This window comes from Lytechinus pictus, chromosome 3 (assembly GCF_037042905.1).
Source record: "Lytechinus pictus isolate F3 Inbred chromosome 3, Lp3.0, whole genome shotgun sequence".
Lineage (NCBI taxonomy): Eukaryota > Metazoa > Echinodermata > Echinoidea > Temnopleuroida > Toxopneustidae > Lytechinus > Lytechinus pictus.
In genome coordinates, this window is record NC_087247.1 from 12,440,808 (window position 1) to 12,584,986 (window position 144,179).

At 35.9% G+C, this 144,179-nt stretch overlaps 5 protein-coding genes across 8 annotated transcripts; 2 read left to right on the forward strand and 3 right to left on the reverse strand.

The window, feature by feature from the left end:
* Window positions 1-3,747: 3,747 nt before the first annotated feature.
* Window positions 3,748-18,806, forward strand: LOC129257819 (uncharacterized). The gene is made up of 8 exons (XM_064096382.1): window positions 3,748-3,942; window positions 5,869-6,020; window positions 7,024-7,276; window positions 7,713-8,550; window positions 9,292-10,188; window positions 11,174-11,391; window positions 12,930-13,001; window positions 13,583-18,806. Exons 1-8 carry the CDS (start codon window positions 3,775-3,777, stop codon window positions 13,712-13,714), a joined length of 2,730 nt encoding a protein of 909 aa, XP_063952452.1. The 5' UTR covers window positions 3,748-3,774; the 3' UTR covers window positions 13,715-18,806.
* A 9,909-nt stretch (window positions 18,807-28,715) lies between these two features.
* Window positions 28,716-78,329, reverse strand: LOC129257818 (endosome/lysosome-associated apoptosis and autophagy regulator family member 2-like). 3 transcript variants are annotated; one of them, XM_054896227.2, is made up of 25 exons: window positions 78,006-78,329; window positions 69,508-69,631; window positions 60,710-60,890; window positions 59,288-59,435; window positions 57,984-58,073; window positions 57,338-57,516; window positions 55,998-56,080; window positions 54,296-54,384; window positions 53,147-53,327; window positions 51,667-51,771; window positions 50,594-50,879; window positions 49,250-49,354; window positions 48,321-48,410; window positions 46,381-46,448; window positions 42,738-42,885; window positions 41,783-41,918; window positions 40,740-40,840; window positions 39,772-39,891; window positions 38,707-38,813; window positions 36,654-36,698; window positions 34,255-34,396; window positions 33,599-33,766; window positions 32,653-32,821; window positions 31,105-31,153; window positions 28,858-29,039 (listed from the first exon to the last, which is right to left on the reverse strand). In XM_054896227.2, the coding sequence occupies exons 1-24, from the start codon at window positions 78,168-78,170 to the stop codon at window positions 31,112-31,114; spliced, it is 3,072 nt and encodes a 1,023-aa protein (XP_054752202.2). In that variant the 5' UTR covers window positions 78,171-78,329; the 3' UTR covers window positions 28,858-29,039; window positions 31,105-31,111. The 3 variants fall into 3 exon arrangements, with proteins under 3 accessions (XP_054752201.2, XP_054752200.2, XP_054752202.2); XM_054896225.2 differs by lacking the exon at window positions 31,105-31,153 and having other exon boundaries at window positions 28,855-29,039; XM_054896226.2 differs by lacking the exons at window positions 31,105-31,153; window positions 36,654-36,698 and having other exon boundaries at window positions 28,716-29,039.
* Window positions 78,330-84,334: 6,005 nt separating this feature from the next.
* Window positions 84,335-88,230, forward strand: LOC129257817 (protein CFAP276-like). The gene is made up of 4 exons (XM_054896224.2): window positions 84,335-84,662; window positions 85,085-85,201; window positions 85,823-85,938; window positions 87,180-88,230. Exons 1-4 carry the CDS (start codon window positions 84,573-84,575, stop codon window positions 87,370-87,372), a joined length of 516 nt encoding a protein of 171 aa, XP_054752199.1. The 5' UTR covers window positions 84,335-84,572; the 3' UTR covers window positions 87,373-88,230.
* An 8,940-nt stretch (window positions 88,231-97,170) lies between these two features.
* LOC129257816 (transient receptor potential cation channel subfamily V member 5-like) lies at window positions 97,171-118,869 on the reverse strand. Its single transcript, XM_064096384.1, has 16 exons — window positions 118,506-118,869; window positions 112,898-113,082; window positions 111,264-111,610; window positions 110,372-110,609; window positions 109,245-109,594; window positions 108,800-109,025; window positions 106,685-106,800; window positions 105,750-105,863; window positions 104,610-104,720; window positions 103,826-103,977; window positions 103,310-103,419; window positions 102,224-102,327; window positions 101,203-101,364; window positions 100,113-100,258; window positions 98,320-98,512; window positions 97,171-97,767 (listed from the first exon to the last, which is right to left on the reverse strand). Exons 3-16 carry the CDS (start codon window positions 111,570-111,572, stop codon window positions 97,600-97,602), a joined length of 2,499 nt encoding a protein of 832 aa, XP_063952454.1. The 5' UTR covers window positions 111,573-111,610; window positions 112,898-113,082; window positions 118,506-118,869; the 3' UTR covers window positions 97,171-97,599.
* Window positions 118,870-126,491: 7,622 nt separating this feature from the next.
* On the reverse strand, window positions 126,492-139,519 carry LOC129257815 (deaminated glutathione amidase-like). 2 transcript variants are annotated; one of them, XM_064096385.1, is made up of 6 exons: window positions 139,307-139,519; window positions 136,541-136,696; window positions 135,237-135,440; window positions 133,620-133,730; window positions 130,983-131,084; window positions 126,492-130,456 (listed from the first exon to the last, which is right to left on the reverse strand). In XM_064096385.1, the coding sequence occupies exons 1-6, from the start codon at window positions 139,433-139,435 to the stop codon at window positions 130,307-130,309; spliced, it is 852 nt and encodes a 283-aa protein (XP_063952455.1). In that variant the 5' UTR covers window positions 139,436-139,519; the 3' UTR covers window positions 126,492-130,306. The 2 variants fall into 2 exon arrangements, with proteins under 2 accessions (XP_063952455.1, XP_063952456.1); XM_064096386.1 differs by lacking the exon at window positions 139,307-139,519 and adding an exon at window positions 139,099-139,182 and having other exon boundaries at window positions 128,443-130,456.
* Window positions 139,520-144,179: the final 4,660 nt, after the last annotated feature.

The window sequence follows — 144,179 nt, forward strand, 5'->3', positions numbered from 1 at the left end:
CATGCATGCTTGTTGGGTAAAAAGGTACTAAATATTTTGTAAATTTTACGCAATGTTGCGTTGAAATTTACCCTTCAAACATGCATTTTGCAAAATATCAGGGTAAAAATGACCCAGCAAACATGCATGTTCCCTTTCTCTCAAATATTGGGCAATTTTTTACTCTCTGTTTTTAGAGTGTATAGCTAGTATTTTAAGAAGTACAACCGTTATGTCAAAATAAATAAAAGAAAATTCACCGAGCAAAACGCTGAAATTTTCATCAAAATTTGATAACAAAGAACGAACTTATTGAATTCTAAATTTAAACGATATTTTGTGAAAAAAGGTATATGCATGCTCATGAATAATAATCATGTGCGCTGATGTCCCCACATTTGTTTTTCCTCATAATAATTATCCGAATTTTATACGTGTGTGTATGATAATGATCCCTTTAAAAAAAATGACTCTCAATAATGATTATCTTTCACTTTTAATCATTTGTTAACATAAATTATTCCATGAGGACAAAATTGGAATAGATATTCTATCCAGGTAAAATACAAACTACGTATATCAATATGACATCATCAGCTTACTCAATGCATGGAGCTACTAAAACAAAATAACCAGTGTCAACATTCAGTGGCGTAACTATGGGGGCACGGGGACGTGGGGGCACGTGCCCCCCCCCCCCATCGGCTGGCCAACAAAAAGAGAGGAAGGAGAAAACGAGGGAGAAGGAACAGAAAAACGTATAGTGGGGAAATTATAAGAAATATATTCTTTAAAATAATTTTATGAAACATAATTTGCTTATGGCCTATCACTAGCTGGTGCTCGCATTGTATGTTTGAGATTAATAATCTCGTTCAAGAGGATTAAATGGCACAACTGACCCTCTACATGTAAAGGAACTAATCTATTCCCTATATAATCACACTCTTCTCAGAGAGGAATAAGGGACCAGTCCTGATGGCCTGAGATTTCAATCTTTTAAGGGTGAATTTTTACATTTTTTAAGTTAAAGTGTAAAAAAGATGCACACATTTTCACTTCAGATCTGAATATCGAAACTTTTCAGCTCGCGCTCTGCGCTCGCATAATAGTCGCATCATTTGGTTAGTGAAATATGTATGGTCTTAATGAATTCCTACAAGAAATCTTTAGATTGTCTCTCTTCATCTCTGAATATAAAAAAACTTCACGCTCGCAAAGCTTGTTTAGTGAGATACGTATCACATTTAAAATTACAAAAAGTGCTTCATGTGTTAAGGTGTAATTCTAAGATTAAAAAAATGACTCTTGCTAGGCGCTCGCATTAAATGTGGTGAGATATGTATGATTATCATGAAGTAAAAAAAATATAAGAGCTCGCGCTTCGCGCTCCAATCGTTTGTATAGTGAGATAGTTACTTATCATGATTGTGTTTTAGGTTTGAATATCAATCATTTTCCACTCGAGAGCGTGTTATTTGATTGGTGAGATACATATCGTGTTTTAAGGCACCGTCTTTAACGACTGATTTAAGCCATATACTTGGATATTGCTCACCGATTTAATAAGTCACTCAATTTTTTTGCTGATGCCCCCTCCCCCAATGCCGTGACCCACGGTACGCCACTCTCAACACTTATATATAGTCCAAAGAACCCCCAAAACAGATTACACGATTTCTTTTAAACCCCAAACAGACCAAAATATCCCAAAACAGCTATAATGTAAAAATGAAAAAATGCCGTTAAAACACAACTGTGCCCCCCATTTTTTATAGTGAGGACCTTTTTTGGCCTTTTCGTGAACAAAATGTATTACGTATTTAAAGGACAAGTCCACCCCAACAAAAAGCTGATTTAAATAGAAAGAGAAAAATAATTAAAACAAGCATAACATTGAACATTTCATCAAAATTGGATGTAAAATAAGAAAGTTATGACATTTTAAAGTTTTGCTTAATTTCACAAAACAGTTATATGCTCATCCTGTTCGGTATGCAAATGAAGGAACCGATGACATCACCCACTCAGTATTTCTTTTGTATCTTATTATATGAAATATGAAATATTTTGATTTTCTCGTCACTGTCATGTGAAACAAAGTTTCATTCCTCCCTGAACACATGGAATTCCATTATTTTAACATTTTGTGGTTCAAGCAAGAGGGTCCTAATTGTCAAATTCGTAAAAATTGAAATATTATATAATTCAAACAATAAAAAACCAAAGAAGTAGTGAGTGAGTGACATCATCGACTCTTTCATTTGCATATCACTGAGTTGAGCATAGAACAGTTTTGTGAAAAATAAGTGCAACTTTAAAATGTCATAACTTTCTTATTTTATATCCGATTTTGATTAAGTTTTCAGCGTTATTCATGTTTGATTATTCTTTATTTTTTTAAATCAACTTTTTCTGGGGTGGACTTGACCTTTAATATTTTGTTGAAAACCTTTTTTTTTTGCTTTAATTCTCATCTGTTTCCTCGAAAAAATGCCCCCCTTTTGTAACATCTTGGATCCGCCCCTGCTAACAACAAGTTGTTTTTAAACAGTTTAAACAATAGTTGAAAAGTTTAAACCGTGAACAGCGTTGCTTAACATTTTCAACAGCGTTTTTGCCCCGGCCACCTGATGCCGCCCATGGAACTGAAAAACACATGACCAGGAAAATTGGGAAAAATCACCATCTTCTTTTTCCGGTCTTTTTCATGTTCTTCTTGAGTTGTGTGGCACTGGCAAGTCATATTTGACTTTTATTTTATAACCCACTTTAACATCTATTTTTTATACCTCTCTCCTTCAATCAGTTCACATAATTATGACGTATACATGCTCTGTCTGATTTTAGACCTATAACAAAACAAAACAAGTAAAGCAGCTAGGAGTAGCATCATTAAAATATATATTATGTATTTTCAACCTTTTGAAATAGCAGTATACATGATTTCTATGTTTATATGGCTTGTATATGTGCTGCTCTAGTGAGGATTATTTATTAAAGGAGAATGAAACCCTTGAAACCAGCTGAATCCATATCAAAGAGAAAAATCAAAGAAACATATTGTTGAAAGTTTGAGGAAGATTGAATGAATAATAAGAAAGTTATGAGCATTTGAATATTGAAATCACTAGTGCCATGTAGATCCTCCCATCGGCAATGCGACCAAGATCTGTGATATCACACACGTACAACTCCCTCATTACTTTAGTACTTATTTCACTTATATTCTCACTTTTATAGAGTCTATCACAAGGTGAGGTGTTCTCTTTATGAGATGACAAGTACAGAGGTTTCACAACATTATATCATTGATGAATCGTTTGTCATATGATTAGAATGAGCAAAAAGAGATGTTTTGGGGTATATTTTCAGTGTCCAAATGGGAGAGTTGTACGTGTGTGACATCACAGATCTTGGTCGCATTGCCAATAGGAGGATCTCCATAGCATTAGTGATCTCGACATTCAAATGCTCATAACTCTTTTATTGCTAGTCCTATTTTACTCAAAGTTTTGTTGATCTTATTCTTTGATTTTTCTGCTTTCACAAAAGCTAACTTGCTCCAAGAGTTTCATTCTCCTTTAACTTTAAGTATCACCAGAGTGAAAGGTCATGAACAAATTATGTTTCATAAAATTATTTTTAAAGAATATATTTCTTATAAGTAAGTATTATGTCTAGACTCCGGCCTATATAATTATAGTTTTATTTGAAAAAAAAAAAGAAAACAAAAGGATAAGGTATCTTAACGTGGAAAAATAACAAAGTAATATTTTTCTCGCATGCGGCGTGATGTCTGCTTCAACGAAATCCTCGATCAAATGTCAAGCGATAGAACACATCAGGGGATATGGCAGTCCAAAGACATGGAATGTGCGTTTTAGTAAAGATCATGGTGTTGCTGTTGTAAATTGTGGCTCAGATTCTCTCTTCATATACGACAAAGAGAGTAAAAAATTGGTGAGTTCAGTTGTCGGGGGCTCAGCGGGACACTGGTGTGGGCGTACCCGGGAGAGTCGGCAGCGCTGGCAGACAGTAATCCGCTAGTCGCGAAACATCCATCGGCACGATCGAGTGTCTCAATACTCTCATTGCAATTCTCAAAGTCAAACTCTTTCTGTTTGACCCATACACCTTCAATAATTGTTTGGCTCCACAGCCATATATAATTCAAAGATTCATTAATCATCTTTAAATATCACACTCACTGCTTGCTTAAACTTAAAAAAAAAAATTACTAGTACTACTACTAAAAATACTAGGCCTAGGCTATAGACTAGTCTAGAGTTAACCCAGAGAGCTCCCGCCCGCACAGCGGGCGGGAGCCCAGAAGCTTACCGTGTATTTTACCATTGTCACCGGACTAGGGTGATTTATGGTCTAAATATTTCTCCAAATGAATTGTGAAAACAGAAAGTATACAATTACCATGATTATATGGATGAAGGTCTAACGAGTGGCAGATTCCTGACATCTGGGCACAGTCTGGAACCTCAAAAAAACGAAAAGTTCTCTCCTTCTACCCCGTCTCGATCGGCCATTTTTGTTAAAAATCGTAACAAAATGGCCGATCGAGACTGGGTAGAAGGAGAGAACTTTTCGTTTTTTTGAGGTTCCAGACTGTGCCCAGATGTCAGGAATCTGCCACTCGTTAGACCTTCATCCATATAATCGTGGTAATTGTATACTTTCCGTTTTCACAATTCATTTGGAGAAATATTTAGACCATAAATCACCATAGTCCGGTGACAATGGTAAAATACACGGTAAGCTTCTGGGCTCCCGCCCGCTACGCGGGCGGGAGCTCTCTGGGTTAGTCTAGAGTATACTAGTTCTAGTTCATTGAATAAGAAGAAGTGCTTTTGTCCAGTTTCACTGAAGTTCTAATATGCACGTCCAATTAGAATTAGAATTAGAATTATATAGGTCTCTAAGTCTAACGTTATCTTAGTTTATCTTACATTACTTAACTTGGCTTTGGGAGTTTGTTTTGCTTCTTGCATTGGGTCAGACCATGTATTGTAGACAGCTGGCAGCCGTCTGTTTCGAGGAGTTTTTGAACAATTTTAATTTTTTTAAATTTCTCCTCGTACACAGACGGCTCATCGATTTTTGTCTTTATTTCATAAAAATATATAAAAAGAACTGTACCAAAATAAAAATTATTCCGTTTTGGCCTGAAATGCACCAAAACGGGAAAAATAAATTTAAAAGGGGAAAAAACAGTGACTTCGGCTGTTGCGCAACTTCACTTCCCTGTTTTATCCGAACTTAATACATTAACATATGGCCATTGAGTCCCTGTACAGATCGAGCTAGAACTTCTATGGGTCTCTGTATTTGGTGGAGTTCAGCGGAACAACCAACATAACAGAGACCGAAGCTTTTGGTATAGCATCGGGTTACCTTGGTAGCGGCAACTAAATATGTGATAAGCATTGAGCAGATTTCTTATGAGAGAAATTACTTTTTTCCCTGTTTACTTAATTGCCTACCATAACATTTTTTTTTTAGAGATCCACATCCATAGAGTATTAAATGCAAAATGGGCTTCCGACATTAATGAGGCACAATTTTCTTGTTGGTGTTGTTTCTCTCATCATTTTGCAAATCAAGACTTGCCCGGTGCTATTGACAGTGCACCTCTTTGCAGTCTTTTTTTAGTAAACTAAATATTATTATTGTTGTTACAGCTATTGTTATTATTATCATTATTATTATTATTAATATCATTATTATTATTATTATTATTATTCTTGCTATTATTATTATTATTATTATGTATTTATTAATTGATTATATTGATGTTATTGCTAAATACAATTATCATCAAATAGTAATATTGATGCATTCATTCCAGCTAGATTCCACTCTCTTTCTCTTCAGGGTACTCTTAAATTTCCTGGCCAGTGTCACTGCCATGACCTAGTGTCCCACCAAGGTCTGTGTTCGTTAGTGTGTGGACTCCAAGACGGAAGAATCTTCAGCTGCAGTCTGCAGGAATGGTGCCACCAGAAAAAGAAGAAGAAACATAAAAGGTTGGTGGAAGCAACAGGATCAGCCCCATTTCACAGAACACATATTAGGGGGGGGGGGTGTCACACCAGGCAAAAGATTAATATTACATTTTGGGGGGCTACTTCTCTTAACCAACTACCTAAATCTGCAACAGTGGATTAGCATAACATCACAGTGAATTGGGAATTTCTGGGCAGTTTTGTTTTCTTCAAATCTTTCAGGGCTTTTTTGAGTATTTTTTAGGTTATATCATCCATATCCGCAGTGTATTTTTTTCAAATTTCTCTGTGACACTTGAACCTGTATATGACAACTTGCATATGGCAAGAGTGTTTACCATTTAATCACTTTTTTCATCGAATTCTTGATTTAAATTTGTTTATATAAAAACAAAGTTATTTGTATTAAAAAAAGAATGGCAATCCTTGATTTCAAGAAATTGGATTAAATGATAAACAACTTGCCGTACTTACATGTATGCCGGCATTTGCTGAATATTTAATTAATCAGGGAATAATTTTGCTCAGCAAATTTGATTAGCAATTTTGTTCATTTGATAAAGGTTCTCAGCTGAGTTTTGTATAGTCCTACATTAAAGTCTGCTACATAAAAGACTTTTGGTGTAGAAGCCTTTCAAAAATATGGAAGAAGAAGATGCATTCAAACTAAACCAGGGCCCCTGTCTTACAAAGAGTTACGATTGATCCAATCAATCTCAACTGTATGAAAATCCATCCATACCATAATGTTTTCTACAGGAAATTCGCACAATCTTCTAAGTAAACAAAGAGAATCACCCTGAATCTGCAAGAGAATGATGAATGCATGAATATACATCATATCTAGAAAATATTTTGAACAAATTTGCATTTTACTATGTTGTCGTTGATGGCCGTTCATAGTTGTGATTGATCGGATCAATCGCAACTCTTTGTAAAATGGGGCCCATATCTCTTATTAAAATACATTCCTTTGTGAATTCTGAATATACCAATTAACTTCTCTTTTTTTCGGTATTTCTAGCAAGTCCAAGAACAAGGCTGAAAGTACAAGCTCAGAAAGCAAGGCAGCCGTTGCAGGTGATAATAACCAAGGTCTGAATGAGGGAAAGAGAAGATTGGATGGAGAGGAGAAAAGGTTAGATGGAGAGGATGACATCTTTAGAGACCTACTAGGAGGAGGTGATAGGTCTAGTTCTGCAACCAAAGATTCCAGCAAGAATGCAACAAACATTCTCTTCCAAGAATTCATGCAAGCCGTTGATCCAGTCACCAAGGTAATAATATTCCAAAGTAAATTTATTCTGTTTCGAGGTTTAAGTCGAAATCTCAGATAAAATAGTTCTTCTCTCTCCAGACCACTAACGTCAGCGCACCCCCTCCCCTTGGCTCCTGCCTTGGGTAGTACAACTGTATACTGGAAGAAGAGCAAATCAACACAGATCACATTGAAATTTCCAATGCAGGATTATTCAAATTGTTTCCAATGTGTCATTAAAAAAAGATAATGTCAAAGAGTGTTCCCATAAATTTATGTTAATCAAAACCTACAAAATTAAAAGGGAGTTATTTTGTAATAGAAGAAAACTTTTGAAAGTGAAACTTGAACCTCATAACATTTTGGAAAATGGCTTGTCCTAGCTTCATACATGTACCTTATATTTTGTTTATCTTAGAATGATGACTTTCCATACCTTATGTCATCGGTTTCAGGTTGATGAGCAGAAGATCATGCTGCGAGTTGACAACCTGGAAAGCTTTGTGATGGTCAGTGACAGCCTGGTAACCTGCAGCAGGGAAGGGATCGGATGGAGGGTTTCCGTTCATCCCTGTCAACTGAACAAGGATTCTTTCACCTGTGACAAGAATCCCCTGTACTCTACCCTCATCTTTGGTGCTGATGACACCAGCACTTGCAGACAAGCTTCATTCCAGAATCCAGGAATTGAAACCAAGGATGAAGTAGAGGCAACAGTTGGTGTTGGTGTGTATGGACTGATGTCATCCAGTTCCCATGGCAACTCGGGTGTGGTGATGCAGTCCTGCAGCATTCTTGTGACATCGGATGCCCTCTTCAACGCCATGTGGGGGTCAGAAGCCAATCTGGTTGACTCACCAGTTATCGTCATCACCTTGCCAGATGGTTGTGTGTATTCTATCACCTTGAAAAGTTTCCTATCAACATCCTTTACGTCAGCAAAAGGTATCAGACTTTTATGTCGCTCCTTAGAAGCAATTATTCAGGTCTGCATCACCAGCTACAGTATCCAGTCTAATCCGGCGGGATCCAGTTTGAACTGCCTTGTACTGGTTGGTGCTGGTGGACAGCTCATGACTTTTTATGGAGATCCATCTGATAGCAATAGCACTGAAATCAGTAGACTTCACACAAGTTCACCCATTGCAGCTGCTCTTGTGACAAAGGACACTCTTATATGCACCTCAAACTTTGACCTTAAGTTCATAACCTTTTATCTTAGAGATACTGTTCTGCAGATGTCTATGAACAGTTGCAGCATGCCCGGTATAGCATCAGTTGCACTTTTGAAAGGTACTTTAATAATAAGTCATACATTTACTATATCTTGAGTAATAATCTTTATCACATGTGGGCTTGATGCATAAATTGTAAAAAATAAAGAATGAATTATATCTCCAATATCACAAAGGAGGTGAAAATTATTAGTAGCATTCTAACTTATGCATATATACTTAAAGGTCAAGTCCACCCCAGAAAATTGTTGATTTGAATCGATATAGAAAAAAATCAAACAAGCATAATGCTGAAAATTTAATCAAAATTTGATTTAAAATAAGAAAGTTATGACATTTTAAAGTTTCGCTTACTTTCCACAAAACAGTTATATGCTCAACTCAGTGATATGCAAATGAGAGAGTCGATGATGTCCTTCACCCACCATTACTTTTGTTTTTTTATTGTTTGAATTATACAATATTTCAATTTTTACAGATTTGACAATAAGGACCAACTTGACTTCATCATCTGTTAACATAATTGAAATTCAACATATTCATGGAGGAATAAAATTTTGTTTTTCACACAACAATGAGGAGAAAATTATAATTTTTCATATTTCATATAATAAAATACAAATAAATAGTGAGTGGGTGACGTCATCAGTCTTCTCATTTGCATGACTTTAAATTCTTTAGTAAATTCATGAGTTATAAGATTATTGGGTAGTAAATATTTCCATAACTTTCTCTTGCTCCTATTAATGCATTCACTGTCCTATATTCGTTGTTTTCAATTTTTAATTTCTGTGTTCAGGTACCAGCTCTTCTTACAAATTCCTAGCCATCAAGAAAAATGGAACAGTACTCCAGCTGTTACTTCCATCAGAACACACTGCCGACTCAGATCAAGCAGGCATCAGCTCCACAGCAGCCAGACAGCGAGTTCATGAGGCTCTTCGCAACATGCGGGAGGTGTCGTCCAAGATGGCTGCCCTCACTCAATTGGGCAGCAGGCAGAGGGCAGTCCTTGAAGAACTCAGTAGTGCCCACCACATCGTCTGTCAAACCTGGGAGGCATTGGGTGCCTTTGAACTTGAGACCAGAGTGGAATGCATCCTTGAGAATGGACAGAAGAGCACTAAAGTATCTTGCAAAGTGACGAACTGTACCTCTTGGACAATATCACATGGTTGGACCCTGATTGGTACGCTGCTGAATGATTGCCAAGAAAGGTCAAAGGTCAACAGGACTAAGTATCACAGGACTAAGAGTACTCCGCTTGTAGGGTTTGCGCCAAAGACTGCTGTGATGCTTAGTTTTGTATTGGATGAATCAGGATATGCAGAGTCCTGGCCACTGACTGTGCAATGTTCCCTCTGCTTCGATCTCTCTGCTCTCCTTGAGGATACCCTGGTGAAGGAAGACCTTGGCAAAGCTACAGAGAGTTCTGTTGCATTGGATAAAGGGGTGAAAGGTGCTGTGTTCCCCATCGGAAGCTCTGAGGTAGATGTCCTGGATTCACTTCAGGAGAGAGCGCGATGCTCTACAGGGTTAGAGAGAAGGAATCAAAGGCATGACTGGACCAAAGCAATCTTGAGTAGATCATCAGGAAGTTCAAACCCTCATCAGCAAGAGTCTGCTGCATCTCAAAGCCAGATGGCCTCTGCGACCATTAGGCTGGATAGGAATCTACTGTCGAGACCCTCTAATGGTAGGATATCATCATCAGGTCATCCTATTTATTCAAATGTAGAAAATTTGTACAATATTTCAAAATGCTTTGAATGTATTATGAATTTTCCTTTATAGTAGTAGTAATAGTATAATTTTCTAATGATATTTTGAATTGATAAATAAAGAGGCTGACTTCTTAGATTAAACCCATAACCAAGTATGATTACTATTATGGTAGCAATAATTTACGGTTGACACCATTCCATTTGTAAAGATTCCACTTAGCCATGGGCCAAGTCAAAACTTCAGTTATACTGTACTGACATAACGATTCTTTCTATCTATCTTCTGGTCTGCACCCCCCCCAGTTGTCAAGTCTTTCCCCCGTTACTGAAAGAGCTATGGATGAGAGGGTTAGAAGGGTATCCTGAAAAGACGGGTGAATTAAGGTTGCATGATCCACAAGCAACTAGATCAATTTGAAGAAAAAAAATTATTATACCATGAAATAAAAACTGATAGTAAGTAACCATCACCAGGGTAACACAAAGATTAGTGATTGATCGTACACTTGATTTCCATGATTGATTGTACATTGTAGTCAATGCAATCAATCGTAAATATATTCTTCTACGATGATTGCTAAACTTTGTGTTACAGCCCCGGTCTTACTACCTTATTCCATACCCATTTTAGTACATCAGCTTTAATATTGTAATGAAAAAGTTAAAAAATCAATCAAATGTATCCTATACATTCTATTTTACAGAATCAATGAAAATCCTTATATTCATGTAACAGGGGGCCTTTTCATAAAGCTGTTCGTAACTTAAGTGCGACTTTAAGAACGACTGGTGAACCCTTCTTACGCACTAAACCATTGCCAATTCAATACACCATTTACCACAAGAAAGGATCACCAGTCGTTCTTAAAGTCGCTCTTAACTTGTGAACAGCTTTATGAAACACCCACCAAATATCTCAGAATATTTAATCAGTATTTGTTTTTACTTCATCTTCAGACAGCAGCAGGGTCTCGACAGATCAGGTGCTCCAATGGCTGTTGCCTAGCAACAAGTCAGTAGTAATCAAAGACTCCTGCATCAAAGCAGTGACCCCTTGTGGTTGTCAAGTCTCAATTCAGGCTCTGGAGCAGAATGCTGAGGTGTCACTTCAGATCACTTCATCAGACGAGAAGATAACAAGAGCAGTGATCGAGGCAATTCATAGAAGAATAAAGGTTAGAACATCATTTCATTTTAATCAAGGAAATATCAGTCGAATAACTACATGGTGCCTTCAAATCTGATAATGTAAATTTTCCCCCATGATTTGAGAAAGTTGTCATACAAAGTTATTTTCTTTAAAAAAAAAGTTTGTTTAACCCTTTCGTGACCATTGTCGCCAAATTGCGACAAGCGGCAACACCGCGCCATTTACCAATGTCGCAATTTTGCGACGAGAATCAGTCCCTCTTTCACGAACCAAACACCCCTACAAGTCGAGTTTAGTATCATCCGAAAGCCCATTGTCCGGCCTCTCGTTCAGTGACTGTCGCTACACACACTTCTATTGAAAGTTTTTACGTAATCCTTCATCAAAGTTCGAGAAACTATCGAAGAATTTCACTTTTTAGCGTTGAGAAGGTCCACGTTGGCGGAGCAACGCGGAGAGTATTTCACGGACACGATGTCAGAATCAAGTTCGGATCATTCTGACAACGCATTAGATCGAATTCATGGTGATTCCGAGTTTGAAAGGATGGAAACTTCTTCGGAGGATGAACTTCTTGTGGGCCATTCCCCGACGAAGAGACTCCATGCACGTCGGCGGAGAGCTGCTGAAAAGCCTGAATACGAGCGGACTCAGGATTCTTCGGATGATGGATTAGACACTCTGCCTGGTCCGAGCAGGCAACGTACACATACAATACACGTAGCCCACGCTATGAGTGACGTCATCGGACGCGTCTCGCGTCTTCACTCCGTTTTCAAGCACCATCTTTTCTGTGTGCGAGGTCGCATCGAGTCGCTCGCACAGATTTTCGTACTGTACACAAATCCCATAGACGCGTTGATATCTCGTTTCGCGAGGTAAAACAATGTTTATTTTCCTTCCCCTGACCTAAATAATTGGAAATACATTTTGTTCAAGGTAAGACATAGAAGTTTATGATATACTAAATATATATTATGTTGACTACATGTGCCAAAATTGCTGTTCTGACCACTCTATCCATCATGGAAATCATGGAGTTGTTTTGCACATGTGACACTGAATGTGACCCGGTAAGCCAGGGCGAAACATCCGCTGAGCAGCCGGTCACGACAGGGTTAAATGTCTGCTTGATTACACACTCTTAGGAAGCCTGGAGAGCATTTCATCATCAATTCTTGTCTAATAATTTATTAGATCTGACAATTTGATTTTGATTTGCGCAGTTTCTTTTGTAACTGTCAGATGAAATAGGACTTGTCAGATAAAACTCCCAATAATTTCTTCCATGAAATGTTCCACTAGACCATTTTTAAAGACAATACTCTCCTTAAGTGAAGGCCATGTGGTAACCAGTCATATAATGTTATAAAGGGATGTACATGTACATTGGTTTAAGCTAGATAAAGTTGAACAATGCTGTATTTTTATAGACCTTTATACTCTTGTAATAGTATTTTGGGCTGTATTATAAATAAAAATGTCTTATTAATAAGTCCAAAATGGGGGGAATCAGATTTCCCTTTTTCCACTCATCTAAAATTTATATTTTTATATCCGTAGAATTCCAAACTTGTGTCAGCTGAATTCAGGGTGGACCTTGAGAAAACGAAGAAAGAAGCTTCTTCTGTCGAGGTAGGTATTATCAGGAAGGTGTTTCAAATGAGATGTAAGTCTGGCCAAAAAATCATACTTAAAATTCCCTGTTGCATTTAGTATATAATATTTTCACACACATACCATTCCAAACTTGTACCGGCCAAGTTTTGGGTAGAACAGGAGAAATTGAACAGAGAAGCCTCTGTTAACACATCGCCATGATAGGCAGATCATAGCTCATGGGGTGCGCTCTACTGCATATTGATTGTGTGTTAATTATGATGTACACATTGGCAAATGAGCATGACTTATCAAATTGTATTTTGTGAAACATCCCATGGATGTCATAAATGTTCCTGAATGATTTCTAGGTTAGGAGTCCCAGTTGAGTGACATAAATGCAAGGATATACATTAAAAGTGCTTTTGCTGTTGTTCTTGAAGCTCCCTTGGCATGGTTGCCATAACATAGTGCTCTGAAGTTCATCAAATGCCTTCAATTTATCTTTAGTCTAAGGCGATTATTATTCATTACTTGAGATATCTTTAAATCTTCATTATTTGTTTTCAATTATCTTTTTGTTTTTAAAATATTTTTTTTTTTTTATTTATGACTAGATTCACCTTGGGAAGCTGCTGTCAATTAGCGATCAACTCACCTCTGCTAAATCAAGAGAAGACCTTACCATCCTAGCCAAGGAACTGATGCATCTCCATGGTAACATGAGAAGCCAGATAACAATACATTGACCACAACCAAACAGACCAGGGTCTCATCACCCAAGACAAGGAGTAAAAAAAGGTCTACGGAATGGACTATCGACTATTTTTTCCAGATAAAATTGCATTACACATAGTGAACTAGAGATCTCATATTTGAAGACTGTCTCACAACTCAAGGGCCCGTATTCTGATAGCAGGTTTAACTTAACCCTAGTCTAAAGTTAACCCTGGTTTAACTAAACCTCCTCTAAACCTCACCTCTGGTCTAAGTGTAGTTTAATTATTTTGGTATTCTGATAGCCAGGTTTAACTAAACCTGGGTTAAACCCGGGTTTAAATTCTTTTTGGAAATAATAATCCTCTTTTAACCAAGACTAGCACCTTTTTGGTAAATTAGTGCTGCAGGGATGACTGCAACAAAGTTGAAAAAATGTCACTAAAGTTGTTTTTTCTTAAAAATTTGGATTTTATGGAAACTAATTACAACTATTGTAGTGAAAGAAAAGCATTCATCACCCATATATGGTAAGAAATTTTCATTCAGATTATCTTTATATTTTTTAATTACTAAAACATTTCAATCCCAAGGCCAAACCGAGTGACCTGCATAGTTTTGTGTGTATCAGTCCCATTGATTGCTTTTCATGTTTGTCAAAATCTAAATTGAATAGATTCACCTCACCCACTCTAGACTAGAGTCTAGACTCTAGTCCTATAGATCTAAAACAATAAGTTAAGAGGTCGACATCTTTATTCTAACTTTATGTAAGGGGAAATTTTTGTAACTTTTGAGAGTAGTCTTGGGTCTAACATTAGGCCTAGGCTAGTATAGTTAGATCTAGCTTAGGCCCAATTGTTTGGAGGAGAATTGAACATTGTTTTGACTTTTTTTACTTTCCTGAAGCAAACCGTAGTCTAGTGGAGCAACCGAGACTGAAGCTACATTATACATATTTATAGTATTGGTCTAGGCCTAGAACATCATTCAGGAATTAGGCTGGCTTAGCCTTGGGACAGGGATAGATATAGATCTATATTCTAACCTTATTCTTAGTTAGAATCTAGTAGAATAGATCTGATTTGTCTTAGACAAAAAGCTTCAGTCTCTGTATTGTTCCGCTGAGTCTATGATGAGTATGACAGTCTACGTTGCCGTTGGCCTCTCTCACCAAGGCAATGTGATATGACAATAAAATGTCAGAATTTTTTCAATAAATCCCCAGAAACGACGGTTATTCCTGTCTACAGTGTTAGATCCGACTATCGCTATGCATTGCCATTGCTTGCCAAGTAACTAGGCCTGGCTAAATGACATCTCTCTACTCCTGTTTTAGGTCCATATCTGTTTCTTTGAAGAGTTTTTATTTTATTTAAATATTTTTGGGGACTTGTTTAGGTTTCCAGGTCCAGGACTAAAAAACAGGCCTAAACCTAGACCAACAACAGCTTAGTCTTGACTAGACTGGGCCAGGCCTAGATTTATGTAAGAATTTAGATCTAGGCCTTACGTTAGTCTGTGCTATCTAGTCTACTGACTTACTGTATGATCTAGAATCTCTAACGCTGGCCTAGTTCTAGACTAAATAACTTAGACCCTATCTAGATCTAGAACTAGATCTGTATCAATCTAGGTCTACATGTAATAGGTCTAGATCTAGAGATTTGTAGACTCTCAATTTAGATTCTAAATCGAAAAATAGTAAATGTAGGCTAGTCTACAGTAGATCTACTCATCTAACCTTAGGCATGACAAAAGAAGTAGGCTAGAGATCTAACGGATTATTACTAGATCTAAAGAATCTAGATCTAGGCCTAGATCTAAAGCTAGGGACTGTAGTTCGAGATCTAGAGGTCTAGCACCCCCCTTAAAACTAGAACTAAGCCTACAGCTACATGTAGTTCTCTATGTAGCCAAACAACAGTTAGCATTGACTATTGTCTTAATCTTATTTTGGTGTGTGTAGTTACCATACAAACACATATTTTGATGAATGAGAAAATGTGTCTTGCAGATTATTTTACCTCAAAACCTATGTGTTCTAAATTTCATGAGCATAGGCCTATGTCATAAAATGAAGAAGTTCAATCCACGAGATGTGTTTACACATTTATTGATTTAATATGATGTTACCATGGCAACAAAGTTTCCAACACACACAAATATATGTCTTGCAGATCTATACCTCAAAACCAATGTGTGAGCCGACTTTTATAAGAATTGGTTGAAAAATGAAAACTAATGAAGGAGTTCAAACCGCAAGATTTTCACCTAATTTCATTATGTAATATGTTGTTACCATGGCAACACGATTTCTGATACACCCAAATATATGTCTTGCAGATCTATACCTCAAAACCAATGTGTGAGCCAACTTTTATAAGAATTGGTTGAAAAATGAAAACTAATGAAGGAGTTCGAACTACAAAATTTTCACCTTATTTTCGTTATATAATATGTTGTTACCATGGCAACACGATTCTGATACAGGCAAAAATATGTCAGACATCTTCACCTCAACATTAATGTATGTGCCAAATTTTTAAGAGAATTGACCAGTTGGAAACTGATAAAGTAGTTCAAATCACAAGATTTTCATCTAATTTTTATATTTGATTTGTTACCATGGCAACGTGATTTTTTTTTATAAAGACATAAAATATTTTTTGCACATCTTCACAGCAAGACTAATGTTTGTACCACATTTCATGAGAATTGGTTAAAACTTAGGAAGTAGTTGGAATTGCAAGATTTTTACATAGTTTTTGCCATAATATACCGTTTCCATGGCAACACAATTTCCAACACATGCAAAAATGTGTCTTGCAAATCTTCACCTCAAGACTTATGTCTGTGCCAAATATCATGCGAAATGGTTTGAAAATTATAAAGTAATTAAAACCACAAGTTTTTCACCTAATTTTCGATATTTGATATATTACCATGGCAACGCGATTTTTTATATACTTTAGGCATAGAATATGTTTTGCACATCTTCACATTAAGACTAATGTATGTGCCAAATTTCACGAGAATTGGTTAAAAACTGAGGAAGTAGTTGGAACAGCAAGATTCATGCTTAGTTTTTGTCATACTATACCGTTACCATGGCAACACAATTTCCGACACATGCAAAAATTAGTCTTGCACATCTTTACCTCAAAATCAATGTGTTAGCCAACTTTCTTGAGAATTGGTAGAAAACTGATTAAGTATTTTAAACGGCAAAATTTTGAACCATAATATACTGTTACCATGGCAACACAATTTCCGAAAAAGGGGGAAAAAAATTCTTACACCTCCTTACCTTGAGACCAAAGTGTGTTCCAAATTTCATGAGAATCTGTTAAAAACTGAGGAAGTAGCTCGAAATGCAATATAGGCATAAATTCTAAAAAATTGTTGGCCATGATTTGTTGGATTTAAACCAGGCTTAAACTACCCCCTGCGCGAGTTTAACTTTTTGAGGATTTATTACCACACTTAGACCAGGGTTAACTTAAACCTTGCTATCGGAATACGAAATTTAAACCTAGGTTTAAATATGGCAGTTTATTACCACACTTAGACTAGGGTTAAGTTAAACCATGCTATCAGAATACGGGCCAAGGAGTTTAAAGTAGATGGAATGGACTATTGAATGGTTATTTTCAGATAATATAACACTGATCACAACCAAATTTAAGTCTCATCACTGATAACTATTTCAGGACTCAAGGGCCTGTATTCTGAATTCGGGTTTAATTTAAACTCTGGTCTAAAATTGTGGTTTAATTATGGAAAGCCAATTTAGAGAGGTATCTCTAACAGTACAATTTAAATTTGTCAGTTCTTTTGACACTCATATCATTCATAAATGTCTTGGAATGATAACTTGAATAGTTATTTTCATCTATAAAACTTGAGGAAGGAGTCAAGTGCAGATAAGAAACATATAACATAAATGCAATTTTGAAATTTGGGGCTTCCCATAAATTTAGCTCAGAGTTAGACTGTCCATTGCACTTGTAAACATTCATTATTTGTATATTTTAGACAGTTTTGATTATCCCTGAATTCAGATTATGAGCCAAGGAGTTGTAATTCAGTTGACAAAAGACAATGGAAGGATGCTTTCCTTGACAGTTATCCCCGGGGGGGGGGGGGGGGGGGCCACTTCCATTGACGAGTGGATACCATGCGCGACCATGGGGTCTCGAAAAGCACCCTAAACACGTATTTTCCATATTCTGAAAATGCACCCCTTAACAAGTATTGCCGTCTGAAACCCTACCCTTAACAAGTATTGGAAACAAAACGATACTCTAGGCAAGTATTCCCTGAAATGAACCCCTAAACAAGTACAGCGATATTGTGTTGTTATGTCACGGGTCCGTCGGTCGTTGGTTTTACTAAGCTTAATTTACACACCATTTGGTTTAGTATACGGCCCCACCTTCCACACCTCGCGCAAATCGGACTCTAAACACGTAGTGTTGGGGCAAAAAGAACATCCTTTATAAAACATTTTAATGTTTTATCATCCCCGCAAATTTGACCCTAAACACGTAGCTTTCCCAGCGAAATAAATACCCTTTTTTCATTATTATTGTGTTTTTGACACCCTTATCACGTTACGTACGTAACGTGCCCTATCTTGAAAAAGACATCCTTTTTACGTGTTTTTTGGGTCGTGCATGGTATATACTCGTCAATGTAAGTGCCAACCCCCCCCCCCCCCCCCCCCCGGGCAGTTACCGTCCACACTCTCTTGTCAAAACTATGTACACTTACCAATATTATCTTGCCAAATGATGAATGCAATCATGATTCATTTATGAATTTAAGGAATATTATCATGACAGTAAATTTCAAAGAAGCCATTCACCATACAAACTCTTCCTTATCAGAGCTATGTTGAACTGAAACACACCCAGTTGTTCTTCGTTTGCATTTGCTACAGATATCCTACGATGGATTAGGGTAGAATTGTAATGAAAGATCATTTTCCTTTGATAAATTCTGATATAATGTTCCCGAAATATACTTGATATAGAATTATAAAGATATCAGATCCTATAATATGTCATCTGACATCTGCGAGAAAATAAATTTCTGAGAATCTCATTTTTTAGAGAATAACTTTATGAAATCTCCAAGGTTCCTTTGTGAATCTGCATATAACCTTACTGATGTGTGTGTGTGATGTACATGAAAAATGAAATTCAAAATATACTAGTATGTTACTATAACAAATCAATTTTGTAAGTTGTCTCTTATTTTGTTTTCTCTTTCAAAGAAGTATCCCAGTCACTGTAGTCATTAAGATATCATATGTTGCTACAGGTTTAATATTTTATACAACTGTATTCAGATTACAGCGGTGCTAAAAAGTTAGTGAACCCGAACAGAAAATTAAGATATTCATACATGTAAGTGTTAGTTCTACCATGTTACAGATATTTAATTGCAAAGTCAGGTGATAAAATATTACATTCAATAAAGTTTGTTTCTCTGGGCTCGCCGAACATTGTAGTGTTGCTGTCTCCATTCAACACTCGGCATGAAGGAGTGTATTTTGTGGTGGGGTTCACTAACTTTCTAGTGCCACGGTATATACAGTATGGTAATAAGGTGGAAGTTGCAAGCTTTGCAGAAGTGTTTTATCCAATACTTCACTGTTCAGTTAATATGAATGGAAATAAAGAGTGCCTTATATTTCTCATTTTTCATTCATTTATCAATCCATTCATTATTTCATAAGTGATTGATTGATTCATTGATAAATGAATAATTTTTTTGTATTCATTTATTTATGTATTTATGTATTTATTTATTTATGTACTTATTTATTCATTTCTTTCTTTTTTTATTTATCTATTTATTTGATGTATTCATTTATAAATCAATCAACTCCATCCGTCTATACATCTATCAATAAAGTGAATCAGCCCTTCTTCTTTCCATTAACTTGTGGTCTTTATCCATCAACACATCCATCTATCCATACATACATGGAACTCACCAAAACTGGAATACTGCAAAGTGAATGAGTCAAGAATAAAAGCAGGCACGGATCCAGGGGGGGGGGGGGGGAGGGGGTGGGTGGATGGCAGAAGGTCCAGAAAAGAGAATGCCACGCCCTGTAAAATTCCTTTAGTTGATGTGACATTCTGTCAAGTGTTCAGTTCAGGTAGACGAAAATACCCTTCATTTTTAATTGACTTTTGTTTTCAATTTTTTTTTCTGATGTCTTTATTGTGCCAATGTGCACCCCACAAAAGTCCGACTCTGGATCCGTGCCCTTTTTCGCCTTAAGCAAGCATTTTTCTCTGAACAAAAACAGCTTAACAGATGCAATAACATTGGAGTGACATGTAACTCTGTCTTACAAAAGTTTTCCTTAATTATTTTTAGGCATTTAGTCCATTATCTCTTGCACATTGTCTTACTATCCCTTATCCCAACTTTGCCAAAATGGGTAGGTGTTTTGCAAAGTTACTCATGACTGTACAAATGACTGGAACATGTTTTAAGGTGCTAGGTCAGAGTAACATAGGGAATCGAACCTACGTCCCTGAGATTAAAAGATGAGTCATAACCACTAGACCAGGATTTTCCAAAGGGGGTGGGGGGCACATCTTTTCGAGGAAAAATTTGACAAGCAAATAAAAAAGGTTTTAAACCCAAAAATTGAGGATATTTCGTCCACGAAAATTGACAAGCAAAAAAAAAAAAATTCACTTTCAAAGGGGGAGGCACATTTCCGCTTCTGTTTTAACATCATTTCTACGTTACAAATTTTAATTGTGCTTCTCAAAGGGGGGCGGGAGCAAGTGCAGGCTTTGCCCCCCCCCCCGCCCCTGATCAGCCAGTGCGCTAGACCATGATGCCCCCACACTCCGATGGTACATTTTAATTGGCCGAGCCCAAATATGCAGGTATATTACAGGACTTTGGATTGCTTTTTAGAGTCTTTCACTGTCAACTTGAAATCTAACTTCTATGAAAGGTCAAGGCTGACCAACTTTAATACATGTTGATATTCCATAAGTTTGTGGTTAAGTTGGTGTTTGCATATCACTTTCAGTGAAAGAAAAACTTATCTCATTTAAGACAGACCTTGAAAATACATCTACAAAAAACTCACCTCATTTTAAGAGACCTTGAAAATACATCTACAAAAATACCCTAATCTTGTGACAAAGGCCTGCAGAGCTCAAGGATTACAAATTAATTCCAGCCTTTCCTTCATACATGTATTTTCCTAGCTTTCTTTCCATTGCTTTGAAAACATTTCGAATCCTTTTTAATAACTCCTCCCGTAAGCAGCTGAGATAGAAGAATACAATAACGAAACAGCCCTTTTCAATCCAGCTACAGCTACCGGTACTAGCTGTTTATTAATAGAGGAATTAAAAGTTCCATTTCAATATCTTTTAATTCCCCGTGGTATTATTGCATATACTCCTCATATACCTGTCCTTGCTTGATGATACATAACAAAAGAAATGCCGATGAATTGTGGAAGATTAGATGAAATGAGCATTATACTGTACTTAAAACCTCAACGAGTGCCACAGCATCATGTGGTAAACAAGAAAATCCAGTGGTGGATCCAGGGGGGGAGCATTTCCGATCCATGCCCCCCCCCTTTTGAGAGTCGGTCATTTTTTTAATGTAAATATGCTGTTCATACCCAAGTGTGCCCCCCCCCCCCTTTTGAGAGTCACAGCCAATTTTTGTAATGGGACTGTCGTTTCTACACAAGGACTTTTTCTTTTGCTTGTCAAATTTTACGTGGGAAAATGTGCCCCCCCCCCCCCCGTTTGGAAAATCCTGGATCCGCCCCGAGAAAACCTTTCAGTATACATGTATGTACCACAACGTATCTTGCCATTAATCATTGTTTACGCAAGAACCTTGCTTCTTATTAATTGCTCCTTTCCATGGCAACATTTCTATGCCTCCCCTGTTAGCATAAACATTCACTCTTTATATGATTGTTTGAACATACATTTCACCACTTAGTTTTTCCAGCGCAAGCTTTCTTTACAATTATTCATTTACCTCTCTAGCTTGCTATTTTTTTTCATAGAACTTGGATTCAAGATGAACTTCCTAATCTCTCATATTAGATATTTTTCATGCATGTGTCATTCTTGTTTCTCCGTCTGACTGACGAGGGAGCGCAACATTACATCAATTGAAGTCTTTTCCTCCTACGCTTTTAATTTGATAAAACTTTATTTTGAAATTCAAGTGTTTGATTTCCTTCAGAGAAAAAATTTCTGACATCGGTTATTGACATTTTCCTTCATTTTGATGTTCAAGTCAATAGTTTTGTGCTTTGGAAGCATGATTTTGATCGAACTTTAACTTTTACCATGTGTCCGTAATATTTTTTCACATCTAAAAGATGAATACAAAAATATTTTGTGTTTGCTTTATGTAGTGTTTACTGGCTGGAAATAGTTAAACCAACGTCCGGAAACATCATGTCGAAGGGAATAAATGGCTATCAGTTGTAATTGAAGCAATTTTTTTCAGCCCCACAGGTTCAGAATGGTTTTGCTATTAATAGCAAAATAAATAGCAATAGTTTGTGTAATGAATTTGATCAGTTGGCTTATATCATTGAGCAATATAGGTATTTTTAATATAATCAATCATTATTTTTTCTTCATTTATGTTGAGACCATATTGGTACATAATAATCTTTATCTTCGATTCAAATTCTTATTTCCATCACTTCTGCTGAAAAAAATGAAAAATAATGAAAATATTACTTGTAATAAATATATAAATAGGCATAAATGGTGATGAGTGCATAAAAAAGGAGAGAAAGAAGTGAAAGGGGGGCGTTTGAGAGGAGGATGGAATAATACAAATTCAAATGGAAAGAAAGATGGTGAGGAGAAAGAAGATAAGAGACAAGGACAAAAAATATAAAAAAAAATAAAAATAAAAAAAAGAGGAAAGAATGAAATGCAAGATTGGCGGAAGGAAAAGAAGAATACAGGAAAAAATAAAATCATTAAGGAACTGAAAGTTGGAGAGAAAAATAATAAAAAGAAATAGATAAGTGGGAATGTAAATGAAAAGGAGGATAAAAAGAAAACGCTCATAATTAATATACATTTCAAAATTTACTCGAGTGCTTCAACAAAAAGCAACAGACAATGGGATGAGAGTATTGTGATGTCTTATTTATTTTCATTAGACAGTTTAAATGAAACAGGAAAGACATGTCCCTAAATACACATATGCCCTTGACAATGATATGAATATAGTAGTTTTATTATGAAATACACATAGCTGTCTTTGTACAATTCACAAAAACTTTAGACAAAGACACATTCTTTTTAAATGTCAAAAAAGGACAGATCCTGGATTTTGTACCAAAATATTTATCGATAGTTGCCCAAATGTAGTTTTGTTGACATACATGTATTTGATCATACTTCGTGCTATTTACTTTATTAGAAATATTGTTCACCAAACTGAACATTGAACAAAACGAGTGTGATTTACAAGTAGTATATTAGAATTGAACGATACACATTTTTACATCAGCAACAACAAAACCTGTAATTAATAACCCTGCTTTACTAGTGACGTTTAAGATAAAATAAAGTCTTGAGATAAATATTTTACACTTATCATAACACCTTTCGAAAAGACATTAAGATCAAGGCATTTATAACATACATAAATACATACATGAATAACCAGACATCCCCGTTAGTCAACATATTAACCCTCAACACAAACAGATACCAAAATAATAATTAAACATTAAAATACTCAATTTTTTTTTAGATTGCACATTTCAGAAGACATAAATGAATGACATAAAGATAATTGGATTGAATACATGCAAGAAAGGATATTTTTCTTTTCAACCATTGCACCAATATGAAAATGTTAAGCGTTGTTGCTTTGTTGAATGTTGTATGACATGAACAACTTAGTTGCAACAAGCAAGTTTTGCTTGATTAATGTTTCTACAAATGGATTTGACAGAAAATGTGCACCACTTGTAAGACTGTAGCTTATTAATTCCTACAAGGCTCAATTTTACTTATATTGATGCAATGAGGTAATGATGGTGGTAATTTCTTTAACCTGCTAAGAAAGCAAGAATGCTTGTAAGGAAGCAACCAGAGGACCGATGGCTTTAGGTCCTCTCCGAGGGACCTAGTGATGAGGATAATGACTCATCGAAAGTCACTAGCGCACCAAGTGAGAATCGAACCCGGGTCACTGGATTGCAAAACCATCGCTTGACCAACTGAACTTTCACACAATTGAAGTGATTTTCCAGTTATGGCAAATTAGTATTTCAAACTAGACTCTCAATGACTAATATTTGAATTTTAAAATAAGCTTCAATAAAGCCTTCACAGTTGTCTTTCATGACCTATAGAAGCATAAATAAGATTGGCCATTTGAAAGAAGGTTTCTGATTGGTCAGTTTTACTCTCTTTGCCATTTGTTTATATGTTGTGATGAAAAATCATGACCATCGTATATAATAATTAATGCACATTTACTGTGTATCAGATCCTACCTGGCTGATGTATGCATAAAATAAATGATCTTGATAATGAAATCTGCGTGCATAATTGCAATGCAATACCATGCCTATAATGATAAAATAATTTGCAACATTCATGTAGCGCTTAATACGTTTCCAAGCACTTTAAGCTTTACACGGCTACCCCGATTAGGTACGCCAGTATTCAAGGAATTTCTTCCTACCGGGTCCCCAATTACTACACCTGGGTGGAGAGTAGCAAATGTCGATAACTGCCTTGCCAGAGGATGCAAATGCAGCGGAGAGATTTGAACCCTGGACCTTGCCTACAGTGCATAATATGGACAATTGTGACATCATGGGAAATTTGCACTTTAATATCAGCAGTGGCTGTTCGAAGGCATATTATGAAGTGATCTTCCACTTGTTTCACACCTTAATAGAGCATGCTTATACCGCTATTCATCAAATATACCATAAAATGTGCATTCAAAGAGAAAAAACAAATGATATTGATTTATCTCAACTGCAGATTCAGCAGAAGCAAATGCACTCGAGAAACTCTAAAGCTCACCTGCGAATATTACAGCACCGGTACACCCAAATCCCGAGCATGCACAATGCGTATAATAATAGTAAAATTGCACTAATAAATTGATTGAATACCCGAATAAATACTGATTCATTTCTGCCCACAGACTGGAATAGAATTCATCAATTCCCCAAACTCGCAGATTAATACTGTATAAGAGTAATCCAATGCCCAAAGTTAATTTGATAACCTCTAAGCACACTTCCCTGTAAACAGAACCAATGTAAACCAGACCTCTATTCAAACTTTGAGTGACCACAAATAAATTCGTCTGAAAATGGCTGAAATCGCAAAAGCTCCTAGACTTTCGTACACAGGAAATTCACAGTAAAAGCTGAAAAGGCATAAAAATTACTTAAAATCAGCTTCATACCTGAACTCTCAAACCCATGCTCAAAGTTAAATAAAAAAAGAATAGAAAGAGAAATCAAACCATTCACCATGCTCATAAATAACCCTCCTTTGCCCCTCCCCCCCAAAAAACAGAAAAAAAAGAAAAGAAAATAATTTAACAGACAAATGAAGTAAACATGTAATCTATTCTTCTTTTATATTTTCATCATTGGTTTAAAACTAATTAAACTGAAATTTTCTCCTCCTTAAAAAAAAGAATAGACATACACATTAAAATCATGTGGCCCAACAAATATACACTGCAATGAGCTGCACATGGGCACTACTGCAGTATCTATAATACCTGCACATGTTAAATAAATTTAAAACCAATTTAGTATCCTTGCCTCTTCTTCGGAATCCTCATCAATTCCTACCATTGCATGAAAAACAGAGCATATGCAGATAAAGAGACTTGATCAGATAACTTATTTCCTGATAATAAAGCAAGCAAACAACAAAAAACGATTGAAATTTTCACTGATGCTGTTGGAAAATGTGTGGCTTTCATTTCATTCCATTCCATTCCAGAGTTTAGGAACTTCTCACCGACTAAAAAAAAATTGTGCAGATTTTGTTTTATAAAATGTTACTTTAAATAAATCATGAAAATAGAAATAATATTAAATTAAAAAGTAAAATAAACTGCACAATTCTGCATCACATTTACATTTTCTTTGCATCACAAAATCAATTAAGCCCCCGAAATAAGAGCATAAAAAGGCCATGCTGTATTTTTGTTCATACCTACACAGAAATTTCACAACAAAGCTATAAACTTGTGATTGTTTTTTTAAAGAAAATTAAAGTCATAAGCACTTTTTGATTCTATTTCTAACCAATAAACCCTCACACAGAACAAATGCTTATTCATACATGTATCAATTAGAACTTGTACATGAATAAGAAATAGAGACAAGGAAATGATAGCAATCGAAACACATCTCTCTTTCAAAAAGACATTCTTTTGAATTTCAAATAAAATTTGTCTCATTACTACCCCCATCATCAACCATGCAAGAAAACACTGAACACATACCATCAAGGCACACTGTGGAGTGTTGCATAACATTAGAAAAAAGAGTGTCTGTTTTTTGTGGAAAATCTCAAATTAATATAAACAAGACATTAATCAATTTTACATTAAATCAATAAAACAAATGATAAAAAGAATTATTTCATTTTCCAAAAAAAATGACACAATCAAATAACTTCTGCTGAAATATTTCATCATATTAACAGGTTAGACGATCATATCAATAAAAACCAACAATATTCTCATTATTTTTGTATTTAATATTGTCACTCTGCTAGACATAAAGACATGTATGAATCTAATCAAGACTCATAAAAAAAAATCAAATCTCCTTTGATAAATGGATCATTACTTAGACTTGCATTCTATTTCTATACTTGGAGCTTACTACATTTTTCTTTTATACAGCCTAACAGGCATTGATCAATCATAAGGATGACATACATTTACTATGGACTTAACTCTGAGGAAATTGGAAACAGCGTGTTAACATAATGTTTTGAGTTGGTCATCGTCATACTCTAGCATGATTACTTTTCATTTGAAAAAAAAAAATTCCTTTGGCTCAAGGTTTGAGTTGTCATTACAAACAAAGAAACACTATTTGAAGCTGCGCAGAATTCATACAAATAATTAATGAAACAATCTTGCTGTTCAATCTTGTCTATGGCAACAGTATTAAATAACAAGTATTATATGACACGTAAATAGATCCTTATCATTTGATTGGTTGTTTGATATTGATCATTCAGCCCATTTTACAATGACGTCATCAACCGTGCAATTTTGGATCCATTCATCATGCAATTTTGGATCCATTGCACGCGCACCCAGACTGCAAGCACCACAAAAAAAATCACTCGTGTTTGCAGCGCACATGTTGTATTTACACGACAATCAACAGACCGAGCTCGCACTGCGTGAGCATATTTGCATCGAAATTCATAAATTTCAAATGAAAAAGAATTTATTTTTAGGTGTCATATAAAACCAAATAATGAATGTTCTTATCATTCGTGCAATGGACAGAATACTTCATTCGGTGAAAGATGAAATGATTGAATGGATCATTTCATCTTTCATTTCATGAAATATTCTGTCCATTGCACTCATAAACATTTATTATTTGTATATCACAAAAACAAATGGATTTTTGTGGGATAGTTTTTAACTATGAGGGAAGCACTGTTCTTCAACTTCAAAATTTGGGAATCACCTGAATGACAAAAAATATGAAAAAGAAAAGTTTTATCATCATATCTGTTATCTCAAACTATAGACCGCAAAGAGGAAAAAAAAAATTAAAGGGTAGTAGATAACCCTTTTTGTTAAATGAATAATTCAGCAAGATTTTTTATTGTGCAAGCTGATGGAATGTATAGAAGCCTTGGCCTCTTTATATTCATCCACTGAATACAATTTCTGAATCAAATTCAAAATGGGCCAATTTCCAATTGATCTACACGTTACATGTAAAATGTGAAAAGAAAAACATACAATAGAAAAATACAGGAATTATTAAATTGCAATACACAATACTGCTTACACCAATGACTATCAGTATGAATATCAGCAAGTTTATATTCATCAATTGAATATAGAATGTGAGCAATAAAACTCTGAGTAGAGTCATTTAGATTTCAAAATTATGATATTCACTACTGATATCTAACTGTGACGTATGTAAATAGTGCTGGTTGAGATATCTTTCCAATCTCATACAATGTCCCTAAATCGGGTATGTGTCGAGGAATGATCACTTTCCTAAATACGGAAGCTTTAGAGTGACATCTACTTGACCAGTTGGCGAGATATTTCATCTTGCCATGTCAACTTAGTAGGTTGTGCTACTTTGTAGACATAGCGAGATATTATCTCGACAAATTGAATTGCAAAGAATTACATGTTATCATGGCAAGTCGATTTACAGGTAGATAGATAGCTGAATATCTACATGGCACGAAATGCTATTATGCCAAGCAGTGGCGGACCGTGACCCGGAGGAGACAAAGCATTGGAGGGGCACAGCATTGTTCACAAACAATACAGTGCCCCTCCAATGCTTTGTCTCCTCCGGGTCACGGTCCGCCACTGATGCCAAGTGTACTTTTAAAAAGTCAACATGCCGAGATACAGTTAGTAATAACATAACTCGCAATGACAACACTAACTTTAAGGCAAAATAATGCATCTCGCCGTGTCAATGGAAAAGACTTTCAAGTTAACTTGGCAAGATCATGCGTCTCACCATTTTGACATGCTAAGAGTAAGGCCATTATTAGGCATGGCAAGACAATTCATTTAGCCATCTAGTCAGGTCGATGTCACTTTAAAGCTTCCATATTCTAACATTCCCCAAAACACACGAATAATCTTCTGCTATGTCTAATCAGCCTGTTAAACATTAGCAATTTAAAATACCACATATATGCTGAATTCAATAAAGCATAACATAAATGCTTTCCAGAGAAATAAATATTCAAAGAACAGTTTATAATTTAGAAATGAGTCACTTCACTGCTTCTGCTTCTCAACTGTTTCTATTATTACTACTACAACTTCTACTGCTACTAGTACTATATACCATTACTGCTACTAGTAAAACAAAGATTTAGTACAATTTCTTTTTATTCTATGTGCAAAATAGTACCATACAATAATAACATCTTAACCTAACTAACTAAAATACTGTGAAAGAAATGAGATGAATGTGTGACCTAGCGACCATCATGTGGTTTCGGAAAGTGGAGTCATAATTGAAGGCTGATCCTTCATACGGAAGGCTTCCATGTCTGGCCCATCCAGTAATCCTTGCTGTTAGGGGTAATGGATAAGAACAAGAAAGAAATAGGAGAAAATCAGATATTTGGTTGTAAAAACAGCATTAGTGCTCAACAATTTACAGAGAAAAACTGATGAAAAAAAATTAAAGGAGATGACAGTGAATTCAAGCATGGTTTCAAAGCTTTCACTCTCCTATAATCTTAAAATTGGTGATATGAATACGAATGATTTACAATGGCCCGTAATTCTGAAGTCAGGTTTAACTCAGACCATGGTCTAACTCTGTGCTAGAATTATGGGGAGCCAAAAATTCAAAAATTCTGTTTGTATTTTATATTTCATGTTTACTATTTTGCTTCCTTTTGCTTTCATAATGAAGAATAATACTTATTTATCATTCCCAGACAATTACAAATAATTTGCGTGTCATATCAGTTAATAAATTGAATGTGTACTGTTAGGGATTTGTGCTCCAATTGAATCTCCATAGTTAAACCACAACTTTAAACCAGGGTTTAATTTAAACATGAGTTCAGAATACGGGCCAATGAGTTTTGTCCATACATGTCAGGGGCCGCGGAACGGTTTTCAAAGTGGGGGGGCTGAGCCAAAAGTGGGGGGGCTGACCATGCTAAAAATCACAATCATATGGTCAATTTCAAGTTTTTGTACACGGTTTTGGAAAAGAGTGGGGGGCTGAAGCCCCCCCGGTTCCGCGGCCCCTGCATGTACCAGCATACCATGACAGGCTGAGATTACAGTCATCAGGATATCAATCTAAAGCAATGCAATACAATACAAATGCAACCCATTAATAAAATAAAAACATTTTGTATAACATAATTAGGGTCAATAAGCCTGATACATGTATATATTTTAATCTGTATGCAAAAAAAATATCATTCTATTCAGTGCAAAATGATAAAATCTTAGGAATCGGTTGTTTCCATATTTTAAGAATCAGTGCATTCTATAACACCCACTAGATACTTCATGATATCTACATGTACAAGTAAACTTCTGATTCAATTTTGAGTGTCCTTCCCCTTTTAGGGTGTCTTAATGCACCCAAATTCTAAAATTTCCCTCAAAAATGCATCATGCAAAATCTACCAATGATGTTTCTAAATGGTGCTGTGAATAAAAAAAATCTAGCGATGAACATTATCAGGGTGTAACATGAAAATGAAAATCCATATTTGATTGTTCGAAATAGACATGAAATTAAATACTCCGAAAATTTGCTTTGCCCAATTGATCATGGGTCCGGCAGCCGCTGTGCAGCGCCAGATCGACGAGGCTCTATCCCTTTGATTGTGGAACGCCAAACAGGGTAGCAGCAAGTCCCATCTGTTAACGTCTTTAGGTCTGACGCGGCCAGGGTTTGAACTCCCAGTTGTGAGACGGATCCTCTACCAACTAAGCCAACACACCGGTTTGTACACCAAAGAAGAATGTAAACTGGAATGTTCAATTTTTCATTCTCATTTAAGGCCTGCCCTTTTCTTAATTTTAAAGCACCATTTATGGTGAAGGTAAATAGGATTTCATTTTCCTTCCCATTTTCATACTTATCATTGATTTATTATTAAAATGATTAATAAACATAACAAAGAACACATGATGTGTGATGAAAAGAATGATTAATTATCAAAGGGGGGGGGAGAGTTGAGGATATAGAGCAAAGGAGAGAGAAACTAAGTACATCCCCTTCGTCACCACAAATAAAACATTGTACAGGTACAAGCTTCTTTAAGATCGCAAACTAAAAAAGAAAATAGAAAATGGTGTTCATAAAATGAATAAAGAAAACCAAATCATAAAGTATTAAGAAACCATGCATACATACTGGAGCAACTTCCTTTCTATAAAGCTACATGATCACTTACAACTAAAATTGTTTGTAACATCAATTTCAAAATCAGTAATTTCCAAAATGCATTAAAAATGAGCCAAATAAAATGTTAAAGAACTTGATCTTGCGAATGAAAATAACTTTGAAATAAATAAAAGCTGTTAGAAACTGAACAATTGATCGATTGTTAGCGAATAAAAAAAATGGACATGCATGAATTTTAATTAAATTTGAGTTTACTGTTTTTCTAGTGCATGGCCAGAAGGGCATCCTCCATGTATGCATGTTCCTGTAATGATAGGAAAGGAACAAGGAATGACATGAAACCATAGCAGTGGGACTGTATCATAAAGTTCGTCATAAAAGTCACATGACCAACCTAATGTAAGTATGAAGTGCCAAATGAGATAAGAGAGTAACATATTCTATAAACTACGAGGATTTTCAATTTGCGCGTTTCATAATACATGCGCCACCAACATCGATTATCATGAGAGGCTTGTTGTTCACTTATTTTCCCCTTTTTTCGTGTGTAGTATGGACATATACTACTGCTGCGTTGTTTCAATATCTGTATACTTGTATCTTCATCCATTTGTATTGTACCAATATTATTCTTATTTTTATAAATATGTCATCATGTTAATTTGATAATAAACAGAGGTACAGTGGATGCCGTCCTCGAGGCCACGAATCACATAAGATTTGTTCCAGATGATCAGTGATTACCCCTATATCCATATTTCATTAACTATATCAATAAACTTTCAAAGTTATGATGGTAATTCAACAAATACCTCCAAAGTTCATTGACCCTAAATGACCTTTGACCTAGGTCATGTGACCTGAAAATCGCACAGGATTTTCAGTGATACTTGGTTACACTTTTGTCCAAGTTTCATGAACTAGATCAATAAACAACCAAAGTTACGATGGTAATTCTACAAATACCCCCAAACATGATCAAGTTCATTGACCCTAAATGACCTTTGACCTTGGTCATGTGACCTGCATGAGGCAAAACCATCGTTGGAGAAGGCAAACCCCTGTAACGAACCATGAAAAAGCTAAATCACCCTGGGCCAGTTATTTAAGTATCTAAACATGTGTTTCTTGACCTCGATGGGTAAAAAAAAAACCAAACCGCAATTACATATACCCAGCGCGCCGATTCGATCAAACTCGCTCGCCATCGCATGCAATCATTTTTATTTCTCTTTGATAGTTTCCTTATTTCAGGGCCGATTTTCTTCGTTCAAAACTGAAAACAGAATAACATTGGATTTCAAAATACAATATGCCTTTGAAAACTTGATTAAATATCAAATGCAATAATTTAATTCCGAAAGGCCTACTACAGGCAGAGCTGCTCTCACGTAATATCCGCTGTTGTTTATGGTCTAACCCTCGTGCTTGTGCCTGCGGAGGAGAAATGTTACATAAGAGGGATTATCGGGCAATACAGGGTTGATAATACTTGGGAATAAAATATCTTGGTTCCTCCAACAAGGATTTTGTTATCAGGGTATACGGCCGCAGCAAAGCCCTGAGCTAGTGCGGTCGCCTCAGCAACGAGGGTTTGACGTAATGGAAACTCAGGTGGGATGTTCTATAATACTTGATTACCGTTATGTCCACTTTTCATGAACTAGGTCCATATACTTTCAAGATGTCATTTAAAAAACTTTTCAATGTTGATGCCGCCTCCGCCGTCGGAGAAGCGGCGCCTATAGTCTGCTATGCAGGGGAGACAGAAACATTAAAAAAAAAATTAGGATGGTGCCCTACCTTGTCTGAGCTACCACGAGACTTGAACTTGCTGAGGAAGGATCTTGAGTTCTTACTTCCATCCTCAAACTGGACCTCGTCCTCGTCGTCTTCATCGATAGCGCAGGAGTCTGCGGCAGGAAGCTCACCCGACGCTGTACTCACCAGTTTCTGGTATTTGTATTCAAGTCTGTAGGAGAAGTATGAAACAAATCAAATACTTAATAATCAAAATTAATTAATATACATTTGCCACTGTCTACTCAAGTTTTAGTTAGGCGTAGATAAGGAAGAATCCTTGGTTGCTATGAGCAACCCAGACTACGCAGAGGAACATTTCATATCAACTTGCATAATTCATGGGCCTCATCTTTACACAGACTTGACATTCAGATCAATCTTAAATTGTGATCGATCTTAATTTGTGAATTTCAGATCAATATTCATTTGAGTGTGATTTTGATCTATTGCTCATCTTTGTGAGACAGGGCCCTTATGTATAATATGGTTATTGATGTCTTGCCAATGTTATCTAGTAAATAAATGTTGACAGAAAAATCTTTTTCAACATTTGGTTGCTGGGCAAACCCATGGAGTATGCAAATCGGAGCCTCTACATGTGGGGCCTCCCTGAAATGACCCATCTCTATTTTCTAATGTAGATCATATGAAAAGTTGTAATGCTTTCAAATCATCATGGCTGGAACAATTCATGACCTGGGGCCCATTTCATAATACTTGTTATAATAACAACTTTTCAATAACAGTTTAAAGCTACTGAAATCCATCAATTTGATTGGCTGATTGTAAAATTGCTATAGAAATGGTGTATTTGTTATTGTAACAAGTCTTCATGAAACGAGACCCTGAAGTAAGAATGGAGAAACATGGAAGTCAGACACACACCAAAAAAAAAAGAAGATAATTCTTTGGAATTGCCCTTTTGATATAATTAAAATGTACTCACTTTCTATTTTTCTTCCAAATGCAGACTATCATAGCACAGAGGAGTATTGCACACCCTACGAAGGCTGCTATGGCCGCCTGGGCGTATAAAGGAACTTGGCTGTACCATGGGGGTACTACGCATTCTGTTATCTTGTCTTCAGGTAACGTGATACCACCAACACATTTCCTGCAGGTGTAAAAAGAATGCAAAAGTCTTTAAATTGTTTACAATATCACAAGCTGACTATTGAATTTTTAAAATTTACATAGACAGTGTGCACAAAGAAAAAAATTGAGAATTGAGCAGGGGAACCAATAACCCCGACTGAACCCCTGCACCTGAAATAAATTTGAATAATAGGGGCTAGTGTTATTATTTCATGAGCTCCTTTTTGTGGAAAAGTTATGCGGTATTAAATTCTAATGTTGTTATTCTGCCATAGGTAGAATTCTACTACAACATTCATTTTTCTGAATATTCTTGGATATTATTTGTGGCAGATCTTTGGGTGATTCAAGAAAAGATAGTTGCCCCAAACTTGAAAAAAAACCATGCCATAAGGAGGATATTAAAGGCAATTTAAGGCAATTAAAGGCAATTATTACCTACACTGTCAGAGACATGACAGGAACAAAACATTTGGTCACCTACTTTGACCAAGTACATGTACTTACGCCGTATCATTCCAAACATATTTGGTGACCTGATGGCCGTGCTTACACTCCTGTTTAATAGCAACTATATCATCATCGGTGCAGACCGGGCAAGCGTACTGACTTGTCCACAGCATGTGGAATGTACATCCATCGCATGTTCCTGGTAGGGGCATACAAACACAGACAAACCTTTAATATCATTGGATGAAGTGGGTGAGTCTCTAGACTTTGAACCACAAGGTCAGGGGTTTAAATCCCAGCGCAGAGGGGATTATTTGTCTGAGGAGCGGGTTGTACTGGCAATTACTATTTTTTACTGAGAGGCGAGTCCCCCTTCCCCCAAGAAAAATAGTAATATTGCTAGTCCAACCGAGGATTAATAACTCACTCTTTACTTTTGAGAGAAACGCCTGGTATATTTGCATATTTTGTTTCTGACTTTAAAAGTCAGAACGACAGATCTTGATAATTTAGTTGTTGACTCATCCCTGATCTAGATAAATATTGAGATCATGCGCTGCGCTTGTAGCGCCCAGCAGCTGAGTTAACTAGAGCTGACTAACTTTCTTTTCGTTCAGCGAAATCTAATAAGTGTCTGCACTGACGGATCACAGGAATTCCTGGAAGAGAAAACTCTCGCTGTCTAGAAGTGCACCTGAGAGATCGCATGATATGTGACGTCAACAATGGAATAATGCACCAATACGTCCCTTTGATGCTACGGCACAGCAAAATTTTCTTCATGGGCATTAATAGTTTTCATCATTATACATGTAGCTAGAATATGTTTGGTCACATGATGCTTTTTAAACCAATCAGTACTCAGGATTTGATGTAAGGATGAAAATGCAATATGGGCCTTCGTTTCTGTTTATTTTTCAACGACAATATGCATGGTAAGTAGAACTGAAAATATCCCTTACTCTTTAATCAATGATATGTGTTCATGAGATATGCAACTATGACACCACAGAAGTAAAAAAAAAAAAAACTACCTCTACAGTGCTACCACTTGGATATGCAACTTTGTGATAATGGCATGCATTTCAATTATAGACATGTGACTCAAGGGATCTGGGCTCATCGCATAAAGGTATAATAAAAAACAACACTATGGGATAGAACAAACTGTAGGCCTATGCATTATTGACATCAGCTTTTGGTAAACTAGTCTAACAAGCTTGTTCTTCCCTTTCAACCTTTGAAATAAGTGCAAACTACGTACCAAAAAATCCCCTAAAATTTGTAAGTTATCACATCTACATGTATGAATGAAGTGCAATTAACAAGAACCCCACTAGCAGATTTGAAATTGTGATTAGTAAAAGGTCTTTTCAGAAGCATTATTTTTTTATGTATTTTGCTGTTTGTAGTAATGATGTTAATGATTACTAATTTACAAAAATGTTCAAATAAATATGATCCATAAAAATTCTACTATACAAGTAAATTTAAAAAGCATCATGTCTTATACACTTATTAGGTCTTCAAACACATTTCTGCTCCACCTCCTTGCTGTAGGTGAGTTTATTAAATCAACAAAAGTAAGCTTTGTGAGTAGAAAATCAATATTCAACAATTTGAAGGAAAAAAAACAATGAACAAGCAAATCTTGAGTAAAAACTACAAGTAAATTCAATTTCATTGGAATTTATTTCACAAAATCATTGTATATTTCACATGCTTATAACAGGGAAATCAGATACTGGCCGGTAGAATAATGACAGTGTGCTGTTTATACAACACAATCCCACTTTGCTATCACCTACATTAGGCAGAGGCATTTGAAAGTATTGCAGCATCCAATAACATGCACATGTTCACTAAACCATTAATAACTTTAAATATTGCATTCATATGGGTGAGTCAATAAATGTACATATACAGCATGTGTTACCATTGGATTTGGCCTCATTTATGAGAACAGTTACAGCATACACCTTGCAAGACCAAACTATCACCAATGTCACACTTCAACTCTGCTAACACCAAATACCATTCATAGGGATGTAACGCAAGACGTTACCAATAAATTTGGCCTCATTTATGATAACAACAATTATAGCAAATGCCTTGCGAAACAAAACTTTCACCACCGCGTCAAACTTCAACTCTGCTAACACCAATCATCATGCATGGGGATGTAATGTAAATTAAATTTGGCATCATTCGTTATAACAATAATTATATCAAATGCATTGCAAAAACAAAACTTTCACCACTGTTAAACCGCAACTCTGCTAACATCAAACACCATGCTTGGGGAAGTAACGTAAGACGTTACCATTAAATTTGGCCTCATTTATGATAACAATATATAGCAAATGCCTTGCGAGGCAAAACTTTCACCACCGTAAAACTGTTGAAACTCTGCTAACACCAAACACCATGCATGGGGATGCAACAAAAGACTTTACCTGCTTGTGCTACTGTCGTCTCTCTCATATTGTTACTCTCTACGGCTGCACAGAACATTTAACACCACAAAACAAAATCACAGTTTCAAATAGAGTTCATAAGCTCAAAAGATAAATGATGAATTGTAGTATTAGAAGGAAAAAAAAGATACAAAACACAGATTCCATTCAACCAATTTGGGAAAGGTAGATATTATGTATATGAAATAAATGTAAATAAAAAAAAAAATTGTGAGACATGAATATGTCAATTAGCATTGGGAGAGTGTTTTTGACAATACCATTAGGTTTGCCAATTTGAAGATTCAGTGATCTTAATATTAAAACATATTTCACCACTGAATGAGAGACACAGAATTTAGGCAATAAAATGGACAGATGGAGACATCTTAATAATCCTTTATTCTAATGTATTTTTAAGGTTATGCATCAACGGCTTTGGGCTCAAACCCTAGAAAGTGGTTCCTTTATACTGAATGGGTTGTCAGTGAGTGGAGGTCTATTAGGCCTTCTAACCTCTTGAACATAAACATATCAAATGATCTGAAAATTTGAGGACCAGGGGCCCGTTTCATGAAGTGTCAGAACTCCAGCTCAACGCCCTCTGTATCGAAAGCCCAGGTGGACAATGATCATTGGTGAACAGACGTACGCTTTCCAGGTATCTGCCATTAGGAAAGATGCGTGCAAAGTCCACGCATCTGCATTTTGTCCACGCAAATTACAAGAGTGCACAATTTCTTGGATCTGATTTAGTGCTGTGTTCTTATGATTGTGTCTCTTCTACCTAAATGAGGGATATGACTCCATAAACCCGTTGTCATTTTTACGTCCACCTGTCTGTGTGTCTGTGCAGTGCATAGGTCTGTTCATCAAGGACGTAGTCAAGGCTGACCCCATGTCCACATTTTGCCGGCCTTGGCATATGGGAGGTTTTCCTCGGCAGTCTCCTGACTCAGAGGCCACCTCGACTACATCCTTCATCATTGTCCTCCATCTTGGCTTTTCATACATGTACATATGAGGTTGAGCTTGAGTTATGACGGTTTCATAAACGCACCGCTGGAAGAAAAGCTTTCAATCAAAGAAGTAGCATGCATATTAAAGCTAGAGTCCCTGATCTCCCCAAACATCAGAAAGAAAAAAAAACTGACAGGAAGTCATGCATACGGTAATAGCACTGGAGATGATTTTTAAGTTATTGTTATGTGTATGTCCACACTGAAGTAAGTGCACAAATTATTCACATAAGTAGAAATTTTATACCAACACAGGTATGCATGTTTTAAGTGCACGATTGTGATCCACATGTAGTCAGAAATGTTGAATAATTATGCACAGATTTTTTCTTTTAAGCAAGCTGTGCATGTGTAAAATCACAAGTGTAGAACTGCAACTGCATCTGATTTGATTTAAGTGGACACAATGGCCCGTATTCTGAACTCGGGTTTAAATTAAACCCTGGTTTAAAGTTGTGGTTTAACTATGGAGAGCCAATTGGAGCACGAATCCCTAACAGTAAACATTTAATTTATTAACTCATATGACACCCAAATTGTTCATGATTGTCTGGGAACGATAACTGAAGTACTTTTCTTCGTTATGAATGCAAAATGAAACAAAATAGAAAACATAAGTAATATACAATATAAACAGAATTTTTGGCTCCCCATAATTTTAGCACAGAGTTAGACCATGGTCTAAGTTAAACCTGATTTCAGAATACGGCCAATAGGTCTCCAAGGTCATGGTCTCATTCTTCTCTTGACTACAATAAGAACATGTTTAAAAGCTATATAAGTACTGCTTATGACAAAGAACAGTTTATTTTTTTCCTTTAAGTCCTTTCCTGGAATGTACCATACTAATGAGAATTTTTAAGAATGTGAATGAGAAAAAGAATGTCTGGGCCCTCTAACACAAAGCTTAGCAATGATCATAGAACATTTTTTACGATTGATTGCACTGATTAAGATGTATAATTACTTGTGAAAATCAAGCGTACGATTAATCGCTAACCTTTGTGTTACAGGACCGAGATCAAGGATCTTACCTATTGGGCAAGCTACAGGCAATTCTATATTGTTTGTTTCTTTTTCACTGGGATCACAGCGGAGCGTTACGATGGTTGAACGTCCATTCGGGCAAGCTTTGGTTGTCCTGTTTAGAAAGAGAGAATACTCTTAATTAAAGCTGATTAGCAAAATGTCATCCCCTGTCAATAGTTGTCATATAATTCCAAAAAAGGTCCAAATACCACTTTTTCCTTTCTCTAGGCCAACATACATGTATAAAAAGACAGATTCAATAGGTGAGGAAAAAAACTGAATTAGGGTTGATATCGCTGTAACCCTTTGAACTGGACATTTTTTTTTTTTTTTTCAATTGGACATTGTTGAGTTGGATTGGGGGTAATAAGAATAATGTCAGGGCTTTATGGCCCTACATCATTTTAAGGCAGAATTTTTTCCCCTTCATATATAAAAACATCTAATCATTTCTACAATGTTATGAAAGATGTGAGAGATAATATATACATGTAGAGGGCCAAACATTGTCTTTTTATCGAGGTTTCCTATCATATTGCACAGCCCTACATCTGATGGCATTATCAAAGGTCATGCAATTTTGTATACTTTTTCTTCAACTGTCATAGTTGTCAGAAATGAGCAGACCACTGGCTTACAAGTTTTACAACACACTCTTCTCAGTTGTATGCTGGGATATGGGTGTAATTTTGCACTATCCACAAATAGATGAAATTGAATTTAAGAACTAGAGTGATAAAACTAAACACTTCTTCTTTTTATACAAAAATCTCATTCAAAATTGAAACACAGCTAGGTGTAATGACTGATCAAATTCTCAGAAAATTAATATTTCCATCTCACTTAAAATTGATTTCAGGTGTTAGTGAAACACATCTAGGGTTGGCGACTGATCAAACTCTTAGAAAATTCATCTTTATCTCACTCACAAGTGATGTCCGTTGTTAGTGAAACAGAGCTACATGTAGGTGTGGAGACTGATCAAACTCTCAAAAATGTCATTTCCATTTCACTTAAAATTTATTTCAGTTGATAGTGAACAAGGGCTACATGTATGTGCGGTGACTTACTGTGGTGAATGGTAGTAGAACTTGAGATCCTTGAGGCCTTCTTCCGGTTGAAGAATAATGGTATCTGTGATGTCACCAAGGCTATCTCCATCGTTGATTCCAAGTAGGGTATCTCCAAGGCTACAAAGTCATATAAAAATAGAAATGCAAGAAAAAAGACAAACTAAATGTTTAGATGTACAAAGTTACAATTAAGTAAACATATCATTAACAATAGAAGTAATTTGTCATATTTTACATAACGCTTTTAACAAGGGATTCAAAGCGTTTTACAACGGAATAATATTGGAATTATATCCATGATATAAACTACTTTTTTTTTTATAGAATTAAGCTTTTATTGAAGCAAATCAAACCAATGACAAATGAAAATACATGTATTTTACAAATTATACAAGTGAACAAAAAATAACAGAATGAATGCAATCATAAATCTACATGTGCAAGGATCATGAGACGTAAATGGACAGCAATACCATACATTGAATGCCATAAAAAATGAACGAGGGAAAAACCAACCGAGCTGGTTAAAATACCATGCATTCCTCATGTGATATATACTATTAAAGGGGGAGCGAACTGTGTGTGGTCTCTCATTGACTGTGTGTTATAAATACATAGTCTTAAAATATACGTTTCCAGATATCTACTAATACTACAGTAAATAAATTGACCTACATGTATAATTGTATTTGTGTAAAGAGAAACTAAAATGTTTTGAGAGGAAAAGTAATTCTTTTGTTACTTGGTAACATAATTATTGCGGTATAAATGTATTGAGAACATGTACATGTAGTTAATTAGCATGTTATCATTCAAGTGGGTCTATATTAGTAGACTACACTAGCATTATGGGTCAGGAAACTGGCCAGGTATGAGTAGGTGAAGGCTCGAGATGGCGCTATTGGTTCGTATCTGCTTTAATACACAAACACACTCTCAGAAGAAGTAATTGATGAGATCGTTACCTGATGGGTTTGATGGCGGTCATGTATTTGGAGTCATCGCTGCCAGGCATCATCATCGACCGACACACCCAGGAATTCACCATCGTCCCTTCATCTGCAACCTATTAGATCAGTGACCAAATGAATCAAGGCATTTTAGCCATGTTGTGCCTCACCCAATTGTGAAAATAGCTAAAAATATTGTGATCTCCTTTTCCACGCAACAGAATTGTATCAAAACCTGAAATATCTGGTATGGAATATAATACCAAAAAATATTTGAGAAGGGATGTTTCACGAACTACTACTCCCTTTCACTTTTCCCCTGCACCTACTCCACCCCTTTTATATGAATGACATTACTGCACTGATATTTTACATGTGTGAAGGTTAAATGTGTTTGCAGGTGCAGTAGAAGATGTGGTGTCATAATGATCTTATTTAGATTTCAAAAAAATAAGAGAACAGAGTTTTGAAGTTTGGCTGAAAAGTGAGACAGAGTTATGTGTCATAAGAGTCTTGGAAGTAATCTTGAACGTTAGACCTGGAATGACCTCTGACCTTACCATGTGACCTCCGACTGCACCATAACATGTAGGTCCCCTAAGTACATCTACAACCTAAGTTTGGTTTAAAAGTGACTTACGGTTGCAAACGAGAGTCTTGCAAGTTAACTTTAACATTGACCTAAAAATGACTTTTGACCTTACCATGTGATCTCTTACTGCACCATAACATGTAGGTCCCCTGAGCAAATCTACAAACCAGGTTCAGTTGAAAAGTGACTTACAGATGCAAAGTTATCTGTCATAATGTTTGTGACGGACGGATGACATTCTGATCCCTTAGTCTCGCCTTCATCTCTGATGGGTGAGACAAAAAGGTATTTCCGGGGGAATGTATCACAAAAAATTAAATTGTGACTAAGGGTTGCACTTCGATTCCCATTGCATGCGTTATACATGTATAATGCAATATCGCATTGGTCAGATCTACTTCTTTTTTTTAAGCAGGTGTTTCTGACTGCCATATTGTCATATTAAAGCTGATAGTTCAGTACTCACTTGTCCAATGGCGGAGGAATTGTCCATGCAGGAGGCAAGATTTGATTCTGCTTTGCCACACAGACTGAAGTTGAAGTGAAAGTAAAAAGCATTGCCTTCGGTCAGGAAGCTTGCTCCCGACATTACAGATTGTTGCCTGATGGGAGAGGAGAGAAAATCATCAATGATGAATAAATAATCTGACAAGAAAGTTTAAAATCAAATAAATCAACAGAATGAGAGTGTCAATGCGGAGGGCTTTTTAGAAATTGTGGCACTATTACCATATTGCAATTATTTAGGGTTTGATTGCACCGTTTTTGAGACATTCGATCTTAGAGGTTAATAAACCTGCAGAAAACTTGAATACAATGCTGTTTTAACGTACACATCTTAGAGTGCAAAATAGTCACTTGAACTTAGCAGATAGATTGTGTCATTAAAGCCAGACCTAAGGCATAAATATGAGCCATATTACATTAAAATATACAATTGTAAAAATATACCAATAGCCAAACATTAAATATTACAATTGATTTTGAATATTGATTACATCTATTAATTTTTAGGGCCCTAATTAAAACATATCTATAATAGCTGAATTACCCAACCAACACATGACAAAGCTTAAGGATCTCAATCTTCAAGTCTTGTATTGCATATTTTGTCTTTCGATTTATGATTGTATATATTTCAAATCCAATGACATCTAATTGAAAGGAACAAGAGCTATGAATTCAAATTCAAATTCAAATCAATTTATTTCCACATCGCAATACACTCAATACACAATACACTGAGAATTAATTCAATAAAATAAAACAATAATTGTCAAAGAAAGACAAAATAACAAGATAATAAAGTAATGAATGGAATACGAGGGAGTAGCAAAATGCCATTGGTCTATCAAGGATACTCCCTGATACAATTTTGAATACTGCCAATGTGCAATGAAATTAAAATGAAACTGACTTACCCTTGAAGTAAGACTAGGTCATAGTGTTTTTCATTGAGTCGGACATGGCAGTTACTGTAGCAGCTTTCACCCCTATTGCTCTTCAGACCCGATGGGCATTCCAAACATGCTGACCTTCCGACGGGATCACTCGCTCGAACATACGTATCTAGATGAGAGATAGAGAGAGAATAAGCATTAGCATATTGAAATAACCTTAAGAAAAGGGGAAAATTAAACATATACAGATCAAATATATGTATGCTTTTTTATCAAATGGAATGAATAAATCTTGAAGCCTTAATTCATAATGTTTAAAGATTCTGTGCTTTCCATGTATACTGCTTTTTCAACGCCATAAAGTAAATATATTATGCCATCAAGTTCAAAATCTTTCACATTGTTTGTGGATGTTTACAATTGTCTTTATGTGAGAAGGAATGTCTGAATTACACTCTCTCTGATGATTTTTTTTTCTTTGTAGAGAGATGGTAAATTTCATTCAAAAACTATTCTCGGCAGATTACTTACAGTTTTATGTAATGGGGCACTCGGTATTCTCAAGAAAATTAACAAAGAATGCTTACTTTTCTTTTGTATCATATTAACAAAAATTTCTCACACATTAACTCCATATTCACGAAAATGGAAAGCAAATTTAATGTGACAATGAGTGTCCGACTTTAAAAATTCTGCTTTTATAAGTATGTCTGATAAATATGATTACTTGCACACTTGATAATAACACAAATTTGTGAGCACCAAATACATAATTGAAACACACACAAAGACACTTTAATATCCCATTGAACATTATTTGATGTCAACATTATACCATTTTGGCACAGATTCTTGCCTGGGTTTTTTTTTCAGGCTGGCATATGTAGGGTTCAATGGGTTAAATCATCAAATATAGGGATTTAAAAGTGCAAATTATTGTTAAAGGAATTGTAAGTATAAAAATATACTGGAAACAAGGGGAGAAATACATCCTGTTACATAACATATGACACAGTACATACATGTATAAGAAGAAAAAAACAAACAGTACAAACGATATGACTCACAAAGAAAGTAAGATTGTACTGACAAGAAGGACCACAACACTACATCTTTTATTTAATTTTGGTTACATTTTGCGTTAATGTGATTTATATATTATACTTCCGAATGTCTATCCGACCATTACATGTAATTCCTACAATGTACCCTGTGGCAAGAGTTCCAGTGATGACGATAATTCTGCTATTTAAATCAGGGACGTGAGAGGGAGACACATCCTGTTTAAATCAAGATATTGTTCTGGACAGATTCATTTTTAGATCATATGGAAATTGAAGGAGCTTGGGAAAGTGCATTAATTTACAAGTGATTTTTCTGCAGGTCTTTTATATTAGCCATTAAGTTTTGTAACAACCAAGTAAAAATGATTTTTAAGTTAAGGAGGCATACCAGTTACATGTATCAATGGAAAATGGAGTGTATATACAGTTTAATAGAATTTAAAAAAAATCACTCCTACTATTAAAATTCATGTTTGGCAATGTAATGAAAATTTACCCAGACTTACAGTTGGAAATGAAAACTATCAAGGAAATAGAAATCACAAATAATCTTATTGTGCATATGAAAAACAAAGAGATATTTGGCTGAAAAAATGAAATAATCTGCATTATTTGGAGATGTATTCACAAATTAAGTTCCCTATTTTGCAAGATGTCAATGTGCTATCTAATCATTTTGCTTGCATTTTTGCACAATATCACTTATATAAAAATACTGTGGCCATTTCATGTGATTGCGTCACACCAGAGTAAGTAAGTCCTTCACCCAGGCTACTATTTTTGATAGATAAAGAACGAATTCATACCAAGAAGCACACAAAATAAACAGACAAAAAAAAGACATAATAATACTATGACAAAAATATCTCATATCAGCTTGTTTCCACAAAGGTGTATGTTGTACTAATAAGTAAACCATGATTTGAGTCTTTGATGCAGTCAATTGAGTAGCAAAATTACACAATTTGTCAAAATATCAAATCTGAATAGATGAACCTGAAATGAATATCAATTTACAAATGGAGTGCAATTACATGTTATACAGTTTTAAAATACATGTAGTCTAATATAATACAATTTTATTATCGAAAACATTGAAAATTTCATTAATCTAATACAGATGTATGCATCTTGTCATTAATATACACAGAGGGAAGAGAAGGTGTCACAAATACATGTACAACCTTCTTTATACTTTCGTAGTTTATTTCACACTGTTTAAAATTATTGCAGTTTACAGCTCGAAAGATTGCAATAAACAGGATGATGATGTCATATACTTACTTATTCATTTGCATACCATGGATGACATTGATTATGTAACAAGTGAGATATCTTTTTTTTTAATGAAATGGTAAATGTTTTGTATGATAATCACATACAGTACAAAAGCTTAAGTCAGAATGTGGCATCATCAGTTTATTCATTAGACATTTACGATGACATGAAAACAAACATTTCACAATATTCATATGGAACTCTGAAATTCCATACTCAAGTTTTCATTCAATTCAAATTGATTTTTCAGTTTTTTTGTTTGATGTTACTCCATTGAATAAATCCTTATCAATTTCAGGCTGGAAGAAGCTTTAAGCAGGACACCAGAATTTCAGTAAACATTAAGAATTTAATAGCATTTCATTTGGCATCCAATTATTAGACTAGACATTTAAACCATTGTCAAAATGCACCTTTGTAAATACATGCCTTAGGGATAATTGAATATAGTCATATCAACTGTAAAAGTGGAAAATTCATGCGATTAATTATTCAAGCTCAGACAAATTCAATATTGTAATATTTTAGGGTTTTTTTTAGAGGCATTTTAGCATTACCAGATTATCAATCTGAATAATACAATAAACATTTACTGCAGTTTATTATTTTCGCAATAATAATAGCAGGGCCCGCTTGGAGAACAGTTTTCGGTACTCTAGTGGCTACCCTGGGTAAATATGCCGTTATTATTATTATTATTAATCATCGTATTGCAAGAAAATGACACTGAATTCCACACTGTAAAATAACTGAATTGAGTTGAATTAAATTGAATACATTTAATGTCAGTAAAGAACTTTGTTTCAGACTGGGTACTAGTCACTTGGGTTTACAATTTACAAATGTATACATAGACAAAATGATTCAAAATTACAATTCCCGGTGAGAGTACGTACATGTACATGTGCATGTACATGTGCATGTACATGTGCATGTACATGTGCATGTACATGTGCATGTACAGTATACAATATATGATGACATTGAAATTACGCAAAATATTCCACTTTTACAACTGGGCCCCATCATACAAACAGTTACGATTGATCTAATCAATGGAAATCCATTAGTGTCATAATTTTTTCTACAGGAAATTTGCACAATGTCCTTTTTGTAAACAAAGAGAAGCACAGTGAATTTTCAAGAAAACAATGAATACATGTATATACATCAAAGCTAGAAAATATTTTGAACAAACATGCATAATATATGTTGACGTTGCTGGCCGACCATAGTTGCGATCAATCGCAACTCTTTGTAAGACGGGGCCCTGATCTTTCTACCAAGATATCTATTCAATACTCATCCCACCAACATCTTACCTTCGGGGCACTTTTCACAGCGCTTAGAATTTTCATCGATATACTGTCCAGGCTCGCATGGAATGCAACTGAGCAGAGCAAAGCATTGGTGTTAGAGGCATACATGAACATCATTCATTCAATCAAAGTTAGAATGGAAGGGTGAAAGGGAGGGAAGGGCAAATCATGCAAAACTACAAAAAAAAAAAAAAAAAAAAAAAAATCTGCAATTGATATTTTGATTTTTCTATGTGATTCCATGTACCTGGGCTTGGTTTCACACAGGTTTATATCATTACTGCCAAGTTGTTATAAAAAAAAAAAAAAAATTTTGAAAAAAAAAAAAAAGGTAAGAAATGGTTTTCATGGGCTCACAGACATCTGGCAAAGGTTCTGAGGATGCGAATGTTAAATGAAAAATGGAGAGAAGTCCAACATTCACATTTCTCACCAGTAGAAGTTTATATCTACTCCTAACGAAAAGCGACTCCAGTGAAAAGAGTTGCAAAGCTTCCGAACCTTACATGTAAATTCCGCTTTCTGTGCACATTTGATGCACATTTTTCAAATAAAATGCTAATAACGGACCATGTCATTTCTTGACAATCATGTCCATCACAAAAGGTCTGTTTACTCCACGAAAACCAGGCTTAAACGTGCTTCTCAGCTGTTGAATCTTGCCATCATTTCATTTCTACTTCTGACATTACCTTAATGATTGCAATGTATCCTCACTGTCAAAAGGGTTAACAAATGAGCTTGTAAATACATGCCCATGATAACAAATTTTGATATTAAAAACATTCTTTAAACTTCAACTGCATATTTTTTTTTCAAGGGGTTTTATATATCAAAGTAATTTCAAATAATAACAATGCACATATGGAATTAAAGTATTATTTTTTCAAATGCAAAATATATTTACATGTATATAAATTATGATAAGATTTGCTTCATCACACAAGGATACATGATACAAATAATAATTTATAAAAAAGGAAAACATATAAATCAAAGAATTAAAATTGTGTTAGCATTTGTTTTGTGATGATAATACATTCAAGTAGTGACATTTAATTTTCATGCATTTAAGTATCCTCTTAAAAGTCAATATAAAAAAAATTGAGTTGAATGAATAAAGATAAATAAAACAAGCAAGACACTCAAAAACTTATCAAAGTATAATGATTTCTTTTACATTTTCAATTTCAGTTAGATTCACAACCTAAGTAATATGCACATCATTGGCAGTATAAAAATGGCAGAGCCCATAATGTCACACACTCATCATACCTGATTTATGTCATTGTTTTAATAGACATTCCATTTTTCCTCCAATAATGTAATACTTTGTTTTATTGCTCATGGAACTTTTCAAGTCACCCTTTTCCATTTTTGTGTGTGAATCAGTAACAGCTTGTTTATCCCTAAAGCCATATTAATCAAAACATAAAACAAAATATCAGATATAAGGAGTGTGTGATATCACAGACTCCCTCAAAACTTTGTTATTTTACACCAAAATTTAAGAAACTTTCTGAGTTGTGCATTATATATTTTTTCTCCATTTATTCAAGTCAACTTATTATCGAAATGGACTTAACAGATAAAGTGGTTCTGGTTAGGAGGTACAAGAAACTGCCTCAAAGTATTTTGAAAATGCTGATTATAATAACACACTGAAGAAACCAAAATGATCAAAAATAATAGAAATACATTTTCGTGCAATTTTTTTTTGAGTTTACGTGAAAATAAAATGTCTACATATTTCTTTTATGGTTTTACTTTAAAATTGCATACATCAATTTGAAGTCATGCATTCTCTACTTAATTATCTCTATTCAGAGTTAAGATGGGGTGGGGTGGGGGGAATTAAACAGTACATACAAACACTTGGCAAACTGAACTATTGTGTATATGTGAACATGCATGAAGAATACATGCAACTCTTTCATACATACCCAGTATGGTCACTGCCCAGGGGGCAGTCTTTGCATGATGCTGCTCCTCCGTTCACTGTGTTTGTGATCGTTATATCATAGATTTTCACACTAAAAAGGAAAATAATGATTAAGAAATGATAGACAATGAATACCACTGCTGAGAAAAAGGTTATTGAATCAAATGATTTTCACACTAAAAAGGAAAAATATTGATTGAAAAATGATAGTAATGGAATACAACTGCTGAGAAAAAGTTATTCAATCAAACAATTTTCACACTAAAAATGAAAAAAAAACAGATTTATTAATTATAGTTGTTGACAACTGTTGAAAAAATGTTATCAAATAAATGCTCAAAACAATTTTGTTAAGTCTATCTATATTCAATATATCCAACTGATTTTATGGATTAATTGTTGCAATTCTCGACAACCACATAACAATAATGACAAACTTTTAACGGATTCAATCAGATGCAATATTGCCTTATACATGAACAAGTGCATTTTGAAAAGGTGAATATCACCATTCAGTTCAAAATCAAAGGGCCAGTGACACAAAATCTCTTGAAGATATTTCCTAAATCAATTCACATACATGTCTTGAGACCACTTTCAAGAATATTGTGGGATGTTCTGCATTATGTAAAAAAAAATCTCCACAATTTTCACCTCTAAGCTAAAGTTGAAATGCAATCAAATATTCCTGAAGCACAAGTACTTGACTTTACAATCATTAATATCATTTATGTAACATTCCTGATGAAAGACAAACATTTTTTAACTATTACGAGAAAAAATTACAATTTATAAAAAAAAAAATTTTTTAAAACAATATCTCACATTTCAATCAATCAAACTATAGCATTCAATCAAACTATCACCATAACTTTAAAGTTGGTTTAATCTGAGTAACTACTTTATGAAACAACCCAAACTAATACTTACATATCATTGGGAAACCTGTGGTTGTTATCATAATCCAAGTTGTTCACATCCGTCTTTTGGAAGGCCCAAGTGAAGCCTCTCTTCCCAGGGACGGTCACTGCATATCTGTGTGGTGAAATAAAAATAGCAAAAGTGTAGCAAAACTAAATAATACGATTAATTAATTGATGTTTTGAATAATTAAAGTGCAACTAAGGTACCTTGTCCAGAGTCTGTGTCATGTCTTTAAGCAGGAATCCTGTTACAAAGGCACAATGCGTCTTTTCATTATGGCTTTCCTGCTTTCAGCATTGTTACAAGTAGGTAAATGATGAAGTGTGAGGATTGGAAATGAAAGGCCATCTGCAGGATTCCTGCATGACACAGGCAGCTCTGACTTTTGACAAGGTACCTCATGAAAAATACATTTTTTCAAACATTCATTGAAAGGGATATGATTATTCTTTTATTCAGGGAGGGGGGGGGGTGAGGGATGCAGTCAAGGACAGATACATGTATACCTCTATTTTGTCTCTCTCTGGATCATATCCAGTACTCAATCACATTGGCTTCATTGAGTTCCTCCAGGAAGAACAGGGTACAATGGTGTGTTGGAGGGTGGGGGTGGGATTGGAAGGAGAGGTAGAGGTAGGGGATCCTTGGTGTCAAGGTCAAGGACACAATACCTGTATTCTTGTCTCTCCCTGGATCCCATCTAGTACCCGATCACATTGGCTTCATTGATTTCTTACAGGAAAAACAGGATACAATGGTGTGTGTTGGAGGGTAGGGGGGGGGGATGTGGAGGGAGAGATAGGGGAGGCTTGGTGTTGAGGTCAAGGGCACTCTACCTGTATTCTTGTCTTTCCCTGGATCCCGTCCAATACCCAATCGCATTGGCTTCACTGATTTCTTACATGATAAACAGGTTACTATGGTGTAAGTTGGATGGAGGGTTGGGTTTGGAGGGAGTGGTAGAGGCATGGGATCCTTGGTGATGAGGTCAAGGACACTCTACCTGTATTCCTGTCTCTCTCTCTGGATCCCATCCAGTACCCAATCACATTGGTTTCATTGAATTCCTCTAGGTAAAACAGGGTACAAAGATGTGAAGGGGGGGGGGGGGGGGGGTGGAGGGAGAGAGAGGGAGAAGTATGGGGGGTGTCAAGGGCACTCTACCTGTATTCCTGTCTCTCCCTAGATCCCATCCAGTACTCGATCAAATTGGCTTCATTGATTTCTTACAGGAAAAACAGGATACAATGGTGTGTGTCGGAGGGGTAGGGGTGGGATTGGAGAGAGAGAGGGAGAAGTATGTGTGTGTGTGGGTGGGGGGGGGGGGGGGAGGTGTCACGGACAAACTACCTGTATTCTTGTCTCTCCCTGGATCCCATCCAGTACTCGATCACATTGGCCTCATTGATTTCCTCCAGGAAGAACAGGGTACAATCCTCAGATTCGCATTCCATACTGAAGGCAAAGGAGATGGTACCGAGCTCCTCCGCCTTTCCGTTGAAATAGCTGGCCTCCTTGAGGAACCCTTCGACTTCCAGATCAAGGATGAGGTAGGCATCATCGGAGTGGCCGTGGCCAGTATGAATGTAGGATTCGGCGAGGACCCAGCCCTCTCGAGAGGCACAGCCATAGTCGTCTATATAAGGATAAAGAATAAATAGATAATTTAAGGCTGTACTGACCACGGATGTCAACGTAGGCAAGAAGGCTTGTTAACTGCCAAACCAATGGATGCATGTACATGTGATCCTAGATTGGAAACAATGTCACTACGTAGCAGTTCACTGTTGATGTACAAATAAAAGACTCCTGGGCTCCATCTTACAAAGAGTTACGATTGATCCAATCAATCGTAACTCTATGGAAATCCATCAGTGTCATAATTTTTTATACAGGAAATTTGCAAAATGTCCTTTGTAAACAAAGGAGATCACACCAATTTGTCAAGAAATCAACAAGACATTCATATCTAGATTTAAAAAAAAAAATGCATTTTATATGTTGACTTTTCATATGCTGGCTTTCTATAGTTGTGATTGATTGGATCAATCGCTACTACTATATTTGTAAGACGGGGCCCTGATGTAGAGATACAGCAAGAGTAAAATGATTTAAAAAAAAGAAAATGGCATGTAGTTTTTTTTCTGTAAAAATATATTGATATTTCATAACATTCATGGTCTTTAATCAAAATAAAATATATCAATACAATTCTAGGATAGATTTTCTCTCAGTCAAACCAATACAACAACTTTGGTACGTGACAATGGCCTGTTACTCTCTTTTCACACTTTTATCAAAGTGTGAAAAGAGAGTAAAGAAAAACAAGGCACTGATGAAAAAATCTGAAGTTTTCAGTTTAAACAATTAGGAATAATCACACAACGATGTTTGTTTATTTGTTATTTAAATAAACTACTCACTTGTTGTAGCCACGCAAGATGCATGCATGTTGGGCGGTAGAGAATTCCAGTAGGAGAAGGTCATCCCGTACTCTGGTGTGGTGTTCGGAGGACAATCCTGACATGCTATTAAGAAGAATAGAATACAAGGCGTGGTGAGGGATCAAATGTAGTATTAACATTGATTGATTGATTGATTGAAAATCACATTTATTTCCTTCAAACAGATACAAAATAATATTTGACATAGTAACGAATACAGTATATATTTCGACACAATTATGAAGGAGGCAAAAAACCCGGAAAGCAGAGCTTGAGTTGGGGTCGCCAGATACAAATAAATAACAAGTTACGTACTGTAATGACATCATATGTAATTGCATATAATTAAGAAAGTTAAGAGTAGAAAAGAAACATACAGTAGATGGAGAAGAGGGAGAAGAAATTTAGGCATTAGAAGATAAGTTCATTTGAATAACAGAGTAAACTGGTCGCAATTACGTAACATTGGTACATGTATAAAGAGCTTGACTGACATTTCTCTAGCATAGCAACAGGTAAGGCATGTGCATTAATTAACAATAGAAATGGAAGGTAGTTCAAGCATGTCAATGTCAATGATCTCTGTCAGTGACCTAGAATCGGGAGGAGACATTCAACTGGAAACGATGTGTTTCGTTTTCACTTGATTAAAATTTTTTATAGCTATACTCATATGTGGCACATTGCGACCAAGTGGATTAGTATCTGGACTTTGAAACAGAGGGTCGTGGGTTCAAAACCCAGCCCAGCAATGGCACAATTACTTTAGCAAGAAAGTGGTCCACAATGTGCTGCACTCAACCAAGGTGAGGTACAAATGGGTACCTGGTAGGAATTTTTTTCCTTGAAATGCAGTGTGGGTGACAGCTGCTCTGCTAAAGCCAGGGTTATTATGTTACATTACTGTAGAGTTCTTACAGACTTCTGATAAAGCGTTAAGCAGTATATAAACAAGTTTAATTATCATTAGTGTATTATTATTATTATCATTATTATGTCTTCATCATAGAAAAGGTTCCCAAAGACCATCAAAAGAGTGAACAGAAATTTCGCAGAAGCATCATTGTTCACTGATCATTATTTCAGTGAATATCATAGTCTCCAAAGGTGCAACAAGACAGTGTTTCAGCAGTTGCACAGCAGTAATATTTCAACAATCTTTTCTGATCACTATATTGTTTTTAAGTTTCTCAAGAAATGCCAGCCCTGTGGAGATCACCAAAAAATCATCAAGGAAGCGTAAAAGACCATGGAAACCCCACAGCAACTATTTTAAAGACCCTGACAGGACCCCAAAATAATAAAGACAAATAATATATCAATTGTAAGCTTATAAACTTCAAAACAGAAATGCAAGATTAGTGCATTCCACTGCTTCCCAGTTGAATATTTTGCTTAAGAATAGCTCCAATTATCGGGCTTAAAAAAAAAAGCTGTAAAGACTAAAACAATGACTCACGTTTTGTCCCATCACTGAACTGGTTGCTAGGGCAATAATCGCACTCGGTCTTGTTGCTAATGGACATTCCAGGGTTGCAGGGCGGACAGGCCTGGTATTCACCAGAGATGGGAAGCTGTACTGGTGGAGGGGCGTTTGGATTACACAACTGGGGATCAATCCATTTATACTTCACCTGGGTCTGGAAGAAATAAAAACAAAAAAATAGTAAACACAGGAATACATGTATTTTTAATTTCAATATAAGATCTACTTGAAAAGGTACAACAGAAAGCAACCAGACTTTTGCCTCATCTCTGTCATCTAGACTATCCTGAAAGGCTGAAGGCTTTAAAACTACCTACTCTATCATATAGAAGACAAAGAGCTGAATTGATCCAAATATATACAAAAATTCAAAAGGACTTGATCAAATTGACCTAAACAATTTCTTTGAGATTGATGTTCATGGTAGAACCAGAGGTCACAGCATGAAATTAAGAAAAAACAGATGCAAAATTGCAAACGAGGCAAAATACCTTTTCAATTAGGAGTGTAAATAACTGGAATGCTTTACCCCAGGAAGCAGTTTCTGCATCTAGAGTCAATATGTTCAAATCAGCTATTGAGATGCACTGGAAAAACCATCGGCTGGTTTTTACCCTTCCAGAGACTATCCAACGTGACGAGGGGCAAATAAGCTACAAACTTTACATCTCTACATCCAAGTATATCCAAGTAAGTAAGTAATAAACCACATCAGTTTAAGAGAAAATACTCAAATAATATATCACCATCTAGAGAACACCAGTGGTGCAACAGGAATTTGAACCTGGTACCTTGTGGTTCAAAAGTCTGGAAACTTACCCGCTGAACCCAGCAACACCTCTTGTAAAGGCTAATAATGCTACATATTAAATCACTAATTGCAAACAGTAGATTTAGAAGAGAATAATCATAACGAGAATCATAATAAAAAGAATAATGATAATAGAGAAAAAAATGTATAAAAACTTAACAATAATCAATGTTATCATCATCGCAGTGCTGTATTTTTTTTGAAAAGTCCTTAAAAGACCCTTCAACTTTTTTGCAATCATGTGCTTATTGTCTTCGTCTTTGAGGCCTGTAAAATGAAATGCCCCTCCTCCAAACCCCCCCCCCCCTTACCTGGTTGTTTTCATTGCAAGGTGTGTGTATCTTGTAGTAATCATGTTCAGTGCACGGCTTCCTTGTGGTGCAGTTTCTTGATCCGGGAACTAAATATTTGGATTAAAGGTATTGTTTAACTTTGTGAGCAGTCGATTAAAAAAATTCTCAAACCAAGATGAAACATGTGTACAAGTGCATGTATTAGAACTAATAAACCCTGAAAACAACCATTATTGAGAATGAAAAGCTAAAACTACAAGGCAAACCCCGATTTTGTAAATAGGCGTCTTATAGACGCCTAAATAGTACACATAAGTGTATGGGATGAAATTAAGATGGTGTTTTCGGTCACTTTATATTTCAATTTTTGAAGCACTAAATACTTATTTTCGAACGCAATTTTTTCTGGGCTTCATTTTTGTAACATATCACAGACACTTGTGACCTTCTAGTTCAGATTTTTTAAAAGTCAAACCAATGTTAACCAATCACTTTAAGATAAATAAAAATTTTATACCATCTTTCATACTAAGAGACAGTGTATGAAATAAAGATAAATTGAAATAAAGATAAATAATGGCTAAAGTGTATTGAAAAAACGTTTTGATGATGGAGCTGAAGTCAAATTTTCTTGAATAACTCATTGAGTTTACATGTAAGTGTGAACATGTTCACATTTAACATGGAGCAAAAATGATTCATGTCAATACCAATGCATATGTATGAAACAATAGAAAAAGGAAGATAAATAATGACTAAAGTGTACTGAAAAAAGGTTTTGATGATGGAGCTGAAGTCAAATTTTCTTGAATAACTCATAGAGTTTACATGAAAGTGTGAACATGTTTACATTTAACATGGAACAAAAATGATTTATGTCAATACCAATGCATATGTATGAAACAATAGAAAAAGGAAGATAAATAATGACTAAAGTGTACTGAAAAAAGGTTTTGATGATGGAGCTGAAGTCAAATTTTCTTGAATAACTCATAGAGTTTACATGGAAGTGTGAACATGTTCATATATAGCATGGAGCAAAAATGATTTATGTCAATACCAATGCATATTAAATCTCAGATGAGCATTTATGTAGAATGTTATTATCAGTATGGGCTCCAACTAGCCTGTGTCATAACAGGGTTATTTCTAAGGACGCCCACCAGTGATTCTCTCTTTCTACATGTAGTTTGCATTTCATTAATTCCCTGAAACAAATGCATTTTCATGATTGCCTACCATGGTAATAGAACAGTTTACAAAACACTTCATGCATGAATGATCATCAACAAAATGAAGTGGAGAGTAAGTATGACAGCCAAACTGTGAACACGTCTTCATATAATAAAATTATGGATATTCAAGCATTGTTTTAAAAATAACAAATGGAAATGTTATTCCTTAATTTTTGTTGTTGTTGATGTATCATATCAAAGAGCAGATATGGAGCTTTTTGAGACTTTTATTTTGAAATGCAAATACTGACAGAGGAGACTAAGCTTTCAAACAATGTGTCATTTATTCAATATATTTGTGATCAAATCATGTTAAAATTAATCCATTATCAGTGTCGTCTTTTCTGGGACCCTGACCCTATCCCACACAACTAGCAACTCAAGCATGACTTTATTAGTCATAATAATTAAGAAACCTTCAGAAGTTACATAATTAAGTTTTTGAGAAAGAACCTTGGGCGATTGGAAAGTTTTGGGAACCGTACCTGAATACGTGGTGGCAGTATCGCAGTCTCTACAGCTTGAAGCTCCTGCTGCAGAATATGTGTTTGCTGGACATTCACTACAACTGTTGAAAAGGAGAGCAAACAGGACTCAAGATTGAATACACAAAACACAATGGCAATACAAATATTGGAGGCTAACTTCTGTTCAAAAGCCTAGTCCTGACAATATCAATGTGCACTTCAAAAACCAATCAATGTCCAATGTCACTGTCTGATGAAGATGAAGTGTACATGACTGAAATGCAGGCAATAGGGGGAAAAATGCAGACAGTCGCTTTACATATGTATGAAAGTACATTTACATTTGAAATCAATAAAATCATGTACGCAGTGTCATACAAACATCATAACTATTCGCAATCATTCTTAATCAACAATTGCATTGATGTATATGATACTGAAAGTGGAACACCTCTGGCAGTCTCACCTGCAATATGCTATTCAATATACATGCACCAGCAGTGCTGACTTAACTATCAAAGAATCTTACTTTTCATTTTGTATCATTTGTGATATATCCAATAACCATCACATATAAGTTTCACTTAATTTTATTGAATATGATTTAAATACTGTATATCAATTCTTATCCCACTTAATTGATTTGACATGACCTTTGACCTTGACCCAGTAACCTGAAATTACACTTGATCTTATTTCTATCATCAGTCATCCATTAATACCCATGTTTAACATACTGTAATTCTGACTGAGAATTTCAAAATAATCTTAAAAATTCAAAATCCTAACCTTAACTTAAATTTTTCAAAGATAATATCGCTTTATTGACCCTACATGACCTTTGACCTAGTGACATTTATCTGTTTGCCGATACTTTACAACCATTATACAAATGTTTTATGGAATATGGACTTATTCTTTGAAAATTATCTTGAAAATTAAAAATCTTAACCCTGGTTAGGTTTTTGACACTGATACGACATGGTCCAAGTTTATTGAATCTAAATGGCAAACTTTCCAAACATCGGTAGGCCTATGCATGTGGAGCATTGTGGCCCAGTGGAGAAATCTCCGGACTTTGAAACAGAGGGTCGTGGGTTCAAATCCCAGCCATGGCGTAGTTTCCTTCAGCAAGTAATTCATCCACATTGTGCTGCACTCAACACAGGTGAGGTGAATGGGTACCTGGCAGGAATTTATTCCTTGAAATGCGTGTGCGCTGTAATCTTAGTAATTACGGCTGCCAAGCTACAGCTGGGGTAATAATATACAAGTCCTTTGGAAGCGCATAGAGATGTTATTCATGTGATATGCGCTATACTATATTATTATTATTATTATTATGTGATTTGTGTTACCTGGAAGAGCCTTTCTCTGCAGCGAATGTACCCGCTGGACACTTGGTACAGTCCGAGGTATACTGGAGTCCCATCACCTCAATACTTCGGATGTACACTCTTGGTATCTTGATACCGGTCCCTATGTAGAGTCCTTCGGACTTCCAGGTTATCACGTTAAGACCGGCATCAAGGCTCAGCTTTAAAGATAGACAGAGAAATGAAATTAAGGCATCTTTAACTTGTTCCATCTCTAAATTCCATTATTCTGTAGCATTCAATCAGTTAAATCTACTGACCTTCGCATATGGAATTCCCCACCTACATATAGTAATGTCATTTCCAGCATTAATGTAACTGCTTTTATTAATCAAACTACAGAAGTTCAATAATAAATATCTATGCCAAATAAACACTTCACATAATTACTTAAAAACACCCCCATTTCCCTTAAATACACCCCCATTTCCCTAACACCCCCCCCCTTCCCTGTAGGTTTTTTCTTTGAGTTTGAACCCTCCAAGGCCTGCCCTATAAGATGAACTCATTTATTTTCAAGATTCCCAAACATCCGATCATTTCCTGACCAAAAAGAAACTCGCCTCAACCATTTAACTACAAAGATTTTCTTTTTTTTTCAACATCTTGGTACTCGGAACAAATTTACCTTCACGGACTTCCACTCTCCTTCTCCCGTAGCTGTGACTGCCCTACCCCCTCCACTTTTATGACCTCTCTGACACAGCTCATTGTGCACCTAGAGAGACAAAGAAAAGAAAAGAAAAAGGGACAAGGGAAGAGGGAAAAGGGAAATGGAAAGGAAAACGAAAAGAAAAACGAAAAAGAAAGAGATAAAGAAAAAAGAAAGAAAAAGAAAAAAAGAAAAGGAAAAGGAAAGAAGAGAAGAGAAAAGAAAGAAAAGGTCACCATTGAGTTGACATTTTAATTATTTAAAAGAGATTTTCAATAAAGGATCAAAGTCCACCTGCTGGTTCCCTCAATAATACATTTCAAAGTGGATTTAAAATGCAGCACAGATCAAACAGTTTTCTTTTAAGGTTCCATAATAAAGACATATAGGTACAGTGCAAACACAAATATGACAATAATTTGCTGTATATTAATATCAACTCAAATAATGTTATTTTCAAGTTCTGAGGTAGAAACACAAGTACAAATTTACATAACATTTACAATCAGTTAAAAGAACATTATATCAGTATCAATAACATTGAGACACAAGTTAGAAGCAAACATATACTGCAAAATATTGCAACATACTTATCTTTAGGCATTCTATAAGAACTGAATATCATGATTATTGTTATTATTCCTAAAGAGCCTAGATGGAATTAATCATTGTCAGATTGATATCAGAGCATCAACTGCATATTTTAATACTTATGTGAATTTCTGTATTTTTTAACAGCATTCGTTGTGATTGGGGCATTTTAAAATTTTGTACATAAAACTCAATATGCATTATTATGCTTGAAAGCTACAAGTACATGTGTGTATATTTCGAGATTCAACCAATAAATGATAAAGCTAAATCTATTATTAAGAAATTGTCCTCTCTATTTCATCCCCTTCACTAACCTGATTGGTCTTCTCTACTCACTAATGCCCCTTTTGTCTCCTTGTTTCTAGTGTTGCTGTAGCTTGTTTGTGGTCTATATTATGGTTGTTCCACTTTTATGTTTGTCATTTTGCCTCCGATGAAGATTCTGCTAGGATCGAAAGCTTAGGCCCCTTTTTGACTTTCTAATTTACTCCATTGGCTCTCTTTTATTAGATAAGCAGTTTTCAGCAGCTTCTTTTTGCCTATTTTAATATTAGCTCTTTGTGCTCCCTTCATCTCAAAATCCTTGATCCGCCACTTATTCATAATACTTTTGTGCCCAACCATGATTTCATTGAACAAGCTTTAGGAAACATAAATATACATGGAGCTGAAATGCGTTTAACTACCTCAACAGTAAAATAGTTGAAGTCGGTGGCGAGCGAGTAGGTGAAGTTGACCGAGCCCTCCTTGGCTAGGTTTGCTGTGTAGATAAGCTTGGAAGAACAGGTGCTATCTGGAGACCTTACAAAGCTACCGATGGGTTCCCAATATGACCTGTAATGCAAATATTGGCAGATGTGAGGCAAACATTACTTGAAGGATGTAGAAGCACAATGCCATATCAATTACTTAAAGAGGAATCTGACCCAAATAAAAAGCTGATTCAACAGAGAAAATGGAACAAAAAAGACAATTTATTATAACTTGTCGGACATCACCATTCTGTTTTTCATATTTCATTCAATTCAATTCAATTCAATAATGGTATTTATTTGACAAGTTCAATTGCATACATGGCAGCCAAATGGCTGAAATTTTAGCATGCTTACAAATACAATATACAAATACAATTTCAAGTATACAGTATACAGATGATAATTATAGCATGATACCATTATATACATACAAACATTATGAGGAAAATAAATTTCATTATAAATTCAAAAAATCAAGTTAATTCATTAATCAAAATTGCATATAATACTGATTAAAAATTACTAATCCTAAAATTTAACACATTAAAAAGAACATCTTTAGGAAAAAGCATAGATAACATTAAAATAATGAGGCAAAGTAAGAGTAAAGGTGAAATACTGGTAAAAGATATTGCACAGACATATATTGAGAATGAAATTAAAACATTATATTGTGAATTTAAAAGATTAATAAAAAAAAGGTATTGCACTATTTTGAAATCTCTTTGTTTTGCACCTAACTTGTTCATATTTCAGTTCTTTCCTCAGCATGTACATGTATTTACTTTGTTTTCTTTTCTTGAACCAATCATTGGTGTTAATATTTTTACTAAGGATAGTGCAAAAACATGACATAATTGATTTTCTCTATCTTCCAAAGATTGCAGGTGTAAAGAGGCAAGAGCAGGTAAATATGAATCATTCTCTTCTCTCACACAACATTTTATGCGATTTGGTCCGAAATTGGATCGTGGTCAAGCCATAAGGTGTATTGTGGCCTTTAGCGGGACAGGTGACCACTTCCGAAAAATGACGACTTTCAAACAAAATTGTTGCCTTGCATAATTGACAGATGTACATGTACTCTGTACTGTAAAAATAAATTTACACACACAAAAAAGATGTTTAAAACTTTAAATATTATCTACCAGCATGCAACCTTTTAATTTTAATTTCGGGGGCTATTTTTTCCAACTTACTGGTTGAATCTGGCACATTGGAGAAGCTTTAGAATTGTTGTGTTCAAAGGGGATTTTCCAGGGTACTTTTGAGCATTTTTTAGTGGCGAAAACCCCCCGAACCCCCGTGTATTTTTTCCCTGGACATCCAGCAATTATGTACATGTATACTCACTCATTACAACGCTCGTTGTCTTCTGTGAAGTAGAAAGCACTTGATGAAACGGTGAAGTCTGGAGGGAGCTCGGACCATTCTGTGAATTTTTCACCTCCACCCAAGGAGTACTTTCCTTTCGGGCATCGCCTGCAGCTACCTGAATCAATGTTCAAATATTCCCCAGCTCCGCAAGAGAATCCTAAATCATGAAATTCAAAGAGAATATTTATGTGATGATGATAATCATGAAATTCAAAGAGAATATTTATGTGATGATGATAATCATGACATTCCAAGTGAATATTTTGTGTGGTTCATGTATTACAATTGTGGAATATCATTTTAAAAAATATGAACATCTAAAAAATTACATGGGGTGAGGGGTCAGTTTAATTCCTAAAGAACATGATACTTATAGAATTCCAAATAAATATTGTATGTTTTAGTATTTAAGCAAGTATCATGATCTCATAATGCCTAGTGAATATTGGGTTTCAATAATAAGAAATGAAATAATAACAGCATTTTAACTGAACATTTTTTATTCATGTGGCCACCATAATATCTATCCAGAAATTCTGAGACCAAATTTGAGTGAAGATGCGTCTACTACATTCCATGAAATAATGATCAAACAAAATCTTCAATTAGGAAAATACAAACAGATTTCAGAAAATGATAATTTCTGAAGTGAATATATTTCGTCGATAATATAATAATGGAATGATAATTCAAAATTAATATCTATTCTTCACAAATCCAAATGAATAAAGTACATGTAACAGTATTGAAGCATACAAAATATTGTTGATAAAACATTTGTGCATATGAAAATCTATGAAAAACCTGTATTACATGTATTATCATATAAAAAATAATTCAATTTTTTAAAATGTATTTCATAACTCATGGCATACTGAACAATGTATAGAGTTCTGGACAAAAGAAAAATGTTGACATTGAGGAGAGAATTTTAATTAAATTCCTAAGATCAATACATGTCGTGGAGAAACCTCAAAATTCAATTAAAACATGAAAAATAATATATGTAGGAGATGTACAATGTAGTATGTCTGATACTATGGCACAATGCTTCTGCATATCACTGGGTACAATAAAAGAATTCAATGTGTAATGTAAAGAGAACATTTATGAAGTTTACAATATTAAAAATCTCCAAGGACTTAATTTTCAAGCTAAAGATTTTTATTTAATCTCATCACTATAGTCATAGTGTAAACAAAAATATACCAATCTTTTCCAAAAAATCAAGCCGATCTTCCTGAATGAGGATTCATACAAAGACATGGTCATTTATGTTTTTAGAATTAATCCAAACTCCAAAGAATAAATTGAGTTTATAAACATGTATCTACATTGTACATGTACATTGTAGAAGAGGAATCTCTACCTGTAACATTCAACATCCACTAAAGTAAACAATAGAAGAACTTAACTTGAAACAGTCCTAATCAAACAGAGTCAGAGATATTGATCCTATTTTTTGTTCATACTACAGGAGAGTGTGTGAGACTGAAAACAGATGTGTTTACAGATATGATATTTACAGAGTGTGTACATTGTATTCACTATTCATAATATTTTGGGTTCATTTGCATTCCTTATTTCAATATCTGTTCTCCTGGGAATTGTTATAAGTAGTCTACATGTATACTGCTTGATCTGCAGGAGCCATTATTTTGCAGGACTTTTACTGATAGCAGCGGAGAAATTACAAGGAATAATTTTGCTTTACAAATTTGAATAGCATTTTTTGGTCATAAGAGAAAAACTCTCAACTAAGTAATGTACAGTCCTATCTATACAAAAGACTTTATGCATAGTAGTCTTTGAAAAATGTGGAGCAAATTGTGATGCGATACCAGGAAAATGATTCCCTGAATTGTACACGGGTTCCGGCATATTAACCCCTGAATAGCCCCAAATAACCATGATGGAAACATAAAAAAGAGCTCCTTAAAGGACAAGTCCACCCCAACAAAAAGTTAATTTGAATAAAAAGAGAAAAATCCAACAAGCATGACACTGAAAATTTCATCTAAATCGGATGTAAAATAAGAAAGTTATGATATTTTAAAGTTTCGCTTAATTTCACAAAACAGTTATATGCACTTCCTGGCTGGTATGCAAATGAGGAGACTATGACGTCATCTACTCACTATTTCTTTTGTATTTTATTATATGAAATATCCTGATTTTCTCCTCATTGTCAAGTGATACAACGATTAATTCCTCCCTGAACATGTGCAATTAGTATTGCTTTATACTACATGTATATGGTTTAGTCAAGTTGGCCCTCATTGTCAAATCTATAAAAAATGAAATATTGTATAATTCAAACAATAAAAAACAAAAGAAATAGTGAGTGATGGACATCATCGACTGACTCATCAGGTTGTGCATATCACAGTTTTGTGAAAAATAAGTGAAACTTTAAAATGTCATAACTTTCTTATTTTACATCCGATTTTGATGATTTTTTCAGCAATATGCTAGTTTTATTTTCCCCTATTTATTCAAGTCAGCATTTTCCTGGGGTGGACTTGACCTTTAAATTTGCATAGGGTCCAATGTAGACTATACAATGTAGCAGAATTGAGCTGATGTCTGATGAGCTAAAAAAATGATAATTTTTTTTTTCCCGTTAGGAGAGGTGTTTTTTTTCTTTCTGCCCCCCTCATTTCCTAGATGTGTCTATTTTAAGACAATAATTATTTTGGACCAAATAATGGGCATCCCTCAGGTGGTGGGGGTGGGGGAAGGGGGCACTATATAGTTTTGGGTACCAACATCGCCATACATATACTGAAACTAAAATTGAGCTACCAGATATTAACATGAGAAAATACGGTTCTATGACATTTGATCCGGCGACAATTTCTCTGCTATAAATTCCACACACTAATGGAATGACCAACTTTAACCCTGGGTTTAACCCTATTAAGACTGGGGGCCCGTGGGGGGGGGGGGCTGATTCAGCCCCCCCTCAAAATTTTTTGCAATAAATCCGGCACGCAAAATTTTTTCATCACGTCGCTCGCTGACTTTTTACTTATAAGTCTCGCGCAACTTTTGAGACCAAAATTGTGACTCCCGGGTACACGGTTCCGAAATTACGCAGCATTTCATAAGTGCATGCAGACCCAAAATTGCTCAAAAATGTGAATTTGTGTTCAGATCCAATGCAAATAGTGTTTTTAGCCAAAATTCACAAATGTATCATTATTTTCCCTTTTACTGATTAAAATCAATTAATTCCATCTTCTTTATGGTCAAAATAAACTCCTCCACAATTTTCATTGTAAAAACAATACAAACAAAAAGTCGAAAAACAAAGAAATAATTTAGAAAACAATAAAATAAGAAAATAAAGGTGATGTTGAAAATTTTTAAAGTACATGTCCATTTGATCAGATACCTATAAAGAGTCTGTGTACCAAAAATTAGCATTTTAGGGGCATTATTTAGTTAATAAGAGCAAACTTTTGATTAGCTAATTAGCAATGAGATTTTTTTGCAGAATTCGATCTTATAGTTTTGGAGATTATGCCATGGGTAACACGCATGTAAATTTTCGTCGCGTCACGCAATCGTCAGCCGAGATCATAGGGGGGGGGGCTGAATCAGCCCCCCCCCCTCAGTCTTCTAGGTGTCAAAATAGCTTCGTATGAATTCAGTAATGAGTCTGCCCTCATGGGAATATAGTCTGGTATGAAGACTTTCCTGTCAAAATAACAATCTCAAATATATATGGACCAGATAATACACAGACAATATTACACCCTATTCTGGCCTATTATCATACAGGCAGAATTACATGTACTGTACATGCTTGTTAACCTTGGCCTACATGTAAATTCCAGGTAATTCTGTTTTAGAATGATAAATATATTGCATAAAATACCACTAGCAAAATTATTAATAAGCTTCGTATGAATTCAGTAATGAGTCTGCCCTCATGGGAATAAATAGTCTGGTATGAAGACACGACTCATGTTGGCCTTATAAACCTGAAAGCCTATAAAGTGTATATTACAATATATATCTTTACGGACCACACATGTCGTAATTACTCAATTTTTACCATCATTATTATGCATACAAACAAGATGGCTTTAAAAAAAATTGTCTTTGTATAATTATGAATAATCTTATTTGTCAGGAATCAAATTGAACTGTGCTGTCATAACAGAACAGGGTCTGCGATTACAGACTTCAAATCAATGTATAAAATCTCTATAATCACAGGACCATGCACATGCCATATGGTCAGATAGAAATCTACATTGCCTTTGTTTTGAAATAAAAATCTTTCTATATTACATGACAATTTTCAAAACAAAAAAATAATCTGAATGTAAATTGTTGTGTATGATCCCTGCCTGTATGTACCAGTAAATCCTGTGGGTCAGATGAGGAAAAAAAAGTGTTAACGAGTGGAGACGAATAGAACAAAGGGACTTCTATACTATACATGTAGCTCTTCAACTCATTAGTCTTACATGTACTCTACGACATGCTAAGAAAACATATTTCTCTAACCAATTTGAAAAAAATAAATTTGATATCAAAAGTACATGGAAAATAATCAATCGTGTGCTCAACAAAAACACTGATAAAACACACATTCATAAAATCAATACACATGACACTATTATAACAGACGTAAATGAGATTGCTCAAAGCTTGAATGATTACTTTGTAAATATTGGTCCCAATCTTGCCAAAGATATCGAACCCTCAGGAAAAGTATTTTCCAGTTTTCTGGAAGATCCCAACCCCAAAACAATATTTTTTGCCCCAATACTAGAATTCGAGATCATAGACATTGTAAATAACTTAAACTCTAAAAAAAGCCCAGGTTTTGATGGAATCACGAATAAAATTATAAAACACGTCATCTCAGAAATTGTGACACCAATAACACACATATTCAATCTATCAATAACATGTGGTATCGTCCCCTCACAAATGAAAAAATCCAAGGTCATACCTATATTTAAAAAAGGAGACACCCGAGATATGGGCAACTATAGACCCATATCATTATTGACTTCATTTTCAAAAATATTAGAAAGAACTGTATATACTCGAACGATTAAATTCATTCACGAATGCAATATTCTCAACGAATTCCAATATGGCTTCCGTGAAAAACACGCAACAACTCACGCTATGATTACACTCGTCGATAAAGTCATCAAAGCTATTGATAAATCCCTTCACACTGTTGGAATATTCCTGGACTTCTCCAAGGCCTTTGACACTATAGATCATGATATTCTTTTATATAAACTCGCTTATTACGGTATTAGAGGAAAGGCCTTGGAATGGTACAGGAATTACTTAACTAACAGAACTCAATACGTTTTTGTTAATGGGTGCGAATCACACCTGGAAAACATAAATTGTGGTGTACCACAAGGATCACTCCTCGGCCCCCTATTATTTATATTATTTATAAACGACTTCAATAAATCTTCTAAACTATTATCTTTCATTCTGTTCGCTGACGACTCCAACATATTTTTCTCCCATCGTGACCCAACAACTTTAATTAATGTTATGAATACCGAATTGAAATCGGTCCATGCTTGGATACGGGCGAACAAACTATCATTAAACATAAAAAAGACAAATTACATATTATTTAGTAACACAATACAAACGCTCCATGGTAACATTAACATTAATGGCATTAATATTGACTCTACCCAATCAACAAAATTTCTTGGCATATTCATCGACAATAAATTATCATGGAAAACACACATTGATATTCTTTGTAGAGTGATCGCAAGAAACATAGGTGTCATCAACAAACTTAAAACATTTTTACCTCACAAAATACTTTTGACCCTCTACTCAACCCTCATCCTCCCTTATCTAAACTACGGAATTTTATCCTGGGGTAATTCACAAATAACACAAACTAATAGAATATTTTTGCTTCAAAAACGAATTGTTAGAATAATTGAAAATGCCCATTACCGTGCTCATACAAGCCCGTTATTTAAAAAAAAAAAAATACTAAAAATCCACGATCTCTATTTCCTGAACCTTGGAACTTTTATGTTCCAGCTATCAAAAAACGAATTACCCACCGCAATTACTTCACTCTTTACCAAAAACACTGACATCCATACATACCCCACAAGACAAGCTATACAACACCAATATCACCCCCCTCTGACTAGAACCACACTCGCACAAAAAACCATCATTTATACAGGTCCCAAATACTGGAATGGTATTCACCAAAGCCTTAAACAATATAGAAATATAAACACCTTCAAAAAACACCTAAAACTCTCATTCCTTAATGAGTACAACGTATGAAACACATGAACTGCTTTATCTTTTCCACGATACTTGCCTCTCGACCCTATTTCTCTTTCTCCTCCCCTTTCCTTTTCTGCTGGGCACATAATCGTTTCTTTTTGTTTTGTTTTTTCCCCCAGTTATTTAATATTCCCTTATCCCTCTAACCTATGTAGTTACTGCCCCCCCCTTTCTTTCCTTGTTATTCAAACCTATTTTGCCGTTCTTCATATATGGTCTAGATTGTCTTACTTTACTTTTAATTACATACGATTAAGATTACTACAAATTTATCCTAAGGGGCTTACAATTACAAGCTTCGCTTTTTAATAAGTCCCTCATTTTCATTTTCACATGCTAACTGTAATCTATAATTTGTCTAATCATCAAAATGTATCTTGAACAAAAATTGTATACATTTCATCTATTTCCTACGAATTTGTTAATTGATTATTGAAGTATACTTATAACACTTATTTTGTTCTGTACATTTATACATATGTATATATATGTTTATGTTTATTATCAGAAAATGGAAATGAAATAAACTAAACTGAAACTGAAGGTTAATATTACATGTCACACGTACATGTGCAAGTTGAGCTACAACTGATATACAGTACACTGTACATTGCACTTGTTTTTCTAACATCTATATTATTTGGAAACACCATAACAACATAAACATCTTATAAAATCGAGCTGTGCATATATTAAATCAGAGTGTTGTATGCAGCAAACACAAATTATTTGTGTACCCAAACCACACATGCAGTGAGTGATGACTTGTTTATTCACTGAAGACAGTGGAGAACGCAGGTGAAATAATCATGTTAAAAACCTCTGAATTATTTATAAGGATGAATCCTTCTTTACCGCTACAGTGCCCTAATTGAACAACACTTTGGTTTCCTGATCCATTTCTATGGCTTTGAGGAAATGGCCATTTTGTGTCTATTTTGAAATTACAGTTGAATAGGCCAAAGTGGAAAGCATAATTTCTCTGTTAGTACGTAAATTAAGATAATATTACCTAAACTATCGCATGAAAAAATAGATGCAAAATATAATACATGTATGTGTATGAAAACTTCAAGGAAACAAACACAATACAGTCTAGATACCAGCAACTTCACAAAAATCTCAGCATTTATACTCTGTTTTTTTTATAGATGAATTTTGTTTCAAGCACAAAGCTCATTTCATATGCAAAAGGTAACAGTGTGTCTGTGAGTGCATGCATCTTAATACAGCGGAAAGGGAAGTTGCATTTATAAAGATTACATGTAAATAATTCACTTCTGTTTATGAGCTGCATACTAATAGGGATTATCAATTTCATAACGTCATCAATATGTAAAAAATACTCTAGTTTTCAAATTATACTTCATAACTGATTATTTGATTTTGCTATTAAAGGGATGGTCCAAGCTGGAGATATTTCTATCTCAATAAATAGAGTAAAATTCAGAGCAAAATGCTGAAAATTTGATCAAAAATCGGATAACAAAGATTTGCATTATTTCGGTGAAACAGTTCTAGGCATGTCTTTATGAATATTCATTAGGCGGGCTGATGATGTCATATCCCCACTTGTTCTTTTGTTTTTTGTTATATAAACTTAGGTTTATTCAAAAAATTTCTACCAAGAACTAGAACAATTGGATTGACAACTGATTTAGTGCATTAGTTATTTATTGCCGTAACTTATTTCATCATAATGGAGACACATCATTTACACATGTATGAAAAAATGAAACATTTATGATTTCATGTAATAACATATTCAAGGAAAGTGGGGATGTGACATTATCAGCCCAACTAATGAATATTCATGATGATTTGCATGTATAACCATTTTCACAAAATATTTATAAATTCTAAAATTCAATAACTTCGTTATTTGTTATCCGATTTTGATGAAATTTTCAGATCCTAATATTTAAAAACTTCATCAAGTATGATCTGGCCATTGTGGTGATGTAGTCTGCAGGCACAGACTGTTTTAAACTTTGATCAAAGAGAAGGTCTCAACAATGACTAGCACAAATACAACTGAGCGTTGTGGGCTGTGGCGTGCGCCTGGCATCCAAGCTGTGTGGGGAAGTTACGCAATGATAGAGATGTTCCAGGTTCAAGCCCTGGTCACGTCTTTTGGATGGTCAACGTTAAAGGTCGGTCCCAGATCTATGTAAATAATGATATCTGATTGATACACGTCTGACAAAACTCAATTACACACACACACACACACATGAAAATGCAGGTTCAATCTCCTCAAGGAGAGGGCACAAGTCATTGCAAGGGACTTTTTAGGCTGCACATTCAGACCACTGTCCCAGAGTGAGGGGTTTGCAGAGCAAACCCGCAGTGATGTGTTACAAAGTTACAACCCACATAGTTACTGTATGGAGCAACGTCACGTGATACACTCATGTGAACACCACTATTACTATGTAATTAAGAATACTCACCACAGTCAACGGCTCTTGTCGGCGCTGCCGGAGCACCTCCTATACACCTGTCTGGTTGAGGAACCTGGACTCTCCACCTTACCCCGTTCTCATCACATTCCGTCATGGTATAATGAAAGTCATCCTAGGGGAGATGATAAAAGAAAACACAAATGTTAGTTTGAATTCTTGATATAATTGGGCAATAATTTACTATTATCAAGACCCCATGGAAAATATTCAAAGCAATTTGTGCAAAGAATGAATAAGTAATAAATAGGTACGTCCCTACAAAAATTACCTCCTCAAGAAGTGAACTACTTTTTGTTTGTGCATGTCTTGGTTCTAAGTTGTGTCTAAGTAACAGAAAAATCTATAAAAATATACATGTCACAATACCCCAGGTCTTTACAGTGCCCCTTGTCTAGACACGTACATTGAACTTACGCCTATCTGTGGGATACATATTAAACAAGACATGCAACAAACACACTGTTATACTCATATTCTATTCAATTAAAAATCTGAGTCAAAATGGTGGTAACTGTTCAGATATTCAAATCAATCATCAATGTATATATGAAAAAGCCTCAAAATGCAGTCTTCCTTTAGAAAAATGAGAAAGTTTTCAAGAGTAAATTGAATGAATATGCAGCACAGCTGCAGAACTGGGCACCATTGCGTTTTTTAAAATCCCAATCAAAATGACATGACCTCTGCCTTTGTATTTATAAACAAATATTTTTGTATAAATTATAAATTTGTTGTAATTTTGATGAGATCTTTGGCATACTTCGTGCAATACGAATTGATACAAAATAGAAATTCTGTGGAATATCCCCAAAAGATCTTGTTTCAATTTTCAGTACCTTTCTTTTTAGATGTGTACACAAAGAGTCCTTTATAATCATATACTAGTATACAAGTACATGTACATGTAGCTACCCATTAAGTGGTGGGTTATGGGGGAGGGGGCGAGAGGCTAGTATCATTATCATGTATAATAATAAATAATAATAATAAGTGCAATTTATTTTGTAGGTGCCATATCCATCTCGTTAAAAATGCTCAAGGCGCACAAGTGAAGGGAGAGCACCAAAATAACACAGAAACACAGAAATCACTGATAAAATGAGTTATAAATGTTTTGACACACTTGCATTATTTACGGATCTCTCGTGGGAGAGAATTCCATAGCGAGGGCCTTACATAGATAAATGCCCTCCCCCACACTTTGTTTTACATTTTGGAACTGAAAGACCAGTCACTGGAGCGTAGAAGCCTAGATGCACAGTGAAAAAAAAATCACTCTCAAAACAAGTTTTAATTTTTTGTGTGTAATTGTTTAAACTTTTTAAACAACTTGTTTAAAAAGTTTTAACAACAGTTGTTAGAGAGACAGCTTTAAACAACATGCTTAAAGTTTTAAACAGCATTTTTACAGTGTGGTGTGTACATTGTAGGTGTTGATGAGAGCAGTGTTGTACCACTCCTCGGTTGTATTGTGGAGCAGGGCCATGACCCGAGTATACCAGCTAAAAGAATTTTGAATTTGACATGCTCACTTTATGGGCAACCAATGAATAGTCTGCTGGGCAAACCCTTCACTCGAGTTTATCCAGGGTCTGAATGTGCAGCCTACTCATGCCTTGTGTACTGAAGGCTCTCTAGTCTGCTGGGCAAACCCTTCACTCGAGTTAAGCCAGATTCTGAATGTGCAGCCTACTCATGCCTTGTGTATATACTGAAGGCTCTTTTACTCAGGTATTTGGAACAGCAAGTTTTGTTTATGTGCTAGTCTTTGCGTGGAGGCACACTTAATGATCAAAGTTCCAATCAGGGTCTGTGCCTGCAGACTAACCAATGAACAAGCAAAGATTTAAGTGTGATATGGGTAAATTTGCTATGAAGAGTCACAATATGAGCAGCAGGATTCTGTAGTTTTTATAAACAAATAATTAGGGAGTGGAGAAGATATAAACATTTTTAAACAAGAGTGCATCGCCAAAATAAAGACAAGATGAGAATGAGATCAATGAGTTAACAATTGAGCAGAGAGAGGGTACAAAATGACCCATGCCATGGGCCATAGCAGAAGGGGAGGGGAGAAGGGCGGTATTTCTGTTTATATTCAATTGCAAAAGGAAAGAAAAGGAAAAGGGTGAAATATGATATTTTTTCCCCGAATAATATGTAAAAATCTATCACAAGCTTGGATTTTTTTAATGAAAATGTCGAAATTTTTGCTTGCTTGCTTCGCTCGCAACTTCTTATCAATTTCATGTGAAATGATGTGATATGCCAAATCGGGCCCCTCAAAATTGTTGGCTGACATTACGCCACTGAAGCAAAGGTAGAAAACTCATTTTTCATGAAATTTTTAAGATGAATTCAAGTACGGTGGTCGAGTTGTCCGATCCGGAGCCAACCCAGTTGAGTTGTTGACAGGCCATGCAATGAAAGCCTATTATTATATATTTATTGGCTAATGCAAGTATTTTACAATTCACGATATTCATCGGCCGATTGAAGTATTGATTTTTTTTAATTGGCTCATGATATCGTCGCCCTCTCTTATTTATACGCGTCTTGTAACTAGGCTATGAACAAAGAAGGAAATATGGCGACAAGACCATCTGTGAGTATCTGCTCATCTTCTTACATGATTTTTTTTTAATATTTGTATTATTTTTCGTGTAAAAATAAGGTTATAACTATTAAGTGCCTAATGGGGGGGAAATGAACTTCTTTTTCATTTATAAAATTGTGTGATAACACTAACAGATAAGTTAAAGTAGGGACAACGGTACATTCGGTATTTGCTCTATCAAAATCCCTACATACCATTGCGAGTGCGTCGAGCGCGTCCGTTGATCCTACGAAGCCCCAATAATGCATCCCTCTTGACTGATAATTTCACCCTAAATTGAGTTATTTCAGGTAGCTATGATATATTTGGCATTAAAAGGATCGGTAATTATTTGTCAGTAATTATTTAGTATTCTATATTTTCGAATGGCTTACCTCTACTTGTTCTTTGAATGGGAAAATATCGTACTTTGTCCTTGTATTCCACATGAACTGCAGAGTTTGTACGTGTATAAAGTCAATGGGGAAATTCAAAGTTTTGCACACGCGACCCGTCACCATGACGTCACCAGGATTGCGTGTGAGCGAGCTAAGTTTGATTTGGGGGCGGCGCCCTCCAAAATTTGACCAATAAAAATTCTGCATTTGCTGCATCTTTTGGGATTTTCCCTAAATTCATGTCTCAGGGACCGTCTTGGAAGTGCGTGCTGAGCTGTATAATCTTTTTGAAGGACCCACCCTATTCTACTTAAAGATATTCAATTAAAACATCTTGGGGCCCGTTTTGGGACTTTTCATTCTTAAAAAAGATGGTTTTGAGACGAAGTCTTATATCTAGATTAATTTAAGAAAACAAAATTTGTGAATTTATTGTTAAATTCTAAAATGCAAAGCAAAAACCTCCATATGACGTGTACGTGACGTAATTATCGTCATGAAGTTGAAGATCGCGCGAAGTGGTGGGAGGGGCCTATCGCGAACGGAGACCATGTATTAGTCTTGATTCAGGCAATTTTTATGATTTGTAAAGTTCGTTGAAACTCTGTAACGTTGTGAACGGATATCATCCAAATAAAATAAATGAAAATAATTTTAAAATGTGAAAGGATGAAGGCTAGCACAATCTTTCTCTTAGGAACATTCAGCCCCCCCCCCCTCCTCAGTTACAAATGTTAATCACGTGTAATCGCCGTGATACAAGGAGAGATGTTTTGGAAGGTCATGTGTGTGTGAGATATTGCACATGGCATAATGGCGGCATATACGTGTGATACAGGGAATTCTGTACAAGGATGTTTACACTTGTGTGTGAGAAGGTCTGTGACCGTGATGGTGGCATGGGAATAATGGAGTTAGAGTGGATTAAAAAACTACGTGTGTAAAGCATGGACCTGCACGTTGCAACTGTACATTCGCTCTGGGGGCTAAATCCCGGGGCTAAATTAAAATAGGGGAATCCCCGGTGTGTATAGCTTGATTAGTAATCAATTGTTAAGGCCTACTAAAGTATATTTTGTTTATTAAAAAATCTAAGAAATCAATGTTTTAATTTGCAATGTTTACGCACAATATATGTATATATGCCCTCTCACAATCACACACATTTAAGATTTTATTTTTAACAGTAACATACTGATTGTTGTAAAATTAGGATACAAAAATTACTCTACGAGATGTCAGTTATTTTTTTATTTTCTAATGTATAGGCGGAGGGGGGGGGGTTCCCTCGGTCCTGCGCCCTTGCTCTTAGCAAAAATAAATAAATGGATATTAAAAAAAAAAAAATCCTAATTGGAGAAAATTTTCCCCAAAAGGTACGTATCTCCTATCTCCTGAATTACAATAATAATTTCTGCCAAAACCTGCAAAGAATCCGTTTACACCCCCCCCCCCCAAAAAAAACCCTGAAAATTGGAGGCCATTTATATGATTGAGCGGAGAGTTGGAAAAAAAATGTTTTCGGTGAGAGACCCCCCCCCCCCCCCCCCCGCTGACTTTTGCATCCGTAATCTGTTTTTTTATGGGAACATTTTTCTAACACTTCGTCTATCATGCCCTGTCATGAGTGAAAATATAGTTCAAACAGGGATATGCAATATCCCTGGTTCAAACATGGACATTTTAAAGCGTTGACAAAAAGTGACAAAAAATTCACGCTATATGGGGCTTTTATACCAATGTAACCCGATATATATGTAAATAAATTAGGTATCCAATGCGACTGTCAAATTGAATTTACATCTGATTTCAAGGGATCGATGTGCCATAGGCCTATATTGATTTTTTTTACACGGGGAGGGGGCCTACATAGCTCGTTTACATTTCTCGATTTGACTCCTTTTTCCGCCATGAGTCTCAACTTCCTACATGGGATATTATGGAGGATCGATGGGGTGGCCCTTAATTACCCCTTCTATATAGCTATCCCAGTAGGGGTCAGGGGTTGGATTCTGAATTAGGGTGGGGGTAAGGGTATCATCATGTAACAACGATCAGACGAGAATACTCACTTGTTAATTATTATATGAAAAGAGTTGCCCCCTCCTTCGGTGTCCCTGGTCGGTGCCGGTGAGTTTTCCAAAAGAAAAATATTCTGAAGTTTGCTATGGGGAACTCTTCGTCAATTTTGAGATATGACATTATTTCACTTATTTCACAAGTCATAATCATGAACATAATACAAACAAATATTACATCAGAAGAATTAACATGACGTACAAATCAGACATGGCATCATTTATTTAAATTGAATAATACGGCGAATAGAAACATGAGGGAACCTGCATTAAAAAGCAACGTTTTAATTCTTCAGTCTGCAGGATCCAAAAAAATATGAACTCTTCATGCAGGACAGCACAATAAAAATGATAATTTGATTACGTAAAGAAATGCCAAAAATATCACAACTGTAAAGAAAGTAATTTACATGGACTTTTTCGGAATAAGGAGGGTGTGAAAGAATAAGTTGTTTCTGTGAAGTTGCCGCGGTGTATACTTCAAAAGATCAATGCAGAAGGGTGTTGACAACAAAAAGAAAGTAATTTACATGGATTTTTCGGAATAAGGAGGGTGTGAAAGAATTTGTTTCTGTGAAGTTGCCGCGGTGTTGACAGACATGAAACAGCCTGTCCGATAAGGTCTTGGAAGCCAGACATTCCGTCGTCTTCGGTGGGAACATTTCATGAGATAAAATGAGTCATGTTTTTTTTTTGCGTTTTCACTTCTGATTGGGTCAAAGCATTCATGTGCTGACCAGTGAAAAGCACCCCTTTCCATTGATCTTTTGAATGATCCCATGATGGGTTAGTGCGTTCTAGCCTGAATTATATAACACGAGAATACCCCCATGCAGGGATCCCTGAGCTGGTTGTACCCCTGCCTTTCCGGTCCAGGGAATACTCCAGATGGACGAGGGCATTTACCACATCAGGTAAGAATCATCCATTACAATTCATAATTTTATTTTCCACTGCGGAAATTTTCAAACCTTATTAATGTATTTTTATGTTATAGAGAGAGAAATCGAAATAAACATCCCTAAACCTCACTTAAATTATTTTAAATTGCAGTATATACAAATATTAATTTTAAATGTTCTTAATAACTTGATTCTTTTCCATGAAAATTTTTTTTTTTCATACACGGACCCACCCTTTCTAAAAAAAAAAAAAAGGGAAGATACGTCCCGGTTTACGTCGTTATATATAGGCCTATGTACAGAGATAAGATCACTGGCTTTTACCGTTATCTGAGATTTTTTTTAAATCATGTACATATATAAAATAAAAAAGAATATATAGGGGGGCGCCGAACCCAAATTCCCAACAATTAACTTAAACTTTTCCTTCAACCCTGCATGATGTCACTCAACACCCCCTCCCCACTCCCCCCCCCCCAAAAAAAAAAAGATAGCAGTTACCGAGGAAAAAAACATTCATGAGCAAGGTCGACATCCCGTCCTTTTCGTAAGTGGGAACAATTTCACGGGAGAATGCTAATGGTAGAGACTGGGAGGTAGTTTTATTTTTTCTTGGGGGGGAGGTAAGGCGACTTAATCAGATCGATAAAAATATCATAACTGTCTCTACCCCCCCTCCCCCCCCCCTCTTTCCTTATTTTTACGAGCGTGTAACACCTCAGTCACATTTTGATCTGATTTACGGCGGCCGTACGGTGGTCGAACACAGCCGTTTTATTCATTTCTATTCAAACTATTAGTAACCAACCCACCTAGTATGATATAGCTATTTTTTAAAATCTTTAAAACGGCTTTTTTTTTTTATTTACCATTCTGCCACCATAGAGCAAATGTGACTGTAGTGTATCTGATATAAAAAGGAAACACTTAATTACAGGAAATAACAGAAAAGGAAGAGGAACAAAAATAACCTATATAAATCCAAACAACTGACTCTTTTCCTCCATAATGTCCCTTAACGCCCCCACTCCCAAAACAGAGCTCCCTGTCCCTACCAGAGCATTCTCTATAGCGTATTTCTTTGTTCCGTACGAAGAGGGGGGGGGGGGAGAAAAAGAAATATGAGAACATCGAGTAAGGTCGACATTCAGTGGGAACAATTAAAGGTGAACATATTCTCGTGGGAGAATGATCTGGTAAGGAGAGCTAGGTGTGTTTTTTTTTCTGGGGGCGGTAATTAAGATCGAAAAATGAAAAATAAATAATCATCACTATTTTGACTTGGTCTTCACCCCCCCAAGAAAAAAAATTGGGGGGGGGGTAGGTATAAAAAATTTAAGGGGGTTGAGTTGAGCCCCTGTTACCCCCCCCCCTCCCCCGCGTACGCCACTGGAGCCTACAACAGGCCTCTACCTCGGTCACATTTGTTTATACGACGGCCGTTTTATTCATTTTTATTCAAACCACGGAGCTATTTAAAATGTTAAGACGGGCGTTTTTTTTTTTACTCGTCGGACGGCCTTTGCATGAGCAAATGTTCCGAGGTAGTAGGTTGCCAAAATTAAGAGACAGAGCTCATGACATGATTATCAGTTCGATGAATTAGATGTCAAATATCACCATACTCTAGATCAAATTTAAAGTAACTTAGTAAGGAATCAAATCATAACAATGCAACAATAATCTAACGATCAAAATATCTGCATTCTGCTCTTCTTCGAGCTTGATGACTTCACAACTAAATGGCACACAAGCAATATCTGAAAACAATTTAAATACTACTTTTCCCTCTCTGTTTTCTCTCATTTCCTTGACTCACTCACGCTTTCTTTCTGTTCTATCAATGTTCGATGGACGTACATTAAAAGTGACTTAACTGGGTGGAAATATTTCGGGACCGAGATCATTTATTGAATAACGGCGCGGGACAGCGACGTCTTTTACAAGACTATATTTTGGGGTCATCGGACTTACGCGATGCGCCAGCGATCACCTGATATTTTCGCGCAGCTGTCTCCGTCCCAAACTGTCTCAAACTGGCCGCAAAGCCTTATTGACACAAAGCAGCGCGGACGGAGTCAATGGGGAAATTGAACGTTTTGGGCCAAGTTTGAACCCTTTTTTTCTAATTTCATTTACATGTTGGAATAACAAGACTTGTCTGAATGGATTAGTACCACTTATTTTAATCAAGTAAGTGATTTTAATATTATAAAACGAAGGAGATTTTTTTTTTTTTGTCTTCATTGGGGTCCCTAGGCCTAGTTAAAGTAAACAAATCTGTGAAATCAAGTATTTTGGAGCAACATTGTTGTCTCCAACTCCAAGTCCAAAATACTCGCCTGTGTGTGGGCCTATGCTATGCCGCCCAAGGGGAGTAAGCCTACGTTACGTATAGTAGAAATAATTTTACTCCCCAGAAGCCTCCAGGCTACCCTCCCCCCCCCCCCCCCCCCCCCCCGCTCTCCGGGAGACTAACCCGTTAAAAGTCAATAATAGTCGCAACACGTACCGGTTGGCAGGTCGGCAGCGAAGGCTGCGTTGACGGGGATGGCTCGCCGGAGTCTTCACCTCCTTCGGCGAAACCTTTTCCAGCTGTTCCCAGTAGAACTATCGTCGTGCAAACACACGATAAAGCAACGTACCACAGCCACAAATGCATCTTGTTCCTCATCATCTGTCCAGCATTAGCAAATGAATTATTCTGGTTTAAAAGAATTATTATCGAATCTAATGGTGAGATACAAGTATATTTTCGAATCAGTAAAATTCATGCCAGCAGCAGGGCCAGAGGCGACAGAATAGAATTAATTGCGGCAGATAATACGCGCGAGAGATCGTACGTACGTACACGTGTACTTAGGTACGGTATAACAAGAATATAGCGCAAATTATACGAGATGCGTGTGCGATGAAACAATTGATGTATTGGAAATGCGTCGTAATGTCCCATATCTGCGCTAGGTAATCATTGTCTCCCTTCTCCATCACAATCATGTGCCCCTCCCCTCCCTGGCCTGCCCTATTCCACTAAGCCCTAAGCACTGTGTGCGTTTTTTTCCCGTGAGCAGGGGAGGGAGAGGGGGGGGGGGGGGATCTCTGACCGAGAAAAAAAATCATACATGGGCGTCATGTGGCCTGGGCAGGGCCTGGGTATAGAGAGGGGGCGGCTGTTGTGGGGCCCGTGGGCAGGCGCGTAGCCAGGGGGGGGGGGGCGGTGGGGGCGGTCGCCCCCCAAAAAAGAAAAAAAAGAAGGGAAAAAGAGAGGAGAAAATGAAAAGGGAAGGGAGGAAAGGGAAGAAAGGTAGCTTTGTGGGTTTTTTCTTCTTTTTATTCTTTGTTTTTTTTTCTCAAAAGAGAAAGTCCTTCACTCTTGCTCTAAATGTATATATGAATTTTGCTTCCGCGCTGCGCGCGGTTAAATGACAATACTGAAGTTCTCCATTGTTTCCCAACACGGTTTTTCCACCTCAGCTATATGTGTTTCTTGCCAGTTAAAGTTTAAATGTATACATTAGGGCATGGAATTAGAGTAAGTTTAGGCCGAAGTATATGAAGTTATCTTTTTTTTTAATTGATCGCGCAACTTCTGGTCTGGTCGGTTCCGGGCGTGTAAAATCTTTATATAAATTTCTGCCGTCACCTCCATAAGTCAACTTCTCCCGCTTTTCAGCTCATTACTAAACAACCATAATTTTGGGACAAACAGGTACCTCATTTTAAAAGAGGAAGGTATAAAATTCGTGTCGTATTAAATAAAAAAGTACAATATTTTTTTTATCAAATTCTATTAAACTTCATATCATTTCTCTGCACATTCATTTCCTGTCCTGTTTTGCGCCCTCAGTTTGAAATTTTGAATGACACTTAAGTTTCTTTATAATTCAAAATGAAACGCTTCAGGATAAGTCAAAGAATTAGGCATCCTTTTTTATATAATTTCAATAAATCACAGAAGTTTCAACTTTTTGTGCACTATTTTCCTTGTAATGAAGTTCAGCTAGACGGGGCGGGGCGTGGAAGGAGGGATCTGAAGGAGAAGTAAATTTTAGACTGAGGCCTATACTTATTATTTTTTTGTGTGGGGTGTGCGCCGAATGTGCGGGTGTGGCACTCACTTTTATCTCTTTTTTTACTTTCTGCATGATAGGCCCCCGGGGGCCACTTCCATTGACAAGTGGATACCATACGCGACCATGGGGTCTCGAAAAGCACCCTAAACACGTATTTTCCATATTCTGAAAATGCACCCCTTAACAAGTATTGGCGTGTGAAACCCTATCCTTAACAAGTATTGGAAACGATCGAAACAATACTCTTGGCAAGTATTCCCTAAATTGACCCCCTAAACAAGTACAAGTATTTTAATAGTTATGTCGTACGGACGTCGGTTTCACCTTTACCTACATCATTGGGTTTAGTACGGCCCCACCTCCCACACCTCGCGCAAATCTTCCTCTAAACACGTAGTGTTGACTGTTTGGGCAAAAGTACATCCTTTATAAAATATTTTTTATACCCTCGCAAATTTGACCCTAAACACGTAGCTTTCTTAGCGAAATAGATACCCTTTTTTCATTATTTTTGTGTTTTTGACACACTTATTACGTTACGTACGTAATGTGCCCTATCTTGAAAAAGACATCCTTTTTACGTGTTTTTTTGGTCGCGCATGGTATCCACTCGTCAATGTAAGTGGCCCCCCGGGGATAGGCCTATTTCTTAATATTTATTTCAGAGAAATGTAAACATCGAATGGACCAGATGAATTGATTTATCACTTTTTATATAGGCCTACGTGTTTATGATTTACATATTTTACTGGTAACTTGAACACAATTTATATAAAGCTATTTGTATATGAAGTTATTTGTCATTTTATGTTTGTACACTGTTAAAAATAATGTAAACAACGCTGGGGCCGATTGCACGAAAGGGTCTTTCCAAGGACCGTCTTTCGTGTCGCCCATCTTTTATGATGCGCTGTATGCGGGATATTTCTGAACTGTATGATAAACAAATAAAGTTTGTTAGCTAGCATTTAAACCAATTTGTATACAATTTCATGATATATCACATCATTTTATAAACAAAAATTTTGTTTACTTTAACGGATGAATAAAATATGTTTGCAGGTAATTTATTTAAAATGCGTTTCACATGGCGCATCATAATAAAATGGGCGACACGAAAGACGGTTCTTGCCCGGTTCTTGCAAAGACCCTTTCGTGCAATCGGCCCTTTTTTACTATGTGAATCGCACAGTAGTTGTTTAAACAGTTTAAACAAGTTTTTAAAATCTTAAACAATCATGCTTAAATTATTGATAATCAAATATTATTTAAACTTTGTTGTTTAAGATTTTAAACACGTGTTTAAAATGTTTAAACAAATACTGCGCGATTCACATAGTAAAGTGCGTCATTGTTTAAATAGTTTTTTTAACAGCTAGTGTATTAGTACATGCTGTTTGTAAATGCTCCTGGATTAAGAATCTACTTTAAAACAACCATAACACAAAAACAATTAGTTGATTAGTTGATCGGAAAAAAGGGGCCCCACTCCCGGTTCTGCGGCCCCTTTTGGGGTTCAGTTGGGGACTGGTCTGCCGAGTCCAAAAGAAGAAGAAGGAAGAGGAAGAAGAAGAAGAAGAAGGAAAAGGAAGAAGAAGAAGAAGAAGACGAAGAAGAAGGAAGAAGAAGAAGGAAGAAGAAGGAAAAGAAGAAGAAAAAGAAAAAGAAGAAGAAGAAGGAGGAGGAGGAGAAGAATAAAAAGAAGAAAAAATAAAGAAAAGGTGGAAATAGGGGGAAAAACAAAAATAAAGATAGAAAACAGATCCAGGTGGCTGGAGGCACAGGACAAACTTTCAATTGAATCCCCATTGAATATCCAAATTGAATACCGATTGAATACCAATTGGCAATTGGTTTACATTTATTGAGTTTTCCAACATGCAGAGACTGTAATAATTTATAAACTATGAGCTTTATATGAATGATCATGTACATTTCTTTGTAAAATCGTTGCAAATTATTTATTACTATATCGATTCACTCAACTATATTTCCACGACTGTCACTGAATGAAATAAAGTAATATAGCTCCCTCTACTTTTAGTGTTTTATCAATGATGAAGCGATTTCTAATATCAACATAGTACATATTTTATACCGAAAATTTCCTTTATGATAACTTTCGTTTATATAAAAAATATATGTTTGTCATTATTTTATTTAACAATATGTCTTTTATTCACCTAGGCCATTTGCCATAGGGATTTTGTCAGTTTAATTTCATTTCGATGAACACCATTGATGATGATCATATTGTAACTTTTTTGTTTTCATCATGGCATTGTGAAAAACAGTTTTTGCTTCTATTTTGCAATATGATAAAAATAAAACACATGAGAGGGTCGCGAGTTATAATCGCTATAGATCTAGAAGAGGGTAGCCAGTCATATCAAGAGGTCATACAAATACAAAGGGTTCATTTATCATTAGGGCCACTTATTCATAAATGCATTAGAGGGTCATTGTCACAAGTAAAGAGTCGGTAGTAAGAGAGGGTCGCCATGCAGTGATAATAGCAAAGAGGCCCGAGAAGAGGGTCGCAAGTCATAAACGAAAGATATTTTTTCTCATAATAAATGATATGTAGACCTTTAAAGTAGAAAGCATAATATTGAATTCTTGAACAGAATAAGTATAGGCCTATCACTGAACAAAATAATGCGGGCCGCAGCGTGAACAGATTCTAAAAATATATTTGATCTGGAAACCGGATGTGTATAGGCAGTGTTTGAATTTCAAAATGAAAAGTCTGTTTCTAAACATTATCATGCGAGCGCCATAGATGTTGTTGATATACTGACCTGAAAAAAACCCTACATATTTTGAGCGCATTTGTAATCGTGGGGGATAAAAACAACTTATCTCATTAAAAATGATGCAAGCTAGTGCAGAGCGCAAGCTAAAACTTTATGGGTTGTTGACTCGACAGAAAAAGATTTATTGGGAGCATAAAAAAACGGTTGTAGGCGTGCAGTGGAAGTTGGCCTCAGTTAAAATTAAACACTTGTTTAAACTGTTTAAGCATTGTTTTTAACAACGTTTTTACTGTGTTTTAAGCGTCATGTAATCCTCATGACTCGGATATGTATCTCACTGAACGGACAATGAAAGCGCGAAGCGCTAACGGATTTTTATAAATTTTGTTATAGGGCCTATATACCTGAAAGATTATTGCTATTTGGCAGTAATAATTTTTATTCATCACCTTTCTTCCTATTTCAAATTTCTTGCTCCTCTTTTTTGTTTATCCCTTGGCTCATTTTCTTCCTTTTCGCTTCTCTCCATTGGCGTATGAATCAGGGATTTGTTTTATTTGGTTTTGCACAGCCAGGTCCGCAGCCGTTCAAACCCCATTGTTAACCCATTTCTTTCAATTCCCCTTCCTAACCTAAACTTGGTCCAAAAGGAGGGCTATATTAATAACCGATATTTCTTCCCTTTCGACTAATGCCATTTTCCTTTTCCTCTTAAATATTTCTCTCTTTATTCTCGTTATACCTCCTATTCATTTTCCTTTCTATAATAATTTTTTTTTATGGAGAGGCAATCGCAACAGCGTGCCGTGGATGGAAACCGTTTTGACCCCGGACCCATTTTTATTTCTTTCTCCCTTCTTTGTGTGAGGCCCACTGGCCGATCTACGGGGGGGGGGGGGGGGTGGGGCACAGCCGGCCCGTGCCCCCCCCCCCTTGAGAGGCACAATTAAAATTTGTAAACAAGTCGTTAAAACACAAGAACACAACGGGGACGGACCCCCCCTAAATTTGCTGTTGAAACCTTTTTTTTTTATTGTCAATTTTGTTTCCTGCGACCCCCCTAAATTCAGGTGGACCCCCCTAAAATTTTTGTGGTCTCCCCCCTAAAATTTTGGTTGACTAACTTTTTTTTTTGCTTGCTTGTCCAATTTTTTACCTAGCTGTGTCCGTCCCAAAATTTCAGGTGAACCCCCCCTAAATTTTTTGGCTTCCGCCGCCAATGACGAAATGTACCAAACATTTTTGGTTGAAAACCTTTTTTTTAAATTTTGGCTTGTCAAATTTTTCCTTGGGAAAATGGGGCCCCTTTTGGAAAATCCTGGATCCGCCCCTAATGGGGCCCATGGCCCTCAAGTCCTCCCCCCCATATCTGTACGCCAATAAATGGAGGGTCCCATGTAAAAGGAGAATAATCATTTGCACTGACGTCAATTTTAATGAGTAGTGTGAACTGCCCCCGATATAAATTTAGTTGTCCAACGTACCGCGCGTCTCAATCTTTATTTTGAAAGCAGAAACACATTGCTTAGGGTCACAGCCCGAGTTTGAGCGGTAATCGGTGGGGGATGGGGGGGGGGGGGGGGGGGGGGGTGGGGCAAAATGAAAATTTAAAGTGGATTTTCAAATATATGCAGTTTAGAGTGCCCTAGAATAATCCCTCTTTTTTCAGTGTAAAGGTGGCCCCAGTGTCAATGATTAGCTCCCATCCTTATCTAAGCGTTACGTAACAAATCTCATAAATGTGTTTCAAATAATGACTTCTTTAACGATTTCATAACTTTGATTATATTTCTCATTGTAAAATTATAATTATTATGTTTAGTCTTAAATGTAATGAAAGTCAAAATTGTCCACTTTTGATGTAAAAAAAAAAATATTGTAGGCAATGCCTATATACTAGGCATGATCATAATTTTTATTAACGCTTTCAAGTTTGAAAGTAAAAATCCAAACTATTTCCCGAATCGCCAATTCTTCCGCCATCTATCGGCAGCATTGCTGTTGTCACGGGCGACAACTAACGCAAATAATGGGCTGGGCATGCATGCATTGTTTACATTCGTTGCATGTGTACATACACGCGGAATCAAGCACTGCACTTGTTAATGTTTTCGCGACAACTCTCATAATACACGGATCCCGTCGGCCAGCCAACAGCACACCAGCTTTATAAAGTACTCTCGATCTACTTCTTTCATCAGTAGCTTATTATTTATTTCAAATTTAATAGGGAAATAATCAACAATAATCATGAATAACATCGAAATGTCAAACAGGAATCCTCATCCTTTCCCGACGTTGGAGAATGACACAAACTTTTTCGGTCCAAACACAACACAGGTGAGTAAAAAAATTAGGGTGGTAATATTGTGATCCATTTTATATCAGATAAATATATATATCCGTTAAAATCAGTGAAATAAATTACCCTTAAAATCTCTCCAAATTGGTATTCTGAGAACATTTTTATCTTCATTTTATCTCTGTAAGATCACCTATTTTTTAATCAAGATCCAATGAGAAACGCGCTTTTAAAGTTTTAACTCACTCGACTAAGTCTAAGACGTCTCTACCAATCTGCCCTATTTCCAATCCATAAGGGGCTCATATAATTGGTAAGAATGGTGAATAAAAGAGTTGTAAATTCATATTTTCAGTTGAGAGTCACCAGTTATCTATTGCCAATGTTTGACTTTGACTACGTTAACTATTATTAATAGTATTAGGCCCTAACTAATAGTGTAATAATTTTTTTACTACAGAAAATGCCATATGGTGAACCAACACATATAGCACAAACAAAAGATCCTTGGATGAGACTCAACTCAACATGTACGCTAGCTAGTTCAAGACGGGAAGTTTATCATCATGATCCTCAGGTAACTTTACCATTCCTCTAATAAAATTTAGGTTAAAACGGGTGGTAATGTTTAAATATCTGGACTACTTTATAAGTGTTTTAATTGCTTCTTTCATCATGTTCATCTTGGAAATATGATTTGAAAAAGAGTTTGGTTTCATGAAGTCCAGTGATGTGTGAATTTGTATGTACGCTTGCATCCTTTTATAATGAAATAAAAGGTACCATTCACAAATTATAATTATAGTCATGATAAAGGATTTTTATATCACAAATGGGTTACTACCAATTTCCATGTTGCGTAAAAGCAGGTAGGCCTACCGTATTAAAAGGAATAAGGTATGCAAGGAGCAAATGAAAGTGAAGATCATACCTGCAATGTCAATCTGAGAGAGCCAGAAACGTAAAGTTCAACATTGTTCCGAATTAAATTAAAAGTTTTCTAGCAAGGCAAGCCTCAATTTTAGTTATAAGTGTAATATATATGTACTCCTTTTATTTGTCTTTTTTTTTTTTTTTTTTTTTTTGGGGGGGGGGGTGTATTTGTACCGTAATTACTTGAAAATATGTGATCATATGAATAAAAAAAATCATGAAAATTCCATTAACGTTTTGTTTTTATTATCTTGTCTCTGAATAGGCTCCTAGAGATAGTTTGGATTTCATCCTCAAGGCAAACTACGACCATCACGGTGAGCTACTCAAATCCAGATCAGAAACACTCATGCAACCTGAAACAATCGGCACCAATCATGGGTAAGATATGTTCTGGTTTTTTGTTGATGACTTAACATCTTATTTAATGTGCACAGGTGCTATTCACACCTACAAAATCACAATAAATTGTTTCTTTTAGCCAATGTTAATTTAAAGTAAAGAACTTGTAATAGCCCACACAACTTTCACACCCTCCATTTGCAATAATTTGTTTGTATCTCGTGTTAAAGCATACAACTTGTTAAATCTGAAAATACCCACAATTTTATTGCAGGCTCATAATAATGTACTAGAAAACTTGTTGGGCTCAGTTAAGTTCAAATAAAGTATTTGTTATTTCTATACTCGGGTATATGAAACATTCTTTGGTCCAGTGTTGTCCTCCCCCTATCTCATAGCTGAGGCGCACTCACTGGCAAGTTTCAAGTTTACTGAAAAATTCAGTGAAGTCTGTAGTTTTGGTTGTTACTATGGTAACTGTCATTGAATGACAACAATTAGCAGTGCGTGATTGACAACTGTCATGAATTACCACTTGTGATATTTCAACAAAGACAAACTGACTCAGCAGGATGTTAAATGTCCTTCAATGACCCCACATCAATTATTCCACTTGAAGATGTCAAGTTCATAAGTTCTTTCACCAGAGTATTTTATGTCCCTGCAGTCCAGTGCCCTTCAATGTTTTCTATTGATTATTTCTAAAGCTTAGAACAAGATTAAATGCGCTGTATGAAAAGAGTCTCTGCTTATTGTTTCTTTATGGTAGAGCCTTTTGAGCCCCAGTTAATAGGCCTGAGTAGACTTACATGTACATGTATTGATGCTCAGAAGATCTTGAACTTGATGAAGTAATAGTTTGTCTATTCACGTAATCTAATTATCATGGCAGGATATTGGGACAACATCTAAAATCATTGGCCCGTATTCTGAAGTCGGGTTTGATTTAAACTCTGGTCTAAAGTTGTGGTTTAACTATGGACAGTCAATTGTGACATAAATCTTTAACAGTAGAGGTTCAATTTATCAGCTCATTTGACATACAAATTATTCTCATTTTTCTGGGAATGACAAATAAGATACCGTCTGTACCATTAAGGAGTTAGAAGCACGGAAACATCAATGTAAACCAAACTTTGTTATCTTTGGCCTTCCATAATTTCAGCACAGAGTTAGACCATGGTTTAACTTAAACTGGACATCAAAATATGACCCAAAATTGACAATATACACTTGTTGCTTGTATTATTAACTCTAAACTTTTTTTTTTTTTTTGACAGTCGTATCCTGAAAAATCGAGAGGTAGAAAAGGAGGCCGAGCCCATGTCACCCACTGGCAAGCTCAAGATCGTCAGTGTTCACATCCCCAAGAAAGAAAGCATCCACAGCGTGAAAGGGGCCATCGAAAGCCACCATACCCCGGCTACGAACCAAGGATTTATAAGGAAACACGATGGTGGTTTTTACTTATGAGAACCTAGCATGAAGCAAACTTTACTGTATATATATACACAAAGTACCGGTCTGCTTAATAATTTTGTCCAACTTCTTTCAGATATAATTGAGATTAAGAGGTGTTGCATCAGTATCATTGCTTTTGCTTGTCAACCTTGTGGTGAGCCAACTGCGCCTACATGCAGCAAAAAATGTTTAATTTCTCTTCATGCGTTCATAGGATTGGTTTTACTCTTATATGCATAAATAAACCATCAAGATCATGTTTCAGACCAGTGGATTTATGATTCTGAAAATCAATTTAATATTTGGCTGTGACGCTGGTATTCAAGAAAGCATGTTTGGGGGAAAACGTTGGAAAAGACTGGCAATATAATGGGTTGGTGTTATAATGTCCAAAATGGAATGAGTATAATTCTTGTTGAGATCATTGTTTCAGTTCACTTCTATTATTTCTTTATCTAAAATTATGTGACCTGATGCATAGTGCCTTTGTATGTGGAGAGGCTCTTTTAAATCCGTCCGTATATCACATCACAGTATACATGTAGATCTATTTCTTTACCCACTTTGACATAAATACATGTATCTTATTCGGTATTTCGGACTTTTGTCATTTTCGATTCTGTTGGCATGTTAACACAACAAAAGTGCTATTTTATTGTTTTTAAATGAAAGCTATGCAAACTGCTTTTACTGATATAATCGTGTATTTTAATTACTTATTTTTATAGGCAGATAAAATAATTTTCATACACATCTCTATATAAACCGATATTTGTGAATGTAAACCTTGGATCATGATATGTAATTAAACCATGTACAGAAACTGTATAGCAATATGTGAGTAATTAAAGTCAGAAATATGAAATATAATGCAGGCTTCATTCATATTTATGCCTTGGTGCCAAGAGAGCGAGGGAGAGAGAGAGAGAGAGGGAAATATAAATAGAGGTAGGGGGGGGGGGCTCAAGGGCGGTATGAACTTGTGAAGAAGAAAAAAATACATATGTGGACAAGAAGAGTCCTTATTTAAACATAAATTTGACTGAAAGGGAAAGGTAGAGAGATGGGGGGGGGGGGAGTAAATGTGTTCTTTTGAAATATATGTAGTCAAACCTGTCCTTAGTGGCCACCAAAATGGTTTCCTGTTTGAAAGGAATATTTGTTATTGAACCTGTCTATAAGGCCGCCTGCCAACAGTGGCAATTTCCCTTAGAGGCCTTTCACAGACGGGTCGAATAAAACAATCCCATGGACTACATGAAGCATTTCACCAGTCATTAATACTTGTATTGTTTGACTTGATTTTATTAGAAATATGTTTCAGCAAAGGCTGAAATGTTACATTTACTGACATACTGCAAAATAGCAATTACTGTGGACTGAAATTTACTACAGTTAAGACAAATTTTATCACCAAATTCTGAATAATTTATATCAAATATTTACATTTTAAAATCTTGACAACTGACAGTTAACAGAATAACAAGAAATAGTAAATTAAATTACTTTTGTATACCTACATGACATGAATTTGTTAAAAGTAGTTCAGATTAAAGCCTTTAAAGGTAAATGCTAGTTTTGGTAACGATATCAAAATGAGTTCGTACAGGATCCAATGAAATGACCACCAAAGTGTCTGTTTGTATAAATAAAACGCATGTGCCAAAGGATTCTGGAAGAAATTGTGTAATTGCTGAGAAATCAGCAAATAAGCACAGGATTCGCTCAAAGCAATAATTATACACTGTCCCACGTGCGCTTATCTGTGTTGGGGAAGTTCAGTCTGAAAATTTTCAGCGTAGATTTCAAGATTTCGCAAAGTTCATTTTATGTAACTGTACCAGGTCTAGATCCTTGATGATATACTGATAATTAAGCCTGGTTTTACAGACTTTCTCATGAAATCAGTGTTTACTGCAACTACTGGAATTTCTCTTTAACTGGAGTTAAATTCCTTATAACTCATGAAGAAAATGTTATCATCACATCTACTGATTTTTACCATTATGATGATGTGATATGGTATCATATATCAAATTATAGCTTGATTTAAAAAAAAGGTGCTTTTTGGTCCAAAAAGATCTTTTACTATTTGGTTAAAATATGTTCAATGCTAATTTTGGATTAAGACCGGGGTCCAATTTCATAAAGACTTGTAAAAACAAATACAAATTTCAATAAAAAAAATTGATCAGCCAATCAGATTGGAAGATTTCAGTAGCTTTTAACTGTAAATTGCAATTTTTTTTTATTCTAACAAGTTTTATGAGACAGAGCCTTTTACCTGAGACAATCTCCCATATCCATGATTATACCATGTAAATGAAATGAGGTACTTCAGGGTCCCGTCTTACAAAGAGTTACAACTGATCCGATCAATCGCAATTCTGTGGAAATCCATCAATGTAATGATATTTTCTACAAGATATTCAAACAATGTCATTTGTAAACAAAGAGAAGCACACTGAATTTTCAAGAAAACAAGGAATGCATGCATGGTTAGAGAATATTTTGAACAAACATGCATTTGAGGTGTTGATGTTGCTGGCTTTCCATAGTTGTGGTTGATTGGATCAATCGCAACTCTTTGTAAGACAGGACCCTGATTTGTATATCCATAAACAAAAACAATATCAGACAAAAAAAAAATGGACGGGTCGCTGTTTCTTTCACAGTATGAAAGAGTGGATGGAACAAGAAATAAAGTTCAGTTTGTACACAAATTTCTATAGCCTATCAATTCAGCCAACATGTAAATGAAAATTGCCACACATGGAACAATAGTAAATTTTTATTTCCAACCTCCAACCGGGTAATGTAAAAAATAAAATATTCATTGCATATTGTATGTTGACCCAATGATAAGAAGCAATATTCATATACAAGCCTTGTTCAGAAATGATGCCACCGTAAGCTCAGCAACATTTTCAGTGTTTACCAGTATACATGGAACATGGTGAGAAATTTTACGTCACTTATACCAATGAATGTGTATTATGAGCTTGAAGTCCAAAAAGAATATTTCAAAATTGAGGGGAATACTCATATGACATCATGATTTCATTATGATGTCGTGACTCATCTTATGCCATGTAAAAACGATTTTATTACTACATCAGGAGTCATCTGAAATGGTGCTCTATTTTCCTAGCAACTGTTTAGAGCTTTTCTGTTACATCATGCAGCATTGTAATATCTCAGACACATACTCCACAAGCATAATACATGTATGAATAATTTTTTCAGAATATTGAATATCTGATGATACCTTATACAAAAGTTAACTTTGCCAGCATTATACTCATTGTAATAACATGAAAGACAATGATATTCTTTTGAAAGACAACTTGAAAGAATCAGGGGTGGTATTCTGAAAACGTTCTTATCTTTGTTCTTATCTTTGTTCTTATCTCAATGAGATAAGAAGACGCTAAAATCATTGCAAATCGGTATTCTGAAAATCTTCTTAACGCGTTCTTATCTCTGTAAGGACTGCCTCCTTCTTATCTTCAACACGCCCATTTTTAAGATATTACCAATCAAAATGCGCTTTATATTGGCAGTTTAACCAATAAAAGCGTTCCTTATGTGAAGAGAATATCATGGGCGCTGCGCGTGCACTGTTTCTTGCGCACTGCGCGAAATAGGCATTTTATACGCAATGACTGATTATTATTTCGAGACACGTGCACAAAATAAAGAAAGAAAGAAAGTAAAGAAAAAAGGTAAAGAAAGCAGTTACGAATAAGAATAAAACAGGAAGAAAGAAGTAAAGTAAGTAGGTAAGTAAGAAGACAGAAAAGGGTCAGAATGAAGCAGAAATTAAAAAAAATAAAAGGATCAATGCAGAAAACAATGAAAGAAAGAAAAGGTAAACGAAAGAAAGCAAGCAAAAGGAACTTTAAAGAAAATTTTAAAAATGAAAAGAAATAAAAAGGAAAGAATACAAGAAAAAAAAGGAGGAATACATAGAATGATAATCAATGATAAAAAGAGGAATATAAAATTGAAGGAAAAATAAAATAGGAATAGGAAAAAAAACTTAAAGGGGAAAAAACGAAAAAGTACAAAATAAACAGATTAAAAGGGATAAAATGAAGGAATAAAGAACCAAAAAAAGTTAGAAAAAACGAATGAAAGAAAGTAAAAAAAGGAAGGAATAAAAATATGTAAAAAGTGAAGGAAGAGAGAAAAAGGGAAAATGAAACAAAGAAATAAAGAAAGAGAGGGAGAGAAAGAAAGAGATAAGAGAGGGAAGATAAAAGATGAAAGGAAAAGTAAAGCAAAATTGAAAACTAAATAAAGATAAAAAGAAAGGTAAATTCAAAGAAGGAAAGAAAAAGAAAGGGAAAATAAAAAGGCAGGAAAAATGAAGAATGAATTAAAAAAACGAAGAAAGATTAATGGAAAGAATAAAGAAAAAAGTGAAGTATAATTTACCCTAAAAAATGAAGAAATAAAAAGATTACAAAAATAAATAAAGTGAAGGAAGAAAGGAAAAAAAACAGAAAGAAAGAGAGAAAAGGTGAAAGAAAAAAAACTTAGTAAAGAAAAAAAGGAAAAAAAATCGGAAAGGGAAAATAAAAAAGGAAAGACCCCTCGGTAGACCAGCAGCACCATGATTGATGTTGCTGAGCAGGGACATCCTCCCGTTTTTCATTTATCAATTCACATGTATAATTTTATATGTATTGTTATTTGTTTTTAACGGAAATAAATTCAATAAAAAAAAAAGAAAAAGAAAGAATAAATAAAATAACGCAAAAAAAAATAAGGAAGAAGTTAAAAGATTCAAAAGAATAAAACAAAATGAAGAATGAAAGAAATGAAAAAAGACAAACAGATAGAAAGGAAGAAAAAGCGAAAAGAAATATGCCTAAATGAAATAAAGAAAGACAGAACGAAAGGAAGGACGAAAGAAAGAAATAAAGAAAAAAAGAAAGAAAGAAAAAAGGGATAGAAAAAAGAGACAGGCAAAATAAAGGGTGAATGAAAGAAAGGTTGGGAGGAATACTTGTTACTACCAGTGGCCATCGATTTTTAGCAAGAAAGAAGGCGGACAGCGTAAGATGTGATAACCCTCTAGCTATCTTAAATATTATCATAAATATCGTAAAGAGATAAGAAAGAAAAAAGATAAGAACGTTTTCAGAATACCACTTATCTTTATTTTGTTCTTATCTTTTAGCGCGCTTTTGTATCATATGCGCGAATTATAAATTTACGCGCTCAGCATCGATGGAAAGCAAGATAAGAAAAAGATAAGAACAAAAGATAAGAAAAAGATAAGAACGTTTTCAGAATACCAATTTGAGAACGTGACGTAGATAAGAACAAAATTAAGATAAGAACGTTTTCAGAATACCGCCCCTGGACATTAAGCACAGTATCATAACACACCAATCCACAAAAAATAAATTTGTTCTCTCATTCAAAATTTATGTATATTTACAATCAAAGGTGTTGAATTATAAATAAAATAAGAGATCGATCTGATACTTCTGATTATGACATTTGATGATGGTGCAATATCCATCAATTATAATGCATAGCATGGAATTCAAAATACAGGTTATAGAACTTTTCAGACTTTGGTTCACACAACAATAAAAACGTTAACCATACCATTCATCTTTGCATGCAGGTATGCTACCGCACTCCTGGTTCTTCATTTTCATAACATTATGCAGACAAAATAACATATGGCAGGGGAGTCCATGCCCATTTGGATTTCATTGAGCTTTGATCCGATGTCACAAATGTTGGCGTACTGAATCGTAAATTCCTGAGTATTATACTAATAGACCATTCAAATACAAACATGTAGAAAAATAATGAAAGACATGATGAAGCTCGAAGAGACACAACAATATTTCACCAATTGAATAAGGAATTTTCTTATTTACATTAAATTGGTGAAAAATAATTTGTCCACAAAATCATCAATTTTGAAGCATGTTTGCCAATTTGACGATCTCCATAGAAAGTACAAGACTTTTAAACATCCATAACTTACCTATTTCAAAACCAATTTTGATAAAACTTGTTTTAAATCATGCCTCTTGTTTTGTTCATTCAAATAAGATTCATTCTCTTCTTGGGTTTTGGTTTCCTTTAACTGAGTTTGGGTGGTCATTTTCAGGACCAACACTTGCCCAAGAAAGAGATGGTGTATCGTGAAACCTACTACACCAAGTCTTCACTAACTTGGTCAAAACTTAAATAGATAAAAAGCCTTTAGATATACAGTTCAAAGTTCCTGTAGGCATAAGGGTATGGGATATGAAAAAAATGAGGTTATGATATATCATAGCAAATGTTCACAAGAAGTAATACGATACATATCACCAGTCCATTATCACTCAAGTGATAGCACACATATATTTTATATACAAACATGTATACCCTGTTCTGTGTTGTATTGCTGTACTTGGAGGTGATATGATAACAATAATAGCTGGATTTATTAAGCATTTTGTGCCCGAGGATACAAAGCGCTGTTATTATTCCCCTGCTTTAGCTGTGCTGCCATATAGGTGCTGAAGCATTCCAGGAATTTCTTCCTATCTGGTACCCATTCACCTCAACTAGGTCGAGTGCAGCACAATGTGGGTATATAAATTTCTTGCTGAAGAAAACATGCTATGGGTGGGAATCGAACCCACGTCCCTCAGATAAAAAGACAAGGGTCAGAACCACTAGACTACGACGCCCCCACATAACATTGTATCAAAATTAAATTGAGTAAAAATAAGTGATTATTTTATGGCGTACGTAATGGCTTTTCTTTTTACAAGAAGAGAATTTGGATCTGGACAAGACAAAACTTGATACAATATCTAGCCAATATAAAAAGAGGTAATTAATTTACCCCCAAAATTGAGATGGGCTTGTTTTCCTGGCAATGATATTCTGTAAATATCTTACACTATTTTTATTTATGAATAATGAATTCCCTCAAAGGATGATTAATAGGAATAACACCACAGCGTGAATAAGCAGAACAAGATGGGTGAATAACCTGCCGGTACATACGTAATTGTCAATTACTTTTGAATCTTTCAGAGAGTTTGACATCCAAATTAATATGTTCAACTTTGAACTAACCTTCTAGTGTATGACATACATTCCGTATGCGGAGCGTTGTGGCCCAGTGGCTTAGTCTTCGGACTTTGAAACAGGGCCGTGGGTTCGAATCCCAGCCAGGGCGTAATTTCCTATGGCAAGAAATTTATCCACATTGTGCTGCACTCGACCCAGGTGAGGTAAATGGGTACCTGGCAGGAATTTATTCCTTGAAATGCCACGGCGCTGTAAAAGGCTGAGGGGCTAAAGCCAAGGTAATAATATCCAATTAAGTGCAGAGGGACGCATTTGGCAGTGAAATGCGCTATATAAGCATGCTGGTATTATTAATTATTCCAACAATGGGGCAAAATGAAAATTTAGAGTTAGAAAGGCACTTAGATTTAGTACCAATGATTTATATACAATGAAGTGAGACAATAATGTAGTTCATAAACACTGAGAAGAAAACCTGAGTTGTTGTCATCAACAGTCTCACGCACACATCAACCATATCATTTATGAATTATATCTACAACTACTTTTCAAACATACTGTATGCCACATATCACTTATTTTCATACACATATGTTTGCAAAGAAAGATACTTTGGTAAAATAAATATATCTACATCTGAATCTTATACAGGCCGGCACAACTAGCACAGAATGTTAAGTAAAAAAAAAGTAATCACAAAATGCTTTGGAATGAGAGCAAGAAGATACATCTCTGTTAAATTCATAATGTAAGGAGAAGGTTGCTTAAATCTATGAACCTAATCTCTGATTACAATTTCATATCAATCATAAAAAGTTTACAAGAAAATGTTCTGACTCCCATTATAAAAAAATTGCTTGCCTTACACATCCAACTTATTCTGACAATGTACTTTTAAAGATAAATGTGATAGGAAATAAAAAAATGACTTTGACTTCAGTTCAAAATAGGCAAGATCAAGTATAAGTCTTAGAAGTAGAAAATATTTCAAATTTTTATATATTCATAGGGCATTACCTCTACCTATAAATCATGTAAAATTTGTAAAATCAAATTGTTTAACAACTTGGCAATACTAAAACATTGACACCTTAATGAATTCAGTGGATTCACAATACGGTGCGCCATCTATCGGTTGCAGCGGGCAGGCCAAAATTCGCAATGCATCATGGGAAAAAGCCGACATCTTGTGCGCATGCTAGTAGTGAAGTGAACATGCGATTATTTTGCGCTGGCCGACGCGGATCGACCGGATATGCTGTGTACTAGGGTTCAGGAGACAGGAGAGAAATTTGCCCGCATATTTCTTTGTGAAATTCAGACCGTTTTTGGTGAATTCTTGCCATATGGTTTTCATTTTTGAAGCACTAGCACTGCAAGCTGCCTGCCCCTGCACACGATGTCAACCCCAAAGTTTGGCCTGTTCGCTGCAACCGATAGATGACGCACCATATTGTGAATCCACCGAATTCAAGGGGGACATTCAATATTTGTTAGTGTATGAGTACAGGCCTAATCTCTAGTTCCTAAGCCTTGTATTAGGGGAGTTACAATGTACGTAACTTCTATTCACTCTTAAAACAGGGATTGGATGCTCCCAGTCGCATTGACGGATGTGCAATAACTATTCAAAAATAAACACTTGCAAATTACGTGAACATTTATAAATTTTTAATAACGCAAATTATGTATCAACAGGTGGGTGTTTCATAATGCTGTTCATACGTTAAGCTTAACTTTACGCACGACTGGTGACCCTTTCTTGGGCTTAATTTTAATCCCAATATAGCTGACTTACCACCGGAGGACGTATGTTCCAGCTTGTGTAAAATCTTGCGTGACTTTACAAACAGCTTCATGAAACACCCAGCTGGATTCGTATGGAGTATAATTGTACTGTGTCAAGTCTGCATCACTTAAAAGCACTCGTAAATAAGTTCACAATATAGGCCCTGAATAAATCCAGTCCCAGAGGATTTATTGTAAATGAATAAATATCCTGAGATGTTAACCTAGGTCTTGTTTCACGAAATATATGATAGAAAATTTGCTCACAGCCAGTGAAATGGCAGGATTTTTGTACATGTATATTGCATTTGAAAACAAGAGTAATGAAACAAGACCAGGACGTAGAATTTTCTGACAGTTTATGGACACATTGTCATATTTCCCCCTTTCAATTTCACTTTTTGAACCAACACATCAAGTAGCAATATACCATCATTAAGCTTATGCATAGCGATGAGAGATGAAAGCTATGTAGAGGGGCGGTTTCATAAGATCCATTGATCTAGGCTCGATTCCTCCTTGTTCCATACACTAGGGCTCTTCGGGTACTGCATTTTTCCTCACTACCAGGTCCTTCAGAGAGGACGTTCAGACTTGGGTCCTCTGGTTGCTTGCTTACAAGCCTTCATGCATTCTTAGCAATCAGGTACATTGTAAATATATCACCACATTTGAATATTTGTGCAATGAATATAGAGGTATATAAATTCTCCTGGTCATGGTTTCTGTTAAAAGGGGCATCAGTTAATAAGTACTCCATAGAAGCTGCAATCATGAGTTTCTGATGACTCACAGTACTATTTATTGCAGGAAATGCTCATGGCGAGTCCACTCCGTATAAACCAGCATTAATCTGTCCATGAGTGCATGACTTCTTAATAAATCCAGGATTTTATAAGGCATTGAGTTTGTGCACTATACACCTAGGCCATGACTTCATAATATTGTTGAGCTACCACTGAAGATTCTGTCCTCCACCTCTCTCTGTGGTTTTGCAAACCTCTTTCCTGTCCACTCATGAGGTTTGAGCTCAGTCGAGGAGTCAAATGGATTCTGGAATGCAGTCAAGGCTGGAACTTCCGAGTCACGAGGCCGATGCCATCATGGCAGGCAAAAAGTGGTCTCCAGGCAGGCCTCGATGGCATCCCTGAAGTTGTGATCCTCTGGCAGCTATCATGGGTAATCCAAATACTTTGTGGTGCCATCTATCCAAGGCAGAAAGCGAAAACGTTAGTTTCCGCTGGCTTAAGTCTGCGTCCAAAGACAAACAAATCTAACTTGTTCAGCTCACTTGCACATACACATTGACTTGACATCCCTCCATCTGATGCACTTGGCATCTATAGGACTACTGTCTCTGTCAGTTTACATTACTGTCTCCATTTGTTATCATAAGAGTTGCGAGGGCGCGTGCTCCCCGATCGGAGGCAATTTTATTCCGCGGCTGATGGTAGGAACCTCTGGATTTTTATGATTGATTCTGGTCGGCATGAAAGCTCTACCTGGACTCCCGTGAACACCAAACCTTTGCTGAACTATCACATTCCTTATGAGGTTCTGCGAAAAGGAGAAAAATTGAATATATGTAAATAAAAAAAAGGAAGAAAGTAAAAAAAAAATTCGTAAAAAATTATGTATACACTCTACGGGCCCTTTCAACCCTAAACAAATTCATGTAACCTAATGATTGTGATGGCAGTCTTTTTCCCAATGATCTTTAAGATCTACCAAATAAATCCTATAAATTCACATAAGTTGAAAGCATCTAATAATTTCAATATAGTACAAGTATATTACATAATTGTGCTAAAAAGTATTAAGTCATAATTTTTTATATTAGCACATATTTACCTGTCATTTCTAAGATTAGGTTCTTTGGAAATAAACAGAATTTTGATTCAGGATTTTTCAGGCATGTGGTTGTGTTTGTGTGTGAGGGGGGTGTGAGATGAGGGAAGGGGCAGTCTAAAAAAGGGATTTCTGGGTCTTGATAACTCTTAACAATTATTAACAATTTTGAAAAAAAAGAAGAAGCAGAAACCATTGAGAAGTTGGCATTATAAAGCTCTCAAACATGAGAATAGCTTAATACCATACACATAAACTCACCTTCCACCTCTTCTTAGCTTTTCTTCTCGTTTCAGCCTTGCTATGTGGAAGTACTTTTGTTATCGTGAAAGCATCAACTTCCTTCATGACCACACTCTGTGCTACACTGTTCATGTGTACTAGCCTAGTTCCCCGCTTGAACTTTTTGACTTTGACATCTTGTATTGTACTTTTCCGTAGTAGAGAGGGGCGGCTGAAAGATCAAACGTTGCTTTAAAATGAAGTATGTGTATGCGACACATGTATAGCATAAGACATGCTCACATAATAGCAATGATGATGATCATTGCATATTACATAATATAACAACATCTTTATGTGCTTCAGATTGTAAAAGAAACATTTGTTCAAATTGTTGAATTGAGGTAAATTTTGTACAAGTTAGTATCAAAGGGCTCTTTTTGAGTTTTTCTACTGTATCTGGCAATGTTTCAAGCAAGGCATCATTATCATCACACTTCACACTATCAATTTGAAGTTACCAGCACATTGTTTCTCGAAACACTTTCTCTCAGTGATTTACTGACAAACTTGTTCTCAGCCGATCAGATGCTAGGATTTTAATAGCTTGTAACAGATATCAGTGAAGATCTCAGAAAATGAAGCAAAAATGCTTCATGAATAGCTCAGATTATAATAAACCCGTTTGTGGTGGCAGCGGTGGGATGCGGTGGGATACATAGGCCTACTGTAAATTGACCGATTTATTTTGGGTGCTATAGTTTTACCATCATTTCCAAATTGACAATTATGCATAAGAAATGCAACTGTTTGAATCTGAATAGGTCTGCACCACTGGGCTTATTATTGCTCCAGCACCACTGGACCTCAATATGATATGCTCTCATACTATAATTATTGCTTTCCTTTGGACAAAGATCTCCAGAACACTCACTGGGCTACTAGCTGTTCCAGAAAGTTTAAAAGTGATATAATAGCACCACTGCAAAGCATAATCTCACTAATTATTATGCAGATGCATGTGTCGTCAGAATGTAATATGGCCATTTTGGGGATTAGTATATTCCACATCCCAAATTTTCCATCAGCACATTCAAATTGCATATAGTTCAGTACATAGGGCACACAAACCCAACATTAAGCGGATCCCACAAGCCAAAAGGTGCCTGCCTTAATGCATACATTGATGTGTATTAGAGAGTACACCATGAGGACCATGACACATAGGGTACGTTCACACAAAAAACGAAATGGAATTTGAATTGCTATTCGAATCGCGATTTGCATTTTGATTCTATAGCCATTGTTCACACATGGGGAAAAAGCAAGATTAGGATCGCGATTTGAATCATGTTTATATTTTTTTTACCACTCATACATGTACACACGAGGAAGCAATGTTAAGAAATGGGTCAGAGAGCCCACAGACTTCTCTGCTTAAATACAGCTGTTATAAAAGATCTACTCATTAATTGAATAATAAATGATTATGTAATATCATAGAAAGCATTTGCTTACTTGCACAACATGCCCCCATAACGTAACACACACTGCATATTAAATGCACAGCGCATCAACGGCACACCAGCAAAAAATGATGGGATAGATAAAACCAAATATCTAATCACAATTTTTTTCACACACAAATTGCTTGGTAAATAATCATGATTATTCTTAAAAATCTTACGATTATAATTGAGATTATTGTGTCCACACACAAATAAAAATTGATTTTCTAATGACAATTAGAAAAATCAATTTTTGTATCTCACTTTTTTAATACCTTGTGAGCAAACGCCCCTATAATAACTGATTTCATGAAGTTGACTTACCTGTGATTGTCACTTGTTTCGGGCTGAGCACTGTCCATGATACCGACCCGGTGTTTGATTTTAAGAGGAAATGAGTAAGCTTTTCGTACTTTGGCTAACTTTGGTCTCAACACAGACCTTTCCACGTTCAAAACAATCATGGCCCACTGAAAAACAAAATAAAAAGGCAAAATGATGAACACATATGTAAAAAAAAAACACACATCAAGAATGTTCATGATTATATTTTCAAATGATTACAAATAATGAATAGGAGGTAACTTACAGTAAAGAGGACAGAAACAAGAAATAGAAAATAGAAAGAATATCTTCTGACATCAATGCACTGCACTCAAAATGGCAGCTAGACCTAGGACACTGAGCTGGGGTAATAATATGCCTCGGAAAAGATAATATCTAGTAAAAGGTGCTACATAAATGCCCATTAACATAGTCATCATAATAACTTTATAAAATATGTATGGTTTCATATAGGCCTGGGTCGGAATGGACGGAATCCGTCCGATGTGTGCGGGTTCCGTTATCTTTTTTTTCTGTTCCGGTATTCCGATAAAACAATGTAAAACATAACAAATTCTTTAACATTTTCTTCTCCTGAATATCTTAACATAATTATCGAGTATGTTTTATTCAGTCTTACAAATCATAACCCAGGTTTCTGTGTTACATTTCAGGTGACTACTGTGAAAAATATGATAAGACAGGAAAAAACTTGCCTATGTTTACGTTGCCATATTGTTCTCTTTGTTAGAAGGTAAGCTACGAGACGCATATAGAGGGGAGCAGACTATATGAGTCTCGTAACTTAGCTCCTATCAAAGAGAAAAAGATGGCCACATAAACATCGGCAAGCTTTTTCCTGTCTTCTCATTATATTTTTTTCGTTTTTTTTAATGAATGTTTGTTTAAAAATGAAATCAATATTGTATAATCTGTGACTTCTTTGTACTTCCCCGTTCGTGAATTCATTTATCGGGATACCGAATTCCGACCGGCACAACACCGGCGGATTCCGGAACAAAAAAGTTCCAACATAACTCAAGCCTAGTTATAAGCACAAATCACAATGTTAAAATGACTGTGCATGTACCTGTCTCTTCCATTCCATCCGGGATCTTTCCTTGATGATGTCAAACGTACGGGCCATCATAGCGATGACCATGTTGAGCATGAGAACGGAGATGAACCACATGAAGACGACGAACATGATGATGGCCAGCCACGGCATGCGGCATTCATAGAGCTCACGCCACTATACAAAGAGAGAGACACAGAAAGAGGGAAGAGGTCGATTGTTGCAGTTATCCTGGTATAAACCAATTACAGTCATCCATATTTATACTCTCACTTGAGGAGAATTTACTGAAATAAATAGAGATTTTCACCAACAATTTTCCTCTAAGCCAATCAGATGCAAGAGTTTCAGTAGCTTATAACAAAGACAGTGAAAATGATTAGTTTCATGAAATGCCAAATCATACCATTACTTAACAATGAAAAGATACAATGTATGGTAGGACAATACACTACAGTACTGCATTTATATGAATTCATTGTGCACTGGCAATAATGTGCAAATTAGAATATCAGCTGATATGTGATCATAAACAAATCTTTGTTAAACCCTCGACATCACAACGTATCACTTTAATCATAGTTTAATCAACTGGGTAAGTAAATTATGACAAGGGGCAAGGACAACTTTCCCATAGGCCATGTACTTTATTATCAGGGATTTTTGGTTTTCTCCTAAGTACCCATCCCCTGGGGCAGTAATCTAAATATAACCCAGGTAGTATATTGTTGTATGTCCTCATGAAAGAAAAATATAATTTGAAATAAAACTTTTGGGAAAAATTACATTTTAGCCATAATATGTATTGGAGTACATGGAAGAGTAGTCCTTGCCTTACATCACTATAACATCATATATGCGGCCAATTTGAAGTCTCCATGGGTATAGTGATTACCAATATTTACAACTTTTAAAAATTCATAACTTTCTTGTTGTTCGTCCAATATTGTTCAAACTTTCACCTATCAACTTGTCTGATTTTTCTTTTCCTTATAAAAACAATTTTTTATTTGGGTTGGATTCCCCTTTAACTTACATTAAATTCCCCATTTGTCATGATGAATGTTGAAATAAAAGTTTCTGGAATGGTCTTGAAAGATGAGGTCATTGCACCACTGTCCTTGAAGAGGAAAAAGAAAGCTGGAAAACAAACAAACAAATAAATATTAATTTATCATCGTAAAGTCGCACTTCTATTTCATTAAAAATATATATAGAATTAGTACACATAATATTAGGTCTGTATTCCCATGCCAAAAGCATGGCAGGTTAAACAATAATACAAAATTTATAATAAAAAAACATCAATAATAAATACATTGGCCTGTATTCTGAAGTCGGGTTTAACTTAAACTCAGGTTTAAAGTTGTGGTTTAAGTATGGATAGCCAATTGTTACATAAATCACTAACAGTAGCGATATCATATTTCATCTCATTTGGCTCTCAAATCATTCATAATTGTCTAGGGAGTATAAATAGATGATTGTCTTCACCATTGATGAATCAGGAAAGAGCACAGTAAACATAAGAAACTTACAACTTAATAAAATTTTTGATACTTTTGGCTTCCAATAATTTCAGCACAGAGTTAGACCATGGTCTAAGTTAAACCTGACTTCAGAATACGGGCCAATGAAACAAAAATGAGACCGTGAACAAACTAAGTCACAGAAAAAGTACCGGTACCTTGTAATTATGAAATACCTTAGGTCATTGTATCATATGAAAATTCATTCATTTCATATCACATTGTCAGTAAATGAAATCTCTTAACTATACAGAGTAACAGAGTCAGGGGTTAAATCATACATAAACAGATGTCCCAAGATAAGATACAGTCAACCTTTTCCATAGTGGACAAAGGGAAGATAAACCAATACATGACAGAAGTCCCTTGAATTACAGGTATGTGACAGCTAATGTATGTGCTATATTCAGGAAAATAATTTTGGCATGCTAGCCAGAAATGTCATATCTGATCAACAAAGGCAAGATACAATATGCCACATCCCCACATTCATCATCACTTAAAATAAGTTCAATATACATGAAATCCCCTTGTAAAATTCATTCAATTTAATAACAAAAATGTAGAAATCCTGACAAGGATATTAGTCTTACCTTGAGCAAACACAATGAGAAGAATGAAATATATAAGAGAGAATCTCAACAAGTCTCCTTTCAACATCTTGAAGAAGACTACCACCATTGGACCAAGGCTTGGGTGACCCCTGTCAATTTAAAATGAATAAATTAAATAAATTATTTCTTATTTCTTTTTCACCTTCTCCTTCTTCATTTCTTTTTATTATTATCTTTATTATTATTATCGTTGCTAGTATTATCATTATCATTATTGTTATTATTTTCATCATCATCATCATCTTCATCATTAACCGCTCAGTTAATTAATCTTCTATATTTGTTATTAAATGTCACTGAACTGTCTATATTGTTTTGAATAATTATGTACTAATACTTGGATTACATTTGTTTATTTTGTTGAACGGAAATAAATAAATCTAAATCTAATCTAATATATTAAAATTATTTAGTTTATTTTCATTGTCATATTATTATCGCCATTATCCCTCCCCCTCCTCCTCATCAAGATACATCAATTGACCCTTGACCTACCTGAAGAAGAACAAGAGGTAGCTCCACGATAGAGGCACAATGAACATGATGAGGACATTTTCATACCACTCCAGACCCATGAAACGGAGAGGGATGCAGATAAAGAGAAGGACGACGGCTATCATAAAAAGAGCTTTGGTCGGAAAATCGGCCTGAAAGGTCGAATAACAAGGAAATACATCAGAAATTACAAGAAATTCATAGACTAATAAAGTATATAAGACATTGATTTTAAAACTATCTCTTTTATTAGGAATGCCATTAATAATATCAACACAAAAAATGGCATCCTCAGAGCTTTACTTAGTGAATGAGGGCAAAAATTATAATTTATTTATACATCAGTATAATTAATAAACATAACATAAAATCGTATGATTTCAGAAAATTGAATGATATAGCCTTAAACTATGTTTCTCACACTACCATTGTGCAAATTTTCACTGCGCTCATGCAACTGGCCAATGGGATCTCAAGAGGGAGTTGATTTGAAATACCCCACCCCAAGCCATACAACAGCCCCCCCCCCCAAAAAGAATAACTGGCCTGGTTAGGGTTTTCGTGCTTTGTCTTTCTATATGCAATAGTCCCCGGATATGATTTTCGATATCACAAAACTAGGCAATAATTTGAACTCTAGTACAATCTCAGATAGGTTGTTGAGAAATTCATTAGTATAACCACATTTCCAAAATCCACAATTAAACTGAATTCCGTGGATTTTCACTATTCTTTTCATAATTTTTTAAAGCATATTTTGTGATTGTTAGGTGTGAATACATACCAAGCTTTTCAAGTACTCGGTGACCGATCCTCTCGCTCTAATCTCTGTTAGTTCTGTAGCAGTCTTTGCAACACACCCGACGATCACACATACTTCAGACGCATAACGGAACTGCATTAGAGGCAAAGCAATTCAAAAGTGGTTAAACATCAAAACAAAAAGAATAAATTACAAGTTTTATTACGTGAACTTGGATTTCTTTACATGGCATCAATATCCTTTGGTAGCCACTCTCCACTGACATGTATGTTTAAGTGAAACACCCAGGTGGGGGTTTCATAAAGCAGTTCGTAAAGTTATGTGCGACTTTACGCACAACTAGAACACATTCTTAAGTAAGTTACATGGGGATGTATCATTTAGCACAAGAAAGGCTCACCAGTCGTGCGTAATGTCATTTGTAACTTACGAACAGCTTTATGAAACACCCGCCCCATATGCTTTAGCTTGTTGAATGCTTTTTAAAGGGGTGACCATATCAATGCACCTTGAACAGTGGCGGACCGTTACCCGGAGGAGACATAGCATTGGAGGGGCACAGCATTGTTCACAAACAATACAGGGCCCCTCCAATCATTGTCTCCTCCATTGACCTTGAATGTCATTATGTAACAGATGCAAGCGCTATTCAGGAGTCCATTATCATGTTATTAGGTTACGTAAACAATTTCAATCAATTTGTCCATTCAATACTTCCCTGCAAGAATAAACCAAATAATGTACAGTCCAACCTGTCCTCACAGCCACCTGTCTATTGTGGAAACCTGCCTTTAGTAGCCACCAAAATTGTCTCCTATTTGAAAGTTTTATAGACCTAGCTGTCTTCAAAGGCTACATCTTCGAAGGGAAACAGGGGTCCGTTGCAGAAAGAGTTGCGTTTCAACGCAAGTCAAAAAGTCAATCGCAAGTCCCAAATGCGCGCTGTTGATTGGTTGAAAATCAAGTTGCGCATGATTTTTAGAGTTGCAACTCTTTCTGCAACGGGCCCCAGGGGTCCCTTCGGTGGCCTTAATAGACAGGTTTAACTGTATTTCTTGAAGATTTTTAAACATTTCTCCTTATAAGCGTTGCAAGAGAGGACCATGTGAAAGCTCATTCATGGGGTAATTTCACTTCCTGATTGTCAGGATTTTAATGTACCTTAGAGACGGAATCCCTTCCTTCCAGAAGACCTACTGCTGGACGGAGCTGGACAGCGATGAAGAGCCAGGTGAGATGGATCAATGCCCAGAATAGCTTGAAGGCAAACTGATGCTGTAAGTTGAAGTAAAAATAATCATAATGATAATGACTGTGACGACGAAAACAAGAATGATGATAATAAATGATTAATAATGAAAATAAAAACAACAATAAATGCACAATTTCTATGACAAGTATACTATCAGGAAATGAAAAAAAAATCAGTAGCTTTAAAGGGATGGTCCAGGCTGGAGACAATAAATAGAGTAAAATTCACAAAGCAAAATGCTGAAAATTTGATCAAAATCGGATAACAAATATCAAAGTTATTGAATTTTAAAAATTTGCATTATTCTGGTGAAACAATTCTAGGCATGTCTTTATGAATATTCATTAGCTGGGCTGATGATGTCATATCCCCACTTGTTCTTTTGTATTTTATAATATGAAATTAGGTTTATTCAAATTTTTTTTCTACCAAGACATAAACAATTGGATTGACAACTGATTAAGTGCATTAGTTATTTATTGCCGCAACTTATTTCATCATAATGGAGACACATCTTTTACACATGTATAAAAAAATGAAACATTTATTATTACATGTAATAACATAAGAAAAAGGAAAATGGGGATGTGACATCATCAGCCCACCTAATGAATATTCATGGCAATGTGCATATATCTCTTTTCACAAAATATTGATACACTTTAAAATTCAATAACTTCGTTATTTGTTATCCAATTTTGATGAAATTTTCAGCATTTTACTCTATTTATTTAGATATAAATATTTTCAGCCCGGACCATCCCTTTAATCTGTTCTTCCAAACTTGTTATAATATCAAGTTTCATGACACAGGCACCAGTTTTGGAGTGAAATACAATCTTACCTTGACATACATATTCCACTTGACCTTGAGCAGTTCATCAATCACCTGTCCTTCTAACATTCTGAGATGATTGATGGTATCGTACTGAACTATCACACTCAGGGCTGCCGAGCTATCTGTAACGGTCATTCAAAATAAAACTTACATTTTTAAATCCGAGGTGTTAAAACTGACACCAGTAAGTGCCCCTAGAGGACCACACACTGAGAGGTGTAAATTACACCCTACAGATAGAACATAACAGCAATAAAAGCAATGATCAAAGGAGTTGTAATAACACATATACATGTAGGTGCCTAACGCCACAATAATAACACTGGGGTAAAATGTCTGGTGTGCTCTTTTACGATTAAAACCAAAGTTTTTGCTGTATACTCACTTACATAAGTATGTTTTGTATCCATTTGGTCCAACAGTAGTTGGTCTAATTCTCAGATTGTCATGGTTACCAGTAATCTCAATTAGTCTACAAATTTTGTCTAATTGCCATTCGGGGCTGCAGAGCTATCTGTGTTGATCATTCAAAATAACAATTAAGTCACTTTATACAATAACACACCATATACAAACTTTATCAAGGAGGTAAAGTTGTCAGTGTAGGGCATAGGGTTATGGTTGGGGCAATTACTGCATTTCGGGGTCTTTTTCTTTCATTTTAATGGCACCCTTTTTTGCAATGAGGAAATGGCTCATTACCCTCATGTATACCAGATATATTGGAAGAAGTATGCAAATTAAGACATACATGTAAGAACCTGTATTCTGACCCCTGGTGGGTGTTTCATAAAGCTCTTCGTAAGTTCCAGGCAACTTCACGAATGAACATTGATCCTTTCCTGTCGTAAGTGATATGTATACACCAAATTTTCATTGATGTTGATTTAGTTCCTAGGAAAGGGTCACCAATCATTTGTAAAGTCGCTCGTAAACAGCTTTATGAATCATCCACCAGGGGCCCGTTGCAGAAAGAGTTGCAATCAATCGCAGCTCTAAAAGTCATGCGCAACTTGAATCAACAGCGCGCATTTGGGACTTGCGATTGATTTTTTGACTTGCGTTTAAACGCAACTCTTTCTGCAACGGGCCCCAGGTTTAACTTAAAACTGTTGTGTATATCCGAAGGCTGGGTAGACAAGTTTTGCAGACCAGTTGAAGGAATACATCTAAATATGTTACCAGTCACCCCAAAACCAAAAATAAGTCGCCCCAAGTCAATTTTGAGATTTTTTTTATTGAGTCTGGAAGACTACATCCTAAGCTTTTAAAATGATACATAACTGGTCACAATCGATGTACACCCTCATGTACCTGTGTTGTGTTGTGTCGTGTTATTGTCTTGTGTCTCTGAATTTCACAATCCTGTATATAAGATTTTTTTTTTGCCCCTTTCGTTATCTTCATGTATTCCTTAACGTATATTTCAATATTCTTTCTATCCTAACTTTTTGAGGGGTTCACATTTGACAAGCTTTGCTTTTCAGTGGACCCCTCCATTCTTCTCATGATATATGATTATATTGATTTAATTATATTTAATTATATTGATTATACTGATTTAAATTTGACATGCATGTTAATTTATGTTTGAATCACTTTTTGAATATGTATATTATTCATTCAATGTAGAATTTTGTTCATGCTTTTATTTAAATTGAATTGATTTATCATGTAATTATTTGTATTATGTTGAAGAATGAAAATAAATTGAATTGAATTGAATTGAATCGATCAACAATAACCCACACAACTACTTGATTGAATGCCAAAGAAACTAAGCGAGCGCTTTGAAAAAAAATAAGGAGAAAACAATGTTTGGAATTCACTCAAAGCATGAGATGTCCAAACTGCAATCTTTGTAACACTTCCACGCAGTCAGCAAAAATCTGTGTCAAAGAAGCTCTTGTATCTTGTTTTCTATTCAACCTTAGAAATTGAAATTTTGACAGTATGAAAAAGAAAAAATACTCTTTCAGATAGGCTATTTTTTCTTTTTGCATTTTGAAGTCCAAATTACTATGTTAGCAATTTACAGAAAACCTTCCCTGGCAACTTATTGGTTTCGGCGTGGCTGATCACATATAAACTTCTTTATTAATAATGTTACTTAGTGCTTACTGAGATTTCCCTTTTCATCAATGGAATCAAGGATGGACAGAGGATAGGCAACATAGGCAATCTTGCCGTAGGTCCACTGCGTTTCACTGCTAAGTTCAAGGAGAGCGGAGAAGAGTTCATTCCGACCCAGCTGGAAGGAGAGCTGCAGTGCGGTGAGACCAGCTTCGTTGGGTATGGTATAGGAAGCAGGCATCTTGTTATGGTGTATGGCATGGTAGAATAAGAGCTATGGGTGAAAGGATAATAGCAAGCATTGTAGAAATAAACATACATGTAAGTGTTGTACAAGGGCAAGCAATTATTTTTATTCTTCTTCCCACTGTGCCACGTAGGGCTGTAGTCTAATAGCAGACTCTCCTCTGCTCAAAATAACTTTTTACCAGTGAAATCATGAAGGGCAATTAAAGGGATCAGTGAGTATGTACATTCTAAAGTAGATAATTACCGTCTGATTGTGAATGATGGCCATATGGACGACAGTGTTCCCGAACGAGTCCTGAGCATTTGGATGACATCTTCCTTCTCCCGGCTTTCTCCTCAGAGATTGATTGATGAAGTAATCATACATCTCCATGGCACCCGTACTGGCGCAAAATGCAAGAGGGTACTCCCCCAGGTAGGCTGTGCCCTCATAGAAGGACTTCTTGTGGCCGGCGTACTTGCGTTCCTTGAGGTCGTCCGGGCGGAAGAAGCGTCCTGTTGCCCTCTGGTTCAGACGAGCCTTGTATCGACCGACAAGGAGCTGTACCGATCTGAAATCTTTGTTGACAATGGCCATGTGTAATGCACTCTCACCTGATTAATTGAACAATGTCAGAAATATAAACAGATGATTACATAAATACTGCCCAACTTTGGCAAAAGGAAGTAAGTGACACATAAGTCAAATTTGAGTTAATGTTGATTCTGAAACACTCTTTGTATGTTGCACGTTCAGGCAAAATTTGTGGGAAGAAATGATCATTTGATGGAAAGATTTTAGAGGAAATATGCTGTAAAATTGCATTGATGCCTATGTAAATGAAGAACACACATTGCTCATTTACAAAAAATGATACTTTTGTAACTTGCTTCATTTTGCCAAAGTACGGCAGAATACTGTCAATCAAACTGTCTGTAATAAATAGAAAGGTTTTACTCATTAAATGTCTGATTAAGACACATGAATTATAAATTGATTAAACGCCATCTAAACGTAGGATATACTGTCAAAAGAGCGAGGACAGAGTATAGTATATTTAAAATAGTATATTTACAGTCTCACCACAAGCTAGAGGTATGTTCATACAATCACAAGCCATACAAGAAAAGTGAAGAGTAAATCCTGACCATACTTGCATGCTCTATCTATCATATACGTTGTACAACAGAGACATTTAGGTTTGTTTTATCAAATGTCAGAAATGAAATAAATTTTAATAATAGCTACAAAGATACACTTATAATTACATTTCTACAAGAAACCAAGCTTTAAAAGCAGGTTCAAACATTGTCTGTTGTCCGTTTGACAATGGGTCAACTTTTAGTATCAACAAAGTTCTATTAGTATCTGGTGTTAGAATGTGAAATTACCGAAGAAATCGCTGCCTTCGTAGACATCAAGAGCAAGTTTGGGGTAGACAAAAAGCAAATGTGAAGCAATCTCCCGATGCATCCGAGTATCGTTGAGGAAACACATGTGCAGGATGGTCTCTCCGATCGCTCCACGTTTATTAAGATCAAAGCAAGCCTCATGCTCTTTGAACTTATTAATCGCTGAGACCTGACCATCTTCAAAGATGCTCATCAGCTCGTTGTCTGGTGTCTCAGGCTGTCATGGGATATATGAACAGAAATTATTTGAGAGATGTAAATTACAGCCTAGTCATGTGTGTGTGTGTGAGGGTGTGTATGCATGTGTTGCATATTTGTTTTTGCTTATCTCTGTTTTTTTCTGTACATATCTGTATTTTATTCTTATCATGTACAGTATGTTCCTTCACTGTTTACATCTCATTTATTGTAGGGCCCCACTAACAAGCTCTGCTTTTTAGGGGTCCTTGAAAACCTCTCATATATGTTATTTATCCTTTTGTATTATCTGTTCATTGATTTTTATTTATATACATGTCTGGTTTTTGAATAAATTAAACTTGAACTTGAGCTAATTTGCACAGCTTCATTACGTAGAAATATGTTCAAGACTTACATGTATAGCACTGTATTGTTTTTTTTTAATTTTGAATTGTTTATTTCCTCACCATGATATTTTACTTCTCTTTCCGATATGATCTGACAAATTCAGCAACAACAGATAGACGTGTATACCACATTTCTGAAAACATTATAGTGAATGTTTTCAAAAGGAAATTCAAATATCCCAGTTTTTACTTTGGAGAACATATATTGTATCTCTTCATAGTCGTAAAATTTAAGAGTGATAAATGCTTGTGAAAGCTAAGATGAAGTACTTCGAATAACTTACCTTTTTACCATCAAACGTGATGAGCTTGTACCTTGCGTACTCAAGCTGAGTGATTGTCTTCCCCTTGCCCTCGTTATACAGCATCTTGCCGACATTCTCTCTGATGTAACACCTAAAATCCTCCAAAGTTTTGTGGCCGGCTAGAACATGTCTGTACTCCTCAACCAACTTGCCTCTCTCATTGAAATACATCAACTGGTACATCTCGTTCTCGTCCGCAGCTGCATTCTGCTTCCGCCATTCTGCGTCGGGATCTACCCTGGTCCCCTGGAACCTGCTCACGATGGCATTCTTCATGCGCCGCAGCATCTTGATTGGTGGGGGCGAGGACAGACGGTATTTCAGACCTACGAACAAGGTGTGGTAAGGCACGGATTATCTCTGATGCATTTTGGAGTTTGGAATGAAGTTATTACATCTGCCATATACATGTAAGCATATCTATTTCAATATCATCTTCCGATTAGAGTACAGCTGTGAAGTGAACTGTGCAGCGACTGGTGTGAGGCACCAGAAGCCAGTCCAATCCCACCGCTGCCACCGACAAAGATTAATTTCATGAAACACCTGACCATTTCAGGATTAGAGGACCAGTGGTGTCTTTGACAGAAAGCAAGACATTGTTTTGATGCACAAGTCATTTTGATGGAGCAGGTGACTGAGTGCAAAGTACTATATCCCACTGCTGGAACCCCCAAAATATCAAAGAAACACCTGATGTTTTTAGTGGTACATATCTAGTGGTGTCTTTGATAGAAGGCAAGCCAGTTTGATCCCACCGCTGCCACCAACAAAGATTAATTTCATGAAACACCTGACCATTTCAGGATTAGAGGACCAGTGGTGTCTTTGACAGAAAGCAAGACATTGTTTTGATGCACAAGTCATTTTGATGGAGCAGGTGACTGGGTGCAAAGTACTATAACCCACTGCTGGAACCCCCAAAATATCAAAGAAACACCTGATGTTTTTAGTGGTACATATCTAGTGGTGTCTTTGATAGAAGGCAAGCCAGTTTGATCCCACCGCTGCCACCAACAAAGATTAATTTCATGAAACACCTGACCATTTCAGGATTAGAGGACCAGTGGGTGTCTTTGACAGAAAGCAAGACTTTGTTTTGATCCACATACTGTCATTTTGATGGTGTGGGTTACTAGGTGCAAAGTATATCCCACCACTGGAAACCCCAAAATATCAAAGAAACACCTGTTGTTTATAGTTGTACAAATCTAGTGGTGACTTTGATAGAAGGCATGCCATTGGTTTGAGGCACCTGTCATTTTCATGGTGTATAGGTTTGTTTTCTCATAGCTAACACCAAAAAACTTGTAAAAAACCAACAGACAATATTAGGTTTACATGTGTAATGGTGTCTTAACAGCTAGAAAACAAGGCATTGGTTTGAGGCACCAGTTATTTTCAAGGTGTGGGCCTATATCCCATCGCTGACATCAATAAATATTGTTGAAGGAAAACGCCAAATAATTTCAGGATTACAAGTCCAATGTTGCCTTTGATAGAAGGCAAGGCATTGGTTTTTAAGGCACCAATCATTTTGTATAATGGGTGTGGATTTAAATCCACCCTTTCAATCATTATATGCAAATATTCTCATTTCATTCAGAACTCACCTTACTCAGCTTGACACCATACTGCAATATTTTCTCCACTTTTGTTTCCATCACAAATTCATCGTGTTAACGACCAAACACAGGTCTCATCAAAAGGCACATTAAGACTTAAAGCTGCAAGTCAACTATTGATGATGAATTGGGATGACCCATCTAAGTCTCCATCAGCCACAGGTGTTTTAATCCTATAAGGATAATCATCATGTAAATTGTAAAACAATTTAAAAATATTCAAGAAATACATGTAGTGAGTTTAAAAGAAATTATGTGAAAGAATAATGTATACAGGTAAAAGTTTTCCTTGGTGTATATTTTCAAAAATTAAAAGGGAAATTGACTTTTTCCCAAAACGGCAAACGAGTTGCCTAATAATTCCTACATTAAAAATATCAAATAAAGGATATCATATCATGCAGATAAATGTAGTTAGCATCGCAGTCTTAAAAAAATCACATAATATGAACTAATATAGGCCTACATATCTCATGCTAAGCTTTATTATTTCATTGACAATCATTGGCATCTACTGCTTTGAACCACATCCCCCCTTATATCAAAATGACTAATACTCAGTGGATTTATTTGGATTAAAAGTAATTGTTTTTATACATTTCAATATCATAATTCCATTGAATTTCCTTAAATATCACATCAATAACTTCATTTATATATCACAAAATTGTTTGCCAACTTGCTTGACATTTTTCAAGGAAATTTAAGAATATCATTATCAAATTTTTGGCAATCTCATGACAATTTTTGACCCATTACATCACTTTGCAATATTGTACATTTTTGTTTGGATATTCTATGCGGAGTACTGACCTTCAATATCATTCTTTGTGAAACAGATATATCGTCCCCGAATCCACGAAGTGGCACACGCAACCGTTGATGCACGAAATCACTTTCCGAGATTAAAGATTTTTATATTTTCAATTTCCCGTTGCTATATGATTGTGAAGTTTAACAGAATGACAAACGCACATACCAAGAGCCAGGTATCTAGTCCTGCCTCCCATGTTAAAATTTTGTCGAATGAACATCAAATCTTGACATAGCAGTGATTCAAACACAAGTGTCGTTTGTGCGTAGAAATGGCGCGTACCTGTGTGCCACTTCGTTTATATTTTTACAAAGGATTTTACGGCTTGTGTCGCATTTTCACTTTAATTATCTCATTAATTAGAGAGAATTGGGTTCTAAATTTTGGTGAAATGATAGATTCAGCGACGATATGTTACATTTTATCTGTTCCCCCAAATAAGCTTCCAAAATAACTTATGAGACTCTTGAAAGCAGAACCGGGGTAGGAGATGAGAAACAAGTAATAACAAAAAGTAATATTGTCCATATGCACTAACCAGTATTTTGACTATCTAGAATGCTCACACAACCACTTGATCCAGAAGGCACTATCACATACTATCAACTGATATACTACATATATGTACACATCCAAGGAAAATGCGAAATGGTGCAAAACTACAGTAAACACATTGGTCATATTATTTTCTCCTGATCAACAAGCCCTACAGAAAACACATAAACTTCACATGAACCATGGAGCTATCTGTGTTTTATAGCTCCATGCATTAACCTAGTTCTAGAGCTCACCCTCATGGAGAAATCCATATATACTTACTTCAAAAGAATCAGTGAGCCGAAGAAATTACAAATATGCATTCATAGTCAATAGGAAACGAAAGCAAATACAAAGTTCGATGTTTCCATACAAATATCAATACAGATACTACTTATGGATTACCCTGATTTTATCATGATGTCACATGAATCATTCAATTCTACTTCAATCCTTTTTCAAAAATTTCATTTCAATGACCATGTACATATAATTTATGATGGAATGGGTGCGTCAGACTGACATTAATTCATGACTTTTGTATATTACAATTTCAATATTTTAATAACGAACAGAGCAAGTTTTTTTCACAGAATTAGATAAATAAAGGAAAACAAATTTGAATGAGTTTCTATTATGACCAAATGAATTAATATAATGTCTTAAAGATACATCAAAAGACAGAGTAGGCCTATTACTTGATTTTTTGTTTTTGTTTTTGTTGTCTTTCAACAAAAAGATAAACAAATATCACGAACAGATGGTCAAAGTAGTTTATCCATATAAAAGTACATTTTCTACAACACATTTTACATGTATTTCATGAAGAGTAAAACAAATTATCTTGAAACTCGGATATTATGCTAATATGTGCTCATAAAATTTATTTGACTTATATCTAAGGACTTATACTGAGATAGCGTTAGAGCAATCTAAATTTAAAAAAGAAGATATCATCACAATGATACCCTTTACATCGTAAATGCCTTTGTATTGATATCGAAGCTCTGTGCCAGAAACAAAGAAAATATATATGAATGGAGCTAGTCGTGTACAGAGCTCATTGAGTGCTGTTACTATAGCAACCAAAATGGATCGCCATTTCAGCATCAAACATAGCTCGCTTAATTGCACAACTCTCATCAACCAAATTTAATTGTTCATCATAGCAGCCATGCACGTGGAAGAACCCACTAGCGCAAGTATTTTTGCTCATCAATTTACGATGTACCAGAGCTGACGAAGGCATAGTGGTCGACCTTCAATTATTATATGATACTTTTTCTTTATGTAAAGAAAAACATAGAGCTCAATTTTTGTCACAAAACCACTTGAGTTCTTGAATCACATTGAGGTACATGTAACTAAATCTCCAAAATTTACAGTTCTTACTACTGTATTTACATAATTTGTGGTATTTATTAAAAGATGAAAAATACTATATTTAAATGCTATGTAGCCCCTTGAATGTCATTAGAATTGGGAAAGTCTTATGAATTGACTTGCTTTTCTCTTTGTCAGAGCTGTATACTTATCTTTGGCTGCTATTACTCAAGCATTTATTTTGCTTATATATAGTTTGCCACTGCATTTGTTTGTCACTACTTTGTCTTATCCTTGAATTGTATTCATGTCTAAATTTTGTTATGACACAGCTAAAAATATGTCACATTACAATGTACTTTAATGTCATACTACAATTATGTTTATGTATTGTAAATTTATTTTGACTTTACAATAGATGCAGAAACTCCTGCAAAAAAACAATCATAATAAATCATTTCTCAAAATGATGATGATGATGATGACCATCATCATGCCAAAATCTGGGTAAAAAAACATGGGAAAGCACTATTCATAGACATCACTTTGAAGTATTAAGCACTATAAAAGTGGATTGTCATAAATTGTCATTTGCTTGTACTATATTATTATGTTAGGCCTCTTCTAAATGTCACATCCACTTTCAGTCTAACAATTTTATGTTCAGGCACTTTTTTGGTAAAACAGTTTTTAAAAACTTAAATACATTTAATTACAGATAAAAAACACCTTATAGGAATAATCTTTATTGCCTACATGCAATATTAATCCAGTCTGTTTTCATTATTGGAATAACTTTATTGACATTTTAAGGTTAGGATTCTTGAAGACCCCTAAAAAGGCATTCAGCCCAATATAATGTACAAAAACACAAATTCTTAAGATTGGACATGGTAGAACAAAGTATAAATAATAGTTGACTGACGAAGCCCTTTTAATCATGGCCCTTTTAAAGCTTATTTGCACTTTCAAATTCATCCAAATTAAGGCATTAAATTTATTTATTAAAATCTTCTTTCACATAAAGTCTTTTACTTAATAAAAAAAGATATTAACAGGGAATTGGCATAATCATATAATTTTGAGAGGCACATATTTGAAAGTGTTGTAAAAACAAACAAAAACAACAAGATCCATGCTTCAACTTTTGGACAGAGTATTATGTTACTTTCAAGTAACAACCCTAACCTCCCAAATAATTGTTTGACTTTCAATCAAATTTGATATAAATTATCCTCATCTGTTGTAATCTTCATTAAAGTGCTCTGCAGTCTATCTTGGAGATGAGAATTAGACTTGGGTGCACATTATGAAGAGTGAGGGGTATTTTCAAGGTTAATTTGCAGGAGCTTTTGGAAGCTGTCAATCGAAACTGCATTTACTATTTGATGAGGGAGTTATTCCATTCAGGGACAGAATAGAAGTCCACAAGATATGGTAATCATTTAAGTTCTGGGACCAGCATTTGCCTATAATTATGTCCAATTCTCTGTTAGGGGAAATCTATCAATTCACTGGAATACAATCATTCAAAAGAAAATGAAACCCAGTTTACCATACACTGCTTTATACTATTATTACAGTCACTGAGGATAAAAACAGGATAAAAACAATATTTTTAATTAAAAAAAATGAGATGGTAGAATGATACCAAAGGTCACTTCAAAAGATGTCCAGTATGAAATAAGTCTATAGGCCTATCTTTTATTTTCTTCTTCTTCTTCTTCAAGCTACACTGCCTCCTTCAATCCTGAAGATTCTTGCAGTATTGTAGTACCGGGGACCGGCAGGTGCAATACACCGGGTGAACACCCTACTCTTTGACGAATAGTGTATTGGTTTTAACGTGAATAGGTTGTGACTCTCCTATACACGGGACCAACATTTGCGTCCTTTCCGATGGACGGAGTGTTTTCCAACTGCATTCACACCCGCACTGAACACAGCGGTGAGGCACGCTAACACACAACGCTAGCATCAGTTTTTTTTGTTAGACGTCTTCCGGCATGCTGCGGGACTCGAACCCACGCACGTTGAGATCTACGATCTTATCCGGAACAGGCGCTCTAACCGACTGAGCTACACTGCCTCCCATGTATTATATTGACAAAATTCAGAATATCTCTATGTTTAATTGCATATTACACTCATTGGTATAAACATTTAATAAATCTAAGACCTACTGAATTACTGTATGTTCATCGATTTGAAGACTTAGAAAGTAAAGTTATTCAAGTAAAATTTAAAGTGCATCATTAAAAAAACTCAAATTATTTATTGGAATACATTACATTAATCTTAAAGGATAAACTTATAATAAATTTATTCATTTGAGTTACTGCTAAGGCAAAAGGCCTATAGTGCTTTAAAAAGACAGGTCTATGAAATTACATCACATGTTGATATGGTCAATATTGTCCAGAAGTAGAATATTGTAATTGCACATCAAGTCTTGACTATACAAAAAACATTTCTCTTCAATTCAAGCATTTATGATTTATACTGCCGACATTAAAGGATGCGATGGTTATACTATAGGTATTAATTTTGTTCCACATAATACTTAAAACACACTATAACTTACAAGTTACATCAAACTTCAAGACAGAAGTTACACTTTAACACATACTAACGTTACAGTCCAACACTGCATATTTGGCATAAAATGCATGTCACGATCAATAGACATAAAGAATAGACCCGGCGATCATCATGATCACCGACCGAGGCGAGCCGGCCGTGTACTACCGGTTTCACCACCCACCCGCTCAATCCATTACTACCACCACCACCTGTTCCGAGTAGACTTTCGCTCGGTTTTGAAACAATCAAATACGCAATATATAGCTTATATGATCAATTATATAACCCCTAGGTGATTATTCTTTTATCTTAATAGTTTCTTATTGACGTTATACTTACATATGTAGTTAATAATCCACAAAAGAAATTAGCCGTCGTTGTTGCAGGCGATTGCCAGTACGTACGTACGGTTGCGAAGGTAAATAACAATTGTCAGTGAATCTCGTGTATGCGACAAATATACATAGAGTGGGAAAAAGTAGTAATCGTTGTTCGCTAACAAGAGTGTGTGTATTTTCGCAATTGCGTTGGCGGAAAGTAAAGTTATGTAATCAATGGCGCCGCGTTCGAAGAAGGTCAATCAATTAGAAAGAGGTGTGATTACATAATGGAATATCACGTAAGTTAAATTGGTGGTTGAAACACGAAGGCAAAAAGGGAAAGCGAAATATATTGATTATTATTGGTAGTAAATCTAGATATCCCTGGATATATATATATTTCGAGATGATTCTCTTTGATATCTTAATTCCTCTTTCCGACTACAATGTTTTCCATTCTTCTATCATATAGGCTTCTTCCCGGCTTAATTCTATCTATTTCTATTTCATCACAATTTTTTTAATTACCAGTTTCCTCATTTCTCTTTTTCTCAATCTAACTGACTATTCCGAGCCCTTCCGAGCCTTCTCTGAGTTAAAAAAACCATAGTGCCTACAGACCTGCAATTTCGATAAAAAATACAATTATATGGGGGTATGAGGCCAGCACACTTTCCAAAAGGGCCCATTTGTGGGTGGATGGATGGGGTAAAAAATTATAAAATGATGCTAAAATTTGTGACCATTTTGCATGGCCCTGGGAATGATTTTTGACAACTGCAAAAAGAAAAAAAGGGTTTCACTACAAAATGAAGGTCATTTTTGTCCCGAGATTTTTGACAAGCAAATTAAAAAAAAGCTTTTATACAAAATGTAGGTAATTTTCGTCACACCTTCCAGAATTCCAGGGGATGCTGCCTTTGGAGAATAATACGCGCAGCTCCCCCCCCCCCCCCGGAAAATCTTGAGGGTACTTCAGCACCCCCGCTTCCCAGGGCCATGCCGTTTTGATACAAACACTGGATATATTTTGATATGATATAATTCAGAAAATGGTATTCTAGTCTTTCCCTAACTTCTTTTAAAATCCAAATTTAATTTTGTGATAATTTTGACATACTTTAAGAATATATATATTTCGCCAACCAACCAACGAACCCACCAACCCACCCACCAACCAACCAACCCACCCACCAACTCACCCACCCACCCACCAACCAATCTACCCACCATTCAAATATTTATCAATCACTCAATAACAAATGAATTAATCAACTACTTATCAAACAATCAGAAAAATCAACCAAAAACAAACACACTAACCACTCAACATTTACAGTGTCATTACATTTACTACCTTGTTAAAATCCAAGCCACCAATGGATTGAGAATTACAAACGTTTTCAATATATATCAATCAATCAATCGATCACCACTCACTCACTCGAAAGAATTACAAATGTTTTCAATATATATTATCAATCAATCAATCAATCAATCAATTAATCAATCAATCAATCACCACTCACTCACTTGAAAGAATTACAAATATTTTCAATATATATTATCAAGCAATCAATCAATCAATCACCACTCACTCGCTCCGAGAATTACAAATGTTTTCAATATATATCATCAATCAATCAATCACTCACTCACTCACTCACTCACTCACTCACTCACTCACTCACTCACTCACTCACTCACTCAATCAATCAATGACTCACTCACTCACTCACTCAATTTATCAATTAATCAACAATAAATAAACATTTACAGGGTCATCATTACATTCACTGCTACCTTATTAAAAATCCGAGCCACCAATGGATTGAGAATTACAAATATTTTTATTACATATTTTACATTTATCATTCAAAACCAGCTTCAGTCATATTTGGAAGATTGAATGAAGCATACAATATGAAGTAGTCTTAATTACAGCGAACAACATTACTTTTTCCCTTTAAAAAACATCATATTGTTGAGGCTGGAATTTAGACTCGTTTCTATAGATCAGGGTCATCAGATAATTTAAAGAGAAAATGTCATAAATAAATAAATTTCCTGAATATATTCTTATGTGTTGACTACAATATTCACAAATCTTCAATATGTTTTGTTTGCTGTTGATATCTTCAACCCTTTCTTATTATAGATAGATTCTTATAATAACTGTTATACAAGCATATATGCATATCTATAGAATACCTCTATAGTTTTACTAAAATCACCACACCGGCCACATTACAGACATTGTTCTAGTGAAGACACTTTAATCTTACAAATTCCAAGAGTTGTTTCAAGTTGGGGGGGGGGGGGGGAAGCTAGCTTTGATTTTTGCGGTCCCAACTGTTTTACTAATCCAATGCATATCCAGTCTCGTACATCTGTAGAATCATCTAAAACATATCTATTTTTGTCGTAGTGTAACATTGTAATACTGGAGAGTTGTATAAGTAAAGCACAAAGAGCAATTTTTATTGATTATGCGCTGTATAAGCACCAGTTTATTATTATTTACATACAAGATTATTTGGCATACACACATCATTCTACAGTGTACCTATTCGTTCTAAATTTCAATTAGGTATTGCACCTTACCAATCTAGAAATATACTATTGTGCAGAAAACCAATGACTCTTGTGATTTGACAACCATGTAGATTATACATTTATATAAATATTTCTTAGTTTAATAGGTATACATGTATATTCAATTGCCAGATGTCCAATTGGCAAGTAGAGTGTTGCATAGAACTCTTTGTAATACATATCAGGGCCCCATTGCATTACTATTATAGTCACTGTGCCATCCAATGGTATCTTTCATGAAATCCTTGAGTTTGATTGGCTGTTGGTCATGTTACCAGGGTAGTTACCATTGGATGGCAAAGTTACTATAATAGTAACTTCTTATGCAACAGGGCCCTGGAGTTAGAGTAAGACAAGATTATTCATTCAGCAAGTTATCACCACACATTTTGGAAAAAGGAAGTACAATAAGACACACTTAGGGGTGTGTTGCAAGAAAATACTTGCAAATGTCTGTTGCAAACTTACAATTGATATACCAATTGCAAATATGGGGAATTGAGTTTTACTTCTTGATGCAAGAATCAGACTGGTGATTAAGTGCAAGTTTGCAATGACTTGTGAGATTTATGATCGATTTGGGAACCAAAAACAGCTTGCGATTGATTGCAAGTTTTGTGCAACACCCTTTTAGAATAACCCCTGTCATATGGTATATGATTTGAGGATACAATCAACCACTCTTGAGCTCTTGAGGATAAGACTATGGACTGACTGACCAACAAAATTTTGTCAGCCAAACACCATCAGATCATCTAAAACAAACAAAGAGTTTGACCACTTTTAATACATAAATAGATAAAAAGCCTCAAGTTCAATTGAATCATTCATTAAAATATACTATTATATTCTTCTATTTTCAACATGTATATAACTTTTCAATATAAATTATACAAATAATTTGTCATAAAAGATAAATGTACACAGAGTTGAGATTTATCCAATCAATCACAACTACAGATGGCCAGCAACATAAACATCTCAAATGCAAATTTGTTCAAAATACTTTCTAGATATGATGTATATTTATACATTCATAGACCCCTTGAAGATTCAGTGTGTTTCTCTTTGTTTAGCTATTGGTGACTGTACAAAATTTCAGTAGAAAAAATTATAGTATGGATGGATTTCCATACAGCTGAGATTGATTGGATCAATTGTAGCTCTTTGTAAAACAGGGCCCAGATTGATCATCTATAATAAATCATCTTTAATTTTACAAACTAAGAAGGAGGGAGGTCTCTGTCCCTTTCACTGAAATAGAAGAAACTTTAATTGCAAAAAATAATAGTTTGTTGTGGAAAGCCACCGAAAAAGCAAGGAAGAAAGAGAAATACATGTAGATCACAGCTTGGTCTACCAACTGAAAGGGATTTATGTTACTGAAAGCAACTAATGGAAAGATTGTGTGAAAGAGAACATCCATTGATGACTTTCAAGAGTCTAATCACTGATGAATCAACTCCAAACAATATGCTGGACTAAAGAAAAACTCAAGCAATTTTTTTCCCATTGCAATGCTATACAATTCGGTTGCTAGGTACTAAACAGGCTCAATTTCTTTGATTTTTTTTGTCTTGTTTCTGAATATTTGTTCTAATGTTATGTCTTTTTTACATTCTTGAGAATATCATATTTTATAATAATTTTAGGTAGTTCAGCCTATTCATAAGGGGAGTTCCTTTCTGGCTGCAACCCACTTGCATATTCATGTACCCTTTTCTGTATTGCTATTTACGTTGTAATAGTATTGTTTATTGTATGAATTTTTTTTACTATTGTTATACTGTCATGTATTTTTTATTGCAAAGTTGAATAAATTTAAATTGAATTGAATTTTCTTGACATTATTTAAAGCTTCCATATATTTCAAACTGAATTTATAGCGTTCAGGATCAACGATAACATTGATATGTTGTGTAGCTGTTTTCTTGTATGGGAAACATCATGGAACTTGTGAAGCTCTATCAGGGTTGCAAGTCGGGCAATGTAATCCAGACAGAACAGGAAATTGGAACAATGCTGGTCATTACGACCGCGTGCCTGACATAATAATAATAATAATAATAATGGTGGCTACTTACAAAGCGCACAGGTCCACCTTTCGGTGCTCATGGCGCTTCAAGGAAAATAAACACAAAACACAACAATAATAGAAAACAAAAAAGAATAGAATTTGAATTCTGAATAAACACAATATTAAACTGCTAATGGGAGATTAAATAAGTTTTCAACTGGGACTTGAATGCTTCTGTTGATGAAATTTGGCGTAATTGGATAGGCAGTTGATTCCATAGCTTTGGTCTTATAACAGAGAATGCATGGTCCCCCCATTTGTGTTTTGTTCTGGGTGTCTGGAGCAATAGAGAATCAGATGATGAGCGAAGACTACGTGAAGGCTGATATTTTGAGATAGAGCTGCTGAGATATGTGGGGAAGAGAGAATAAATTGAATGATGTATTAGTAAAAGAATTTTGAAGGTGATTCTTTTACCAACATGCAGCCAATGTAAGGACTGTAAGGACATGTGGGAAATCAGGAAAATGGTAAAGGTCGGCCGTACTGGATGATATGAGGCCTGCTGGGAATGTTCTGTTGGCAGCTTCTCTCCTGTTTGCAGGAGGAAGTTGAGCCATGTTGGTGGAGCAGGTCCTAGGTCACCCGAAGGCAGTCTGCATAGCGGAACAAACCTTTTATGGGATACAGAAGTCAATATTACAGCCTGCCATTGAGAGGAAGTGGATGTTAGAAGAAAGGTGATCAATGGACTTCAACGAGCTGGCAAACCCTTGACCATTGCAGGAGATGGTTGAGCAAATAGCCCGGGGTATTCTGCCAAGTATGGTGTATATGCTACGTACGTGTGAGTGTGTGATATTGTCATGAATTGTGACATTTTCTTGAGAATTACCCTTCTGTATCCCTTTAAGAATGGGCAGAATAATGGAATAGGCAGGGCCCAGGCAGTAGAAAGACAAATGGCAGGCACAAGGGGAAGAGGATCAAGAACTGTGGACCAGCTAACGGTAATAATAACCAGAACATCTCTCTCTTCTATGGAGCCTTACAGAAACAAAGTCAACTGGTAACCCTCCTTCTAATCCAACAGGAAGAAGAAAACAGGACGCTAAATAGACTCCATGCCAAGCGGAGTCCATGTGTGCCACGAGGATGTTTCCAGTGTGGAGTAATTGACAAAATCAAAAGGAATCGCTTACGGTCTCAAGTATTGCCGTTTAAATGAAAAAGAAATCACAGAACCTGCATCAGAATTAAAAAAACTAGGACAAGTGGAATGAAAAAAAAAAGGTCGAGACATAACTTAATTATCCAGCGGGAGGAGGATATTACCGTCAGTTGGGCCATTGGCAGGGATCGCAACTTCAACTGCATTTCTTCACACATGACTCACAACAGATTTCATATTTGACAGGGCATCAGACTACATTCCTCTTACTGGACAAGAGTAATTTAATCAATTGGCTTTGGACATTGAGATGTTAGATGGGCAGGAAGGTAGGCCAATAGGCAGGCATGGATCCAGGCTCCACCTACTCCTGTCATTCTGGCTCCACCCCTGCCTACATGTTACACCATTCTCAAAGGAGGTTTAGTTAGCCCGAGCTAAAATTTAAACCATGGACAACTAGCCCGCGCTAAATTTTAGTCCATGGTTTAAACCTCGGCGGTATTCACCAACGGTCGACTTACTTAACCATGGTTTAAATTTTAGTCCATGGACTAAAATTTAATCCTAGGTCACTGAGCATGCTCAGTTCACAGGATGATTTCTGAACATGTTCATTAATTAATTATCATGGAGGATACAGGAATTAAGAGGGACAGGAAAACAAATTGACAGAATTGCGAGAAGAATTATTGAATTGAATTAATAGCAGACAGGATCCACATAATTAATAACAAGGTTACCAATCACACTTCAAATTCAAGGAAAATCGATGCTTGGAAAGAAATTCATCAACAATTTGTAAATAAGTATGGACAAAAGTGGACTCTAAATCAAATGAAAGAGCAATGGAAGAGGTGTAGGGTCTCGGCAAAAAAGAGTATGGTGCATACACCAGGGAGACAAGAAACACTGGGGGTGGGCCTCCACCAAAGGCCCCCTCCCAGATGACCGAGTTCATAAAGGACAAATGATTTCATCCAATTGAATAATCCTTTCGATGACGAAAGGATTGAGGACATTGAGATGTTAGATGGGCAGGAAGGTAGGCCAATAGGCAGGCACGGATCCAGGCTCCACCCACTCCGGTCATTCTGGCTCCACTCCTGCCTACAAAGCACCAAGTTCACGAAATAAGGTTAATTTGGCAAGAAGTGACTATAAAAGTATATGTTCTATAAATTTGTATACTTAAGAGGTAAAGCCCCAAGCTGTGATCACAGAAGCCAATGTGACAACGTTTGCCAGTGATCATTGTGATGCTGGGCCAAGCGAGTGCAACACACCTCCAAAGAAGAAACGCATGAATGCACAAGCAAACAGAGAAGAAGAGATGCTGACGGCGATACGGTCATTGGTTGAAACAAACCAAAAAATTGCACTAGAACTGAAAACAATAAGAATGTTGCTTGCTGCTCAGTATGGCATCGAAGTGCACCAAGAATATTGTACAGTTGACAATGAATAGGATATTTAAAAAATAAAAAAACTTCCGCGTTTCAACGTGCCCTGCTCAAAGAATGCCTCCATCTCTAAAACGACAATGGCATTCGGATTTCAGCTGTTGTATGTGATGGAGCAGCAGTCAACAAGTCTACACTGTCAATGATGGGAGAGTCTGCAAACTAGATGCACCAAACAACATAGATGGCAGATTTCTAAATCCTGCCAACGATGACATCAATCAATCAATCAATCGACAATCTATATGGGTCCTTGAAAATATTAGAACTAGAAAATCGTGAGTTATAAAGAAGGAAAAAGAACAAGCGAAGTACAAAATAAAATAGTACTAAACCTCAAGATTATTGTCTATTATACACCTATGAAATCAAAGTTGAAAAGTTTTAAACTGTTATGTATACGAGATGTACAAAGTACCAAGTTAACAAAATAAGGTTAATTGGCAAGAAGTGACTATAAACTTAAAGTATATGTTCTGTAAACTTGTATACTTTTCAGGTAAAGCCCCAAGCTGTGGTCACCGAAGCCAATGTGACAACCTTCGCCAGTGATCATGGTGATGCTGGGCCAAGCGAGTGCAACACACCTCCAAAGAAGAAACGCATGAATGCACAAGCAAACAGAGAAGAAGAGATGCTGACGGCGATAAAGTCATTGGTTGAAACAAACCAAAAAATTGCACTAGAACTGGAAACAATAAGAATGTTGCTTGCTGCTCAGTATGGCATCGTAGTGCACCAAGAATATTGTACAGTTGACAATAGAATATTAAAAAAAAAAAAAAACTTCCACGTTTCAACGTGCCCTCCTCAGAGAATGCCTCCATCTCTTAAACAACAATGGCATTCGGATTTCAGCTGTTGTATGTGATGGAGCAGCAGTCAACAAGTCTACACTGTCAATGATGGGAGTCACTGCAAACTCGATGCACCAAACATAGATGGCAGATTTCTAAATCCTGCCAACGATGACACCATTATGAGACTGAGACCTATGAAGAAAGACATTCAAAACACAACACACTCAGACAAGTTGCCTAAGTCCTGATGATGTAAAAAACATGTTTAAAAATAGACTGCTAGTAAACTGACTACATAGTATTTGGCATGACCACATACACTGGAAGAGAAAAAAGGAATAGTAGAATCACTTGAAGGTTTAGAATACAAGATTGTGTGCCATAAGGATGTTTCCAGTGTGGAGCAATTGACAGATTGATTATGTGGGGGGGGGGGGGGGGCGGGCGGAATCCCCCCTGGCTGTGAGAGGGGTCCAAATAACCCGGCTCTTTTAGGGTTAAAGAGATGAAATGAGAGCTGTAAAGTAAAGTAATTGGTTAAGGAAATATGGAATGAGTCAACTGCACAATTAGGGGAATACCAATATCTATGGATATTTTGACTGCAGTGTTTACAAAAAGAAAAACTTCCTCAAATATTTTGTTATAATTTGGAATACTATACGTTAATAGCGTCGCACATGACCTGTGCATGGTCTGAAAATATTATGAAAGAAACCATATTGATGATAGATAGACATACAATTATAATGAAAAGAAAAATGTAAACCATTGTAAAGAAAGAAGAAAATACATATGGGATAAAATCACCACCTAAAGCCGCCAAGAACCCTAAGAATGCTGCCTGCGATGTCTGCGACGCCATAGCCTCAATTGGATTTTCTACAGAAGAAACGAATGACACGCATTTTGTGAAACGACCATCACCACCTTCCCAGCAAGCCCTACCCCAAAGACCGACAGGATTGACAAACACCGGGTCCAATCATTGTACGATTTGTGTCAATGTTTGACCGTGATGCAGTTTTACGAGCTTTTCAGTTTAAGAATCGCGACAAGAAAACTCACCCAACATTAGTTCAGATGTTCCATCACGACTCAAAGCAAGGAGATTCAAGCTTGAGAAAATTGCATATTCTCTCCGCACAAATCATGGAAAATCTACAAGAATACGTCTTATACTTATAGGCACCAAACTGCACCTGGAAACACGGGATAAAGGTCTAAAGGCAGCTCCATGGGACAAGTACACTGAATGAATCGTAATAACCTGGTAAGATCATTTATTTTCATCACTATCCTTTATATTGCTCACTTCCTTGAATGCTTAATGCTGAATAGAGACGTTGTTATCGTCAATGCATGAAGGGTTTCATCAGAATGTTTCAAATTATGTACTGGTCTTAGAATAAGGCTCCCAAGGTATCTTGTTATAGCTCTTGATTAAAAAGGTGTTCGGGATTCCCCACTTTTCCCATAGTGGCTGTGCTATACAAATTCATCTCATTAATACAAAAAAACCATGTCCATCTACATATTTTGCGCCTGTGTGAATGTTGTAATATATCATGCAGCTATTCAAACTGTAAGTGAAATACTAAGCCTTACAGCAAATGAGTAGAGCCCAACAAATGTGAACAGTTATACCTGGTTGATTTCGCATGCAAAGTTAAGTAAATGGAAAGAGCCTCAAATTATTATACTTCTCGCTACCCCAAATAGCGATTTCGCCGAGATCCGGGAAAAATCCCTGTAACGTGCATTGCATTATGGGATAGCTTTTCGTTATTACAACTTCCTGTTCGGAAGCCACGCGCCGTCGTCGCCTGGCGCTGGGCATGCATATGCATATATCGTCTGCTCGAACTCGCTACACTCTCCTGCCGTCGCAAAGATTTTAATGTTTATTTGAACAATTCGTTGATTATTTACTAGTATTATTACATCTATTGATTATCAGTTACGATGGTCTTCTTTTGTGAGGCCGCACAGTGCTGGGCTCATGATTCGAAGCGCAAGAACCCTGACAAATGGGGATGGATGAAGGACGTGACTTGGGTGAAATTTCCCACCGATGTCAGCACACGAGCGACATGGCTGCGGTTGATTTGCCCCAAGGACAAAGTTGATTTGACAAAAAAATCGCGACTTTGTCGAGACATTTTGATAGAGATCAGATTACTCCAGATGGTCATGCTAGAGGCTATCCTAGATACTTGTTTTGGAACAATTTTGGTCTCATTGGAGAAGAACGTCCCACCACAGCGATTGACAAGATGGAAACCGCCAGGCATGCCAGGGAAGTTTCAGCTTTCAAGCGGCAACAGACCGACTCTGATATCGACCCCACCAGTTCCCCGGTTAAAGCAGCCAGCTCTCGCCGGGTCTTTTCTGGGACCCTGCATCACCCTGCACTAACTACAGATGACAATGTCATCGGTACTGTTGGAAGTGCAGTTGAGGTGGAGTCAAGATCAAAGAAGGCCAAACCTTCAAAGTCTTTTCTTGGACATCATGGCCATGTTGGACGTAAGTATAATTTTAAATTCCAAGCCCATGCCTGGCGATAAAAATGTCTATTTTTTGCCAACGATCTTGAGCCTTACTTTGTCTTTGACTTTGTACTGTCTGCGGTGCCAGAAGTTCCCAGAACTAGTAGGCAGATCTAGTGCTGATAAACTGCTTTATTTAAATTAGCTCATTGTAGGTACATTTTTTTTCCTAAATGTTACTTGTTATTTTTCAATGATAATCTGTTTAATAATCCGATTCTCTTTCTCTCTATTTTTGTTTTTCACAGATATGGATGCTCTTCCCGAAAACTTGTGTCATTCTGATCAACATGACTATTTGTCTTCAGTGGAAATGAAACCGATGGTGCAGGAAGTACAAACTCAAACAGATATGACATGTGAGGATATTGCTTCTCTTGTGAAAGCATCAACAAGGAAATTCAAGAGCAGAGCAGAAGATACTGTTGACTGCGTTCTCGACAGTGATGAACGGGTCAACTTTTATACTGGGCTTGAATCGAGAACCCTGTTGAATGGTGAGTCACATATTTATTTTTCATTTTTGGAAAAAAAATCAAACCGTTCAAGAATATCTTTTCAAAAATCATGTTATTAAGCTCATTCAAAAACTTATCCAAACACATGTGATTTAAATACCGTATATGGGATTACTACCTTTTTTCCTCAGCTTGATACTATTTTTCTTAGCTGATGTTCTCTTTGTCTCTTTAAGTCTTTTATGACTGCTCACTTCTATTACCTCTTTTCAAGCCAAATATATATGTATTTTTTCCATAATCTTAATTTTTCTATTTTTTCCTGTATTTTCTTCATTCTACTATCCAGGTGTCTGGGATAGCATCAGTGATGGAGTTTCAAAAATGAAATACTGGACTGGACCAGAAAGCATGAAAGAAAAGCAGTACGAGAAGAAAGGTTACAAGAAACCAGGTCAAACAACGTCATCTGGATCCTTTCTTTGAATTTGTCATAAGATAAATAATAAGATAAATCTTGAAATTTTAGGTACTTGCAACATCTCCTACACCTTGAAATTGTAGATGCTCATTGTAACACCAATTTTTGTTTAGGCTGAAATAATAATCGTATAAGGAGAACATATACTCCTGTGATCCTGCACAGGTTTTTTTTTTAGATAATCATAATCGATTCAAAACATTGGTTCTCGCAACATCACCTTTTCATGGCAAAAAATATTTCTCAGCTGCATTTACTTCTTCTCATCGTATCTGTAGTAAGGCTAAAATGTTGGATACAAGTCAGTTCTTCTGTGATCCCAAACAGGCATTGATGTTCTAACCTTCTGAAGATAACCATGATCAATTTGAGCAACAGCTACCCCTTCTCCCTCAGAACAGTGGGCAACGACAGCGCCCCAAGGATCAACAATCTACATAAAGAAAGTGGGGAAAATGAAATTAGAAAGAGTGCTTAACTAATTTCTTGTTGGTATTTTACATGATGATGGTGATATAACGATGATGACGGCAATGAGGAGGAGGAGTAGGAGGAGTTAGAGGAGGAGGAAGAGACAAAAGAGAAGGAGGAGAAGGAGTATATGAAGTGCCAAAATCTTTAATCTTCACATTTCAACAAAATATGAATCTAAATTATACTACGGCAAAACTTAGCATTTGCAAACCTAATAAAATTTTAAAAATAACTGAGAAACAACACTTGGGTTTTCCCCAATTCCAGTCATTCAAAAGGTCGTTTTTGAATTCACGAATGGCTGTGTTAAACACCGCATGTATAATAACCTTACCTGAGTGACCTTAAAAAAAAAAAGCTAAACTTGCAAAAGCTCCTTTACTTTTGTACTGACAAAGTACACAGAAAGCTGAAAGTGAGATAAAAATAGCTGAAACCAACTAAAGAGCTGATCTCTCACACCCCTGGAACATAGACTTTCTTACCATTGCATGACCATAGCTTGCTCTACCGTCATTGTGTTTTCCAGTCTGGGCGGCAGCGATGACGTAACATTGGTTCTCAATAGCTCTACTCCGTAACAACGGCTAGGTGGAATACAAAAACGTTTTGGCAAGATTAAATTTGTATATACAGTATATATACAGGTAAATCTGCCTCAGTCAAATCTATCAGGACCAGTTATATTACATCTATTTACAAAAAAATTGACTTGGAAGACGTGAACAATGCGTTATTTCCATGTTCTGGTCTGTTGCTTCCACTAAAGCAATTATTAAATTTCATTGCAGGTTGAGTTTGGCAGACTTAACTTACATGTATACATTCAGTTGAAAACATCACTTTAAGGTTTTTTTCAAAGTGATTTTCATCAAGGAAATACTATAAGTTGTTTTCATATATTCTCTAACTCCTGCCCTTCTTTGGTATTAGTAATGTCAATGATGATTTTATGCTAGCATGGAAATGGTCAGAGTAGACGACAGGAGAAAGCTACTATTAATGCACAATGAGCAAATTCAAGAATAGTGTTGGTGTTGAACACATAAAAGGCTGCTAAACTAAACTCAATCTACAAGTTAGGTTTAGGAAGACGATACAGATCACATTATTGATTGGCTCAGCACCAACTGATGACATTACAACTCTGCCCAATCATCTCACCTTCACACAGGAAGATGAAAGTGAAATTAGATAGAGATTACATTTTTATTTTGATGTGAAGAATGTAAAATCTGAATTTTTTTTAGAAACCGAAAGAATCAATATCATTATTCAATAAAATGTGAAAAGCTCCAATTTGCATCAATCTCTACTGTAAATGCCGATTTCATCATTGTTTTTTTTCCATACATTCATACTGTTCTTGAGCTTGAGATCACCCAACCAAACAAACACCATAGATGAAATCACAATTTCCCCAATCCCTATAAAGGACTAGCGTCATTCAGTCAGGGTCAGGAAAAAAATTACCCAGGGGCTGTGGGCGATTTAACCCCCAAAAATGCAAAAAAATGCCCCGACAACTAATGAAAAAGGAGCCCTGGAAATCCCCGATTCATCTCAATGTTGCAGCTTACCCAATGATGCAAATTTTGAGAGTAAGCTGTGAAAAGTAGCCCCCCCCCACAAAAAAAATATATTGCCTGATCAGGGGCCCGTATTACAAAACTTAGCAATGATCGTAGAACATTTTTCTACGATCGATTCCATTGACTACAATGTACAATCAATCGTAAAAATCAAGCGTACGATTAATCGCTAACCTTTGTGTTACAGGACCCAGGATACAGGTGAACTCTACCTATTGAGGTAAAGAACAGAAAATGACTGGCCACCCGTACAGTGCTTTGGCATACACGGGTTAAAATGTCAAGATAATAGCCTGTTAAAGGTCAAGTCCACCCCAGAAAAATGTTGATTTGAATAAATAGAGAAAGATCAAACTAGCATAACGCTGCAAATTTCATCAAAATCGGATGTAAAATAAGAAAGTTATGGCAATTTAAAATTTCGTTTATTTTTCACAAAACAGTGATATGCACAACTCGGTGACATGCAAATGAGTCAGTCGATGATGTCCATCACTCACTATTTCTTTTGTTTTTTATTGTCTGAATTATACAATATTTCATTTTTTACAAATTTGACAATACGGACCAACTTGACTGAACCATATAATATTAAACAATGCTAATTCCACGTTTTCAGGGAGGAATTAATTGTTGTTTTACTTGGCAATGAGGAGAAAATTTGAATATTTCATATTTCACATAATAAAATACAAAAGAAATAGTGAGTGGATGACATCATCAGTCTCCTTATTTGCATACCGAACATGATGTGCATATAACTGTTTTGTGAAATTAAGCGAAACTTTAAAATGTCATAACTTTCTTATATTACATCCGATTTTGATGAAATTTTCAGTGTTATGCTTCTTGGATTTTTCTCTTTTTATTCAAATCAATTTTTGGTTGGGGTGGACTTGTCCTTTAAGGTCCACTGATATTTATTTTTCAGGGGGGTAATCTTATCCGTGCACAAGGAATGTGCTAGACCCAACAATTTAGTTTAATATATGTGCAATTTAAATACTGTATCAAGGATATGTGATTTTACACCTATGCAACAGGTAGCCTATGTATAGGGAATTTTGCAAATTATTTTAATGACCATCTTAGCCCTCATAATCTTGGCCGCTATCTTATTATTTTTTGATGCAAATCGAATTCTGACCATAAACAAGATGAAATTAATTGAATTTAATCTGTAAAAGTATATACATTTATGAATTTGGGATAAAACACTATTTGAATTGAATTTGTACGCAAATTCATGTTTTAGAGCAATTTTGGGTCTATATGCACTTACAAAATGTTGCATTATTTCGGAAGCAGGTACCCCTGCGTTGCGAATTTGATCTCAACAGTTACTAAGACTTGAAAGAAAAAAGTCATGAAATGTCCCGCTGTAATCTTTATGTGTTATTGTGAAAAATGTTGAAGGGGGGGGGGGGGCGAATCAGCCCCCAAGTCTTATTGGGGTTAAGACGTGTAGGGTCTTAAGACATGGCCAGAGACAGTGACTTTGTATCCCACTCAATAATAATCAAGCCATACCTCCCAATGAGCCATCCCCGTTGGTATTGTAAAAGCCGAAGGGAACGTCAAGATCTCTGCCCCTTGTCTGGTCAGCATCATCGAAAACTCTGGAAACCGTAGGTCATAGCACTAAAACAAGGTTAAGGAATGTTGTTAGATTCTGTTAAACCAACCTTTATATCATTTATAGTAAAAGTTATATGTATCTGAATGCTTCCAAATCATCAAAGTCTGGTTGTAAAAAAATCTTAAATCTTTTCTTTAACTAGGTGGAATACTCTTGGCATTTTTTAATACCTAAAACAATGCATGCACTTTATCCAATCGAGGGGGGGGGGGGGAGGAAGGAGATTCAACAAGAGTTTCCAAACTCAAATGGTAAGCGATACGAAATAGCAGCAGTGTTGACTTTAAAAACAGCTACTGAATAATTATTCACAAAAGAAAATATTCTAATGATAATAAAATACCATGTCCATTGACCGAAAAATGACCATGATCATGTGACCTGACATGTGTGCAAAATAATCATTCATACTAAATAATACCCTTAAGTCAATGTTTTATGAACTAGATCCATAAACTTTTAAAGTTATGATGCCAATTCAACAAATACCTCTAACACGGCAAACAGTTGATTGACCCTAAATGACCTTTGACCATGGTCATGTGACCTAAAACTTGCACAGGATGTTCAGGGATACTTGATTGCTCTTATTTTGAACTAAATCCATAAAAATTCATAGTCATGATGACAATTCCACACATACCCGCAACATGGCCAAAGTTTGTTGACCCTAAGTGACCTTTGACCTTGATCATGCGACCTGAAACTCAGGCAAGATGTTTAGTTATACTTGCTTATCTTTATGTCCAAGTTTCATGAACTAGGTCCATACACTCTCTAAGTTATGACAACATTTCAAAAACTTAAACTTGGTTGAGATTTCAATATTGATTCCCCCAAAATGGTCAAAGTTCATTGACCCTAAATGACCTTTGACCTTCGTCATGGGACCTGAAACACAGGCAGGATGTTCAATAATAGTTGATTACCCTTATGTCCAAGTTTCATGAACTAGGTCCATATATTCTCTTAAGTTATGACATATCAAAAACTTAACCTTGTTTGAGATTTCAATGTTGACGACACTGCCGTCGCCGTTGTAAAAGCGGTGCCTATAGTCTCGCTCTGCTATGCAGGCGAGACAACTAGGCTTTAACGTCCTACCCCATAGTCATTTAATACCTGGGTGGAGATTGGCCTTGCTGAAGACGCCAAGCTTCAAGACACTAGGCCACAGTGGGATTCTAACGGTGACACATTTGTTCCTGCGACAATATTGCTCAGGGATTAATATCGTATAAGATGTCATGTTAGGGTTGCGATAGGATTTTATGTTAGGCTTAGGGTAGGGTAGGCTATAGTGTTAAACCAAGGGTTGAAGTTTGTCTTTTGATTAGTGTGTGGAATTTAGAGCAGAGCAAATGTCATAGTACCATTCTAACACAAAAGAGCTGCTGCACAATAATTCTTCTCCAGACTTGGAAATAGAGAAAAATTGATATAAAATTAATCACTCTCATGATATCAAATGTCTAAATAACTACTCATGGTTAGAAATTCAAGGATACGATGCCTAATCCCACTTTCCCAAGAGGAGTGTCGACGGGAGGTACAATGGTCTTTCCTGGGGTGCAGCAGTCCCTCTCATCCAGCTTGAACTGCCCTTGGATATCCACAGAGAATAAATGAGTCTTTGAATACCTGCTGACGACATCCCCTCTATCATCTAGAATCACATGGGTATTCAGCATTTTGGAGTCGTCTTCAGGATTCTGAAATTTGAACGAATGTTATGGTAAAAAGCTAATCCATTTTCATCTATTCAAGCTTTAAATAAGCACTCAAATCAGTTCAAAACACATACAAAAACTAGTCAAGACTTTCTGTTTAATGAGTAAAAAAAGGCCCATTGGCCTTCAAAAGTGAGAATTAAAACAATTCGAAGATGCAGATAAAACATGCTTTGGCTATTTTGGTCTTAACAACTGAAGCAGACTTTAACATGTATAAAAAAAAGTAGACTCACTGATGGTCTGAGATAAGTGGTCACCTTTATCTGATCCATTTTCCTTCAATTAAAAAAAAAATTGATATCAGTTTATCACGCATTCATGACTTTGAAACACGTTAGCACTATTTTGCTATGAGAGGGGAATGTGGAAGAAGATCCTTGAAAAATAGGGATTTAGGCAGTTTTGGGCAAATTACCCTTTTCTGTTCTTTTTATTTTAATGAAAAATCCAGAGAAAGTAAGTATTAACACAAATCGCACAAATATATCAAAACAATTCATCCTTGCCAGCTTAAGAGCATGTAGGAGTGAGCAGATGGACATTTTGGAGGTTGTTACGACACTTTTTAAGGCATGGTTGTTACATTGCCCTATATACCTTGATATGGGGTGCGAAAAACAAGTTAGTTACATGAATATACAAGATTTTCATGTAATTTTCTTTGTCAGTACCATTGGGATGGATGTTAAATTGCATTTGCTGGTCAGAAATCTTTTAGTGGTGGGTGCGTCTGACTGCACTGACCATAGGAACAGTGACTTTCCGTTTAACAGTAAATCCAAACAGAAAATCTGTTTTCGGCTCTTTTCATGTGATAATTCATTGAATTTAAATGAAATGCATGTTTTTGCTGTGCACATTCTCTACGACAGAATTTGCCATTTTTATATCATCTTTGGAATAGAATTTAGGCCTACAGATTTTTCACAAAGGGAAAAAAATATCATCACTAACGTTAGTGAATCATTTTTATTCTCTAGGAGTTCCCTGGCTACCACATGGACCTACTACAGCATGCTACCAATGACTAGCACAATGACAGTACTGATCCTTACGAGGAGCTTGCCTTTTCAGTATACCTTCTCATGAAATCCTCCAATGGACAACCATACTTTGTGTTCCTTTGCAAGTTGTTTGAAAGCTGACATCGTTGGACCATCCATGCCCTCTGCATATCTGACACTGTCAGCTGGAGATCTTTGGATGTAATCACACGCCTCGGGTAAAAATACCATCTATTAACAGAAAAAAATAAAGCAATATCGAGTTAAGGTGTCCAAACAAAAGAGGCATCAGCCTCATGCATTTGTAGTGCTGTTATCGTTAAGAAAACTCTCTGTCGATATATCGCTAAAAATATCTTACCGATATTGATAACTATCAACAAGAAAATAATCAATACACATTTTTTATGCATTATAGCTATGTCACGTACTCGCGTTGGTCAAAATTGGTGTCTGCCACTGTAAGAATGCTTAAAATAATTACTATGTAATAATAATTATTTACAATTAGAATTAAAATTTTATTATTTAATAAATTGTAATTCTAATCTATGAATTGTTCTTCAAAAAGGCACTTCGTAACGTAGCTCATCGAAGCTACATCATATTGAAGCGGTTCAAGAGTCAAGCCTATTGTATTTGCAGTGTTTACGAATGGATACACAAGATCAGTCTGGTAATTTTTCTTATTTTTCGTGTGAAATAGTAGTACCTTCATACGCATTAGGTGTATAAAGGTACATACAAATTAAAAGGGGAAAAAAAAATAAATTAAGTACTTACCTCGATTATATGGATGAAGGTCTACCGTGACACAGAATCCTGACATCGAGGCACAAACTGGACCCTCTAAAAAATGAAAAGTTAGACCTCTATGTCGCGTTCATTCTCAGTAGCGATCAGCCATTTTGTTTTCAATTTTGAAAGAAGGAGAACGAACGAGACAGAACTTTTCCTTTTTTTGAGGGTCCACTTTGTGCCTCAATGTCAGGATTCTGTGTCACGATATACCATCATCCATATAATCGAGGTAAGTGCATAATTTATTTTTTCCCCTTTTATTTGGAGTGCTATTGCGACCCCATTCTACCCCATTTTGGAGAGTATTGATCTGCCTAATATTACACGGACGAGTCCTGGGCTCCAGCCTGCAAAGCGGACCGGCAGGGTCACCAGACGTCCCGTATTTACCGGGATCGTCCCGTATTTTGCTCCTTTGTCCTTCCCAGGACGCCTATTTGTCCCCTATTTCAGAATATTGAACAAAATGTATTTAATAAATTTAAAAGTGACGAATTTTCATCAAATAACTAACAGATGACGAAGCAGATACAACATTAACATCGATAACTGTAAACTTTTGCAAGTTCTGCGGTGATTTTCTTGCTAACCCAATCCATTGCAAATGAACTGGCCTCCTGCCTGTGTGTGGCAGGCTTCTAGCTAGGCATGTAGGATCGGAGATTGCTGATTTGGAGATGTAATCTGAGGAACAAGTTATTGAGTTTTCATAACTAGATCTAGTTGTTTCAGCTTTCGTTTTGAGTCTTGGTGTGTATGATGCAGCGATGTTTCATCTCATTTTTAAGTTTGACGATGTTTCACTTTGAAATTGTATTCATTTCTAAAACATTTTATTTTTTTTAAATTTTTTTAAATATATTAAAAAAAACCACCAAATATCATTATGATTTTTGTTAGATGATTGGATTTGTTTTGTTTGCTTGAAGTTTGAACTATTTTCTTTCTTTTCTATCCTTCATTGTTCATCCTTCTTGCCTTCCTGCTTGCCCTTCTTTCTTTTTTTCCTATATTTCTTTCCTGACCCTTTCTCTCTGCTCATTTTCTTACTTTCCTTCTTTATTAAATATCCTATTTTTATTTGCTTCATTCTTTCTGTCCTTAAACTTTTCTTTGCTTCGATCCTTCTCCCTTTTTTTTTCATTCTTTCTCTCCTTCCAATATTTTCTTGTTTTTCATTCTCTCCTCCCTTCATTCTTCCCTCCCTCTTTCCTCCTTTGTTTCATTCTTTGTTTAATTTTTCCCTTCTAATTCTTCACCTTATTCTTTCTTTCCCTTCTTTCCTGTTTTTCTTCTTTCTTTATTTCAAAGAATGAAGGAAACATATTCTTCTTTCTTTCTCTCCTTTATTTTGTCTTTGAGCTTCACACATTTGTTCATCTTCCCTTCCTTTCTTTCAACGAATGATGGAAACATTTTTTCCCCTTTTCTTTATTTCATCCTTCTTTTATTCTAACTTTCTTTTGTTATTTCCCTTCATTTTTTCTTCTCAATTCATCTCTTTTCTTTCTCTCCTTCATTCTTTCGTTCATCCTCCCTTCCAATTCTTTTTTTTTCACAAGTCTAACACTGTGTAGCCTTCTTTGTTTGTCGATTGTCCCGTAATATGATTTTGTGAAATCTGGTCACCCTACGGCTGCGGACCGGAGCTCCCTGCATGGGTTTAAGTCAAGGACTCTCTCTGATTAATAATTAATAATAGAAGTTTTTAGAACTCTACGGGTCTCTAAAAAGACTCTAGATCTAGATGATAGATCTATAAAAGAGACTTAAATATGTTCACAAATCCACGTTACTTGTATTTTCTAGGCTACAAATTTGTTGTGACTAACGTTAGATCTATACCAAATTGGAAGAGGCGGCTTTCTCCACTCTTCAAGACAGCGGCCGGAATCGATGGGATTTCATCGGAGAAGTTCCGGCAACAACAAAGCCCGCCAGTAGTGTAGGCTACGAATACTCGGACAAGTCAAGAAAGACAAGATGCAGAGTCGTGACAGAATTTGACAAGCTCAATATGAAGTTTGTAGGTGGACCTACCTCTGCGCCCATTTTGCATGCTGTTTCTATGACTCTCCTACATGAGCTGAATGTCTTTTTTTTGTCTTCAGTTGCTGTTATTTGGCAAACTGCCGCCAGATTTACACCCTCCGATTTTAACTCGGCCATCTCACAAGTTGTCCCATTCGTTCACTTTCGTGTTGGCATTATAAACGTAACCGTAATGGCTGTTGGTGCAGCGCAGAGACAAACATTTAATCATACGCGGGTATTTTGAATGTGATGTAAATCGAGTTATTGAGGGCAAGAAAACGTTTATTTGGATAAAAAGAGAAAAATCAAACTAGTATAACACTGACAATTTCATCAAAATCGGATGTAAAATATGAAAGTTAATTATAGCACTTTAAAGATTCGGTCTAATTTCACAAAAGAGTAGGCCTTAATACCCCCTGCGCCGGCCCAGCCACATGCAAATGGGGAAACCTATGACATCACCCACTCACTATTTTTTTTTAGTATATGAAGTCAAATTATTTTAATTTTCTCCCCACTGTATGTGAAACAAAGTTTTATTCCTCCCTGAACATGTGGAACCACATTGTTTTGTTTGGCCTTTTCAATCAAATTATTGTTGAATCTGTAAATATTTCATATTCAAACAAAGAAAAAAAATAAACTAAACAAAAGAACTGTGATATCACCGTCTCACTTATTTGCATATCACTGCATATATAGGTCTATCATTTTTGTGAAAATAAAACTTTAACTTATACGGTCATTTAACATATCCGGTTTGGATGAAGTGATTCAAAGGATCGAACTTCTTTCTTGGTTGGACTTGACCTTTAAGTAGAAATTTCAGCTATTTCTCCCAAAATGGCAACGGAATAAAAAAAGCTTAAGGTCTCAAACATCGATATCATTTAAAAATCATGAAGCGTAAAATATGTTCAGACAATTTGTACTCGGAGTGGCCTAATGCTAGGCCTATTGTGCCGCATAGTGAACCACACCATGACCGTCAATGCATTGTTTTTCCTCAAAGTAGTAATACAGTGATACAGTGATTTTTATTTCTTTTACGGCCCCTTCAGGGGCATGGAAGAAATACAATAGTGTAACAACAAATATAGATATACATAAAAAAGTTAAAAGATAACAAAAGCTTAAAATATCAGGCTAGCTCTTACAACAAACAGGTAAAAGGTAAGAATCGAAAATAAAATATAGTAGTAGTAAAGGGTGTCTTCTTCAAGCATCTGATTTTTTTTAAATTGGTATCATAATAGCAACGCACATTTTTCACCTTTCTCTTCATTATGATTTTTCTATTTTACTGAATGAATAATATCAAATTAAAGCTAATGGAATAAATGTTTATTTTAACTATGATTTGATTGATTTACTTAATAAATATATGGAACGTGTGGCATTAAAGCCACTTACGGGTCATTTAAATGACAATTAAGATCTTCAAAGTTCAAATTGGGGCACAAAAGGGTAATTCCATAAAATAATCAACCTTTTTGTACATCCGACACCCATTTTTCTCAAGTTTTACATCACTTTCATGATCTGACCAAGTCATGATCATTTAGCATTACAGACTGTCACCATGGTCACAGGAACCAGAAATTAGAGAAAGAAAATTTCATGAAGGTCTCACATACATGGAGTGGGACGTAGATATATTATGTAATTGCCCAAAAGTTAAAACATAATACGAAACATCTCATGTATAGCGTATATGCATTTTGTCTGCAAATAATAACGTTGAAAGTGTGTAGGCCTATAGGCCTATCGAGTCTCGACACCACACAATTTGCGATTTGACTAGCTCCATCTACGACGTGCATATCAAATACTGCTCTACGATTGGCTGAAAGTTTAACAGGACTGCCGCGATCATTGAGACCCGGATGCAGGGATTCATGTGTCGAATCCTTTCGGTTGGCATTGCGATGTATGATCTAACAAGGACACGCAAGTTCACAAGAGATCATGTGACAAGGCAAAACAGTAATTGAGTGGTGATGGCGGTGATGGTGGTGAAAATGGTGGTGCTGGTGATGATGATGACGATAATGACGATGATGATGATGATGAACATGATGGTCTCTCATTCAATTTCAGACCAATCCAATCATAAGATTTGCTATTGTTTTCTTTTGTTAGAAAGTTCAATGACCATAGTGGCTTGGTATGTCGAACCTATTATTGTCGGGCTCAATCTCAGCCGAATCATATCAAAGGGCAGGAGCCTGGGAACGATGTTCTAAGAGGGCGTGATTTTTTTAAAATGACGGTAATTTTGGCTAAAAAAGATTAATTTTGACAAGCGAATTCACAGGGACTTATCAAAGGGATAATCTATATTCTTGTCGAGCACAAGCAGGGCATATCAGAAATCAAGGGGATATTTGATGATAAAATGGCTAGTACATCATACACCATGTACACGGACAGCTCGAAGATAAACCAGTCGCTGAAGTTCCTAACCTACCATTTGACACAAAATATTAATTACTTAGAACTTTGTCAAGCTGTTGGTAGGTACGATGATGACGATGATGTTAATGATAGCGAAGGTGATGTATATAATAATGCTGTGGTGCTGCTGTGATGGTTGACGACCACGAGAACAACGACGTCGATGAAAATGAAACTAATAAGGAGACGGAGGGTTAGGGGAATAATTAGGATATATATATATATTGTTGCCTGAAGATCGCACCTCACGTAGGTTGCGTGAAACTCAGAGTTGCAATTAAATTTGATGAACCTCCAGTCAACCTTGTGAACTTGTGTTTATTATTCAAAGCTCTTCCTGTGAAGGACATCGAGCACTCTATACAAGGATAGAATTCCCGAAGTATATATATATATTTATATATATATATATATATATATATATATATGTATATATATATTTTTTTAAACACGGTCACACGTTGGATTAAATAATGTATAAAGTATTTCCATTTATTTGATAAAAGAGCAATTTATATATGCCTTGTTCAAGGGTCGTGCCGGGAATCGAACCCCGGACTTTCATTGTATAGTCGAGCGCCTTAGACCACTCGGCCACGCCGCCACTGCACCTTGTAATCATATTGATTTCCGATACCAAGAATTTCGCCTTCCATACCTCTAAATGTTGTTTTCATTTTTATCATTTATAGTCCAATCCAATTGATTCGTTTAGCTCATCGTGTCCCTTTGATATTCATATCTGGAGCTTGGTAGTGCATGCAGCGTTGATCGGTGCACGGTGTCTTTCTCATCGTGATATAGCATTCCAATTAGCAGATACATCCGCAATGGTACATTTCATCAAGGCAGTTTTAGTAAGTCACATCTTTCAATATTCAGTCAATTGTATCAATTGTATCAATTTTATCAAGTTATTTTACTATCATTCCTATCACATCGTACATGGTCTAGTAGTTCTGCCCTTTGATTTCTAAATAGAGGGTCGTGGGTTCGAATCCCAGTCATGTCGTTTATTTTGTAGTGCCCTCGTTAACAGGTGAGATAAATGGGTACCCTTCAGTATGTGGTCCACTTGGGCTGAGTTCATATCGAAGTATACGGTACACAGTATTCGCAATACTCTATACCGGCATGCATGGCGGGCCACATAAGGTATAGCACACGTGTCCAACTTTAATGATTGGAAATAATGTGGTTATGTTTCCTCAGTCATATATATCTTAAAATTTCAAACATGTATCAGCCTAATTGATTATTTTATCAATTATTACTATTTTTGCTTTTGATGTCGTTATTTTTTATGGTGGGGTAGCTTAATTCTACTTCCCCTGCTCTTAAGGCCTGGTCCTACTGGCCGACGGACACAATTCATAACGGATAGAGCAGACAAGCAAAATTTCGGGGTGGCTCAATCCGTTTTCACCCGCTCCGGACAATGGACAAAATGGATGAGCAATGAAATTACATTGGACGGATGCTCGATGGAGATAGAGTGTATGAAACACGTATGCAAAGAGTACACACGGATACATAACGTTTTCCAACGGATGGCAAGATTATTTTCCGTTTTACATCCCCTCTGCATCCATAAGTGAAGTGGGACCAAGCCTTTACCACTTTTACCATGTCATTGATATATACAAAAAAATGAGAGGGGTCCCAGTATCAACCCTTGAGGCACACCTTGATTCAAAATGAGTCGATCAGAATGGGATTGCTTTATTACGTTGCTTTCAATTTGATAAGTATGAATTAAACAAGGACAACGCAGTAGGGGACAATCCAATAAGGTGTACATTACAGATGTATACCGTGTCGCCAAATCACGCTTCAGATCTATAAAAAGAGCACCATTCTTCATCGATGGCTTTTAACATGGAGGGTCCATGTTTTTAGCCATGACTCAGTATAATGCGCAAAGTGCTGAAGTCGACAAGTGACATGGTCTGAACCCGAACTGTACTTCTGTTAAAACATCATTAGCATTCAAAAAGTCATGGACTTGTTTGTGTACTATTCGTTCGATAATCTTACTAACAGCGGATAGTATCGATATTGGACGGTCATTGGTCATCGAAGTCTAAGAAGGCTTTTCCTTGAATATACCTTGGGTATGAATCTTGATTGTTTGTTTTTCTCATTATTTGTTACATACTTACTTTTATGTTTTTGTTAAACCCGCACATAACCGTGACAAATGTCATGTACAGTAATTCATTTCAGACTCTCAAAGTTTATTTATTTATTTATTTATTTATTTATTTTGTTTTATTTATTTTATACTGCAGGGTAGGCCTGTTCAGTTCTTAAAACTGCTTTACAAAGGCGCCCTGCAGTTTAAAATACATGTCAAGATAACTATGAACAACAACAACAAACAACATCAAAAATACAAAATACAAAATATCTAACATCA

Coding starts and splice junctions, on each gene's coding strand:
- LOC129257816 (XM_064096384.1), bottom strand. CDS start 111,572: ATGCTGCGGCGCATGAAGAATGCCATCGTGAGCAGGTTCCAGGGGACC. Junction 109,026..109,244: donor CCATCATTCACAATCAGACG/GTAATTATCTAC, acceptor TTTCACCCATAG/CTCTTATTCTACCATGCCAT. Junction 98,513..100,112: donor GAAACAAGTGACAATCACAG/GTAAGTCAACTT, acceptor TTGATCTTTCAG/CCGCCCCTCTCTACTACGGA.
- LOC129257817 (XM_054896224.2), top strand. CDS start 84,573: ATGAATAACATCGAAATGTCAAACAGGAATCCTCATCCTTTCCCGACG. Junction 84,663..85,084: donor TCGGTCCAAACACAACACAG/GTGAGTAAAAAA, acceptor TTTTTACTACAG/AAAATGCCATATGGTGAACC. Junction 85,202..85,822: donor TTTATCATCATGATCCTCAG/GTAACTTTACCA, acceptor GTCTCTGAATAG/GCTCCTAGAGATAGTTTGGA.
- LOC129257819 (XM_064096382.1), top strand. CDS start 3,775: ATGTCTGCTTCAACGAAATCCTCGATCAAATGTCAAGCGATAGAACAC. Junction 6,021..7,023: donor AAGAAGAAGAAACATAAAAG/GTTGGTGGAAGC, acceptor CGGTATTTCTAG/CAAGTCCAAGAACAAGGCTG. Junction 11,392..12,929: donor CAATTCATAGAAGAATAAAG/GTTAGAACATCA, acceptor TTATATCCGTAG/AATTCCAAACTTGTGTCAGC.
- LOC129257818 (XM_054896225.2), bottom strand. CDS start 78,170: ATGATGAGGAACAAGATGCATTTGTGGCTGTGGTACGTTGCTTTATCG. Junction 54,385..55,997: donor TACTGCCACCACGTATTCAG/GTACGGTTCCCA, acceptor CCAAATATTTAG/TTCCCGGATCAAGAAACTGC. Junction 41,919..42,737: donor GACCTAGTCTTACTTCAAGG/GTAAGTCAGTTT, acceptor CTCTCCCATCAG/GCAACAATCTGTAATGTCGG.
- LOC129257815 (XM_064096385.1), bottom strand. CDS start 139,435: ATGGCCGAGTTAAAATCGGAGGGTGTAAATCTGGCGGCAGTTTGCCAA. Junction 136,697..139,306: donor CATGCAAAATGGGCGCAGAG/GTAGGTCCACCT, acceptor TTCTGTTAATAG/ATGGTATTTTTACCCGAGGC. Junction 131,085..133,619: donor CGGGGATGGCTCATTGGGAG/GTATGGCTTGAT, acceptor TATTCCACCTAG/CCGTTGTTACGGAGTAGAGC.